Source organism: Gavia stellata, chromosome 14 (assembly GCF_030936135.1).
Source record: "Gavia stellata isolate bGavSte3 chromosome 14, bGavSte3.hap2, whole genome shotgun sequence".
In the NCBI taxonomy this organism is placed as follows: Eukaryota; Metazoa; Chordata; class Aves; order Gaviiformes; family Gaviidae; genus Gavia; species Gavia stellata.
The window spans coordinates 1,657,107-1,797,501 of record NC_082607.1 but is presented as its reverse complement, the minus strand read 5'-3'; the positions used below and the strand labels follow the sequence as shown (position 1 = coordinate 1,797,501).

The window sequence follows — 140,395 nt, the reverse complement described above, 5'->3', positions numbered from 1 at the left end:
AGGAGCAGGCGTCACCTCCCCAGCTCCATGGCCTTTCCCTGCAGCACCTTCCCTCTCCTGCTCCGGCAGCGAGCCCAAACGTTTGGCTCAGACCTCACCGCGGCTGCAGTTGGTGCCTCCTTGAAAAGCCCACACTGGAGAGGCCGTGGCCAGGGAGAGCGTGGCTGGGGACATCAGGAAGCAGTAGGAATGGGCTTGGTGGTGACGTGTCCTCAGGTTGGACTGATGTGAATCAGTAATTTAAACGACTGATTTTGATTGTGACTAAGATAAGGAAGCAGGAAACGTTGAGATAAAGCTTGCCAAATATTGTCTTCTTTTGCATTTTTATTTTTCGGTGGTTATCCCTAAAGGAAGCTCGCTTAGGAGCGGTCAAATCACGCTGCTGAGCACTGACCGTGCTTGGGCTTTATCAGCTGCCAGAAGCCATGTACCTGCGCTCTCCTCCAAGCAGTCCGGCACCACACAGCTGCTCAGGTTTTTTCCTTATGCATTTCTCACACCAGATTATTATTTTTTATTTATTGTCTTCTTCGTATCTTATTTGCTTGTTGACGTATGTCATGGTTATTGGCTTTGGCCACTGAACCCTGCAGCACCCCTGGTCTGGTCAGGCTCAAGGCTTCAGGCTCACTTGCACTCAGAGGTTAGAAGAGGAAAACAAATATTCTGGTGCCTCGTGTCCTCGGCAGCGTCGCGGCTTGGGGAGATGCAGCCACTGGGCTGGGACCAGCACAGCACCCCATGGGACCACCACTGGCACTAGTGCTTGGAGGCTCAGGGCTTCTTACCAGCTGTTTTCCCCTCCTGGTTCTGGGAAAACAAAGCAAGTTCTTCTCACTGTTAATGTTTGATCAGGACCTGCCTGTTACTCTGTGAACTCATCCCTGTAATAAAGCCAGGCAGCTGCCCACACCAGCCGCAGTGGAAAGGAGGCTGCAGGGTGTTTGATGTGAGCCTGAAGCTGTGGCACAGCCCACAACTCAAACAGAGAGCGTGGAGGTGCGTGAGGTGTGGAGGGGCTGGTCCCGTGGCCACCCGCCTGCCCATCTGCCTGCTGATTCATTTATGATCATCTCTGTAAACTCAGGGATGTCTCTCCAGGCGAGGCTGTGCAGGGAGAAGATGGATCGTAGCTCAGCTGACCCCATGGATACACCCTCTGAGATATTCCGGCCAACGGCATTTGCCACGAGAAGCCATCAGGCTGAGCATCTCCCTGGTGAAGGCAAGGGGCAAACAGGAGAGGGATGATGAGGGAGCCAAGGGATGAAGCAGCCTGAGAGGACGCAGCCTTCTGCCTCGTACCACCAACAGCAGCATCCCGCTAATGTGCATAACCCTGAGCCCCGAGTCCTCCTCCGTCCTGGTGCCCATCACCTCCTGGGTGAGCTCTGGACCAACAGAGACACACCAACGCTCCCTCCGTCAGATACGGCTTTCGGCTGCACCCTTGTCTCTGCTAGCAGCACCGCAGACGCCAACTCCTGCTCCCAGGTTACTCATCTGAGCATCCGTCCTCATCCGGCAGAAGCGGCTGCTCCAAAATCACTCCGCCAGCGATCATGGAGGGCACAGAGGGGCCGAGAGGGGGGAACCTTCACAGAGCCGGTCCTTTGTTGGGTACCACAGTGGCAGCAGAAGCTCCCTCTTCCCTCTGGAGCAGTGGGCTCTGAACTTCGGACGTCCTGAGAGGCGAACGCAACCCTTTGACAGCTCGCCCTTGCGCCACAGCCCCGGGGCCCGATTTGCCAGGAGGCTGCGGATCCCAGCCTTTGATCCTAACAATGTGCGAGGGAAATCGTCCTGCCTGCCTTGTGAACTTGCGCTGTCTTGGGCTGGGACTTGGCTCTGGCGCAGCTCCTCTCCGCAGGGCTTAGATCATCCCTCTCCTACGGAGAATACCCGGCAGCTGGAGGCCCCTCGCCGTCCAGGGACGCTGTCTCCCAAAGGCTCCTTTAACAGCCCCCCGAGGATTTCTCCGGGCCATAATATTCCCCCAGACAAGCCTTTCTTCTCCTCCCGCCTTTCTTCTGTCAAGGAGCCCTCTGGGACGAGCAGCATTGTCAGGATGGTGCCAATTAGGCTGAGCCGGCTTCCAAGAGGCTGCGCTGGCACCGGCCGGGGGCTGCTGTTGCTCATAAAGGTCTCATTGTTCGGCGCGCCGTGGGGCTGCTGGCCGGCGGGGCCGGCGCGGTCCTCTGTCTCAGGCACGCTTCCCGGCTCCACGCGGCGCTGGTGTCACTGCGCGCTGCTCAAAGGGATGATTAACGGGTGTCATTGCGGGGGCTGCGAAGGGGAGGATTTGTCAAGTCCCCCTCGGCTCCCCGCAAGGCCAGAACGCGCGAGCTGAGAAAAAACAGAGAACCATCAAAGTGGCCGGAGCTCCTGGAGGGGGGGAAAATCTGGCATCTTTGGCTCCCTTCCACGCTTTGTGCCTGACAATGGTCGGGATCAACGACTAATGTGCTTTTATTAACTGCTCCCCCAGATCTGGCTTGGAGAACATGGCCACTTCAGTGAGGACGTTCCCAGTTGCCCTGTGGACACCGACGCCAGCTCCCTGGCCAGGAGGAAACACCACCGTGGCGGCAGAGGCAAAGTGCGTCTTCAACGAGGAGTTCAAGTTCATCCTACTGCCCATCTCCTACGGCATCGTCTTCGTGGTGGGGCTGCCCCTCAACTCCTGGGCCCTGTGGATGTTCATTTCCAGGATGAGGCCCTGGAACGCCACCACCACCTACATGTTCAACCTGGCCGTCTCCGACACACTCTATGTCCTCTCCCTCCCCACCCTGGTCTACTATTATGCCGACCGCAACAACTGGCCCTTCGGGAAATGGCTCTGCAAGATTGTGCGGTTCCTCTTCTATGCTAACCTCTACAGCAGCATCCTCTTCCTGACGTGTATCAGCATCCACCGCTACATGGGCATCTGCCACCCCATCCGCTCCCTGAAGTGGGTGAAGACCAAGCATGCCCGCATCATTTGCGTGGGTGCCTGGCTTGTCGTCACCATCTGCCTCATCCCCAACCTCATCTTTGTCACCACCAGCACCAAGGGCAACAGCACCCTGTGCCACGACACCACCAAGCCCGAGGAGTTCGACCATTATGTGCACTACAGCTCCTCTGTCATGGCCCTCCTCTTTGGGGTCCCCTTCCTGGTGATCGTCCTATGCTACTGCCTGATGGCCAAGAGACTCAGCAAGTCCAGCTTCTCCAGCCCCAGCCCCCGAATGCCCTCCTACAAGAAGCGCTCCATCAAGATGATCATCGTCGTGCTCACCGTCTTTGCCATCTGCTTCGTGCCCTTCCACATCACCCGGACCATCTACTACACATCCCGCTACTTCCAAGCCAACTGCCGGACCCTCAACATCATCAACCTCACCTATAAGATCACTCGGCCCCTGGCCAGCATCAACAGCTGCCTCGACCCCATCTTGTACTTCATGGCTGGGGACAAGTACCGGGGGCAGCTGCGCCGGGGGCCAGCCCAGCGCCTCCGGCCCATGCCCACGTGCGACCTGGCCCTGGTATCCCCCTCCACGGACAACGTCTCAGGTGGCAGCCACACTGTTGGTGACACCCGAGGGACAGCACGGAGCGGAGGCGGGTGCTGAGGGGCCAAAGTGGGTTCCAGTAACCTCATCCCTCATCTCCACGAATTGCAGCCCCTCTGAGCTCGGTGTGGGCCCCCCGGCACCCCCGCGTTCCCCAAACCTGACCTGCCCCTGCCCAGCCTCTGCAGGGGCAGAGACCACAGGGCTGAGGGCTGATAGCCATGGGGCTTGCCCCAGCGCTGCACTGGGATGCTCTGGGAGGAGGGTGCCGGTGCCACTTGGGGCAAGACAGCCTCCGGGCACCCGTGGGAATGGGAAGGATGCTGAGAAAACCATTTTGGGGAGGCAGGCTGGCGTCCCATCCCGGGGTGCTCCTGGGGACACGTGGGGGCTGACAGGTCACTAAAGAGAAGGGACACTGGTCCCTCCTGGGGCATGCACAGCCCTTCCAGTCTGCTCGACGGCGACGTGCGGGGACCGGACTGAACCTGGGATGGAGCTGATGCTGGCCCCTCCGCATGCCTGGCGGAGGTTCTTAGAGATGTCCCTGTCACACTGCTGGCCCTGGGAGAGGCAAGGAGGGATGCGGCACAGGGCACCTGCTGCCCATCACCCCCCAATAAAGCCCCTTCCCCTTTCTCTACGCTCAATCCTGTTTCTTCCCGTAGCAGAAGGAAGAGGGACGAGATGCCCTCCCTCACCCCAGAAAGCATTCGAGAGCAGAGAAAAGCCACCCACCACCTTAACGCCGGCACTGGGGCAGGTTCAGAGTGAGGAGCCAGAGCAGTGACACCCATGGTGACGGGAGAGTCCTCAGGAATCTGCCTTTATGGGTGTTTGCTTTCCAAATGTTTACCTAGCCCTTTTGTTTGACCAAGTGCCTGCGCAGAGAGGAGCAGACCAGAGATGGCTATCAGCGCTGTTGACTCTCCCATGCCAGCCTGGGCAGGGATGGGATGGGGCTGTCCCCGCCACGGGGAGCCTCAGGAGGGTCTGCCCCCCATCACCCCCCACGAGTCCTGCCAACACATGCCTAGGGAATGGATGCCTATAGCATCATCGGGGTGTCACCCCCCAGCCATGGCACCGGCCACACACAGCCACATCCCACCAGGAGCTGCCCAGGTCACCTGGGGAGGGAGAGAGCCCCAGGGATGCCAAGTACCAACCCCGCATCCCCATCCCACCAGACAGCGGTACACAGAAAGCCCCTCACTCACCGCTGAGCCAAAAGCAGAGAGAGAAGGAGACCTCCATCCTAGGCCCAGTTAACCCAGTAAGAGCAGCTGCTGCCCCTCACCTCTCATTATATCTGACGTGGCCCAGGTGGACTCGGAGCCGCTCGGTTGCACCTGAGCAGTGCAAGGGTCCCCACCCAGCACAGCCCCAGCACCGGGGATGGGTCTGCCAGGGAGGGGACACGGGTGGGTGGCAGGTCCACCCACATGGAGAGTGCAGGGGTACGGCCGCGGTGCCGCTGGTCCTGCCCCCCCCAGCACGCACAGGCAGTGGTTGGGGGGTTGGAAATCTGTATTGGGTACAGAGGCGGTGGAAAAGGCTCATCTGGGGCCAGAGCAGCACTTGCCCCTTGCCCAGGGCCACACGGTCCCGTCTGAGGCCACTTCCATGGGTCCCCAAATCTGGAAGTGTCCCCCCTCCACCCCAGGGGGGGATGCATCCCCAGCCTGGTCCCACCCACCGTTAGGATGCCACCCCAAGGAGCCCATCTCATTCCCTCTTCCCATGACACCCCCTCCCTCAGCTCATGGTGTCCTGGTTATCTTGGGGGGACTGTGCCCATTGCTGGCCCCCAGCCTCACACCAGACCCCCCACATCAGCCCCACATCCTCAGGGGACAGCTGGGGGGGACAGCAGCTCCTCCAAACCCCTTTCAAGGGGGAGCCTTTCCCAATCTCCCCTTCCCCTCGCTTCTTCCTCTCCTCCCACCTCCCGCTTAGGTTTTTCATCCGGAGGAGTGGAGGGCCGGAGTGGGGACCGTCCCCCGTGTGTTCCCTGTGCCGGGCCGGCTGAAATCCCCACCCGCAAGAGCCAGCCGCCCTTGTGAGCCAGGATCTGGCCGCCGGCGCCGGCTGCGCTCAGAGGATGTGCAGCTCGTCCGTCTCCGACAGCCCGTACTTGGTCTTGTTCTCGTTGAAGAGCTTGAGCAGGGAGCGGACGTACATCTCATGGTACATGTCCACCGTCTCGCAGCTCGGGTCCTCGATCTTGGGCACCATCACCGGCTCCCCCACTGCCGGGGGGGGAGGAAGGTCAGGCTGGTGGCGTGGGGTCACGCTCAGCTCATTGGGGATAGGAGCCGAGTGTTGCCTTCCAACACCACCCATCGCGGGTGTCCTCCTCCTCTGCCCCTCCACCTTCTGGGGGTCCCCTCCGCCCCGGGGGGAGATGCTCACCCACGGTGGTGATGGGTCTGGCGTAGGGGAGGAAGCCCCGGGATCGGGCAGAGGTGAGGCCCCGGCCATAGAAGACGCAGGGAGCAAAGCCCATCATCTTCTGGAAGCGCTGCTGGATGCTCCTCATCCAGCTGCCCTCCTCAAAGACCACCTGGCGGAAGAGGTCGTTCTCCCCGAAGGAGAAGGAGGGGACGAGGTAGGCCCTGCGGAGGGGACATGGTGGGCAGTGATGGGGCACCGGGACCCCCGGACCCCCGTAGCGGCGGTGCCCGTGACCCACCCGTGCTGCAGGGCCATGCGGACGAAGCCCTTGCGGTTCTTCAGGATGAGCGTGGTGACGCCAGGACGGCAGGAGAGCGACTCGGCCGCGCCGCCGATGACGATGGCCACCGCGTTGCCGGTGCCGTTCTTGGACAGCAGGTACCCGATGGCGCGGCGTGTCACCGGGCACAGCCCTGCAGCGGAACGGACCACCGGTGCCGTGGGACTGCTTGCCCGCGCAGCGCCTGGGGGGACGGGGACCCCACGACGGACCCCGCCACGGACCCCGCCTGGTGGCACCATGCACGGGACAGTGCAAGGGCGCCCCCTGCTGCGGGAGAGGTCCCAGGGAGGGGTGGGGTTCCCGGGGCTGCCAGGTCTGCGGGCAGGGTGCGGGCAGGGTGCGGGCAGGGTGCAAGCAAGGTGAAGGTGGAGTTCAGGCAGGGTGCAAGCAGGGTGCAGGCAGAGCACCACCCCTGCCCTGCCTGCTCCTGGGGAGCGCAGAGGCCATCAGTCACCCCTTGCCCACGGACGGGAGTGGGGACCCCCCCTGCAGCCCCCCTGCCCGTGGGCATTGCCCCCTCCGGGCTCTGCCCCTGGCTGGCAGCAGGCAGAGGTGGGCAGGAGCGGGGCAGGCATGGGGTGCCACCCCGGGGCACCCGCTCAGCTCAAGCCAGCGCAACCGTGGAGGGCAGGGTGGCAGGAGGCTGCCCGCCCCGCTGCCCACGGACGCTCACCCCCGCTCATCAGGTACTCCCTGAAGACGGGCAGGCGGAAGTTGCCAGCCAGGGTGGTGAGGAAGGGCCGGATGCCCGGGAACATCTCCCCGAAGCCCGTCGAGCCCGTGATGAAGTTGCAGAAGGCGCCGACGCAGAGGATGCCGTGGGGGTGGGAGCCGATGATGTAATTGTGGCTGGGGGACAGGTCGTGCGTCTTCACCAGCTGCAGGAACAAAATGGCATCACGGGGACGTAACGGTGGCACGTCCTTTTGGGTGGTACCACCACCACCCACACGAACACCCCGTCCCGGCACCCCTGCTCCCCACACCGTACCTTCACGGGGAAATAATCCCGAAAGTGCCTCCACACGGGCCATCGCCGCAGGCACGGCAGCCTTCTGCCACCTGCAAACCGGGGAAGGACCGCAGGAGATGACACCCACCCCAGCGGGCAGCAGAACCCGCGGGAAACACTCCCCGCGGACCTGCCGCATCCCTCTTTCCAGCATGATGACATTTTTAGATGGAATTTTTAGGTGTACTCCCGTGCTCCCCATCCTGCTGCAAAGCTGGAAGAAGGGAGGCTCTGCCCATCCTCACCTTTCTCCGGCGTGTCCCAGTCAAAGATGATCCAGGCCAGGTAGAGCGCGGAGATGGGCCAGAAGCTGGTGAACACCAGGTAGATGAGGAGCAGCAGGCTGAGGGTTCCTGCAGGAGACGGGAGCGGGGTGAGCGGGCACACGCCTGCCCCGCCGGGACCCCCCGCAGCCCCCTACTCACCCAGCAGCAGGAAGCTGAGCACCCACTGCAGGACGGAGAGGAGCTGGAGCCAGGAGCGGATGTCCCGCTGCGAGGGCCAGGGTGCTGCGAGCAGGGTGCGCAGGGCGGTCTGGACACTGGCGCGACTGCCTGCAGGGAGGGACACAGCACCCAGCCCAAAACAGCATGGGTTGCACAAATACTGTCCCAGCTAGCCAGAGTTGGGGTCCCAGTCTGGTGGTACCTGTGGCTGTGGGGGCTGGGGTACAGGGGCAAGGCGGGAGGTGGGATGGGAAGGACGAAGCAGTTGGGAGAGGAGGGATGGGATGCAGTGGGGTGGGGGATGCTCAACCCCAGAGAGCTCTGGACCATGCCAGAAGGTGGCCCTGAGCAACCTGAGGCTGCTACGGGGCCAGCCCTGCTCCGAGCGGGGGGGCAGCTGGCAGGCCGGGCATCCCCAAGCCCAAACGTCTCCATGAACCTGGGTGCACCAGAGGAGCCGAGTGCAGCGGCACGTCCTGCACTGTGCTGAGCTCCCCCAAGGCCAGGACCTTTCCCGTGCCCTCCTTGGCACGTTCAGGCTCACAGAGAATTTGGGGCTTTCTCCGCCAGCGCGGCAGGGAGGCACAGGGCAGTGTCTGCCACCTGACAAGTGCCAAGGACAGCGGCCAGGGGCTGAGCCAGGGTGGCCGAGGCTGGCCGTCCCCGCGGCCACCCCTGCCAAGCCTTGCCTCCCGCGAGGGACAGTCCAGCAGCCCGTAGCTGCTCCACTCCCCCCGCCGCCCACATCCCTCTGGCCAACCTTGGTGAACCATTAACTGGTCCGGGCTGGGCGCCAGGATCCAAACTCCACGTGCCGCCCCATCCCTCCTCCCCGAAATGGGCCCGAGGCACCGATCCCACGAGCGCACTGCTCCCGGCCAAAGGTCCGCTGTGCCCAAGACCACCCAGCACAGCCACCGCTGCAAGTGCAGCAAGCTACCTCTTGTGTCACAAGAGCCTTGTTTTCTTGGGAAAACAACCCAAAATCAGCATGCTGGCCAGACAGGGAAAAGCTCAGGGTGAGACAGGAGCAGACCTGTCCCCAGGGCTCCCCGGGCCAGGGACACTCAGGTCCCCAGCAGAACCCTTGGGTGGGAGACGAACCACCAAACCCCAGTTCAGGTGGCTGGGGGAGGTTCAAGTCTTCCTGCCTCGACCCATGAAGGGCACAATTGAAATAAATGAAACACTGGAGCCATCACCAGCATCAAAGAATTGTTTTCCTTCTCCCCCAAGCAGCGTCCGGTTCTTTAAGCAATCCCTCCCGCCCGTCCCCACGCGCCCAGCTGCCCGCACAGCCCTGCTGTTGTCAACTTTCCAAAGCCCCTTTTTTTTCCAGGGAAGATGCAGAGCTCTGCTGGGCAAATTTGTGCCTACCAAACAGTTGCTTTTTTTAGTTCCTTTTTCTAGCTCCCCCCCAAGCACTCCATGAATGTCCAGACCGCAGACAGAAAATGGAGAAAGCCCAGGGGCTCTGCTGCCAGCCCCATCCGCGGTGACAGAACCCTCTGCAAACCCAGAAATTCAAACTCAGCGGCCCAGAGCAGCAAGGAAAGACGAAGGGGAATTTGCAGCACTCTGGAGTATCTTGCGGGAATAACGTTACCGAACGCATTGTCAGAAATTTCATTCCTGTTGAGCAACTGTATGTTTTCCTCTGGTGCTGCTAACCCCAAATTGCTCCAAACACCTCCCTTTCCCCTAAGCAGTCTAAAGCAAATAGACAATAGTGACAACAAACGCTAATTGCCTGACCAGCTCCTCGCATCGCCAGAGCATCAGAAACCATTCAAACACACTTTGGAAATATCTTACCACTAAGATTTTGGGAACAGGCTGCAATAATTGTCTTCATGGTGGCAAGGAGCTCTGTGCCAGACCCTGCTTCAGCAGGTTAAAAGGCAAGTTTGGAAATTCCGGAGGGCGATTGATTGTGTATCCAGCTGCTTTAACCAGCTGATCCAGGGCAAACTGTCTGCCGCGGAGGGGAGCAGACCCTCTCCGTCCCCAGCTTGCAGAGCAAGGAGAAGATCTGATGGTCCTCAGGAGGATGAGGAGTCACGGCGAGCAGCAAGGAGCTGCCTTTGCGAAGGGCAGCCACCGCTCCTCGGAAAGGCACCGCTGCCGGCACCGGCGCTAACTCGGCGGGGACTGCCTTCCCCCGGGAATGGTACCGTCCAGCTTTGGATATTTCACAAACCCCTGTCATGCTCTACCAGTATGACTCCTCCAGAGCCGCCCAAAAACGTCATCCCGAAGCTCCCGCTCCCCGGTACGTGAGCGCAGCCCGCCAGACGGGGCCCTGACCATCAGCCCCAGCGTCCAGCACCATCCCCTCCTCTTCCAGCCCTAAGAGGGGCACCGGGGTCAGCTGGCCCTGCCTGCTAGGCCAGGAAGACTGGAGTACTGCCTGGAGAGGATTGGGGGGAAAATTGAGAAGAAAAGGAAATAAGAGCATCACAAAAGCAGGACTGAGACAGGGCGCCAGGCCAACAGCCGAAGGAACCGTAAAAATCCACAGGAACTAATTCACTAGAGCTACTTCTCAGGATCTACCTCTCCAGAAGTACTCACTAGGAAGAGCTGGCTAACATCAAATGTAGGAAAGGGATAAACACACATATAGGATTGCATGTGTTGTTAAAGTGAAAAACATGTTTCACAGGAGAGGTCTGGAACCCAGGAACCCACAAAAACTCATAATCTGCTGTTGTAGACTGTAGAGACTCAGTATCTGGAAAAAAAGGTGCAACAGCACTCATGGATGTAATTAGTTCAGAGGAGCTGAGATTGCTACCCATAAAACATCTAAGCTCTTCTGCAGCCTAGCTGGCCCCTCAGGTGTGCCTGAATCATGCTAATAGGAAGGAAAAACCCCAAATTCTTCCAGAATCCCACTGTCCCCAGAGGTAAGGGAGCACTCTGCCGATGAACCCAACTGCGCCAAATCAGATGGTAAAAAGCGTGTGGCCTGCTCCAGGTAACACACTGCCACATAAGCAAGTAGCAGTGATGCTTTCTTTGGTTTTTCATCCCAACATCTGTAACAGGTTTAAAACAACCGCAGTCACAGCTGCCAGCCCATGCCAGGCGACTCCAGAGCTTCCAGCCGTGATTCCTCACTTTCTTGCCCAGTAATGCGCCTGCTGCGCGCCGGGTCAGTGCCAGGTACGGTGGACCAGTCATGCCCTCTCTCCTCACTCAGTCCAGGATTCGTGCCAGCAGCTGTTTAAACTAGCTCCAGAGGAATCCAGACAAGGTTTTCACCCCTTCAGGGTTACTCTGTAAGCAGATTTCAAAGCACACTGACAACCAGTGCGCTACTTTGCTTTTGAATACAGCACCATTTGTCCCAGGGTTGGCCCCTGTAGAGCTCCAGAGGGTCCCGAGCACACACATGTGCGTTACATTATGTATGCTATAGCCACACAGACCCCATACATTACACTCGGCAAAAGCACAAACATTTCTATTAAGGCATTTGTACTATGTGTAGTATCAGCCCTTCAAGATATTGCCCTCAAAATACCTGATCTACTTAACACAAAAAATGCCAAACACTTCACTCTGCCCGCTCAGGAAGAGCGGGACGAGCCTGTGGAAAGGCCACCCAACACCTGGCTGCAGACAGACCTCCCTGCCGAGGTGAACTCTGCACTGCAAACTGGTGTGTTCAGAAGCCTCAGCCGAAAAAACGTGGCCATCTGACATCGCCTATTTCCCACCCCCAACTCCCTTGGTGGCTGGAAACGAGCCTTACAGACTTGCTCTGGAAAAGCCTAGGTTGAAGAGCAAGGGATTTTCATAGCAAGAACTAGGCAGCACAAGAGATTTTATTTTGCTTAAAACGTAGAGAAAAAAAATAAATACATCCACCCACAATACAAAGAGCAGTTTCCAAATTCATGTACTTTTCTTTCAAGGACTTCCTCTGACTGGGAGAACAGAGGCAGCCTGACCCCTCGGAGAGAGCTCCGCCTGACAGGAGCTCTGCGGTATCACTGTACATGACCAGTGCACTCAGTCTGACATTTAACGTAAACCAAAGCAAACTGTCATGTTTACTCCTCTGACACCGGTGCCTCCCAAAGAAGCCACAGATACCTCTGCATATGTACAGTGTATTTACTCCTATATCTCCAGGACACAGTCAATTCTTAAAGGATTTCCAGGCCCTGCTCCCTCTGCAGCGAGAGCATCAGCCCACATTCTGCCGGTTGCCATAGCCTCTTGGGTGTGTATCTTTCCAGTCATCCCAGTTCCGAGCTTTTTGAAGAGCTTCCTCATCATCCTCCTCCTCTTTTTTCTCCTGCTGCTGCTTCTGCAACTCTTCATCAGTTAAACCTGCTGGAGGTCAAGAACAGGAGTGAGGGGCGTGAGACACTGGAAGATCCCTAGTCAAGTTCTCAAAACAGAAGCCCTGCCAGGAGCTGGTCTAGCCAGAAAGCAGGAATTGCCAAAGAGCAGTCTAGCAATCCAGTTATTCCCACAGCTTAATGAAGTCAGCTCTTACTCTTCTTCCGTCAGTGGGTATTTTACACCCTGAACACATCCCCATTCAACCTCCCCTTTAAGAGACTTCCCGAATTCTCTGTTCCAATCTTTGCTTTGCCACTCCATACCTGGTGTTCTCTGAGGCGCACTCTGACCAGACACGACTCCTTGCCTTCTGCGCTGCTCATACCAGTCATCCACAGTCATAGTAGGCAGGCCGGGATAGCCAGCACCAAACACTCTACAGAAACAGAGGGACAGTCAAAGGCGGCACTTTACATCACTACGAATCAGCAGAAACATAAACAGCCATGCACAGAACTACACTGTAATCCAATTTGTACTAACAATATAAGGCACGTTATCAAGGAAGGCTTGCGAACAAACGTTATTTCTACAGCCCGGGCCTTCAGCAACAGACTTGCCAGTAACCTAGCCAAAATGGTACTTAAAGAGTTCACCTACTAGTTTAGAGAGGTGAGGACTGTTCTAGTCCAAAGACCCTGAATCACTTCTCCAGCCCAAAGGAGAACACCCTGTCCTAGCACAGCTTGCCAAGGAGACCCCTAGGAACTGAATTAGGCACGGCCTGGCTGAACAGATATATGGAAGGCTCAGGGCAAATAACGTCAAAAGCATGACAAGAAATCTGTTTTCTATCCCATTTTGTGCTTTAGCTGCCTTAATCCTTGCAAGAATCTCACGGTGCCACAAAGCATTAAGATCTTGATACCCTAGGGAAAGCCTTACAGTTAAAAGCTGTATTATTGTGACTGATGAGTCTCTGGTAGGTATTGCATCTTCCCAGCCCCTAAGATCACTTATTTGAATTCACTGAAATCCTCCAGAGTTTACATTAGATTAAGAGACCACATAGTTTTTTCACTGCTGGGCTCTTAACAGCGAGGAACAATCCTGTTATATCACACAGAGGTTAGAGGGGTAGATAAGCCTTGCCCCTCCACAGCTTACCAAACAGCAAGCATGTGGCCTATAAACTAACACAGTAATATTTGCGTAACGCCATCTCCTCTTCTGCCATCCCAACAGGAGGAAACAGCACTAGCCAAGACACTGCAGCATGTTAACAGAATAAATCAGAGAAAGCTCAAGAAATGCATTAGACGTTCCCCCATCCCCTGCCCAGATGCACAACACATGCCAGCTTGATGCCACACACTGCCTGAAGGTGACGACTGGTTTTCTGCATTTGAAAGAGTATCTTAGGCTTCAATCAAGAACAGAGCACTGCCTCTTACCATATTTAAATAATCAGAAAACAACATACTTAGCCTGAGCAGCATCCCGGGTAAGAATGAAAGGTTTCAGTGGAGCCCTGACTTGTCGAGAAGTACTGTGTGATGATGCTGAAGACTGAAGATGGAAACAACAGTCACAAGGTAATCGTATAGACGAGAATCCCCTTTCTCTGCTTCCCACCCCAAACAAGTTATTAAAGGTCTTATAGAAGAGAAATGCCTCTGCTGTCAGAGCATCATCCCAAGATGGACAATTCAGGCCTTAATCCAGTTTAAATCACGAACTCCATCTGTGAGCTTCTACAAATCACTTCTCTTTGTGCCTTTGTTAGACCCGTTCTGATCAAAGCAGAAAGCTGACAGAGCTAAACCAGATCAGCTCAGATCAAAGCATGAAATATAGCTTATTTTTCCCAGTGATCAAACACAGTACATTCTGAAGCAAGTAGAGCTCATCATTCCCGATGATATCACCCAGGGCACTACAGAAGAGCAGAGTTCTGCAACGCCAATAATGAACCGCACAAACCAGCTGTGTCAACAAAGCTGGACTATGGTCTATGTCAGCACATTATGATTTTTTATTTCTAGACAGACAATTTAGGTGAGTACCATAAAGCCCAGAAACACTATTCTAGACAGGAACTGCAGGTCTACAAGAAGCTTTCAGCATTCAGAATGGGCATTTCTTTCTGCAACATCTGGAAACTTTGCAGACCAGAAGCGTAGGCTTGAAAGAAATCACAAGGGTCTCCTTTCAATTTACAAATGCACTTAGTTCTTTGGAGTTAAGGGTCTGGTAGAACCCAACAAAGCGGAGAAAAGCCTCTGCGCGCAGACCGGTTCAACTCTGATGTGAAATGCTAGAGCATTTCACAAGCCGTGACTGTCTAGAACATGTGGCAGCACCGGACAGTGGCTAATCCAAAAATCAGACCACTGCCCACTCAGAATTAAACCAAACCCCATCTGCTTGTGCTGTGACTGAGCTAAATTTCAGTCAAGAATTCACAGAATAAAACTTATGAAACTCTGCTATTAATTCCTCTGAGGGTCATCTACTTGCAACAGTGTCTGTCACCAGGTCTAACTATCCACAGCCCACGGGGCCTGCAGTGTGAGAGAGATCTCGTACCTGTTTCACTGTACCTCTGCTCCTCAAGATGACCATTTCTTGGTCAATACTCTCAATTTCCTCAAGGCTGGTGTTGATCCATTTCTGGATTTGTAGTATGGAAAATTCCCGTATCTGATCCTCATCTGCCTGCCCGCTCTCCACAAAGGTTCTCATAGAGGCCAGCCTGTTCTCCAGTTCCTTCTTCTGCTTATATCTGTCTCAAAGAGAACAAAATGAGAGCATTTAAGCAACCTTTCTCTAATGCAGCCCAGACACAGTGTTTTCTAAAATAAACAATTTCCTATTTCTTGAAATTCAATCAAATGTCATTAGAGAGCTACCTCCTGCCCCAATCCCCTTTTAACTGCTTTTCACAGAGGTACCAGTTGCTGACCAGTGCTCATTAGGGTATGCAAATCCCGGATATTCATAAAGCTCCTCATGTCTTTGACCAATCTCCTTGTGCAAGGAGGACCCACTCATTTAACAACCGAGTAAGAGTCCTGTAAAAGTAAAGCAGAGACTTACAGGAATGCATTGGTTACGAGGAGAACGAGCCCTGCCAGCACCAGGTCATACTGGTTGTCATTTACTGATGACCTCTAACGATATGTAAGCAAGAGGCAAAATGCCAAGCAGGGAGATGCACCTTCCCACCTCCTCTGACTGACAACAGGAGGCTTTGACAAACGAAAACTACAGAAATCAGAAGAATTCCAATTTGCTTAAAAATGGCTTTGAAAATGCACGGTTATATACATACATGCAGCACCAAAATCTTTTCCTCCCATCTTCCCCATCACTTCCATCCGTCAACTCAAATTTAGACATTACACAGGATCTTTACTACTCTTTGTAAGAGGTTTAACATGATTTCACGTATTTAAAAAGAAAATTGTATACAAAAAGAGATTGTGATGGTTTGCTGTTATAATTTAAGTATCTCCTGTCTGTTAAAAGCAGCTTTAAGAAGACAGTTTAAATTTAGAGGTTCTTCTCTCAATTATTTTTTTTCTTCTCCTAAAAGTTGAGCAATCCTTGAAAATTAAGCCTCCCATGTAAAATTAGGCAAGCCTGGCAACATTAATCTCCTGGAGAAAACAGGACTTTAACTCATTGGCTCCTTCACTGAGAAAACCAATGTAATAGCTATTTTGAGTTGCTGCTATGTGACACAAAGATATCAAGAAGCCACTTATAAGGCAGATTAAAACGCTTTTCTAATGTCTGCCACAGGTGTTTTTGTGTGGGCAGGTTGTTTTTTAATATGATTTTGGCTTTCTGGATTTTTTGACCTTTCCAGGAATTAGTTATTAAAGGGGGGAGCTACCTATATAATACATTTCCAGGCTAAATCCTTGTGCCCCACTTCCTTCACTTCAGTGCCACCTGAAGAATGAACAGTAAGAACCAAGGATTAGAAACCTACAGGAGCTGAAAGGACAAGGAGCGTACAAGAGTCGTTCTAAAAACCAAACCCATCCACAAGCACTCCCCAGAAAACCCTCCCAAAACCACATCTTAACCAGCTGAGCTCCTGACTGCCCAGCCCTGTCCTGCAGGGATGCAAAACAAACCACTCCATTCCCATTTGCCTTTACACTCTGCAGCAGGGTAAGTTCTCTTCAGCTGGCCGCTGCAATCCCCGCCTGCTCCCTGGGACGCCGCAGTGTGCGCTCATTCAGAGAGCAAGGCTGAAGGCAGCTAGGATGAGACAGGTCTGGAGCTGGTGTGGTGATACAGGCCTTCTTAGGAAAGCTTTGTTGATGCAGTCTACGCATTTTACTGAAAGCGAATATAATTGTAACGTCTCACCCTGATCAAGCACGAGCCTGCTTGCGACAGAACTCACAATGCAGGCACCTCCTGTTTGTCTTCAAGCGGAAGGAGTCACGGTGCAGGCATACACAAGCCTCAGTGAGAGGGGAGTTCACGCATAACCAAAGCCCTACCTGCAGCACCGACAAAACTCACTCACACTCAGGAGGCGATGCACAGCTCTGAGACTGCTGACAAGCAGCCCGTGCTGAAAAGGCTTTGCTGTGCTGACCCCAAAGGCCCCGATGTATTCTAGTATCCCAAACCCATCTCAGTCAGGTTGCTCTCTAGAATATAAATCGTATTTTTGTATTCAAGTAACTTAAACAGCTCTCCAGCCCAGCTTGGGCCCATCAGCGCTACCACAATAAGCAACAACTTGATTGTCAAAATCCCCAACTAAAGCATGGCAAAGAGGCACCATGGCTTTTAAAAAAGATCTAATAAGCGCATTGGTAGGTAACTTCCAACGCGGGTGGCTTTACGCTGTTACCAGTGATTAAAGAACTAATCATAAGAGCTTTTATGCAGTTCTTCTTCAGAGACTGGAAACTAAAGATATAAATGCATGTCTCCAGTCTGTGCACAATCCAACACCATTAAGTAATATGTGGTGAGCATCTTAAAATGAATGTTTCATGATCAAAGTATTCCAGCATCAAGGGAACCAGTTCTTTCCTGACAGCCCTTGTCTGTACAATCTCGCACTGCCTGAGGCTCTCCCCTTCTCCTAAACTGATTCCTGAAAGGCTTTCAAGACCACAAAGCAAGAGCCTACCTTTCGATTTTGGCTTGCCTACTCGACGCCATGGCCACCAGGCTGGGCTGGGCGGCAGCGGGGCCCCCCGGGGACGGGCTCCCGGCATCTTCCTCTCCCGGGGGGCTGGCGGGGGGCAGGTGGAAGCTGCCCAGCCCGTAGCTCCTGCAGAGCTTGAGGAAGCGCCAGAAGTGGGCCCGAGCGCTCTCCAGGTGCTCCAGCCTCCTGCTCAGGTCGACCTGCTTCAGCGTCAGGGCCCCCAGCAAGGCGGGCAGCAGCAGGTACTTCAGGTCGGCCGAGGCGATCTCCTCCAGCTCCTCGTTCTCGCTGCAAGGGCAGAGACGAGCCGTCCCGTTCCCGCTCCGCTCCGCCCGGGCCCGGCCAGGCCCAGCCCGCTCCGCGGCGGCCCGGGGGCCCGTGCGGAGGCGGCGGCAGGCACGGAGGACCCTCGCACGGCCTCGCTGGGTCCCCCCGCGCCCAGGCCCAGGCCCAGGCCCAGGCCCAGGCCCAGGCCCCGCCGCCGGCTCGGCCCGTCCCTCCCCTCCGCTCACCTGAACAGGTCCAGCTGCGCCACCATGGCGGCCGCCCGCTGCAGCGCGTCCAGCCCCTGCCGCACTTTCTCCTGCACGGCCGGGGCCCCCGAGGACGGCTCGGCGCCGCTCTCCACCTCCTCCCAGAGCCGCCGGCCCGCCGCCAGCAGCTCCGCCAGCCGCGGCCCCGCGCCGGCCCCCTCCGCCATGCTGGGCCGGGAAGGCGCCGCCGCCGAACCGCTTCCGGGGCGGCCGCGAGCGACCCCGCCCCTCCCGCCATCTTGGTGAGGGCAGAGGGCGCCGACCGACCGAGGGGCCGCCATTTTGGTAGGGGCGGGCCGGAGGCAGGGCCCGGCGAGGCCGCCGCGGGCCCCCTGGGCCCCGGGCTCGGCCCTCCGCGGCGAGAGACCCCCGCGGTGGGACCGGCCCGCCGCCCACGCGAGGCTCGGCGTGGCCCTGGGCCCTCACATGCCTCCAGCGCTCCCAAAGCTGGTTCCTGCCTGACGCACAGGCCTCCCCAGACCCTGCCAGGGGTCTCTGGGGAAGGGGTGCTGACGGTGTGGGCCAATAAACATGCAAAAATGAGGATAATTAGATAAATTGACAGGAAGCGTGCACTTTCCCCCCTCGAAAAGGGAGCGAGAGGGGTGAGGAGGGCGTAACGGCGCTGAGACGGCTCTGGAGCCGTAAGCTGTCAGTACGGTCAGCGCTGCCCTGGAAGCAGCCTTTCTCATCTCTTATTTATGTAGCTCCTGAGCCCCTTCTGACGATATCTCTGCAATTTAGGCATAAGGCAGGTAGGGGTTAAAGCTGGGCTTTTATGAATGGATGTTGGTCCCTTAGAAACACAGGTAATTGACCCAGATGTGAGAAATGTGTATGGTGAAATCATAACAGGGCCGGCTGGAAGCACTCAGCCTCCAAGAATGAGTCCGTTTATGATTTACTGTTTGTTCTCTTCATACCTATGTGAGATAGCTCGATAAAAAGTTACTCGTCAAAACCAGAAGAGCTGTGGGTTTAGGTTCCCGTTCGCTGCGTGCCCTGCGCGCCCCGCAGTGGTGTCACTCTCCTGTCACCCTCCCTCCCTGTGACCGCTTCGCTCAGGCTGCCAAGGCAGGCGCCGGGAGCACGAGGTGTGTCAAGAGCTGGCCGCGGCATTCTGTGGTGTTCCGGCACGCCAGGCAGGAGGTGGAGAACAACACAGTGTCTGGCGGTGGGAAAATTAATTAGTATAAGGGTTGGAAGTGGAAAGGGGCCAGGAATCTCCAGCAGTTTGTTCTTCACTAGCCGAAGATGCTTTGGCATCTCCAACAATTACAACTAGTTGCTTTCATCAAGGCGATACCACTCTCACTACAGCGTCTTACCCCTTCGTATGTATTCGTTAAAAACTGCAGTAAAGCTATCACTTCATCACCCCCTGTAACCGCTAAGATTCAGCACTTCAGCAGCACTTTTAAAGGTCAGAGCAAAAGATACTGCTAGAGTGAACTCCTCTGTTGCATTAACCTTTGTGTTACCCAGAGAGTCTCGGAGCAGTTCACAGACCACCTTTCCGCAGGATATCTCTGTTTAATCTTTAACAAACATCTCCTTGGGGCATTCTCCTTGGAGGCCTTCACCTCTCAGAGCAAGCCAGGCAGGTTCAGAGGCTTGCCCTCCAACTAATTGTGAATAGGCTGATGATGGAGCATGGGATCTCAGCCCACCTCTCCTCCCCTTAAACCCCGGGGGGTCTTGGTGGGTGGGAGAGGCAGTTTTGACCCAGATTGTCAGAGGCAGCACAGGACAGGCCTTGAGCAACACATTATCCTGGCTCGCCAGGCAAGCTAGACCAAGAGGATAGGAAATCCGTCTGAAGCCCGGTTTCCTTTGAGATGGAGAAGGCTTTGCCTCAAAGAGCCAAGTGGGTTAGCTGGTTGGAAGCTCCTGAATCTCCTTGCTAGAAGTTAATCAGCCCCCTGTTTTTATCTGCTGTCCCAACTGTTCAAGAATAGGTTTCAGTTACATCACAGAGGCATGAAATCAGTAAGGATTAGTGACCAGAATCACCCACAGTCTGCTCTTCAGCTCCAGCATAGCAAACTGCAAGTACCCGCCCATGCTGTTCTCCTCCTGCCTGAGGTCTGCCTGGCAGGACGTGGTTTTTCAAGCTGCCCCTAATAATTACAGAGCTAATGTTCTCAACACAAGGAAAAAATAAATGATTCTTTGGAAGGCATAATTACCCCGCAAGCCCCTATTCACACCACAATGAGCCTCAAGCTGGGGACTACAGGAATAGTAGCTGTGATTAGTCCCACTGCATGTGAAAAGGGGGAGTTCCCGGAGCTTTGGCAGGCTGCGGATTGACCTCTCCCGCTCCCCAGTTCTGCTAGGTGTCTCGGTGCGGTAGGTTTTCAGCATAAAGTCAATGTCTAGGGATCAGCCTCAGCTTCTGCAGGGTTCTTACATTTCTGCTTCCAGACATGAAACGTGCCCATGTGCTTTCTATTATACAGGTAGTGAAACCGACCACCACGGTGTATTGCGTTTAAAGCACATGTGCAGAACATCTGGCCGTGCACATCCAGAAGGCCTGTCCGGTGCTTCCCAGGAGCTCCAGCAAGTTACATGTACATCCAGTCTTCCTGGAAGGTGTTAGAGCTTCTGCATGTCATCCTACAGCACACGAGTGCTGTTCCAGCCAGACTGAAGCATGCCTGGAAATTCCTTACTCCACCACACAGCACATGCACCGTGGTCACGGCTGACACATACGCAACCTGAGAAAGTCCTCAAAATCTGTACGGCCCCGGTTCCGGGGGAAAAGCCCAGTTGGATGGCAGCCCCAGGGTGGCCTACAGGCCCACATCAGCTCCTGCTCTGGAGAGGAGGCTGTTCTGCAGCTCCCTCCCTGCTTTAACTCTCTTTCTGACAGACCTTGGAGGCAGTGTCCCCAGGGGTGTACAAAAGGAAGACGCTACTATTCAGTGATTCAGCAAGGTGGCCATGGCACCTTCTCTGCACTGGCAGAAAGGCGATTCAAAAAGTCCGCCGCGCGCAGCCTCCAGGATGCTGCCCGCACTGAACGTGGATGAGTTTAAGCAAGCGAGAGGGAGAAATGCAGGCTGGTGAAGGGAGACTAGGGTGCTCAGAAATGCCACCCTGCTCCTCCTGGCCCCCGCGGACGTGATGGGGATACCACAAACCTGCAGTATCTGGGACTTTTCTACTCCAATTCAGCAACTTGCTGAAATATGGGGTTCAGAGCTGGAAGGGATGCCAGCCTGCCCAGCCTGGGAGGAGGGACGGAGGTCTGCTTCCCCTCTGAATGGCACACAGCCGTTGCTGCAACTGCCCTTCAAGCTGTGCCCAAGGGCCCTCAGTCTGCAGCCTAGTTCCCCCTCTGGTCTTATGGCTGTTACTCACCTACGTTGATTTGTCCCTGTCCCTCAGCTGAAGATCCCCATAAGGACAATCCCTATTATTATTTGTCATCCTTAGGGCATCACAGTATTGCTGAACACCCCAGAAATAAAGGAGAACAGAGATGCGAGGGTTTTTCCTTAAATACAGCTGTTTACTCATGTTTGTGTCTTGCGGTGTGATAATGTAGGCACAAACCATCCCAAAGGTCAAAGCAACATCCCCCAAATATTTACAGCAGTACAGATGTTGATCAACAGCTGAGCCGCCAGATAGCGGCCCCATACTGTGCCTTCCCCTTGTTCTGGCTCAGCTTTCTTTGTGAAGAGCACAAGCAAAAAGCAGGTGGAGGTCCTAACCCATGGTCCTGCCCGAGCTGCAATCCAGGGCTGTAGGGAAGAAATATTCTAACATGTTCTTGAACACAGAGTCATTCTTCCTCCAAAATGCTTCCTTGATTACCAACAGTTTGTTGCCCTTTTTCAGATTATCCTCCTGGAATAAGTTATGCAGCATCCCTCAATGAATAAAGAAATAAAAGGAAAAAAAATTTAGTGCTTTAGCAGCAAAGTCAAAAAAGTCTATGAAAAATCACTCTCCTTTCTCCAGACTTCATTGTCTGCACAAGTCTAACCAGCAGGGAACGATCACATTCATACCAGCGTTACTCCTTTCAAACCCAAATTAAAAGTCAGGCAGTAATGGAGAGGAGGCTTTTCAGAGCAAACCCTTTGCCTGGTTCTCACCGCATTTCATGTAGAGGGGTGGTTTTATGGTTTTCTTCTGTGTGCAAGCCATTTTCAGAGCCATCTCTCCCATGGCAGTTCACAGCACCAGAAAGTGAAAGACTTCTGCCATGGCCATGGAGAATTCAGCTCCGGGGAGTCTCATTTCCAGAGAGACAGATAAACAAAAAGCCACAAGACATTGGGAAAAATGGCTAATGACAGGAAAGTCAAAGAGGTAGATCCGTCACATTAGCAGTGAGCCCGGCGAGGGTTCGTGAAGCAGAGGGTAATGACAGCAGCCTACCACAGTCTGGAGAGGACGATTGTGAAAGCGGGGCAAAAGAAACACGCGAGGAAGCATCTGAAGGGCTGCAAAGCCACAATTGTTATAGAGATGCTCTCGGTTTCAGGGACACTGCTCTGCTGTCCTTGCCCTGGTTTATTCAGGTGCTGAAGGGCTGGAGATGTTTGTGGTGGAAGCAAAGGTGTAGAGGGTTAGAGAAAAGCCCTCTTGCACAGATTTCTCTGCCAGAGAGTTGCACTGACTGGTGCTGGAAGTCCCTGGAGAGTGATGTCAGGGTCCAAGTTTTCCCATCTTTTACCTCAGAGGGTGCTTGTGCTAGCCCAGGTGGGGTGAAGGGGCTCCGTGTCCCCCTGGCACCTTCCTGCTGGCTTTTTTGCCCAAGCAGGGTTTGAGAGAGAAAATGCCTCCAGTCAGATGGATCCCCTCAACCCCTGGGGCCAAGCACAGGGTTTATTCCCTCCGGATCCATCGGCTGGTGGATCTGCCTTGCTCTGGCTCTCGGTCCATGGGAAACTCTTTCAGTCCAGCAGGTCTCACAAGCCTGGTAAGTCCAGGCGTGGGCCCAGATTACAACGCCTCCCACTCAGAGCATTGTCACTTAACTGTCACCTCCCCACCATCATCCTTCCTGCCAGCCTGACCCTTTGCACCCTTCGACTAATTACAGTGCTTTCCGATTTCCCGCAGGACACCAACGGAGCCCAAGGTCCTCGCTGCTGATTGACCCCTCCAGTCCTTTCCCAGCTCTTCCCTGTTGGGCTTGCAGTCAAGATGCAAGGAGCAAGAGGAGGAGGCGAGGACTCTGCATATTCAGCACTTGACCCTGCCTTTTCCCAGGCAGAAATTCAAATGGGACCTCTCTAGGAGGGGATCACGACATCTCCCCCGGGGCATTCCTAGCTATTGTGGCTCCTCTCCTCTACCCCAGGCTATGTGTGTTTGTAGTTACCAAATGCAAATCACATTTCCCACCCTCCTGGCTGAATCTCTCACTCCACAAGATCCTTCCCCTGTTTTTTTCTCACCAGCTCGTTTTGCAATGCTCTGCGGAGTTCACAGCCCCTCCCGGTGGTTTCACCTCCCTCTGATCTGGGGATGCACAGTGAGGTGGCTATAGGGAAGGTATTTAAGCAATCCTCCTAATTGAGTACCTGCATCACCTCTCGGCTCAGCCTGGCTCTGGACACAGAAACTGCAGCTGTTTTGCAGCCTGGCAGCTGAAGACTCCCTTTTCTGAGGAATGCCGGTGACTAACCCCTAATTGCATTTTAAAAGAAAAACTCAAGATAGCTTTTTGGCCTTCGGCAGCTGTGATGGAAGCCTCGCAGCTGTGGCTTTACTGTCACTCTGGGAAGGCTGGATGTCAGCAGCCCGATCAAGTCAATGGCACATTAACAACTGATAGTGATAGTTAACTCACTTGGTTAACTATGGGAGCATATGCTTCACCCCCGAGCATTTCAACTTCCAGCTCCCAGGCTTGTCTCAAAAGCCACCTTTGACTCTCGGCTCTCATACACTTTTAATACAGAAACCTGGAGCACATTAAGTGGAGGGGACGGTTTACAATAAAAGCTCATGAATTGATTCCGTGACCCAGCGGAGGCTATTAAAAATGATTGAATGAATATGGAAATGAGTAATCGTACAGCTGGACTCGGGGCTGAACGCGGCCAACTCCATTCAATGCAAACCACAAATAAACCAAGGCGCACGCAAAGCCGCCAGAGTCTCAAGGTCATGGTGTGAGCTGCAGGAAATTGCCCTAGGATTTCCATCACGTTTACCTGTCCTCCTTGTGCTGTGGGTACTCCTCAGCACCCGTGTATTTAGACTCGCCCCTTCTCTCCAAAGGCTGCGTGACCAGCAATCTCTTACCCCGTGCAAGCGCTTGGCCCGTGTCCGCGCTAGGGGAAATGGGGGGGGCATCAGAGCCCCCATCCCTGGCTCCTGGCTCCTTGCCGTTCACACACGCACGCTTGGCTAGTCCAGCCCACCTTCACAAGGATCAGAAAATAATCCCGGACTGCCTCCGTTTCCAGCCACCAGCGCTGAGTCCCAGGAAGCCAGACTCCTTGCTGGCTGGTCAGGGACCTGAGGAAGCGGGCGATAGGAACCTTCCAACAGGTTTTCCATTTGTGCATGGTAGCTGAGGCTGACAGATATCTGTAATTAAAGGCAAACCTGGGCCAATGAGCAGCAGCAAGAGTTAAAACATGTTGTAGAACTGAACCGTTCCCCCGCTTCGTGTAAGGGTACAGAAAGAGGGCTTTAGGCTGTCCTTACAGCCTCGCTTTCTCTGTGGCCAGCTGAGAAGGAGATGGAGGAAGGAGGTTGTCCTAGGAAACATGCCATAGAGAGGTATGATATAATACATTTATTTAAAAAACGTACACCAGAATCCCACTTACATTAAGTATAGAGACTAAAGGTTCATTCTTTTTTCCCTAGGGCCCTGAAGTCGTGTCCTCTCTCCAGGCCAGAGTGCCAGCACACTTGGTATTAAGGGGGTGGAAGGAGTGGGCTGAAAACCTTCCCAGTCTAAAAGAAGGGGCAGGAAGGACAAGCCATGAGTATGCCACGCGCTGAGTGGGCTTCCACTTCCAACACAAGCCCAGAGGGCAGAAGCCACAGTGCTGCCATGGCTGCCTTGTTAATACAAGGCTGCTAGGTGCAGTTGTGCCACGCTGCCCTACTTCGGCAGCCTCCGGGACCGCTCCTGTCCCTAGGTCTATGTGCCATCATCAGTCGAAGATGAAGGCTCATTACTGTGAGAGCAGCGGCAATCTCCCTGCAGGTTGTGGGGAGGATTGATGAGTTCTGTCTCCTGGAGCAGGAACTGGTTCTGCCTTTCTCCAAGCCTGGTCTTCATTTCAGATGCTGCAAAGGGCACTGGGCCGGTATTTGCCCCCGAGGAGGAACACTCAGTGGTGTTGGGTTAGCCCACAGCAGAAACCTGCCCCCAAAGGAGCCACCCATGACCCCCTCACCCAACACAGCTTTCTTCCCCTACAGCCTTCTCCCAACGGGCAACTCTCTAACCCCCCCTTCCCATCCATCACTCCCGGCTTTCAGGCCACTGTCAGAAACCTCCTGCAAAGAAACAATGGCAGCCCAGGGTCCCCATTCACCCCTGGAGAAAAGGGCCTGTGCATGCGGAGTGATAAATGGTTTGTCCCCAGCTGGAGACAGAGGGCTGGATGCTCCCGATCAGCTGCAGGAGGGCAGCCCTTTGTCTTGCTCTGGAGAGATGGAGCAGAGGTCAGTCCCCGGTCTTAGGCTTCCCGGCATCTCTCAGTTTGAGGTCTTCCGTGGTGATGCGAGAGCCCAGGCCTCCCGCATAGCCCCCTTCTTGCCGTAGCTCAGAGCATCCCTTTGCAGTCGGCGTTTGGTCTCCAGCTGTGCCCCGGAGGATACCAGCGCAAGAGTCTTCCCGCCTGCCCTGACGCTTCTGGCGTTATTTACAGACATATCTCTCCACCTTCCGCCGACACTTCTTGCACACCACGTAGCAGCACCAGTGATACTTGCAGTGACACCTCTCCACCACCTCCTCCGTGTAGGTGTTGTAGCCGCGGCCGCAGCACATCAGGTTGCAACTGTCGCTGCCCACGGAGGTTTTGTTGCACTGCCTGTCAAGAGGAGGATGCACAAGCGGGAGCTGAGGGACCGTACCTGCCCGCCCGCGGCGGTGGTGCCGGCCACAGCTATCTGCCCTGGCCTCCTCCCAGAGCTTACGTGCCCATAGCAGGAGGCAGCGAGGTGCAGGGGTCTGCTTGCGAACTGGGGTTGATGTAGGCTCGTGTTACTGCGACAGTGTTTGAGCAGCTGTGGCTGAGGTTGGGCGCACTCACTCTGTATCACGCTGGGCGCAGGAACTTCCCATGGAGAAGGAAGGGCGGATGGCTCGGACCAGGAACTTCCGCTACTGCTAAATCTAACAGGGACTGCAAGTCACAGCCCTGAGGCAGCCCTGGCTCAGCCTTCAGACAAGGCTTCCCCATCCCTCTGAAAACTTCCCCCCACCCTGCAGTCACTCCAGAAAGGAGACATCTGGGAAGCACCGCAGACTCCAAGGGCTGCTGGAACGTTCTGGTTAACGGCAGGCAGCACCCAAAGGCTTGCAGGGAGAGGTGGTATTTCCCTTTCTGACTCCTCACTGGATGGATCCTGTCCTGGAGAGTGGAGCTGATGCACTCTCAGTGAGGGCTCTCCCTTGCCTTTACACCTGCATAGCTCTGTAAGGACAACCTCTGCCTTCCCGCCCTCCTTGGGACTTAAAGATGCAAAGACTTCGCAGCATGCCCTGTGGTGTTCCCATCTAACGGGGGACTGCCCATCCACACCAGCTTCCCGGAGCACGCTCTCAAACCCAGTGGTACAGACACTCATGAAATTAGAGGCTGAGTTAGAGTGTATTTGCAGCAGTTTCTTACCTATCCTGTGTCCCCAGAGACCCCAGGTGGAGATTCGGCGTGCAGTAGTCGGGAGAGTTGATGAGATAAACCAGATCCGTCTCTTTCACTGGCCTGACGTCCATTTCTTTGGGCATCAGCTGCTTCCTGGGCCCTATGAGCCGGTGGGTCACCTTGATGGCTGCCAGGTACTTGGACTTGAGCTCAGAGGCAATTTCATCCAGGTTTGGCAGTGCCTTCCAACAGGTCTTCACCGAACAGGAGCCTGAAACACCGTGGCATTTACACTTGGTATCCAGGGAGTCACTCAGCACCTGCGGAGGACAGCAAAACAGATGAATTTGCTTCTGCTTTCTCCTGGTACCCACCCTACCCATTGATTTGCAGGAGCACCCATGGGAAGTTTCAGCAGATGAAGGAGCTTACTGCCACCTTTAAATGAATATAATGGGGCAATCAAGGACTCAGCCCTGCTTCATTCCCCTTGTGATAAGAACCTGACCCTTGGGGAACTCCCTGCTGGACCTTGCAGTGGGGCTGGTGGCTTCCCTACCCAACACGGGTGCAGGATGGCCACGTCCTCACCTGGGGAACACGGCGAGCACAAAACCCGGCAGTTCTGGGCAGGGCTGGGGAGCCCAGCTGGAGCGGGGCAGGACGGGCCTCTGCTCCCACGGGAGGGGCGGAAAGAAGTACTGGAAGTACTGGTGTGAAGTGGCAAGTATCTTGCCCTAGTTGTGGAAAGGGTGCAGGGGTGTTTGGGGAGGGTAGCAGTGGTGGATCTCTCTGCAAACACATGTAACTCCGTTTTAACCATTTAGTTGCCTCCTGGCTTTAAGGACAGCATCCCAACGGCCTGGCCAGAGTCTACCGCCTTACATTAGGCACCTCTGCCCCCCAGGCTGCTGTAAGGTGTGCTGGGCTGCGGCAGTCCCTGGTGGGCACCATACCCACCTGCCTGCCCACCCCATTGTTATGCAGATTCATGGCCCTGAGCGCTTGTGTCCCCGGCTTGCTGGATTTTAAGGGACTGTCAGCAAAAGCGGCGCCGAGCTGGAGGCCGTAGCGCAGGTTGTCCCCGCAGCCACCCCATCTGAAGTCGGGTCCGGGGACCTCCAAGGGGACGGAGCCACAGGAGCAGAGAGGGAGCTCCCCCGAGGTGCAGGCTTGGGCGATGGAGTGCGTGACGGCGGCAGCAGCCAGGGCGTAGACGAAGGCGGATTCCCGAGTTCCTGGGAAGAAGAAGAGGGGGAGATGTCCTTCCTCCCTGCCAGCCAAACCCTCCTCTCACAGGTCTCACAATGCAAATGAGGTGGGTTTTTTTTTCTTGCAACAGGATAAACCCAAGGCCCAGCGCTTTTCTTGCACTGTATTTTTAACCTGTGCCACCCATTATATTACGCTGTCAGCATACAGCCTGTGTCCCCACCTCTTCCCCCTTTTTTCTGGAGCCTCTAGCAGCTGGTTTTGTTTGAAATGGAAGTTACTGTCTGTCATCTCCTGCAGATCTAAGTTGCGTAGGATTAACACCAGTGTAACGGCAGCAAGTTTCTCCAAAATTGACACCCATCAGCTGAACAGCAGCGCTGCATGTTAAAGCGCTGCCTGCCAGGAAAGCTACGTGGGGCAGAAAGAGGAGCGCGAACACAGCGGACCAAGCATCCTTTACCTTTCAGCAGGTCAGGCCCAAAGCTGGGGGCACGTTGGACGGAGGAGCAGTTCCACCTCATGTCTGCGAAGGTCTTCTGGCAGACGCTCTTGGTCTGGCGAGCGGCCCGGACGACGCTGTGCATGACCTCCAGGTTCCTCCGGCACAACTGGAACTGGTCGGGCACCAGCCCGGCGAGCAGCCGGCAGTGGTGGCTCTCATTCCAGGCCACCCCGCTGCCGCTCTCCGTCAGCCCGCTGTGGGGAGAGGATGGGTGTCAGCGGGGTGGGGGGACCACAGGCGCCCCTCCCGGGGACCCAGCCGGAGAGGGGGAGCCCCGAGGGGGGGCACCGGGGAGGGGGTGCATCCTACTCACAGCCACTGGATAGCCGCAGAGAGCCCCAGCTGGCAGAGCAGCGCGGCGGCGGCGGTGGGGTGGCCCATGGCCGGGACCGGGGCTGGGGCCGCCCGGTGCCGCCGCCCCCTTTTATAGCGGCGGGCGGCGCGGTCCTCCCCCCCGGGGAGGGGAACAAAGGCGGTTTCGGTGCCATTGACAGCGGGTTAGGGCGGTGGGGGGGCGGGTGGAGGGGGGGTACGGCTGTTATTAGCCGCCACCATCCCCGAAACAGCACCTGGGAGGTGACCAAGAGACGACCCGCTGCGATGGGGAGCTGGGGGGCATTGGGTCTGCCGCGTCGCCCCACGGAGCGCTCAGCTGCCGCGTGCCCCTTCGTGGCCCCGCAAGGTGTAGAGGTGCTGCGTGCAACGGGCCCAACACCGGGCCCCGACGCCGCAGCCGTGGCATTATCCACCTTTGGCGTCTTCAGAAGAGCCGTCGGATCACGAAGCAAATACATGGCTCTGCTCGGCGGGTAGACACTCATCCCTCTAACTGGCTGGCAGGAATCAGAAAGGGAGGGCGTTAGTAATGGACAGAAGGGGTTGGTATTAATTCCTGACTTTTTTCTTATTTTCTTTGCAAGAAGCTTTAAAAGATAGATTTTGACCCAGAAAGAGGGGAAGTCTGAGCCGTCTGCCTCCGGAGCCATAACCAGGCTCTGCAATAACCAGGACTCCAGACATACATGTGTCAATCAAGGGTGTGGACACAGGTCTCACCAGCCTGGAAAGGACCCAGCGCTGGGACTGAAGCTGGCTGAATGTGAGGAAATCCTGCCCCTAGACACCAGCTTCACAGCTTCAGCCCCAGCCCCTTTTCCTACAGTCTTACCGACCCACCGTCTCAGTCAGGGCATCGGCAGCTGCTAATGGGTTTCGTAACTGCAGAGAAGGAGGGTGAGCAGAAGGGGACACATGGAAAAGCTCTCAGCACGCAGCCCACAAGCACATTTCAAAGTAATCGGGTTAAAGCAACCTCTCCCTGCTGCAGGAAGGTGCTGGGCTGCAGTGCAACTGCTCCCTCCTCCACACTACGGCCCTGCCCAGGCAAACTTGAGAAACAGCCCTAAAACTGAATGCACCCATTAGAAAACATGTGGTCAGAGCAGGATCTAACTCAGCATGGGGCTGTCTTTAGCTTGTCAGCGCTGCAAACCCCAATCCGTAGTTGGCACGGGGCTTTCCGTTGCCTTTGGCACCCCAAAGTGCACGGGGGCAGGAGGCACAGCTAAAGGACTTTGCCTTGACTCTGTCGCTGGGCTTTTCGGATCAGGGCTAATGCTTTGATGTGTACTGCTAATTCCAGGGTCCTGGAAACAGCATAACAAGGTTCCACAGCAATTTGCCTCTCCAGGCCAAGAAAATGAGCTTAAAGTCCACTGGCTGTCTCACAGACAGCCCAGAGGGGAGTTTGCCCGGTGCTGCAGGCAAACTGATGTGTGCACGTCCGTGAGCCAGCACTGGGCACGGGTATCAGCTGCAGAAGTGCCCGTTTCATTGCAGGGACCGGATTACAGCTGGCAGAAATGATGCAGCTGGAAAAATGGTGCCTGCTCGGACAGGGGCTGGTTTGGTGTGACATTTCCATGGCTCGCACATGCTTGTCACGGGGTGGTTTTTTTTTGAATCTTTCCCTTTCGTAAGCAGAAAAACAAAAGTGCAGCCTTGCTGCTGTGACAAACCTGCAGGAACCAGGTAGGCTGATATTTTCCCACAGTGGGAGGTGACATTTAAGAGACAAGTCCAGCTGACACCAGCTCCTTTTGGAAACAGTCACAGGTTGAAGACCTCTACTTTGGGCTTTCACTTTCTCCCTTGCTGTGCAACTTCCCTTCTCACTGGAAGGTGCTTTCCCTTTACAGGACATAACTGAGTGGTTGGTTTGTATCCCCCCATGACCTCCCTTTGACTTGCTATCATGTGCACCAAAACTAGGACACGCAGCTTGAATTGTTGACCTTCCCAAACTACTCCCTTGGGATGAAAAGGCCAAGGTGCATTGTGCCGGAGCAATGGCCCATGAGGAAGGGTCCTGCTAGGAAAGCGCCGAGGTCACTCCCAAATCCTAAGCAGAGTTACATGAGGCTTAATTAAAGGACAGAGAGAAAAGAAAGAGACGCTCTGTTCAGTGCCCCTGGAATCGGCTGGCTCTGATCCCATTAACCTTCCTCTCCCTGATGCCTGTAAACTGACACCAAAGGGCTCCAAAGTTACGGCAAGCTCTTGTCAGCTGAGGAATGATTTTTCAGCAGGAGTAGGAAAGATACAGGATAAAAGCAAATTTGCTGAGCTGCTCGTTGGGGCGCACAGCTTGGAAGTCTCTGCAGAGGGCACGTGGAGGCCAGCAAGCGCCATCCACGGATTTCTGCTTTGGAGTGGTCTGAGCAGGAAGCCTGCCCTGCTCCGGACATCCCGCTGGCTGCATTGCCACTGGCTGAACATTGGCACTGTTGGGCTGGGACTCCCTGGTTTAGGGAAAGAGGAGCCTTTTCTCACTGCAACTGAAACTTAGAAAGTCATCCTTGAGTATTTCAGGGTGGGAAATGCTTTCCCAGTTGCGGAAAGCAGAGTCTCTGTTGGAGAGGACAAGGGATAACGCAAGTCTATATTCCCTAACACCAAACCCCGTGTTTTGGTTTCTGTCTCTACAATGAGGACTAAGCTGATTAAAATAACAAAAGTCTGCCTATTTTTATATGGGATAAGGTAGCAATGAGCACGCCTTCTCCTGTAGCACATGCTGCTCCCAACCCCTGCAGACCAAGCATCAGGTACAACAGAGTCCTCCAGCACCTGTGGGATATCAGGGCAGGTCCTGCCCTTCTGCTGCCCTCTCCATCCCCGATTGTTGCCCTGCGGAGGAAGATGTAAGGGCAAGTCAGACACTAGCTAGAGCACCTTGTGATCCCCAGCTGCACGACGCGTAACTCACAGCCTGCAGGGAGGTTGAGCGGAGGCATCTGGGCAGCCTTCATCCATCCACAGGGCATCCATCCCGGGGAGCCCCTAGAGCATCTTTTACTCTCTAGGTTCCTTGTGGTCCCAGACACAATTCAAGCACCCTGACCGTTTCCACAATGCAATTCACTTTTTTTATGTCAGCGTTAGGTGATGCCCACAAAAAAGCTCGCTCTTGGAGAACTGCACTTGCCCTTGGAGTACCTGTGACAAAAATCTACAAATTGGTTTGAGACACAAGTGTGTGCAAAGGGTTGGAGCTGCATTGCACCATATGGAAAGAGCCAGGCAGAACGGATGGGGAAGGGTCTCACCACTACCCAGCTTACATATCCCGTATGATCTGCTGGAAAGACCCCCTGCCCACACCGCTCCTGAGCTTTGAGGCAGCCTCAGTGCACCCTCCAAGGGCCAGAACTCACCAGTGCTGTAGGACAGGAGACAGTTTTCTCCGTTTTCTACGAGGCCCCGGGTCTTCAGCCCAACTCAGCTGCTCCCTTATCAGCCCAATGTCTCCTCCAGCATCCCCAGTATTTAAGAAAGCTGTTGTTTGTTTCGCTCCGGTGGTACCTGGGGCCTGGCACTGCCGTCCTGTGGAAGATCAGACTCTCCCTGGCTCCAATCCCGGGTGGCAAGTGGCAGAGATGAACCTGATCTCTGAACCTGGTCCGCTTCTACCGAGGGCTCTGCAATGAGAGGTGGTCCCTGTTAAGTCCCCGGCGTGATGGATTTTTCTTATACACATTACAGGACCCCGAGGGTTGAGGTAGAAAAGCCCCATGAAGCAGCACCCGCTGTTGGGGCCAGCTGCTGGTGCTGTGTGGGACAGGGTGACAGCACCCTGGGGTGCCTGGGGCCCTGCCATACGACCAACAGCTTGGTGCTGAGAGACTCCTTAGGGCCTGGGGTAAAGCTGGGGTCTTTTGCCATGGAGTTATCCATTGTGCTCGGTGAGACCGAAGTCAGAACGGTCTCACCACAGCGACACAGTTCAGCTTTCACCTTTCTTGACTCAGTTCTGTCCCGCTGGTGCTCACTGCGCTCTGGAAGTCCCTGATATTTCTTTGACATCCCACCTTTCCAGGCATGGCTGTTGCAGATTCTTCTCTTACCTTGACCTGCAACCAGATACAGTGTCCACATTTCTCCCTCGTGCTAGCCCAAGCATCCTTTCACTCTAACCCTGAGGATTTTGATGTTATGAAACCATATTCTCTGTAAGTTCCCTTTTCAGCCCTGGGGAATGGGGAAATGCCTTGGGCCCTGAGGGGGACATTGTGGGGAAATCTGAACAGCTTCTAGAGGGATTAGGAATTTTCTGACCTGGAAAAGCTGCTGTTGTCAGTGTTGGGAGGTGCCTGGGTGCTTTTCTGGACATCATGTGCTCAGCAGGCAGAGGGAAGGCAGCGGTTCACCAAGCATGTACAAGGCAGGAATTGCCAAGCAAAGGCAATCCCGTGTGCTGGGCATGTCTAATCAGACACCTCCTGCTTCAGACTCTAGCCAGGAGGACTCAGGGCCTCCAGTGGCTTCCAGTCCCTCCCAGTTACGGTCACTCTGCCCTGGACTCCTTTGCGGCAGCGTCCTGCATCCAGCCTGCCGGGAAGAGCTGCTTTTCTGATTGTTGCCCCAAAGCGTCCCAGTGCCACATCTCTGCTGAGGGATGAGGTCTCAGTGGGAACGCAGGCTCTGCCGGAGGTGCTAATCCTTCTGGCATGATTTCTACCGTTATCTCATCAGCTGCTTGGAACAGCCCCACACAGCCCAAGAAAAAGCGACCATCAGCACAACCAGATGCTACAACAGAGGATTTCAGACAAGAGGGTCAGGAAGGTCAGCAGGCCCCTAATCTCTCCTGAGCGAGACAAAGGTGGGCAAAGTGCAAGCCCACCTCTGTGTAGGTCTGCGGTTGCTTTCTAGGCGAAGCCGCTTTCCAGCTGGGTGGCTCCAGCATATACTGGTGCCTGGGGCTGTCGTCCCCAGGGCAGGACTGGGCGCTCCCCCCTGTTGAACACCCTCCTCCCCGCTGGCCGTAGGCGCTGTGCCATTCACACCACCAGCACCCGCTATGGCCGGTGCAGGCTGGGGTGCTTCAGGAGATGGGCATCAGGGACGCCCAACCTCCTGGATGGGACACGGAGCATTGTCCTGCCGTTGCCCCAACTGCTCAGTCCCAAGGCGGGTCGGAGTGGGGTGAGAGCTTCCAAACCAAAATGGACCCATCCCAGGCACAAGGGGCTGACCCCTTCTCCGCTCTGCAGTGTCAGGCCCAGAAAGGAGAGGGGATATTGCCACCTTCTGGCCAGTGGTTTTGCTTTTAAGGGCCACCATCTCCCCTTCGGGTCCCTGGAGAACCTGCTTTCACCATGCTCCTGCCTGCTGTATTGGTGCTGGCAACTCACATTGCAGCCAGGCACGTTTTTCCCCTATTAACCATATTGCGTTCAGGCAAACTCCTCAAGGTGTGGATGGCACCTTAGTCTGGAAGCTGGAGGATCTCAGATGGGTTGCCATAGCCAGCACATACTGGGGTCGGATGGCAGCTGGGTAGGTGAGAGCACCTGGATCCCAGGGGGTTAGGAAAAGCCACGAGCAACAGCCAGGAAAAGCTGCTGGAGAGCAGGAATACGGAGAGGACACATACAAGGACAGTCTGGCAGGCAGAGGCACCTGGTAGCTTCGCAGGTGCTGGGAGCCATGACCAGTGCTGTGGTGGAGGGGCTTAGTACCACCCATCCCCTTCTTTTGGGATGCGAGGTCTCCGTGAGAGCTGGGCAAGGGCACGAGAAGCCAGTGCCAGCATAGGGAACAGTGCCAAGTGGTTTCTGACGCCAACCTCCTGCTCGAGCCCGCTGCCTCCTACAAAAGGTGATTTTTACCAATCCCTCTTCACAGAAAAGTTTTGCAATGACTGAGTAGTAGGAAAGAAAAAAAAAAAAAAAAGGCTTCCTTTTAAAGCAAAAGCAATCCTTCATTTGATGTCAATTCCTCTTTTTAGCTCAATCCTTGAAACAACCCTAGAGTAAGTGCTAAAAATACCCCTTCCCCTTCCGTGTCAGGCTCTCTCTTGGGGAAGGAGGAGGGCAGGAGGGGATTCCCAGCCCAGGGGAAAGGCTTCCCTTCCCCAGCCTGCCCACACCGGAGAGCCACCGCGGGGAGAAAGTGCAGCCGTGCTGCTGGGGATTTGTCTGCGGGCACTGAGCGGAGGGAAAGGCCAGCGGGGAGCAGGCGAGGAGCCGGGAGGGACATTAGAATACATCCCCCCCCAGCTGCCTGCCTGCCGGGTGTTGGCTGCCCTGGGGACACAGTGAGGAGGGGAAGCTCAAGGCGAAGCTCACCGGAGGCAAGGCGAAGACCTGCTGCAGGGTCAGGGCTTGCCGGCGCACAGAGCTTGCTCCTGAGGTTAAGCTAATTACTGGAGGAACATCAAATAGTTGTCCGGGATGGCCAACGTTTCGTGTGTCCCACTATCGGGACTCGGACAGGGGCCACAGCAAACGCCCATGGATGGTTTGTGCATCACAACCAGCACACGGGGACCCTTTCCCATGTACCATCCCAGCTTGCAATGGCTTGTGGCTTCCAGGCTCAGGAGAGGCAGCTTCGTGCTGCCTTCCAGGGGTTCCCCTGCTGTCAGCATGCCCCTGCCGTCAACATGCCCCGTGTCCCCTGAAGCCCCTGGTAACCTCGGCACTCCCCCACCCCACGCTCACCTACTGACCGACGGACCATGTGAGTAGCCACATCCTTTTGCCTGGGAGGCTGTGACAGCACCGGGTTGTGGTGACGCAGGCAGTGGTGGCACGCTGTCATGAGGCACTGACGTCTTGGCGAGGAGGCAGGTTGTGCTCTCCGGCCAGCTCCCGCCACGTCCCAGAGGTTGTGGATGGGATCCCTGCTGTGGGCAGGCACCTGGGAGCATCCCGTCCCCTCCGGAGGCTGGGGATGCTGGTGAGGGCCACCCTGGGTGCCAGGTGACTGTCCTGCTGCAGAGGGCTGCTTTCCTTTAGCGAAACCGTCCTCCTTCCTCTTTCTGATGTAGTGGTGGAGTCAGTGACCTCACCACAGGACGGATACTGAGAAGCAGGCTGGGGGTGACGGGGACCTGCAAGGACTTGCTCCTGCCAGCTGATCTCCTCCGGAGCCACTTACGCACGCCGCCGCCCTCCAGCTTCACCTGGCCCCGTGGCTTCCCCGCCTCGCCGCGAGGCTGCTCCCACGCGTCTGCCTGGAGAAGTCCCAAAGCTGGGACCAGGGACCGTGGGTCTGCACCTGCTTGCGGGTTCACGCTGTAAGGAGACAGAGCACCTGGTGACACTTCATGAGCTGCTGTGACCAGGGCTGCCTGCAGCCGTGGCAGCGTCCCATTGCGGGCAGCACACACCAAGGCAGGCCAGAGCAGGCTCTGCAGCACGCCCTGTCCCCAGGGCCCCGGGACAGCTGGGCTGGGGGATCCAGCTGCAGAACATGTGTCGGCATCTGCACTCCCCCAAAAGCAGCCCGGGACAGCCCGGGCAAGCGATGCTGCAGAAAGGCAGTACAGGACGCAGCGAGGCAGGGGAGATTTTGGGACCTGCGTTCCCCATCTGCTCCCTGCCAGAGTCTCCTCCGGCTGAAGGTCTGCGTGCTGGAGAGCCGGCGGCAGGTCCCAGCCTGGCCGGAGCCCCACCAGAGAGGAAGAAAGTGTCATGAATAACATGCCTGACCTCACTAACTAGGCTAGAAATAGCTGCCAGGGGAGTTTTGTTGAGTCACGCAGAAGAGGCTGTGGCAGTGAGTGATAATGGAAAGCAGCGGCGGCACAGCCCTACGAATGGGAGGAACACGCGGGCTGATGTCCCGGAGGTGACACATAGGGACGAGCTGCTGCCACCAGCCTCCTGTCCCATCCCAAAGCCGCAGAGCAAATGCAGCATTAGCTAGGAGCACGTAAAAGGCACCCTGTCACGGGGAGCCAGGCTATGGCAAGAGGACAGTGGTTTATGAGATCAGCCGCATTTGGGAACGCATATTGCAGCAATATCAGCAAAAAATAAAAGAAAAGATACCTTCGGCAGCTGTTCTGCTACTGTCTGTGCACTGAAGTGGACTTACCTCAGCTCTTCTGGCGGGTGAAACCCAGGGCACGAGCTGCTGGGAGGAAAAGAGCGGTCTCTGCTACGATGGTTTCACGCCTTGCAACAGCCTAAAGCACGCTGTCTTGTGTCATCTTGGAGCAGAGTTGGGGAGATTTAGGCTAACCCATGCTCCATCAAACGCAGAGGATGAGGAGCGCTCTCCCTGCTCTGCCGGGCAGGGGCAGCTCGAGGAGCGATATCTGCCGGCCAACGACCAGGAAATTCTTCAGCTCTTGAAGCAGATGAAGCTCTGGCTCTCATCTCCATGGAGAGAAAGGGAGAAAAAAAAAAAAAAAAAAAAGTGTGCTCTAATTCAAGTTAGTTGCAGACAAGGTAATTTCCACATGAGTTAGCAGAAGAGCTAGTTGGAAATTTTTGATAAAATCTATTTTTCTTTGAAAATGCAGATCCAGTGAAATGTGAAGGCTTTCCACTGGAAAGAATGAGTTTTGCTGGATTTCTCAACTAGTTCTCTAGAAAATTTGTAAATGGTCACAATATTTCAACCACCACTGCTCTTTTTCAGACCAAAATTTATACTCCCCGTGTCTTACAGCTTGACATGAAAAAGCAACATTTTTGGCATCATCACTTTGTTTGTTTGAACTTCAATATTCTACAGATCTTTTACCCTCATTTTGGATCAAGAAAAAGCTTGAGATGCCAAGACATCCCTGGGATAAGGAAACTATTTCCCCGAAGCTGTGGGAAGCTCGGGCTGAGGAGCAATGCAGAACATAGGACAAACCCCTCCCATTAACACCAGTCAGTACCACAGCCGGGTTTCTCTTCACCTCATGGGTAACTCATGCTGGGTTCTGCTGACACGAATGCAGTTCGCAGGGGCAGGGTCCGGCCAGCCTGCTCAGGGCTCGTTGTCCCCTGTGCCAGGACGAGCCCCGGGGACTCACCCCGCACCCTGCGCCTGGCCAAGCTGAAAGCACGTCGCTATTCCTGGCGCTGGGAGAAAGGGGCATTGCCCTCAGCACCGACATGGATTTAGTTCTTCTTGTGGTACTCGTGAGACCACAACCTGGAATCCTGTTTTTCTTCAAATTGGGAAAGCACACGGACATCGATAAAAATCATAACCCAACACACCATTTCCCTGGCTCAGTTTCTGTACCTTCTCAAGCCTTCTTTGGCCTCGGGGGTTCTCCAGGCTTTCTTGGCTCTTTTAAAGCTTGCTTACCTCCCCCTCCCCTGGGGTCTGGCAGCCTCCCTGTCCCTCAGCAAGGCCAGCATCTCTCTGCCACCCCTCTTACCCTAAGCTTTATGTGTCTTTGGGAGCCTTCCCTGCAGGGTAAAATGAGTACCAGGATCCTTTCTCCTATTTTTAGTAGATGCTTTAGCAGATGCTCTAATCCCCAAAGAAAACTTCGGGCGTCAGCAGCCCGCTGTCCCCAAGCGCCGCCGTCCCTGCACGGGTCAACCACCAGCTGCTGCTGCTGCTGGTCCACGGGGACATGAGACAGCCTGTGTCAGTAGCGATGGATAAACGCGGCTCGGGAGCACTCGGTAAGCCTGGGGCAGCGTCTGGCACCGACCGAGCGCCCGGCGGTACATGGCCTCTCTGCCGGTCACCCAGCTCTGCAAGGCTCCAGCCCTCCGCAAGCCTTAAGGGGAGGAGGACGCTGGTGGGAGCCGGTGAAGAAGCAGCCCAAAGGGCAGGACATCTTATGGCAACACGCACGGAAAGTACAGCCTGGGAGGGGGTTTAAATGAGGAACAGAGGCCACACAAAATGTACCAGAAACACCCACCGAAGGCAACAGCAGCATTTTGGGTGCCGGCCAGGCGGCCCCCAAGAGTGTCCCTGTAATGTCACCAAGAGCCCAGGATGGGGAAGGAGGCTGGCACGGCTTTAGGGACGGGCTGAAGCCAGGCTGAGCTCACCCACCTGCTATCACAGTGCTTCATGGGTATGCAGGAAAGCACGTCCCTGCCCCAGGGAGCTCGGGTGCCACCCGAGGACAGGGGACCCCGCTGAGGAGAAGTGCAGAAGTGACTAAGGGGGGCACGGCGGCTCCTGGCACGCTCTGCTTTGTGCCCAGAGCCCAGCTGGCTGTGTCTCCCTAGGAACATTAACCCGGGCCCGCGCTGGAGCAGGGGACGGAGCTGGGGAGCACTGGGCCAGGAGAGGATGAGGGCTTACAGTAGCGTCGGGAGGGTGGCACACACCGGGACTTTGGTGAATGAGAGGGACACGGGAGCAGGAGTGAAAAGGGGAAGGGTGCGTGTGGAAGCAGGAGACCCAGACCTCGAGCGGGAGGCTGGGTTTTCACCAGCGGCGTGAGCTGCCTGCCCATCCCAAAGGTCCCTGCAGGGAGGTGACACGCAGCGCCAGGCTCCCCCGCGATGCCCAGCACGGCCGGTCGCTCGCCGCGACGAGGCGCAGGGTGCCAGATCAAAGGGAAACTGAGGCGGGGATGGAAACACGGGGCCATCAAAGGCGCTGGGGGTCCCTCAGGAGCTGGATGCTTGTCAAAGGCCAGGAAGCTCCAGCCCCAGCGGCAGTGCGGGCAGCATGGGGAAGGCGAATGTTTTACAGCAAAAATGCCCTTTGCTTCACAGTAAAACCACAATAAGCTTGAAAGAAAAAAAACCAAACCCAAAGTTAAGTAATTAGGATTTTAAGTGACTTCCAAGCCCTTTTGCTCTCACAGCCTCTAACCCAACAGGTATGTGGACAAGTAGGTGGCCTGGGCCAGCTGGGGACTTTCAAGGTGGAACCAAAGAGATGTGAAACTTAAGAGGTTTCATTGCAGCCTTATTTTTGTCCTTCCCCAGAGCTGGCCCCAGCCCTTCAGGTGCTCCTCAGGCACCTGGCTGCTGTCCTGGGGGGTGTAGCACCACTCTGCCCTGGGAAGCTGGAGACGTCGCACCCGGGACAGACAGCTGGCCGTTGGATGCTTCCCGGGAGCATCGCACCCCTCACACCGCGACAACACCCATCCCACATCGCCGGCGCAGCTCACTGTCCCGCTTAGCACCTTCTCCTGCTGCCCCCCCACCTGGGGCCCCAGCCCCCCCGTATTCCACACTGGCTATGTGTGCACCAGATGCTCAGAGGTGCCAGACACAGCGAGGACCACAGCTCTGGCAGGCAGAGCCGAGCAGCGTCGCTCCCTCCTGCTGCCTGCCCCTGCGGTAGACAGCACTTACCCTCTGTGATGGAGACAGAGCTGCCGCTGCCACCGCTGACTCGGGAATCCAGGCACTGAGGGTGCAACGTCCTGCACCCACCTCAAAGAGTCCGTGACCCAGCATCAGCCAGGGACAGCAAGAGACTGGTTTTTTCCTCTCTCAGTCTCAACGGGTGAGGAGAGGGCAGATTTCCTTCCTGCACCCGCAGCGGTGCCTGGGGTCATTTTAAGCCCTGCCAACTTCACAGCATCCTTCGGATGACAGCTTGGCAGGAAAAGGCAGGAGAGATGTGCGTAGGATCCTGCAGAAACCCCCTCCCACCGCGGCGCTCCGTGCTGCGACCCACCACTGCCAGAGCTGCCACCACCAGACACTGTTCCCTGCCACTGCCCGCTCCTTGCAGGGCTGGGCTGGGGACTGCTTTTGGGAGCAGGAGCAGGTAATTAGCCGAGCTATTAAACCTACTGAAAAGGCAGACAGTGACTGCTGGGAAAGCTGTGAAACACTCAGGTGGCACCAATGGAGATAATTCCCTCCCCACAAGCAGAGCGTGATGGGTTCGGGGTGGGGGGGCAGATCAATCCAAGCAGCCCAGGCCTTGGTTTCTTGTCCCGGCTGCTGAGAAGGTATGACAGCAGGGCAGAAAACCCACCCACAGTTGCTTATAGACCGTTCAATTTCCCGCAGGGAACAGAGCAGATGGGAGCACCTTCCTTCTCGAGAAGGAGAGGTGGCCCAGAGACCACACCTGCCCAGCCCAGAGCTCAGCACCAACCGCGCTCCCTTTATTGGGTTTGCAAAACACACAGGCTGCCGGTGAGGGGAGGAGGTCTAAAATACAATAATGTTATTAATATTATTAATAATAATAATTAGAGTTCTGACCGATCACAACAGTTCCTGCTCCCCAGGACTGGGCTACACTTTGGTGATGCTGTCTGCTGGCTTCGCCTCGGCTGGCTCCTCTCTTTTGGGAGGGTGGGGGTCTTCCCCCACCCTGTTGCTGCGGAGTCCCATGCACCCCGGTGAGTTCTGCCCTTTCTTCAGAAGGCAGCAAGCCCCGGAGCTGAGAAAGAAAAGGCTCATCATGACTACGAGCAGAGCCAGAGAGCTGGTGCCCTTGGGAGGTGGACAAAGCCACCGAGGACTGCTGGTTATCTTGGCTGAGAAGTTCCTGCTCTCGTCCCAGTAGGCGCAGAGGGCTTCGTCCAGGTCCCGCACGCCCACACCGGCTGCCCGCAGCGTGTCCAGCCAGGCCAGCGAGCAACAGCTGAAGGGGTTTCCAGCGACGGACACGTCCTTCAGGCTGCGGGACCAGCTCACGAGCGCCGGCTTTTCCAACATCAGCAGGTTATTATTGCGAACGTCCAGGCTTTCCAGCGGGGAGCAGAAAAGACCTGTGGGCAAAAGGCTCAAATTATTGCCTGAGAGGTCCAAGACTTTGAGCGTGTCCAGGCAGGGGAGCTCTGCCTTGCTGTCGTCCATCTGGTTGCCCCTCAGAGAGAGTTTCTGCAGGGAGAACTCCAACCCCCCCAGGGCTTCCTTAGGCACGAACAAGTCCTTGTTCCCCGACAGGTCTAGGGAGAGCAGCGAGGTCTGGTTGAAGGCGTAGGGGTGCAGCCTGGTAATGTTGTTCTTGCAAAGACTGAGATGCTTCAAGCGAGGCACGTTGTAGAAGGGGGTGCAGGTGCCTCCCGGGGCTGGCACGCGAGAGCCCCCTCCCGAATTCCCTCCCCGATCGCTCCCCTGGCTCTCACAAGGCTGGAGGCTGTTGGAGCCCAGGTCGATCGTTTCCAGCTGAGGCAGAGAATCGAAAAACCAGCGTGGCAGCACACGGATGGCATTGCTGTGGAGGTCCAGCGAGCGCACAGAGAGGGTGGCACGCTCCGGCGGCGCGGGCGAGTGGTCACTGGGCTCCATGCTGCCAGCGAGTGACTCCCCGGCTACGTCCTGGAGACAGTTCATAGCCAGGCTGAGGCTGTGCAGAGAGCCCAGGCTGTGGAAGAAGGTAAATGGGAACAGCTGCAGCCGGTTATTGCTGAGATCCAAGTCAGTTACATGTGTCAGACCAGCCGCGGTATGCAAGGTCCTATTAAACCTCGCCATCTCCTCGTAGCGCAGTACAAACTCCCCCGGATGGTGTGAGCCTGGGAGCAGGGAAGCAATAAGGTTGTTGGAGAGGTTTAAGTGTGTGAGATAGTGGGCTTTGGGGAGCTCTGGAAAATAGAGGAGTCTGTTATGGCTCAAGTCGAGCACTTGAAGCAGGTAGGGCTCCGCTCCCTCCTCCGAGACGAAGAGCTCCAGGGCGTTGTGGCTGAGATTTAAAACTCGCAGCTGCATGAGGCTGAAGCCAGAGATACAGTGGAGGGAATTCAAAGCCAAGTTCACCACCTCCAGCTCTCCCAGAGCCTCAAAAGCTCCCTCCTCAATTTCTATGATGTAGTTGTTGCTGAGGTCGAGCTCCCGTAGTTGTGGCGTGCTCCGGAAGATTCCCGCCGGCAGCCTGGTCATCTTATTCCCGGAGAGATCGAGCGTCCTCAGCCTGGTGAGGTTGCTGATGTACCAGCCTGCCATATGGCTCTCCAGGTTATTTGCCGACAGGTCCAGGACCTCTATATTCCTAAGCAGACGAAAGGCTCTCCCGTTAGTGAGGTAATTGCGGTCCAGGTGGTTCGATCCCAGGAGGAGCGCACGCAGCTGGGGTAGCTGAGCCAGGGTTGTGGCTGACACGGCTTCCAGCTGGTTCAAGCACAGGTCCAGGTACTCAAGCTGCCCAAACCCTGGCATGTGGCTGCCCGACAGGTTTTGGATGAAGTTGTTGGAGAGCTCGAGGTACTTAACTCCTTGGCCAAGCTCCTTTGGAAACTTGCGCAGGCCAACTCCTTTGCAAGACACCTTTGTGGGGCTCTACAGAGAGGGAGGAGAAGCCGTCAGCCTGAGAGGGGCTACAGACCACAGCTCCAGCCAAGCCAGCTGCTGTCCAAGATGGGCATGAGCAACGTGGAAATGAGCACTGCTCCCCCTTCCCAAGCCCAGGATGGGAAGGGACCACATCATCTAACGCTTAGAGACAAGAAGCTTGTCCCCAAGGTTAAGGTGGGCTGAGACTCTGGCTGATAGTACTGAGCTGTTTCTGATGGCGCAAGAAGGCTTAGTCTCTGGCTGTCCTCCCATGCATCCCAGCAAGCAAGATGGGCAAAAAAGTAACGTAAGCACTGAAGATGCAGCAGTCCAGTGGGGCAAACCCAGCCCCTGGAGAGCACTGGGACAGCCCAGGGACTGGTCCAGAGCATCCCTGTCCTGTCTGGGCAGAGGAAGGGCACCGTCCTGGTGCGCTCCACCTTCCCTCTCCCTCCGAACTGGTTTCCTCCGCCAGTTTGGACTCAGGAGCCTGGACATGGAGCAGCTGGTTTCTGTCGTGTCCCCCCCCCACATTCATGCTCCACGTCCAGGCTCCCAACTGCCTTGCTAACATCCACGACCGCTGTCTGAATCCTCACAGGACCCTACACTCTATCCTGCCTCTGCGTGAACATACTGAGCTGACACCCCCATGTCAGGGACTACTGGAAGGTGCCACCAGCATGGCAGGGACATGGGAGCACCTGGGTGCTGGGGACCAGCTAGCGGGAGACCAGCTGGGAGACAGGAGAGCAGGGAAGAGATCAAAGCTGGGAAGGTTAAAGAGGTGGAGGCTGGAGGGAGGTGAGAGCTGTGGGGAGGAGATGCACCCTGCGCTGCGCAGAGGGATGCTTGCAGCCCCACTCGGACCCAGCACTGCTGCTGGGGCCATCCCAGCCCACGGGCTCCTCGGAAAGCAGCCTTACCTGCTGGCACGGCGTGGGCCTGGGCCTCGCCTCCCCGTTAGACTGGGCTCTGAGAACAGATGGGAGCAGCCAGAGCAGCAAGCATCCTCTTTCAGCCAGCCGGTGTTCAAACAAGAGCATGTTGGGCTGCGGGCACTGCCAGCCCCGTCCTGCTCCTCCAGTGCTCTCTGGCAAGCTGGGCAGGAGCCGGGCTCTGTATAAATAGGTTTCAGGATGGGACGGGGGAAGGAGATAAGGCATGTGGGTGTTCGTAGCTACGGAAGTGGGAAAAGAAAGACATAAGCTTGCAGGGGGGGAAAAACAGTGCACGAAGCTACAAGGAAGGGAAAGAGAAACAGCGGGATGGGCAGGAGGCAGGGCTGCACCGGCACTCAGGTGATCGGCTGGACCAACCACCGAAATTAAATGCCAGGAGGCAGAGGTGGTACTTGGGAAAGCAGAGAGGTTTGGAGGTAGTTCCCCTGCTTGGACTTGCTCTTCCTCCAGCTTCCTCTGCCCCGTGTCAGGCTGTGCCCTGTGCCAGCTCCTGCCGGGCAGCTGGTGCCGAGGATGGCAGGAGCAGCCGGCGAGGGCTCCCCGGCCATCCCGAGCAGGGGACCGAGCTCCTGGCTGCAGCCGCCGGGGATCACCGTGGGATGCCCAGTGCCTCCGGGGCCGCAGGTGAGCTTGCCACAGGAAGGCAGAGCAAACTCCCCTCCCCGTGCCACCGCAACCCCGCCGAGGGGACCCTCCCGTGTCACTGCCCCTCCTCGGGGAAACGAGGGCTCCCTGGGGTTTGCCACTCATTCCCAGCGGGATGCGCAGAGCTGGCACCTCCCTCCTCCTCCTCCTCCTCTTCCTCTCCAGGAGTCTGCTGTGCTGCAAGTGCTGGGCTCCCTGCTGCCATGTCCCTGTGTCCCCGTCAGGCCTCGGGGATGGCTGCTGGTTCACCTCCTCACACAGGGCAGGAACCAGACGGGGACTTTCCCCGCGGCAGCTCCAGGTGGTATCTGGGTGCCCAGAGCTGCACCCCACCCACAGGGACTTTTTTGCAGTGACATCTCCGTGTCCCGGTGCTGACAGGCTCCCCGGGGACATGCTCCCCGCATGCTTCACGGGGTGGTCTGCAAAACGCACGCTTTTCGGGTTTTTGGCTGGCTGTGGCCGATTTCCTTCCTATCTGAAGGAGCACCTCCAGGCTGCTGCACGGTTGCCCAAGGATGTGTTTTGCTGTAGTTTTGGCTGCAGAGCTCTTGCTCTAGTCCTAGATGGGTCTGGCAGGAAAAAACATTAGTTTTTTATACATATATAAATATATACACACACATATATACGCATGTGGAAGATGAAGCAGCCTGGCTTCTGCTGCTGTCGCCCCTCGCCCTCCTGCCAGCTGGCATGGCGGGGAGCCCTTTGTCACCTTCGGAACGTGGTTCAGCCTTGGGCCAGAGCAACGACACCAGCCAGGGCGCGCACGGCGGCGGTGACAGCCAGCCGGGCTCAGCCCGAAGGCCAGGGCCGGTGTTTTAGGCTGACCCCCTCTCCACTCACCACGGTGGACCTGGGCCCCGGCAGCAGCCAGGGCCAGAGGCAGCTGTGAGCGAACAGCCCGCCATTGTTTTCGGAGGCGTGGTGAGGATAGCACATCTGTGCAGATGTTTAAATCCTGCAGTCTCCGGCCAGGGAAACGCCGACCTCTGGATGAACCTTTGCCTCCAGCGTCCCTCGTCTCCCATCAGCAGCCGAGCGCAGAGCCCCGAAAGCGGAAGGCGGCGCAGGGGAGGAACCGTGCCATGCAAGTGCTCCAGCCCCCGGCACGCCCAGCCCCAGCGCCGCCTCGCCCGGGGAACCCCGGCCCTCTCCTCCCTGCATCCCAAATTGCTGGGCACAGGTCTGCACAGTGGGCACGGCTGATGAAATCAGCTGAAAAGTCCCTCATTTTGATGAGGGACTTCTGCGGAGAATCCCTGGGCATTTGCATCCCAAGGCTGTGAACTCCCTTCACAGGAGCGCCCGGCAGAGCGAGCCAGGTGCGGACCGAGAGCCGTCCAAGGCGCCCTGCAAATACCGAGAGGCTTTTCACGGACCGTGCCGAAGGCAGAGCGAACCGCACAGCACGACGGGGAAGAGATTTCCTCCTGCAAATCACAGGGCATCCCATGCTTCTTGCCACTCCTGGCCTCCGGGCTGGCTCCCAGCTCTCCAGAGTGGTCTGCTAAAGACGGGTGCCCCTCCTCCCCCGAGGCTTTCACGTGAGAGGTCTCCAAAGGATGGGAAGAACAAGCAGCAGGACGGAGGCTTGGTAGAAGAGGGGCTAAAGCCACTTGCCCAACGTCACAGCCGTACCGTGGGGTGACAGGCGTTCGCTCCCAGCCTGGGCGTAAAGGAGGCAGAAGGGTATCTGGTTTTCTAAGTACATCAAACCTCTATTTCCTTCCCAAGAAACATGGGGACAGAAATGCTGTTTTCTGCGCTTTCCCCTGGCTGCAGAGAGCAGCGGGGAGTCGGAAGGCAAATGCTGAGCAGCTCTGAGCCCAGCGAGGGGACCGGCGCCTCTCGCATCAGCGGCAGCAGCCGCAGCAGCTGCACATCAAATACTCCCCAAAGGACGGCGGAGCTTTGCCTTTCAGCTGTGTCCCATCACACAAGCGCAGCCAACGTATTTTGCTGTGGTGGTACAGGCTTTCTGAGAAACTCCTGGTTTGGCTGGGGAAGGATGTCCCACCGAGAAGACCGAGATCAGGAAAAAGCTTTATTTGCAAAGAAAATATTGACAATTTACATAAACTTACATCCTAATTTATATACATTATGTATATTTTATATACAGATAGTGTCTTGAATAAAGGTGTTGAAGCACAGAACAGCATCAGTGTATCACCGTGCAGCTCTAACAGGTAACGGGGGAGTCGTGTCTCTCTTCCCGCAACTCCTCTCCCGTTATGCTTTTGTTGGGGAGTCTGAGAGGCTTCCTCCCAGCCTGGGAGTGAGGAACACGGGCTGGGTGGGGGTCAGGCTTGTAGGTGGGTGCAGCCACGAAACACAGCTGCAGTTGCCCCTTCCCCTCAAAGCCTACGCCAGGACTGCCCGGGGCCAGGACGGGAGCCAGGGTAGGTGCCACCAACCACAGCGAGTGGGAAGGACTCTCCACACTCCACCTCTTAGCGGGAAGAGGGGAAGAAACATGAACAAGCTAATGCACTTTGCTCGTCTCCCTCCCTACACAGCTTGGGCGCCCTTTTCTAAGCACCTGACGGTGATCAGCCAGTGGAAGGACGGTGCCAAGTCCCCTGATGGGGACAGGGGGTGGCAGGGAGACCACAACGGCTTACCTGGGTGAGGAAGGCGCTGGAAAGCCAGGTAGTTTTGGGTAGGGAGCCATGACGTAAAGCCTTTACTGAAGGGAAGTCTTCAAAAGGGGCCCTGAACACAACAGCCAAGCTGGCTTCCCTAGAAGTTGTTTTCGTAGAGAGGAGCACGGGAGGGAGAAGGGTTTCAGACGATGCATTATATACCGATTAGCTGCTTGCTTTACCGTTTCTGCAGCTGGAGTCCAGCCAGAAGTTGGGCAGCAGAGCCAAGGCACGTAGGTAAGAGCAGAACCAGCAAGTACCAGCGGAGAAGGCGGCTGGCACACGGGAAGCCAGTGGTGACTGCTTTCATCCGTCTCTCGGATACGCAGACATTTGTCCATAAATGAAGCACTTCCTTCTCAAACAGACTAGGAACTGGGATACATCAAAATTCAAAGACATCAGAGGGAAAGACTGGAGCAAGGCCCTGTTCCTGCTGGAGTCTGTTGAAACCTCCCAGGCGCATCCTCCTCACCCTCCTCCGAGCTGCTTCCAGGCCTTTTCGGCTCCAGTTAAGGGGAAGAGGCACCAAAGATGGTGGGTCACCATCTGGAGAAGCATCATGCAGCAGAAGCTATACTACAGCCTAGGTAACCTGCACTGTAATACTTCATTAACGAGAACTTGTTGCTAGAGAGGCCAAAGGGTTTCAAGTATAAAGACTCCACGGCTGCTACAGGACTGGTGATCTGCCTGCTCACCCCAGGGACAAACGCGGCTCTCGGTACCAAGGCCACCTGCAGTCAGGTATTCTCTGCTCTCCAACTCCATGGCCAACTCCAACTCCACATCTCCAACTCGGCTGCACCGAGCTCATGCTTTGGTGTAACGTGAGCATCAGAAAAAGCCCGTTAACACCTTCCACAGCAGGAACCGCTCTCCTCTCCTCCCGCATCCCAGGCGCATGCCAGAGAGGGAACTCGACAGCGATGCATGGGGCTTTTACAGAGAGAAGGGATTCTCCCTCTGCCTCCTCCTGCCTGCAGCCACAGTCAGGAGCAAACCCCAGATCCTGCCAGTGGGGGACAAGGAATGCAAACTCCATCCATCGCGCTCTCCCAAGTCATTGCGTTATTTATGCTTGCCCCTAAGCCTTGCTGTTCGGGCTGTATTCTAAAGCAATTCTGTTAATGATTTGCTTAATGTTCTCACTATACAGAGTTGTCCTGATTCATTCTCGTCAGAGAAACATGTCCTTCTTAATCCATTTTAAAGGAAATAAACCACAAAGACTAGTTAAGTGCCCCTAAGGCTCTTGCTAGTCCAACATGTTAAGGCTAGAAAGGAGGAGAACATATTGAAAAAGAAATAGCAGGCAATTTTTCATGCAGTTATTTTACAAACTGCACGCCTCCTGTGAATAGCGAGGCTGTAGCCAAAGATGGGTGCCCCCAAGAAATATTTATCTCCCAATAACTGCAATACTTGGCAAGTGAGATCACTCGCTACGGATGGGGAAAAGCGACGGAGCCAAGAATGCTTCAGCCAGGGCGGACCCTTCTACAGTCAGATCAGTTGCTACAGCATGGTGCCGAGACGCGTCCGCTCCCACGTCCCTGCAGGTGACGGTGGCTGAGGCACCGCTGCTTGGAGGTGGAGGTCATCACCAAGACGTCAGTTCGGGACTTGCCCCATTTGCTACACTGGCTGAAACTTCACTACCCTCTTGAGTTTTTGTAGAAAAAACTTGCTCTGAAAAGAAATCCAGTTAAAAAACACCAACCCAACACAACCAAGCACAAACCAAGGCATGACACAAAAGAGCAACTAGCGCTTCAGCCTCTTCCTCAGCTCAAGCACATCTTATAGCTTTAGATCTCCCCAGTTGAGGGGAGGTAACGGGAGAGAGTTGCTCAAGAAGCCAAAAGAAACAATAGCGTCCCAGCTCTTCTATTAGTCACCAGAAATCGAGTTACGACTAGACTCAGCAGGGCTCAGAGAAAAGAAAAAGTGGTGACTTCATGCTGGACCAGACGTTTTAAATACAAATTTTTTTTGCTAGAGACTCCATCACCACTTATTAGAGCATTTTAGGTAGAAGGGTGCCAAAAGGAAAGGGGTGGGGGGAGAAAGGATAAAAACCACATCTAAAAGCAGGACAGTTGCTATTAAAACAGAAAAAAAAAAATTTCCTGTTTGAATAATTTTATTCTTAAACATGACAAACTTCTTCAGAGTGTTTTCACAATTACTTGTGTCTGCTCTACGCGGCTCGGTGAAGCCTGTAGAAATGTGTTCTGGTTTGCAAAATATTAATTAAAAAGACAAAAAAACCCCCAACAAAACACAAATTGCTGTAACAGCAGCAGTACTTTAAGGCAGCCCCCGTTAGGGCAAGGTATACCTCTGGGGTAATGGCAGGAGCTGAAAGTAGCAAAGGCTCTGGAACCGGTAATCGGCATTTTCTTTGGGACTTTGTGATTTCTGGAATGTGGAGGCAGTCTCCTATCTGCTAAGCCTGCTCTATTAAGTATTCACCTTCCCCTCGCACTTACTGCTTTTGCAGCCTGCTTCCCAGCTCTAGGGAGAGGCACTTCGCCTTCTTTGCTCGCGCTCCTGAGGATGAATGTAAACACCACTGACCCTGTCATATTCACCTCCCTTGGCACCCCGCGGCCGTTCCAGTTCGAACTGGGAAGGCAGAAACCCAGAAACCCCCTTTCTTGCTTTCGTTAGCGTGCAGAAGCAGGAGTGCCTGGATGGGACAATTCTGACATTAGTCTGTCTTCTCCCGCTACCGCCTGGGATGCTCTTGCTAGTGCAACATAAAAGCAGAGACCCACACCACTCTCAACAAGCCTCGTGTGAAGATCACAGAGCAGAGTATCAGTGCAGTAATACTTGAAATACTGAGACAAGGCAGACACAACAGCCTTTCTTCCTCACAACGCTTTTTCAACTAGCTTTTTGATCCAAGTCTCCATGCAAGTCACAGAAGACAATTGTGCTTCCTGCATTCACATATAGGAATAAATAGCTCTGGATCAGTTTTCTTTATGGCCGGATTACAGAACCCCCTGAAATACTGATACGCTTATGAACAGCAGCACTGTGCAGTTCTGTGAGTATCCTTGGATATGCCAAGTTCATCTAGGATGCTGGTGCATCTCCTAGGCGTATGGCCCCAAAGAAAGTTGTGTGCTTGCTCATGTTGATGGAGATGTCAGCATGGACCATTTTCACAGCAATCTTCTGCCTGGCTTTGAGGAGGCAGACCCCAGCTGTATAGCAGGTATTGAAGTTGGTCTTGCCGGTCTCAATACTCCGAGTGCATTGCAGAAAGGGCTTTTCATCCACCACCACCTCATAGCTGGCAAAATCTGTGAAGTTTATGTAGTATACCTGATGTGAAGCAGGAAGAAGAAAGGTGTTAGGGAGTGTATTTGTGCACATGGAACACGTCCACATTCCTTTCAGCGTGTACATATAGGTTCCCTCCGCTAACGATCCCTTCCTTGGCCCCGGGACACCTATACTCATGGGAGGTTGACTTGTTCGAGGCAGAAAGAACCCCAAGCCAACCAAGCATGAGGAAACGCTGCATTCCACTTCCTGCTAACACAAGCATGCAAGCATCCGTGAATCCACGTACCTAAGGCTGAGCTACGAATCCTCGCTTTAGACCCTGCTTATTACAGGAAAAATGACAAACCTGCACAGGCCCAGTTACAAAAATGAGCAGACAACCCTATCTGCTACAAACAGCTTTTCATCCGACAAACAAAGAGATATGTTTTAACTGAAGTCCTCTTTCACTTACCTGGCCAGTCCCGCTTTCTGGGTCCCATGAGCCTCCTTTAGTGTTGACATCAAAAATGCCCTAGGGTGTACTGGGAGTTGCCTTCTTTGTAATTGGACTTGAGGTGCTTTCAAAGGCATAAGCTATTACAGGGAAGACACTCTCCCAACCTCCACAGCTTGGAAGCAATGACCTTGTGGTGTTTGTACCGATTTAGCCCTTAGATCTAGCGCTAAGTCCCCGTGACTCCATTGCTCACTACTTAACCATCTCCGGCACACTGATTCGGAAGAACTGCGAGATGCATGAGAAAGACCTGTCCAAAGAGCAGTCGGTCCCAGGGCTGCTCCTTCCTGACAGAGGAAAACCCGCCGTTTTGGAGGCATCTGCTAATTCTTCTTAGCCTACACCCTGCCACCACAGGGACTACACAAGACCGCGTCCCCTTTTTCCTTGATGGACTACAAACAACAAAGGCTTCAGAGACACGACGTTGTGGCCAGCAATTAGCACTAAGCACTCGGGAAGCAATTACACTTTGGCCCATGTAGAGTTATTTTCCTGTCCCCATCCAAACCAGAGATGTAAGCAGTTCCATGGAAGAGCCCCTGTCTGACCTGATGTCCACAGCCCGCTTTATCCGACTTGGTAGCGTCCCCCTGGGGCTGCCGACCGAATAGAGGCAAATCATGAGCAGGAGGTAGTATTAGAAGCCTGGAGCAAGGTGGAAGTTGCTTAATTGTGGTTGTCACACAGAAACCCTCTTGTCTTGCTAAAATCTGTCCCAGAACCTGGACAGTTTTTCAGTCCAGGGGTGGGTGGAGACCCTGCATGCTCTGGAAGGGGAGAGCTTCGTAGCTCATACTCCATGCAGCTAAGCAATTCTGTTCAGAGATTTGCAAGACACTGGGAGCAGTGCGTTAAATGACAGTCCATCTCCTGCGTTTCATTTGAATGGGGAGAGGAAATGATGTCTTAATTAGCTGTATGCTAAATCATAACACAATGATTTATTACTTGGTTTAGCCCTTTTTACAGAAGCAGGTCCGTACATCCATCGTTGGTACCAACTAAAGCCGCAGCCGAGCCATCCCGCTGCACAACGCGGTTGCTGGCGGATCGTGTCGGTCTGAAGCTACACGGAGAAGGTGGAGGCAAAACGGAGTTACCTGGGCTGGAGTTTGGCCAAGCCACCCGGGGCCAAGAGTCCTACGCTTACAAAGAGTGACATGGCTTCGCAACGATCACGAGCTGTCAGGGGTTTGGTCTTACACCTCTTTTAAAGCACAGAGCCTAGCGTCCTGCTGGGACCCTTGTTCTGCAAGGGGGTTTAGATGGGCTGGTGAATGACTGCACAGACAACATGGAGGATTAAAAAAAGGCCTTGGTGGCACGTGGGATCTGGCTGGGTGTCTGCGCATGCGTTTCGGTAACTAAGCTCTTGCGGCTGGTGTCACGGCGAAACGTGGGACCTTGCACTTCGAAACGCTAACGTCTTCCTCCGACACACATCTGCTAGAGCGCGAAGCGGTTAAAAGTACATACAAGTTCTTGGCATTTGGTAGTTGTCTGGAGCCCTCTCGTGGTTCATGCAAGGCTTCCATTGGAACACAAGAATAGGAGTTAGGCCGAGGACCGTACTCACTTCTACCTGACTATAGATGAAGTATGTGCCGTCCACCAGTACCTCCAGCTCCCCACTGCGGGCATGCAGCTTAAACACCTTGGGGTTCATAGTGATGCGAGACCAGTCATTGAGGACTCCACCTGAAAGATCTCAGTATGAGAAAATGGCAGTCACTCAGTACCCGTCAGAATGAAAAGCGCAGGAGCACAGAAATACAGTGACATTGCAAGGTTTCATACACAACGGCTGGCACAGACTCAAGTTGAAAAGTCAAGTAACTTGGTAAGAAAATCCCAGAATTAAAGGCTACGGTGCATTAGGTTGGACTCCTCTCTATAGCTTTAATTACACCATCACTTGCTGGTGGGCACCCATTCCGTTTAGTGCACAGCACAACCGGTTTACATCTCTACTTGTCCTCAAGAGTAGTTCTTCCTCATCCCTGAAAACAGGCGTACGGCCTTTTGTACCACACTACGTTCATCCCCAGCACCGGAGACGGACTAGCTTGCCTCCTCCTGACACTAAGTGGAACTTATTATCATATTTGAGTGTTTTACAGGCCTGAAAACATGTTCCCAGTATCATCCCCGCTCCAGAGCAAAGACACTCCGGCACACGCAAATCAACACCTGTACTGCAAGGTATTTGCTAAGTTTTCTTAATTCACCTGAGAGGCCAGGGGCTATTTTTGTATGTTCAGCCACAAACTCCAAATGACTTATCGCAGCTGCAATTATAACAGAAATTCTTCAGGCGCCTCCTGAAGAGCATCTGTTCACGGCCCTTGTAAAAGCTTTGTTACTGGCGACTTCCCCGCTATCGTGGAAGAAACTCTGCAAGCAGAGGTAGGACCAGGATCCAATTCTCCAAGAAAGATCCTCAACTGACACCACCCAGCCTTGAGACCATTAAATCTCCTCCTCTACTTTCCATCTCATTTATTCCCCTCCCCACACCTCTCTACCCAGCTTCCACACTAAACAAAGCAGAGCTTCAGCAGACGCTGTGCTGAAGACCACATCCTTGAGGACCACAGCAAGGCTAGGATGAGAACGGTGATTCCTGTCCTTATGGGAATGGGACTACACATGACCAATCTGTCCGCCCTCCTCTCAGTGCTGCTGGGCTGGAAGATGTTCTCAGCAGAAGTGCCATGTTAGAGCCATCACCCTCCCTTTATGCCTTGGGATCATCCCTAGAAGAAAACTAGTCCTTGCAGCAAAAGAGACAACAGTATTATGGAAAAAAATCGTGTGCAACTATGGGACCACACCGTCTCTCAGGACACGTATACGCACGGAGGCCAACTTAGGGTTACACAATCGATTTTAATTCTGGTGTTCCTTGACTTCAACATTCTTGACTTTGTACCTAGCGTTAGTTTAACAAACGCTTTGTTATTACATTTCCTAGGTTTTTAAAAGCCAAAATAACAACAAAGTACGAAATTGCATCACGTCACAACACATTAACCCCTAACTGGGGTCCTCAGCGCTGTCAGGGGTTTATAGATCCACCGCCTAACCCTCTGGCATTGAAGCCAATGGAATAACTGACAACATGAGTAGACCTCTGTCCCCTGGACGGGCCAACGAGCAGGTCCAAAGGACATGCTACGAGCCGAGGACAGAGGCGTTCTCTGTAGGTGCCTTGTTTTATCAAATACGACTCTTTTCCTCCCAGTCTTCATCTGCTTCTCAGCTCCCTGCCCCCAGTCGCAAAGTGGCCAGGCTGGGTTTTGGGCTGGCTGGCAGCTGGGCAGCAGGAACGGCTCATGGCTGCAGACCGTTCCCGAGCAGCAGGGAAGGACACTTACGGGGCAATTCCCACTCTTGGGGAGTAGCGTACGCTCTGTAAACATACAGGCTTCCCATTAATAAAGGGATAATTACTTTTTGAACATAAGCAAAACAGCATCTTTGCCCTCGCATTGTTCTTAGGAACGGCCGGTTTCCTTTTTGTTTTGGGGGGCTTTCCCCCGCCCCGCTGTAAGCATACTTCCCTAACCATGAGAAATCTCAGCTGCCACAGCTCACGTCTGCTGAAAGAGAGAAATTGCCTTTCAACAGAAGTGTTGGCCAGCCCTCATCACCCCACGCACGGGGCAGAAGTTGGTGGCCAGGAGTCCCGCAGCCCTGTCCCTTGCTGCACCAGCCCTTGGGAGCTGCCGCCCTCCAGGTCCGGAACGGGGGTACGTGCACCAGGGCTGCTGCCCGTGCTCCCTGGGGAGCTGCGTGTGGTGACTCAGGCCAGGGGACAAGACAGCCAGCTCCTCTCCGGCACAACCAGACGTCCGGAGCAGGGAGGCAGCAGCTAATGAATGAGACCCAGCTGTTGGCAAGAAGAGCAGGAACTCGAGCAGAAATTGGATAGGGATCCGGGGAGGAAGGAGGGGAGCAAAGAGCTGCCTGTGGATGTGAAATGGCTCGGCAGGACTTGGGCTTAAAGGCTCCAGGGCTGTTGGTGGGGGAAGAGATGCACAAGGGACCGTGGAGGCTGCGTGTGTGCAGGCTTGCAGCGTAACGCGGGAGGAGCTAGTGGCTGCGCACCTCTGCGTCCTCACGCTACAGCTGTGCCTTCCCCTGCCATAAATTACTGGGAAAACTAGAGAAAACCACGGGCTAATGGGGCTGAGACAGGAAAAGGATATGCTGAGGGCTTAAAACAGAATAGAGCGGGAAAGAAGGGTGGCCACCGAGGAAAACTGATGATACAACAGCAGGTTGGAGGAGGCACATCGCATATCTGGAGGTCACGGAGAAGGGAGATTCAGCAGGACAGAATTACTGGGATGCACAGGATGGAGATAATCTGGGAGCTAAATAGGAGCGCAGGAGAAACGGGGATGGACACTGGACGGAAGACTCCTCTGAGGGGGTCTGGGCAGGGGAATCAGACTGTCACGGGGGAGGCCAACAGCAGGGATAATGAGGGACCATGTCCTAGGATGGACTTAGACCCCGCTACAAAGCTATGGGTGCAGGATGGGCTCTTTTCAGTAACTGCCAATATCATGAGATCCTTACCATTCTTCACTTGGATTGCTGAGCCTTGGCCTTGGAGGTGGACCACAGCTGGCTGCAAACGAGACCATAGGGATTTAAAATTAATGACCGCACCATTTTACCGTCACTCGACACACCTCCACAGCCCTGGTGACCAGTACAGAGGCACGGTAGTACCCTGAGATCACGAAAATGCTTTTCATAAATGAAAAAAGAAGATCAGAGCAGCTGACAACAACGTGTTTAAGTACTGGAGAAGAGGTGAGAAGCCCAAGCCAGATTAACACGGCTTTCTTTTGAGCAATAAAAAGGGTGAGCTCAGGCAGTCACTCTGTGTAGCTACGATTTAGCACATGCGGGAAGGAGTGGGGTTTTTCAGAGCTATACCAATGAACACAACATTAGCAAACATAGCCGGTAATGTTTACAAAGATCCAGCTAAAACTGGGTTTTTCCCCTTGAAGGAAGATCAACCAACCTGGGTGTCTCTGGAGCCGGCCTTGTCTGTGGCACCTGCAAAATGCAATTTCACATCGTTGAAGAGGAAGCTTGAAAGAGCTGCAGTAAACACGCCTATAAATAAAACTTCTCTTGCCCCATAATAACCATTAAAAAATCATTTTTAACAGGAGGAGGACAGTAACAGCGGTATGGGGTGCAGCTTAGCGTTAAAAAGTACGTAAGCAAGAAAAAGATTCATCTAACTTTTTCCTATTTTATTCCTACATCTCTGTCTAACATCGTCAAAATTCCCCAACGTTATTCAACCAGTTTCCACTAGAAGGACAAGTTGCACAACCCTTTTCCTGATCGGTAGTGGCAATAAAGCCTCTTGGCTGCAAAGATTACAAGTTTCACTCTGCAGCAACTCAGGTCATTCACTGCATTCAAGCTACATGCTGAAATCTCTTCTCTCCGAGAGCCAAATCTCTATTAAAGAGGAGATGCTTGTGGGCAGCACCCCGGAGTGCTAAGGACCTCATGCTGCTCCTGGCCTCTGCTTTGGCAGTTCCTGAGATATAAACTGAGAAGTCAACCAAGTTTTCCTTTGAGAGCCATGCGAGCTATAGGGTAATAGCCCCGATTTCCCTGAAGATACATTTTTTTAATACTAGACTGTTCATCTGTATATAACAAACAACACTGATGTGACCTTCCACTAATCTGCATTTTGAAGAATTATTAAATGCAGGGATTTTAACAAAATGATTGGCACGTGACTCCAGGGAGAAACAATATGGTGCGGATACAAAGAAACAAAGAAAAATGAAACCAAGAACGGCAGAAAAAAACGCATTTTCATCTGGCTGGTACGGGAGGCAAGCTGCCTCGGTTCGTGCGGTTCCTGGGCTGGCTGGGCGGCTGTGCTAAGCGTCCGCCTTCCCGGTCCCGCTGCAAAGCTAGGCTTCGCGTCAGCTTAAGAGGAACTAACGCAAAGACCGAGTCACCGCCGGGAAGAGCCACCTTGCAGCCAGTTTGCACACGCAGAAATCGCGCGCCGGCAGGCGTCAGTGGGACGCTTAAAAGCAACTGAGGCTCCGCAGGTCTCTGCTGCTCCTTCTCCGCATCCTCTTCCGACAGGCACCACCTCGCCCGTGGCATCGCGCCCTGAACCACTGCTGCTGGGCTCCCACCGCGCTGCTCCTCTCGTCCCCCCGTGGGTGCAAGGACGAGCCCGGGGAACACCCAAGTCCTACACAAGGGTGCTGCACCATCGCGTTCAGAGCCTACGCTGTCCTCAGACGGAAACTTGGAGCTTCTTTATTTATTTGCACAGCAGCGGGGCCACCGTGGCATCTCCCCCGGCACGCGAGGGCTCTGAGCAGAGAAGGGGACAAACCGGTTACCTGAGGGGCCCTGCAGTCCCGGTGGTCCCTGAGGGCCCGGCGGGCCAGGGGGGCCGGGCGGTCCCATGACGGTTGTGCCAGGAATCCCCGGGATGCCGGGAATGCCGGGGGGGCCCTGGGGCCCAGGAGGACCTGGTGGCCCTTGGGGACCGTTGGGCCCTGGAGGACCAGCCTTCTTACCTGAAAAATAGAAGGTCAAACGTTAGCTTCTCCGCACACGGAGTATGGGATGGTCTTTTACCTACAGGAAAGCCCTGGGAATGAGGAAAGCGGAAGATTGGGGATGGCTCGTTGCTGGCTGGAGGGCAGGGACAAGGAGGAGCACCCAACCAGCCAGGGTGGGGGTCCCACGGCTCGGCACCACGAGGACAACGCTACCGGCACGGCAGAAGCAGGACACCGCCTTGCAGGCTCCTTCCAGCCTACGTAAACACATTTAAATGAGGCACCCAGGCCCTCCGAAGCCTCCCAAGAGATGGAGGCTCAGGCGGTCTCTGCCCCAGCGCTCCGGCCGCTGCCCTGGCCTGGCCACCCTGCTCTCGGCACGGGGCTGGGAGGTCCCGCAGCCCTCGGAGGCAGCGTTCCCGCGAGCCGGTCGCACCCCTACGGCAAGGTTAGGATGCTCCCTTTGACCAGCTGCGCCCTGCCACGCAGCGCAGTGAAAGCTGGGGTATTAAAAGCCGAGACGAACCGCTCCGGGGTTTCTCAGTTTTCCGTTTTTTGACGGAAGGGAGTTGCAATCTTTTCCACCTGCTGTATACGGATGCGTTAGCGTATAATCCCCATGGATTGATATCCTGGCTGAGGGAGAGAGGTGCCTCCAGAGGGCAGTTCCGAGCTGAACTGCAGCTCCTTCCACCGCTGCCGAGCGCCTGGGGCGATGCAGGAGGCACCCCACAAAGCCCCACGTTCCTACCGCGCGACGAGGATGCGCTTAACCTCCACGAAGGGCTTAGATGCTACAATGCCTGAAAATAATTAAAGGTGCGTTTGGGGCTTTGGGTGGAGGGGTAAGGGAAGGACTAACCCAGCCAGGAGGATGAAAGCACTGCAGAATTGCCTCCAACACATCTCATCGCGCGGTCCCAGGAAGAGAAATAGCGCAACCGCGTCGGGCATACACACAGCGGACTGAAATAAGGCCTGCAGGGAAAGCCTGACCTGTGCTCTCCTGATTTTCCAGATCCCTGATAGAAATTATGTTCTTTTGATGGAGTTTTTAAAGTGCAACTTGGTAACAGCTTTTACGCCAGAGAGCTTTATTCACTTAGCAACACTGCTTCAATCGCTGAAACAAAGTCCGCCGCAGGACAGAATTAAACGCTTTTTTGGATGACAGCAGCGGTTAGGGTATGAAATAACGGCTATGGTCTCTGAGCACATTTACGTACTTGTTTCTCTACTAAATATCCATCTTTGTCACGGAACAAAACTATAAGGAAAAACCCATCTATTTTAGTTAGCACAGAAGTGGAAATCTCTGGATGGCCAATAGCCGTGAACAAGGGCACGTGGAGATCAGCGTAGGACAACTGCGGTTCACTTTCAACATGCAGAAAACAAAGTTCAAGCAGGCACGGGTAATTAAAGCAACCCTGGTATCCTACAGAAACGGGGCAAAGCTTAAGGGGGCAAATCATTCGCAGCAGCATTTCTGCCCTGATTAGCAGCCGTGCCTTCAAACCTGAGCTGGCAACAAGCCAGCCTTCCTCTAATCCGACAAGTCTCCTCCTCGGCATAACGACATGCTTTGGAAATTATTGTCTGGCATCCAACCCCTTACCCATTTCCCCTAAAGCACACTTAACTAAATTCTTCTCATTCACATCCCCTCTGATCTAGGCCATGCGAATGAAGGAGCATACGCAGTAAGTCAGGAATCCTGCTGCTGTCACTCCTTACTTTCCTTCCCAGGAGGGATACACATTACAGCTGGTTTAACTAATTTGTCTCAGAAATCTGGTCTGCTACTTAAATGAGCTGCTAGTTTAGCAGTAAAACAATTGCATATAATTCTGATGCCGCACAGAGACATTTATTTTCTGTGCATTCCTGCTCCTTCAAGTAATTTCAACTACTTTTCTGCATTAATGGAAGCTCGCTTATTAAAGTCACAAGGCAAAAAAATAGATATTCAGTAAGTATAAAGCTCTCGATTCATCTTCTAAGTGAGGGGACCCCAGCCCCGGCACGAGCAGCTCTCCAGGGAGGGTCTCCAGCATCCAAGTCCCAGCGTGCCAAGTCTCCGTCTTTACCCACATGCACTAGGCAGGCTCCAAAACTCAAAGCAGGCAGAACCAGTAAGTTTTCCCTAATCATCGTTCACCAAACAATAAGCTCTAACTCTAGAAAAAATTAAATGTGACAATACCATAAAATTAAACTATTTTATACAGCACTACAGCTGTATATAATACAGCTCTACAAGATCCCCCTGCTACTCCAGAATGGCTATGAATACCACAGTCATCATTTGTTATTAGTTCAGCTGATTTAACACGGGTTTAGGGTTTCAGAGTTTTGTCAGGACAAACTTCTCAAACATAAAATTTTATGCTGCTTTTGAGGGTAAATATAAACTAAGTTTCTAACTCTGTCCTGTCTCAACCACTCAGCTGTAGATATTGAGTTTGTATCCACGGATTAAAAGCGACCTGACGTGCTATTAAAGTAGCACAGACACGCAAAGCTCGGCCGCCCTTGCTGCCGCGGGTCGCGGTGGTGGGCTGGAGCCCAGGCAATGCACCGGCACGTGCGGGAAGCTCTCCCGAGGGGCACAGCAAAGCGCTGAGCACTAACTTTCCTCTTAATTAAACAGACATTAAGTGCAAGAGGTAGGAAGCAGAGAGCTGACATTGCACCTGCCAGCGCTTTGCTCGTGGCTTGGCCACGAGCAGGTGCTGCACGTCGATGCCTGCACGAGCCCCGCGATACGCTGAGCTCCCTGGGCTTCAGAGGCAGCACCACCCCGAGCTGCACACAGTTTCTGCCTTTCTCGTAACCTACAACCCGCTGTGAGCGTGCACCGCAGTTTTTAAAATCTGCACAGAGGTGGTTTGATGGTTACGAGGAGCAAAAATGGGTAATCTGACTGTGTTTCCCTGAAATCAGGGAACTCGGACCCTTTGGCTCGCTCAGGTTCCTGGTAGCAAGGAAGCATATGACTGTAAGCATTCCCCAGGAGTCCTACACAAACAGGGACGGCATCAGACACCCCATGGAAACACGGGGTTGCCTCCTGAATAACCCAAGTCACAGCAACTCATCAATGCGCAATTTAAAAAATACCCGATTACCCATTGCAAACAGCTTGAGGAACATAAGCAAGTCGGACAAAATACCTGTAGGCTGACCAACACTCGGAATGGACCCATAAAACAATACTTCTGAGGTTAATACGCAACCAGACGCAAGACGCGGAGCCTATCTACGTTGACTTTGGCGGGTCTGAAGGAGACCCCAACCTGTAGCAAGGTGCACGGCAGGACAGGGATGAAAGCTAAAGCTGTTTTGGCAGAGATAGCCTGGCAAACAGCACGCGGCTCCCAATAGCGGGTACGTGACTCTGCTCCACGCAACTATTTAATTACAGCATCTTCAGAATTACTTCTATACAACGTAATTAACTTCCTTGAGCTTTTAAGGAAGGCTGTAATGAGCACCTCTGCGCCCCCGCCGCCGCTGGGTCATGCAGTCCTGCCATGGCGACGCGGGAGCAGGAGAGCAAGCCACGGTCTGCGCTGGGGGACGCGCACCATGTTAATCCCTGTCATTCCCGGAGGGGGAACCTGCCGTTGGTTTCTCCTTCATGTTGCCCAAAGGGAATTCATAGCCGGGTAACACAGGCACAGAAAGGAAAATTAAATTAAAACTCAAACTTACCCTTCTTCTTGTTTTTAACTGAACTTGGACCTAAAAAGAAAAAAAAAATAGAAAACTTGTGAAATTCAGCAATCATTTCACCTTAGAAAATCCCCACTGCCACCAACACCCACCGACCCAGAGGGTGTCTCTCCAGAGCTGGAACAAAATTGGCAACGAAACTGGTAAGCCAAAGACGTAGAGTCTTCTGTTTTCTACAAACAACTGCTGTGAAGGTATAGCGATTTCACTGGGACCCGGATCTGCTTTACCCGTGGCTGGTATGATGCAAGCGAGTGAGTTTTGGTCCCCTTACTGCAAAGACGAGTTAAAGCTCAGGTGACAGACACTCTCATCCCCTGGGCCAGAGCTTTAATCTCAGATACCAGCTTAGTTCCAGCTCAGAGTTTTGCCGTACGTATCCCCTGAAGTCGCTGATGCAAGTACGGCACGTCAAACCTTCAGACAGCGGAAATCCTGAGACTCAACAGAAGCCATTTAAAAATACAATCCCTTCTCAGCAGATTATTTTTCAAGTGGACAACGGATGCCTTTGAGGTCTATGCAGCCATACGTGAATTTTCCCTGTCAGCTTGAAATGGCCAAACTTAACATTCGAAGCTGACACACATTTTACTTCCTGATGAGGACAGGTTAGAAGCAAGTTAGCACGACTCAGCTCTCAGCTGAGAGCAGTAAGCCAAATACTTGCAAGCCAAATTATTTAAAAATAATAAAATACTAAAAAAAACCACAAAGGCAAAGAATTAGTATAAACTGGCTTATTTGAACAATGGGGATACGAGCCTCCCTAGCAGGAAGTTAAAATCTTTATAGTGAAGCTGACAAACTACATGACTTTTTGAGCAGAAGCTGAAGTGTGAAACGTTCCATTGCTTCCTCAAAAATTAATCAGGGGTGGGAATGAACTGCAAAAATCCCCAAATATTCCCTCGCTGTTCATCAGTGAAATCCCTCTAAAATCTGGGTTTAAACACACATCGAAGATTGAAATCACCTTTAACTGAGATACGCTTATAATGAATGGAAGGTAACGAGGTCGCTTTGAGTCAGCACTGGTAGAGAAAGACAAATTACCAATTAGTACAGAAGTGCCACGTTCCCAGGGCTAGACGGAAGGATGAGAGAAGGACCAGAGAAATACCCAGCAACCTTACTGATGCCTTTCCAACAGGAATATTAATTTGCCTGTGTTATGCTGTTGGGTCATGGGAAAATTATGGTATTATCTAATCTATTATTTCTGCTAATTTACTATTTTTTAATTAATCCATACATTCAAAGTATTAAAACATGTAGCTAGGACAAGACATAGGTTTCCAACAGTGCCAGTCCCAGTATCTTGCTGGGCAGCAAGACTGAAGCCACCCAGCAGGTCCCCCACCAGCAGATGAGCTGCAAAACCATTTATGCTTGGCAAACACCGACAGGCTCCTCTTTCTGCATTTCCTGAGCTCCCGCGATGCAGAATGAGCTGTGATCACGCCGGCGATCTCCACCAGCCCTCATCTTAGGCACCAGCTAGTTAATAACATTAAAAAAAAAAAATTGTCTGGTGGACGTCATTTGGAAAAAAAAAAAAAAACCAAACCCCAATCCAACCCAGCAAGCAAACTGCGAGTGCTGTGTATGTGTCTCTTCAGACCTCGGAGTCACGAGAGTTTATTTCATGTTATATATATCACACCATTAGCGCTATAACCAGAGTGAAAGTACAAATAGCTGCGGCGAGCCAAACACATTTGAAATGGATGGAACCAATTAGCTTCAAAGATGAATGGGAGGAATGAGAACCACATGCGATGTCAATGTTCACAGTCTATATTACAACACACGCATCTGTTCCAGGCACGGCAGAGAGAGATGTTACGGCTGTGCAAGTGAATCTTTCGACAAACACAAAAATACTTCTGACATGAAAAAAAACACAATATTATTAGCCTTGGGAGCTTCTGAGTCTCTGGGGTTTGCATCTGTTCGTCTCCCAATAGGAGGGGGTGGATAATTTGATTGTAGCAGGGAGCCATAAGGTTCAGCCAATACACCAGAAGACAGCATTTTCCTCATTTTTGCTAAAATGGTGAACTCATCGGACCTTTCTCAAGTCAGTCTAAAGCGGTAACAAAGTCTCTTAGCAAGTTTGGGAAGCAGAGCTCCACCAAAATATCAGATCTGTACTTCCTTCAGTACAAAAGGTGCTGAGACACAAGGCTTGAAAACTTTACTTGATATACGTTGTCCCAACACGTATGTGCAGGGGAGAAAAAAAAAATAATCCTTTCTGACATGCTTTTCTGAGGCCACACCCCAATATTTAAGCATGAAGCTTGTTAAATGCTGCAGTGGTTGAATACATATGACCCGCTGGTTAGCTGTTAGTTGATAGAGCTGGTTAAATGCCTACAGGTTAGGCAAGCATTAGGTCTTTCCTAGAGTCTTCTCCTACACCACCTGGCCATCCCACGCCTCCTGCGGAGAGGCTCCTGATCTCAAAGCCTTTCACACTACCCACGTTTCTTTAGCGTAGTTTCACGGAGGCCATTAGATGACTTGATTCCAAGGAAGGCCTATGAGAAGATACATTTTTTCCGCTCCAAGATGCGGACTGTAGGCATATGCACCATGTTCCTCTACAGTATCAAAAGCCTTATAAAAACCCAAGTTACAGGATACCTGCTGCTGCTCCGGAGTCCACAAGACCTGCCATCTTCTTGCAGAAGGAAATTGGTTTGACTTGAAGAATTCTCCACCCATCAACGCTGTCTGCTACCGCTCTCCCCTCTGCCTTCAGGGGCTTCGCTACAGCGCATTTGAGGATTTATTCCAGTCCCGGTGGGTTCTGAGAGCAACCCGACCGGTCAGCTGTTCCCCAGCACCTCTTTTCCCTTCTTTATAAAAATAACCTCGAGTTTGCTTTTCTGCACTTTTCTGACATCACCTCTGATCCTCATGAATTCCTTAAAGTATCTGTTACGAGCCTACTAGAGTTCAAGCTTGTCGTCTTGACTGCTGGTATTCAACGCGACAGCTACCCAAGCATAGCTATTTTCCTCCATATGGGCTAGCGCTTGACTTTTGTACTTCTTCCTACTAATCCCACCTATCTCCCACCTCCTTTCCGCATGCTGTCTGCTCGTGTTTGAGGTCAAACCAGACCCCAGACCTAGGGAAGTCCATGCCCTTCTACATTTCCTGTCTTTCAACTGAAATTAAATTTATGCTTATGCTCTAATCCCCCCTTGAAGGAGCTGTCAGCTCTATTCAACCTCTCATTTTAGCTTTGCTTTGCAGAGGAAGGAAAGTCGACAAGAACTGTTAATACAGAAGAGGACCAGGATATCAGAGAGGACAGGCTGGATGGCTTTGAAGGATACAGTAATAAGCATGGAATGAGATTCAGCCACACAAAATGCATAGTCCTATAAATTATATATACAGAGGGAATAATAAACTGTTCTGCTGGATGGTGAAGCTCTTCAGTTGGAGCTGCGGAGGTCACAGCCTGCTGTCGCAGAGCCAGGAAAGGCAGAAACGCAATCCTAAAACGGATCAGTGGAAATACCTCCAGCAGACATGGGGCAATGCTGATGCCACTCAGTAGGTGGGGGTGAAAATCCCGGGAGGAATGCAGTCAATCCTGATCATCTACATACAGAAAGATGAATTTAAATGAGAACAATTTCACAGAAGGGCTCCTGGGGAGGTCAAGCAGATGTGACTTGGCGGCCAACCTTCAGAAGTGGCCGAGGAGAGCTCCCCTGGTTGGCCATCAACGCTGGGAAAGGGATGAGAGCACCACTGGGAAAGGCTACGGTGATGGGCATGGAGGGAGAAGACCTGTTGGTGCTTAAAAGACAATGCTGGCACGTCCTCACATGTGCGAATTGCTCCCCAAGACCATTAAGCTGGGAATGAGAAGGCTTCTTCTAACCTCCAGAAGGAGGAACACAGGTTTGGAAGGGGTCTTCTGGCTCAGAGCAAGCCCTCCGGCATCACGGGTCACCGCTTACAAGTCTCTCCAAAGTTCATCAGTTCCTTTGGAAAGTGGTGAGGTTATTTTTTGCCTAACTACTAAAGCCATAAGCTACTAAACTGTGAAGCAGGCTGCTAGCCTAACTTGAAACATTTAAGCTAGCTACCTGATCTACTTCTAAAACTTATAATCTCTTTCATTGGGTTTTCTGTAGGAAAAGCTCACCGACTCCCACTATAATGACTCAGGCCAGCTCTATCATCTGTCAGCTGAGTTCTTCATCACGGGATGAGATTTCCCCAGCAAACGTGCTGGAGTAGCAACGCTGGGCTTTTGAAGACCCTGGCCTTGAACAGCGCTCAAAGACCTGAACTTCTTCAAAAGCTTATTTTCCACATCTGTTGGGAAAATAAAAGGGAATGATAACAGAAAAGGAGGGAATAGAAAACCAGCAAGAGTGGTAAACTTTGAGGGAAAGGTACAAGCAGGAAAAGACAGCTCTATATGATAACAAAAACCCCCAACCCAAGCAGGAGAGCCACCCTGGAAGCCTCCTGGCCGCAGAGCCATCCAGCTGGGCATCTGCAAGGGGACGGCTCCAAGCAATGCCAAGTCACTTTTCCTAGCAGAAGCACTATGGCCACGGGTTTTAGCGATGAGTCAGTTCAGATGCAAGCTTCTCACTTAAGCTGAAGAAAATATTTGCAATAGATGAGTTTGTGTTGTGTAAAACCACAGCTGTGGCCCAGCAAGCAGCAGAAGACATCTAACTGTGCTTCAGGGAGCAGGTTCTAGCCCCCAGCTCCTGCAGCCCTAGCATCTGCTGGATCATTTCCAACGGCTTCAGAAAAAAACCAGATGGTGATGCAACTTGAGGATATTACATATGACATCTTTTCTCTTATAAAGATTAATAGAGTTTACTTTCCCCCCCGCCCCGATTTTTCTTTCTGCACGCTACACGCTGCTATGATTTACTATAAATACAAAAATATCAAAAACTTCTTTAGGACATATGCTGATATAAATAGTATATTAAAAAAACCCCTGCGTTCACTTATTTGTTTTGTGTGTGGATTAACAAGAAATAGTTTAAATTCCTGCAAAACAGTTCAAACTGGTTTTATTGATGAGAACAGATCTTTGTAATTACACTTATTTTATATAAAACCTGTAAAAGGTTGACCATTATAGAAATCAGTCAAACAAAGGACGAGTACCTAGGAAGGCTGCTGAACTTTCTCAAATTCTCAGTTGCCAAGAGCAGAACAAAGCCAACAAGCACCACTACCATATTCTAGCAGCATCCACATTCACTTCAGAACAAAGACATCTACTGATGTCTTCAAGGTGTTCAATCAGTTTTGGAAAGGTACACTGCAGCAACCACTGTGGCCTCTATAGGCTGTGCCAACCCGTTTTCAGCATTCACTGCTTGCCACTAGGATTATTAAGGCATCCCTTTTCTATTTTCCTAGCGCTAATTGGCCACGGTATATCATCAAGCTTCTTACCTAAGCACGACTCTGGTTGGGGAATATGTAAAACCAGATAATACAATCGAGCCATCTCCGTATTACCATCACCGCTCTGCCTCCGAGAGATGAGAAGATGGAGGTAGGAAGAACTTATCCTCATCCCGGGTTACAAACAGAATAAGAGACAAAATCTTGATGATTAAGGAGTTGTTAGCGTCTTCCAGAAATGCCACATCACTTCTCACTCATTCATAAAATAAGTGTAAGCTGACCTGAAATCATTAAGTCCACAGCTACTTTCAAGATGAACATCTAATTTTGAAGACAAAAACAGAAGCGGGGAGCGCTATGTGACTTATCTAATATGCACATTTTCAAAACAATATTGTCTTTGTGCACTAAAAAAAAAAAAAGCAGCTTTTTCTTTGAAGTATGAGCTTCTGGCTGTAGTTGGAAGAAGAATATTAGGTTTAATGATCACTGTTCTCAACAGCTATGGAAATTTGTGTAAAGTATTTTTCCAAACCCTGCTAACCATCTGGTTTAACAAAGAGACCACTTGCTAAATCTCAGACAAAGCTCTGAATACTGCCCAAATCCACCAGTAACTTCTGGAGAATAGAGAGCTAACAGAATTTGAAATGAGTTCCTGGACATTAGTTGGGATACCACTATTAATGGAGAAGAAAAAGAAGCCAAGCATGACAACCAGGCTCTGAAGTACAGCGGATGAGCATCCCAGGACTCAAGTCCTGCTAACGGTTCAACCCAACAATGCAGGGTCTTTCCATCTCTCATAGGAAGCTCTGACCACCAAATGCCCTCCAGCTGTGAGAGTTTCCACCTCTCCAGGAAGCAAGTGCTCTGCCCCTTGGGGCTTCCTAAAAATAGAGGGGCAAAGCAGCTATTAAAATGTTACCGTTCCTGAGCCATGCCCGGGAATTAACCTGTCAACTTTCACAGACATTAAGACCAGAAGGAACCACTATGATGATCAAGTATTAAAGAAATCCCACCCGTTAAGCCTCCCATCAATCCCTCTATTTCTATTCGACCAGTACTGAAGGTGGAGGGGGCGGAAAGACGAGCTCGAGTGTTACTTGAGATTTCAAGCGATGAAGAATCTACTACCTTCTGTGACACAAGTTGTCCCAATGAGTAAGAGCAAAAAAATCCACTTTAGTCAAGCCTCTGAAACTCAGTTGTTTCATTTACAGAACTGGTGTAATGATATTTACTTCATTCACGTGGGTATGAGATATGTAAGGCTTTTCAAATATTTTTAAGTGCGGTGTTATTAATAGACTATGGTGGAGTTGGGGAAAGAAGGATGTTAGCTCCCAAACACATGCTTAATCTAGAACACGTGGTTTGGGGGGAGGTTTGGAACCAATATGTTTTCAACATTTTCAGGAAATTTGGTCTATCCAGATGAAAGCTTCTTGGACCCTACTGAAATATCAGTCAGTGATACAAACAGTGAAACAAGATGATTTTTTTCCCTTCCCTGAAAAAGAAAGTGCTTCTTCACCAATTCCAGAGAAAAAGGCAGCAGATCTTGAAGAGCAGCTTTGGTATCATTACTCCAGAATATCTAGAAAATATGATAGAGTATAGATGTAGGAAAATATCCCAGAAGTAAAACACATCGTGCGCTACTCAAAACTTCTGGCGTGCCTTGCCAGAGTGTTTTTTGGGGGCTGGGATGAGGAAGGGAGGTCTTCTGCTAAGTGTGGAGGAAAGATGCTGCCCGCAATTACGGGCAGAGTGGCTGAAGCCAAGTTAGAGATGCGATGTCCCTGGTACAAGGCTAGTACTAATTTCAATAAACCAGAATATAGTGAATATATTACATAACAGAATGGGGAGCTCATTGTACACAGTGGGGGAAGGATGAAGTGGCGCTGCTTGATATATTAGTATGTAAGGCAGAGCCCAGGGCCATTCAGTTTTTCCTCAACCACCAATGTTGCTTCTCTCTCTGCTTTTGTTTCCATTTTGTTTCAAACTCTTCAATATTCACGTGTGAACACAGTCACCCCTAATTGTCTTTTTCTGGTTACATCTTAAATTGAGATGCTCCATGACGGCATCCCATAAAACAGCGTTCCCTCCTTGTCCTTCATCTAAGGGCATCTTCCTTCCACAGCAGTACCAAGAGTCACGCCTGGAGGACACCCCAGCTCTACCTTCACTGCATTTAAACTCTGTGTAGAAACGCAAGCCCTAAATTTCAGGAGTCTTTGCTTAGTGGTAGCCCTGTCATATTCCGGAGTTATAGGCTGCTAAGTCCCCATGACTGGCTTGGAGCCAATTTAGAGCTGAGCTGAGCTGACACTCCTTCTGATACCCCACCCCTGTGCCGAATTAAACTGCCTGACGCTCAAAGCTGGTCTCCTCCAGCCTGAGAGATCAAGAAGAGCTTGCAGCTCATCTTGTATTCTTTTGAGGCACTCCCTTGGCTACATCCACTTTCTGAGGCTATTCTTCTCATTCTTTAAGGACTTTCCACATGTCTCCATATGTCTCCAGGGGAAGTATCCCGCACAGAGGTCTCGCCCGACACTTCTGGGACACTCTGCTGCTTGGCCAGAGGGTCTGAGAAGAGCTTGTGCATCAACGCCAAAGGCTGAGAATCATTTCTCTTGTGGTGAGTTGGGTATGAGAGCGGCTTTCTGCTGCCTCACTGCTCTTCTCTGAGCAACCCGTCAAAGGACCAGCCTGCATCCATATGTCATCCAGATGATCAGATGCTGCTCCAGGAGCTCCATGGATCAGTAGCCTGCTCCCTCCCTATTCCTCTGATCCCATACACCAGACCCCAGTTCAAACCTATCGGTCTGAAAACAAACGGAGAGAAGTCACAGCTCATCCCTGCCCCATCTCTTGAGTCCCTGGAGTGACAGTAGATGCCAGAGAGCCACAATCTCTCTTCCTCAGACAGCTTCAGACGATGCAAGATCTCATCACGTAACAGGTTTTTTTTGTTGTTGCCATTGTTTTTTTTTCTCCTGCCGATACTCAAAGAGATTTTTGCCTGGTTTGACGATTCAAAAACAGGACTCTTCACATCAGGGAATAACTTGGTCAAGCTCATAAGGAACGGGAGGACAGTTATATGCAAATATACAGAGATACTGGCCAACAGCGACAGTAGGTTGTTATGTACTTTACACTGATCTTTAATCATATTAAAGGGAAAAAAATCTTTAGTTACTGCAATTCAAGATGATCAAAACTGAAGTGTGAGCAAGAGAGACAGACCTAAGAGACCATCAGTCAACAACCTGTTTCGCTGGTCCCAGTAAAGGTACCTTGTCAAGCAACCACCCTCTGCCCCAGCTGGAGAGGGGGAAGGCGTAGGGTGAATGTCATTGCTCTCATGCATTTACCAGGCTTTCCCACCTTAAAAAGGACAGTGTGACTCGTAGGTCATCCGCTGCTGTTTGAAGGGACCCACCAGCCCGTAGAGACCCAGCAGCCCTGCGTACCTCCTAAGGGCTTTTTGGGATGAGGAGCAACATGGGTGTGGGGTCATAGAAGAACCAGTCCGGAACAGCAGCCATCCTTGAGAAGTGTGTCACCTCTGCTGTTGTTGGTCCCACTCTGGGGGAGAGGGATGGATCCAGTCACCTCCTGGGGTCCCCTCCACCCTATGCTACCCCACGACCTCAGCTCTGCTTCTCCAATGGCCAGAGTTGTGCTGAAACTCCCTGCTGACTGCTTTCTCGAGTACAGCGGAGGTATCCTCACTCACTGCAACAGGAACTCCCATCACTTGATACGACAGAAAGACTGACCAGTTGATTTATTTCCTCAATCCCATCCAGATCCACTTTGGGATCGGTGGCAAGGTACCAGGACAGCCTACTGATACCATGAAGGCTTTTAAAAAAAATACCCAGTCTCCACTGAGTAGGTGCAAGCACAGCACAGCGCAAATGTGTTCATGAACAAAGACAAAATCCTGCTCCCAATTAACTACAGAGCCACTGTTGCTGGCAAAATAATATTGCACTGCCTTCTCAAAAACACAAAAAGCCAATCCAACATAAATCTCCACCCTTCTTAACTCCGCTCCCACATAATCAATCCCAGCCAAGTTCCTGGGGTTCACACCAGAACCTGTGGCCATCATATTTCATTTTCCGCACTCTCACTGGCTATGGAAGAAGAATATGATGTGTCTTTTGTCTTCCTTCAGGCATTTAGGTTGGATTCCAAATGCTGGATCTTTACAGCAGAGCTGACAAACAACATTACTATTTCTAATTCAAGTATCTCAAGGCTTTTTTTGGCTTGCTGGCCGGACTCACAAGGCTTATTTTCTATACACCACTGCACCCTATTGCTTACTTTATCAATACCACATATTTGAATTCAACAATTTAAAGCGTAGTATTACAGCTGTGTTTTTATTTTGTTTGTTTTATTCGGTTGTTGCTTAACACAAAACATTCTGACATTTTAAGTCATATCCCACTAAGATAAACAACTAACATATGTCATGAATTCCAGTAGAAATGATTCCCAAGTGGTGCTGCAGCAAGGTTTTAACCAAGCGTACGAAAGGCTCTCTTAAATTGTTTGCTGGATGTTTTAAATGCACGCTTCCCCACCACAGCTATCCATAAGGAATCGAGGGCAGGTGGGAGGAAATCTCTTCAACTATCTCATCCCTGCAGAACTTTACATGTTTTTCTTCCTCCCGTATGTAATTCTGCCTAATTGGATCGAAAACCTCTGCAGCGTTCAACAGCTGTCTGTAATCTGATGGTTTAATTACATGGAAGAGCATGGGATCTATACCCGAAGATTTATGTGTGTGCATATACGTGTACTTGTATTTCTATGAATCTGGAAAAGGGTCTGAAGGAAACCCAAGAGAGACCCCATCACTCTTTGGGAAGCCCAAGCCAAGTCCCTGCAGCAGTCACGACGCAGTGAAGTGTTGCCTGGCCCAGCCAACCCTTGAGTTTACCCATTCACAGCATTTCAAACAGATTAACGGACTTCACCAAATCCTGCTCGCGTTAACGAGATCAGTTACGAATCCAACAATGTTGCTATACATCATGGCCAACAAAGCCCTAATGAAAACATGCAACTGCCGTGCCTCATTCACAACTTTTTCCCCGAAGAGCTTCCCAGCGGTAGTGGTGTTCAGCTTTGTGCAACAGCAATTTTCTTACGGCTAATGTAGCTGGTCTACTATAACCGAGTGGATTTTTAATGAGCGCCCAGACAGGCCACAACTGAAGACAACTTCACAATTCCCATCACCAGTGCAGCTGCTCTCGGTTTGGCTATTCAGTCCCGCCCTGGCCTCCCTAGACAGAAAAATAAGCCGATTCAGCCCGAGATCTGCAGAAGGCAGATACCCCGTAGTCGCTGCAGCAGGACCCTGAGCCTGGACTGCCATACCTGGTCATTTGGAAAGGTGTACGTGCTCCAGCTCAGCACCAGCTCCTCGGCTTTTGTGCTAGAGCTGATCTGTGACCAGATGGGCTTGGAGCATGTGCTGAGCAAACTTGTGTCTGCCTGCAAAATACTCTGTGGATGTGGCCAGAGAGCCACAGAAATCAAAGCTCAGCTGCAAATACTTCAGCAAGACAGACAATAGAGCCTCTCATACTGTGGGAAAGAAATCACCAGCTACTAGTTGAGTTCAGCATTTACAATGTTTGGTGCATGGCATCCACAATTCAGATGCACACATAGTTCAGATGCAATCACATTCCCGCCCGGCTGGAACATCTGTTCTCCTCTCATTAGTGCTGGCCGTGTTTTGTAACAGAAGAAACTCTCCGAGATTCCTGAACGTCAGTATTTGACCCGAGGCGTTATGAAAAGCCCCGGTTTTCAGAAGTGGAATTCATACGGAATCACCAGTCACTTCTAATAACGTTGGTCCCTGCTTAACACGCAGCTGTAAAAAAAGCTTAGAAGTTTAGTTCAAGTTTCAGCAAAGCCTGCTGAAGCACACACCGTAGGCTACGCACTGAGGATCCATCAGGACAACTCTGAAATCCACCCAAAAGTGGAATCAGCACGAGTATCTGAAAACGCAACTAAGGCGAGATTCTGACCAGAGAATTCCTTCTCAAGCCCTCTGAATATCCTCGGCACCTCAGAATCTTCCAGCGGTCATCCCACCACCTTACCCGAACCAGACGGGAGGTACCAGGGAAGGACAAACACACACCAAAGCAGCTTTACAGATGGAACAATTCAACAGCACGTAATCACGGCTTTATGAATATTAAGAACAATGCAGCAGGGTTTCTTTTGGAACAATCCAGATCACAACTGGAAGGGCTGGTGAAGAAGACAGGAGGCAAACGGAGGTGGCGTACGGATCAGGACACGTCAACTGTTACGCTGTGAACCCCGTGACCCGGAACAATTACCCAACGCGGCCACCATGCGATTAGGCTTGTACCTCTCCCAGCAAGTTAATTTCTTTTAATATTTAACATCCGGTTGAGACAGCAACGTACCAGAGTTCAGTGAAGAATTCTGGACTCCATCAGTTTTCAGACCCTGGTTCCTTCTTGCTAGCTGACGCAGCACATCCTCGTGAAAATATCACCCGCAACGCATACTGCAGGAATGAACCTCGCCACTCAGGCTTTCAGCATCACCCGCTTTCCACAGAATCACAGAATCATTAAGGTTGGAAAAGACCTGTCAGATAATCAAGTCCAACCATCAACCCAACACCACCATGCCCACTAAACCATGTCCCGCAGTGCCACATCCACACATTCCTTGAACTCCACCACCTCCCTGGGCAGCCTGTTCCAATGCTTCACCACTCTCTCAGTAAAGAAATTTTTCCTAATATCCAGTCTAAACCTCCCCTGGCGCAACTTGAGGCCATTTCCTCTTGTCCTGTTGCTAGTCTCTTGGGAGAAGAGACCAACACCCACCTCCCCACAACGCCCTTTCAGGCAGTTGTAGAGAGCGATGAGGTCTCCCCTCAGACTCCTCTTCTCCAGACTGAACACCCCAGTTCCCTCAGCCGCTCATCATCAGACTTGTGCTCCAGACCCCTCACCAGTTTTGTCACCCTTCTCTGGACACGCTCCAGCACCTCAATGTCCTTCTTGGAGTGAGGGGCCCAAACCCGAACACAGTACAGAAAGTGACTCCAAAATCTTTAAGCTGAAATAGCGTATTGGCTCAAGCCTAGATGTTAACACCTCTGCTTTCCCAATGCACTCGGACTACATGAAGCCTCCCTCGAGTTATGTCTTGCTTGGGTATCTACCGCACCATGCTGCTGGATGACAAACAACTGCCTTTGGTTTCCCAAGACAGGCTTCAGCAAAGGTTGTTAATGGACACCGGCGAATTTGACCTCAAAGTAATGTCAGTATTAAAAAAATTAATTCAGAGTAGTCTGAACCAAGAATACACTGAAAATGTTTCAGCTGTCCAAAAAATGTATTCTCTTAAAAGTTATACCTAGAGCAAGAAGATCCCCTTTAATATCATCTTCACCTTTGCTTTCACTTGTTTCCAGAAATGAAACCAGGACCGAAACATCATCCTGGGTTTTCAGCCGGTTGTTAAGCTTCTCTGGATCTGTCTCAGCAGAAAAGCTGGTTAGAAATGAGCACAGACACAAGAAACAGTCAGTTACCTATATTTAACTTAGTTACCTATATTTTTATCACCGTATCTTCAAGGCAGAAAAGTGCCTGGGGTATAAGACCTTATACAAACAGCCTGCCTTATAATAACTGTAGGTATAGCATGTAGGTAAGGATCTGTAAATGAGCTGTAGTCTTAATTTTACTGGAGTAGTAACAAGTACTGACAGCGACGTCACAGGAAAGGGATGGAGATTGTCCACGGAGATTCAAACATCATCTTAATTCCCCCGTTCTCCCATTTTGGGGGAAATCACAGAGAAATTCTGGGGGAAATCAGTAAGTGCAAGCACTTTGTGGTGAGCCTGCCTTGCTTTTGGGACCGTCCCCTGCGCTCCAGTATCCAGGAAATGTTCTGTATTTACTGAGCGCTCATCACCATGGTTTCAGAGCACAATAAGGCTCTATCGCCCTTCATACATCTGTGTTTCTGGGAATGCCTGGACTTTGGGGAATTGCACGGGGCCGACACAAAAGCACCAATTGTTCTGGAGGCAGAGGGATGAACCTGCCCTTTCCAAAGGAGAGGAAGCCGGCAGGAAAAGTCGCTATTGTGATCTGGATATAAAAAAAAAAAAAGCCATATTGCATCATCAGCGCCGCCAGGTCGGGAGGAGGGGACGGGGATGGCCGAGACGCAGCACCTGCGGGACTCGGGGAGGTGGGGGGAGCCGGGCACCCCCAGCCAGGCTCTGGCATCAGCTCCTTGCTAAACCATCCTAAAACCATCCTAAAACCACCCATGAATACTACCACGGTGAAACACTGAACCCACGTAGCTGGCGCATCCCTTCCAAAGCTCCAGGTAGAAGCAGGGATCGAGATGAGCTTCTGCGCTCCCAGAATTTAATTTTCATTTCAACAAACACCATTTGCAGCGCTGAAACCCATGAGTTCTCATCAAGGACTTTCCTCGGCAGCGAGGACTGCCAAAGTAGTAGGAACCAAATTGTTGTCAGCTTAAGGACAGCCATCTGCTCAGCCTCTTCCCAGCTGCCATGCTCCAAATCAAAGAACGGATAACAATCACTTATGTTTCTCACCAAGCTCAATATGAAAAAATCTAGGAAGGAAAAAAAACCAACCCAAACCAAAAAGCAAAAACCAAACAAACCAGGAAAGCAGCACGGCAGGGATCTAACTGGGAACAGAGATGAAAGTAGGAGAAAAAGAAACTAGTTGTTTTTTTTTTAAAACAATGTTTTTTAAAGAGTCCTATTGACATCTGCTTTGTAAATGCTCTGTCATTATTTATAACCTCAAGAGCACGGAATTGTCTCTGTAGTTACAACCATGCTACTCCCATATTTTGGCTTTGTTAGCAAAGAGCCAGCAGCATTTTACTGGTGCTCTGGGAATAGAGATCTAACATTTCATACACAGTTTATTTAAAAGTGGACTAATTTAACATTCTTGATGGTTCCTTTTAGCACAACTGTTGCTAATTACCAGCTCCAGAATGATTTGTTAATCTGGGAGAAACAGCGGTTCCACAGCAGCATAAACACACCAAGACAAAAAGGAAGGAGGGGAAAAAGAAAAATAAAGAAAGAGACATTGGAGAGGGTCAAGTTTTAGTGAACTAAAGCAAATCAAGTGGCAGGTGGAGTCAGTAACACAGAGTAGAAACAACACTATAAGACGGAGATGGAAAGGGGAAAATCCTCGTCCTTGAGAAGCAGAAAAAAAATAGTGGCAGTTTTTCAAGCTGTGCAAATGTTGGTTTTGGTGGCATGGACAGGAAGGCGGCTTGAAAGATGATCTGTGCTCCTCAGGACTGGTACAGGCATCAGCCGCCCATTAACCCCGTCCGCCCGTGGCAGGGTGAGCCGCGCAGAGCAAGGCTGGACAGACAGCGAGCGGAGAGGGGAGCCAGGCAGGCACCTCGGCCCGGGAAGCCACCTCGGCTTGCTTAATTGGTTCCAGGGCACTGCACGTGGAGGGACACAAACGAAAATTAAGCAAACGCGATCATAAAACATGACAAGCGGGTCGGAGGGCTGAAGCCAGAGTCCTCAAAGGAGGAGCCCTCGAAACACTGGAGTCTTGTTTGGAAGCGACAGGATCCCACCGATAGCTTTGCGCTGTTGCACGCAGTTTTTCTTGGGTTTTTTCAGCAAGCAACAAAGAGGCGCCGAAGCAGCTTCCCTGCTCGTGGCCTCCCACGCCCCATCCCTGTGGCTCTGCGCCGTGGGCGCAGCCACGGCCACCACCCTCCCCTGGCCCCGCGGGACCCGCTCTGACCCGTCTCAAAACTACCTCTTTCACAGCGAAAGACCTGAAAGCAAATTTTCCTAAAAGAAAAAAGCTTTCAGGAAAGGAACCGTGTTATCTTCGACATTTACAAATCATGGAAGCCGTCCCCTTGTTGGTACCACGGTGAGCAGGGCTCAAACAGCCGTGGAAGGCGACTGAGCAGCCTCTCTCCAGCCACCGCTTCCACACTTGGATCACTTTGGTCTGTCACTGCATGTGTGAAAGGACTTGAAAGTTCATAAAATTAATTCCAGACAAGTAATAGCGAGGCCTCAAGTGGAAAGCACATCTCCTTCCTTCTGGGAATTTATAGTTCATCCACTTTTATCTTCTGGAGGCTCTTTGGAGATCAAAGATTTGATCAACTTTCCCTTTGCAAAACTCATGAAGAAAGCAGTGTTATCAATACCGCGACATGATTTTATTTCTTTTTTTTAATGATTCACCACCCTTCCCTAAGAAGTAAGATTCCTTCGTGTAGGTCTAAAACAAACAGCACAAGTTACACAAGAAAGCTGTGCTGTTTATTTATTGATTTGATGATTGGTACAAGGTCAATCCCTTCCCTGACAGCCTACACTTGTTTAACACTGCTCCACCTGATGAAACCGAGAGGGCCAAACACGAAGTAACTGCTCGCCGACATAACCCACCTTGCTAACATCCCTAGAAAAATGACCTGTCGCTCTGGCAGTTTTCCCCACCACCTTACGGGGTCAAACCCCCTCATTTACAAAACTCCCTATAATCAGTGGAAGTGTGCTACGTTTCTGGAGTGGCCCAACTCGGATGCATTCAGAGAACATAAAGAAAATCTGGGAAAGGACTGTGAGTTATAAAACCACAACATGTGTTCACCTGGGCACAAGGATGACGAGAAAAGCCCTCGTTAGTCCACCGACTTTCATCAACTGTTTCTCACCGTGCAGCGACTCTCTGCACATCTGGCAACAGAAAGGCAGCGCTCGGGCAGCCTAACGGACTGGGCTAATCCCCCCAACATCTGCCTGCAGCACTCCATTTACACCGCTCGCCTACAGTGGAAACTTGCTACTTACACAAGCGACTTGCAAAGACGCTGGAATAGATTTCAAGGAGTCGGTGCAAAAGGGCTTGGATCCCGCCTGAGCCATCTGAGCATCAGAGCGACACCGGCTCTAAAGATGATGGGCCACGTTTAGCTGGAATCACTCAAGGAGTCTGCACCAAATGCATTATACTTGTCAGCGTTGCGGGGAGGAGGAATCCGGGGAGTTTCACGAAGCCTTTTCTTGGAGCAGAGCCACAGGGAAATGCTTTTCCACTGTGAAATTGCGAAGGCTTCAGGGGAGATGGGAAACTCGTGGAGCTGGAGAGGAAAACCAACGATAGCCGAGAGGTTTATAACGCAGCCAGGACTTGGGCTTCGCAGGTATCAAGCCACGCACAGACCACTACTTCATTATTTCTTTCCCTACTTTCCCTGGCATCCCGTCCCCTTCTCCTCTCCGTATAAAAAAGCTTTTCTGCAGCAGGAAAGCGCGGGAGCTCTTGCAGGAGCTCGACAGGGGAGGCAGTCCCCATGTCTCAGTGTAGCTGGGCAATCACGAAAAGACAGCATTGGAAATAAAATTCCTCATACTGAAATCAGGGAGGATTCAGGCTGGAGGAAGGTGAAATCACTTAATTATTTTGTTATTTATTACTGAAGTTCTCAACAAGCGCTGAGAGTGGTTTTGGTGCAATAAAGACGTCGCAGTACTTACCCTAAGTTATGCTCTAAGGATTTTGGTGCTGTTCTTAGAACAAAAAAGGTGACATTACGTGACCTCAAGCACGGAATATAATTTTGGCAGGGTTCATTTTCCATTTTAAAGCACCCTTCAGAGGTCCAGGGGCTTTAGAGGACACCTGTCGCGTGAAGAGCCAGCCGTTCGGCACACAGAGCGCAGCTCCTGGAGAGCCCCCGGGAATCACCACCGCGTCCGAGGGGTCGCACGCCGTCAGCCGCTCAAGGGACGTGCTCCTTGTCGCCTGCCTCCCGGTCCCTTCCGCACAACCCGAGCCTCCCGCTGCTGTACCTCGTGCAGCGAGGAGGGCTGTGAGGCTGTCCTTTCCCAGTCGTTCAGGCAGAAGGCTTCCTCTAATTCCGGCTGTATCTCCCAGACCTCACCCACAAGCGGCCGCTACTGTCCCTCGCCCTTCAAAGCCATAACTGACCCTCGCAGCTCAGCTCCCACTCCCTCCGTGCCAGCCATCGGGAACGGCCTCCATCTCCCAGATTGAAGATGAAAACACTTTAAGGAAAACCCCTATCAGATGGTAGCCCGCCGTAATATCCAGCACTCACACAAAGCGCATATACAACGGCATCACGGTACGGCCCATCCCACCAAGGGCACTGTCTGCGCAGGGCAGGCGCGTTGTCAGACACCAAATCCAAAACCAACCAGAAGGTCTGGAGCAAAGAGACCAGACCCAAGAGAAGGGCTCTGGCATCTGAGCGTAGCGGAGCAGGACAATGCTCTCGCCAAGGGACGGTGACAGCAAAGGAGGACAGACAACACCGTCACACCAGGGAGGTCTTGGGCAATCACCCAGCGCCAGGGTCACCGAGGAAGCCTGACATCCTGGGGCTTGTATCACACGTACTCGTTTTATATTTATCAGGTCACAGATATATAACTGTGATTTCTTTTTTCTAACTCTCCGCTCTCTTAATACAAGCTCTGTACAACTCCGACTTCCCTTCACCCGGGCTTTGAACCCACCTGAGACTCCGCTGCTCTGCGAAACCCCGCTAGAACCCAGTTACTGTTTTGTGACACAGATGTTCAAGCTGTTTGTTAGGCTACGAATAGCTACTTGATAATTTTAAGCAGAGACGGGTGTACAGAACAACAAATATAGGTATATAAGTACAAATTATACCCTTAAATGAGCACAGAGCCTCACTATTAAAGAAGAGTCAAGGACGAAATTACTAAGCAGCATTATTTTGCACAATATCACTAAACATGCAGTTGCAGAAATCAGAACTACTGGAAATCCGCATCTGGAAGGCAATCAAAATCAGATAAAAACTATTAAAAGCCACAGATGCCAATTAATACCCCCCCATACAGAATTCTGTACCATGGTCATAACCATGATCTGAAAAACCCTGTCAGTATTCTGCTTGTCTGTGCAAAGCCGAGAAGCGCAGCAGCAAGGAACAAAGCGGGACTCACCGTCTGGCCCTTCGCTGCCTTTACTCCTTTTATTTCGACGGACGCGTCTACCTTCTTCTCCAACGTGCAGCTTTTCTTCAGGGTGAAAGAAGTTCATCAAGGCCAGCTGGAAGAAGAAGGACAAGTTTAAGCATCTTTGCCAAGGATGGCTTAGCCGAGCAGAGAGATCGGAGCCTGAACGCCAAACCCTTTCCATCAGGGATAGCTCTGCCGAGCCGAGAGGGAGACGCGAGATGGCTGCTCGTGGACGCCCAGCTCATCCCAAGGGGAACCCCAAGGAGCCGTGTCCCCTCAGAAGCAGTCTAAGACTCGGGAAAACTCAATCTGAAGGGTTTTGGCAGGGAGGAGCCCCTCCCCGGGGCACAGGGGGCTGCAGGGACAGGGACGCAGGCGGTGTCAGGGGAGATCTATAGCTGGAAAGAATCAAACGCCCCAAATGCCGACGCTATCATTTCTAATTATTCGCTGCAAAACTTGCTCAATCCTGGAGCTCTTTCACCAGTATTACTCACTGCCAGTAAGTTTTTCCTCTCTCAAGCTCTCTTCTGCAAGCCTCATTAGCTACTGAGATTCAAAGGTCTTCAGGGACCTTTAAATCCAATTCAGTATACCACATAAATTAACACGTTAAACCTAGAGCAAGTACATCTTTATAACATGATTTTTTGCCTAGAGGCAAAAATTTTATGTAACGATCTCTTATTCATGACAAAATAGTTGCTGCATTAAAAACTCTTTGACAGTTATTAAATCAACATCCCTACCCAGAAACTGGAATTCGGTTTAGAAACTTCACCCATCCTCCCAGCTACCCCAGGGCGCGGCAGCTCATCACCAGCAGCATTTTCCCCACCTATTTCCACTTCCTAAACCAAGGAATTTCACGAAAGATTAACGAGGGGCCAAACACCTTGTTCTGCATGTTACCGCACCCGCCAACAACCAGGGCTGCTCTATCCAGGATGGGGTTTTCTGCATGCTGAAGAAACCCCATCACAGTTATTTAAGCCATAAATACACACACACAAGCCAAATACAGCCTAAGGTAAGAATGAAGAGGCTTCAAAAAAGCAGCACCAAAGGTTATCAAGCGCATTACTGTTCCGAGAACAAAACCTGTGCATCAAAAGCACCTTTGAGATGAAGAAGAATAAACTCGTTCCATGAACTGCTAGATAAGAGAGCGTCTCGTTAAGCTACAGGCCATAGAAGTCCCTATCAAAAGTAAGGATCGTTAAAGGTCTCCAGGCATCTCGCCTCCCCTCTCCCACCCGTTGGGGTGCAGGGGGGTGCCCCCCTCCGCTCCGCACACAAACACCTACTCCCGAGTTATTCCTCTCCCCCCACGCACACGCCTTGCGGTGTAAGAGCATCCCATTACCTGCTCCCTAATGAGCAGCCGCTGGATTTTACATTTGCACCCTGTTTTACTCCAACAAGCCCCAATGCAGTCTCGTGAACGGCATTCGGGAAACCAAAGGGTCTCCTCCCAAAATACCCCAAAGGGTTTCCCAGATTCCCAAGCTGTTGCTATTTATTTCCGCCTGTGCGCAGGCAGGTCTGCGCTTACCGCAATTCCTGACATTTTGTCATTGCAATGATGTCTTGTCCGGAAGGACCCCGGAACGCTGCGGGGTGGCCTGGCACCAGCTCCCCGCAGACTCACCACACGCCCGGTTATACTCGTAAAAGTACCTAAAAAGCAATGACAAGCAGAGGCTGGCACTGATTTACCCGGGGAAGGACCAGCCGCAGCGGCAGATGGAGAACTGAAGGCTCCCGTTCCCAACACGCCTCAGTAAGCGGAGGGAACGAGGGGCACAGCTCCCCTCCACCCGCCTTCCCTCCCCTCCTGCATCCCACCACGCCGACCCAGCCATGGAGCAGGGGCGCAGGATGCTCCCGCGGGCACCTTCCCCTACACGACAAATCAGGGCAAGGGATGAGCAAAAAGCAAAGAGGTTTTTTTAAACCACTTGGTTTAAATCAAGTCAAAACATTGAAAGAACCAACTGCATTATAATTCAGGTTAAAGCTTCAATGAAATCATCAGCCGCTGCTTTTGAATGCCGTTATTACTTGGCTCTCTTATTTGAGCTTTACAAAAGGTGACTGAAGAAAAGCACTGGAAATGAAGCGGTGGGGAACCGGCCCATTAAGATGCGCCGCTTCCCACCCCAGATAACCCCACTGCCTTCGGCCAAGCGAGACGCGCGCTGCTCCCAGCGCGAAGGCTAAACCCGACATTTTTCATCTTGAGAAGATTTTGTAGCGGCGCAACCCTAACTGCGTCAAAACAAACAGGTTTCCATTCCCTGCCATTGCAAACGGTTTTAACACAACATCCACAATTTTGAAAAGCTGCAGCATAATATAAAGCTTCCCCCGTGCCGCCGCCTCCTCCACATCTGGGCGCTGACACAGGTTAGTGATAAATACCCAGGGGTGATTTTTTTTTTCCTGCCAGGGGTAAGCTGGATCCTCGCGTGCCACCCTCCCACCCATGCTGTAAAGAAACAGAACTATTAGCGAGCTTGGAATAATTCAGAGAAGAGTTTCACCTGGAAAACCATAAGGATTGGGAAAGGATGAATACCCTGGTTTCTCATTTTGATTGACGGGTTTTGTTGTTTTCAGTCAAACAATCAAAATTTCTTAAGAGACTTGAAAGCTTTTCGCAATCCGAACAAAACCATTTAAGTTTAGTCTCGAAGGGGAAATACGAGAGACTGACACAGTATGTTTATTTTCCCAGCAGTTCATCAAAATAACCCTTCTATTCACAAAACCTGAGTAATGGGGCTCTACGCGTGCTTTGGTCAGCATTAACAGTAACGTGAAACCTTAGATTAAAAAAAAAAAGGCAAATAAAACACAAACTCAAATTACGAATACCAAAGCGCATCACCCAGCCGGACCTTCCTCCTCCTCCTCCCACCATGGATGTGACAAGAGCCGTTGGCACGGTCCCGGCCCTCCGCTGCTGCTTCCACAAAACCGATGCTGGAACGTGTCAAAATCGGGACCAACCCCCAGCCCTGTCCCCTTCACTGGGCTCCTCCTGAGCCCCCCAAGCAGCAGCTCGGCTCCTCCGCATCCCTGCAGAGCCACGGGGGCCTCTCCAGAATCCACCTCCGCGGCGCGGCACTGCGTGCTGGCACTGGAATTGTCACAGGCACTGGTGGCTTGTGCCACCCATGTCACCTGCAGCATCTTCCGCACTCCCTCTTGTCCTTGGAAGAGGCTCTTCAGATCATGAAGGTGGTGCACAAAGCTATTTTTTTTCGTCTGGGAGAGAACACACCTTCGCAGGCTCACAGAATGATCTGGGTTGGAAGGGACCTTTAAAATCCATACAAATCCATCCCCCCGCCGCGGCAGGGACATCTTCCACCAGACTGGGTTGCTCAAAGCCCCGTCCAAGCTGACCTTGAATGCCTCCAGCGATGGGGCATCCACAGCTTCTCCAGGCAACCTGGTCCAGCATCTCACCACTCTCGTCGTAAAACCTTTCTTCCTTATGTCCAGCCTAAACGTACCCACTTTCAGTTTAAAACCCTTGCCCTTGTCCTGTCACCACAGGCCTTGGTAAAAAGTCTCTCTCCACCTTTCCTATAAGCCCCCCTCATATCTAAAGGCCACAAGAAGGTGTCCCTGGAGCCTTCTCTTCTCCAGGCTGAACCACTCCAACTCCTACCTCACCCACCACCCAGGTTTCATTCTTATATCACGCTTGTCACTGATCAGTCAGAAAAATATTAAATAGTGGATAAAAGTAATCTACCCATTAAACTTTGTCTTTCCAATAAGACCAAGTCAGAAAGAGAAATGACCGTGAGGGCAAACGACCGAAACATACCTTTTACTTAGAAAAAAAACCAGTAAAAACAGCTTGTGGCAGTCATCGTGACCACACCAGCTCTGGGCACACAGTGCTTTGAGAGCGACTCTAACGAAACCAAGCTTTCCCGAAGAAGGAATGCACCAGTCCTCCACGCTTAGCCTGGCCACAGACACAGCTGGAGACAGCGAGGGGTTTGTCCTAGGGACTACTTCCACAGTGCTTCGAATTATGCATTTAACCTCTGGTGACCAGCGTACAGGGCTTCAGAGACGTCCAGCTGGGGATGGAGGGAGCTGCTCAGCGTCACTCTCCGGAGCTCAGCGGCAGGGCAAAGGATGGCCAAGCTGCTTGCTGGGTGCAGTGCATGGCCGAGCCCCGCTCGGCTGCGGGCTCCCACGCCGATGAAGGCGAGGTTTCTCTCTGATGGCTCAAGGGGTCCGTTGTTCCAGCGGCCGCAGCTGCGGGAGGTCGGGGGATGCTCGGCTGCCGGGTCAGGCCATGAAGGACTGCGCTGTCCGGCCGGGACCAGCGGCTGGCACAGCTGCGCTGGCCGGAAAAGCGAGCGATGCTTTTTCCATTCATCACCCCCAGAGATATGAATATATTCACTCGTGGCTTTTGGACTCTGCAGCTTTTGGTCTGGACGTAAGGGTGCGTGGTGTTGTGTCTCAAATTAAACTCATCTACTCCCTGTTACTTGGCGTGGCCGCAACAAGGGAGAGGATTTGCAGAGCAGAACGAGCAGATGTTTGCCACCCATCTAGCAAAACATGATGCAGCCACACAGACAGATGCAAAAGGAGAAATAACCTTCAGCAAAATGCTGCTGGCTGGACCCTAGCGCAGCGTTACGACACGGCGGTCGCCGAAAGCGACACTTCACATGTCTGAAGAACACGCGGAGCGGCAAGGACAACTTCTGTGGGCTCCCTCCCCACGTGGGGAGTGGAGCAGCGGGCGGGACAGATGCCTTGGTCAACCATTCCCACAGCTGGACGCTTCCCAGCATTTTAAAAAACACCCAGAAACATTTTGCACAAGTATCAGTCGCACCCTTTTAGGAAAACGTGGCGCGAAGACACTTGCAGGGCTTGAACGGGCGTTTGCCCACTAAGCTGGGGTGCCCCACGCTCGCCCCCCTAATCCTGGCCTGGGGCTTGGAGGTGCAAGACCTGGATCTTTGCTGGGTTTGGGAGATGAGACGCTGGAGCTGGGGGAGCAGGACCACGAGCGTGGGTGGCCGCAGCCGGGGGGGTGATTAGGTGGGGTGCGGTGCCGACACGACCGCACTGGCCGAGCCCCCCGCACCAGCAAGGCGGCCGGAGCAGGGCAGGGCTTCGCTAGAGCACCCCGGCCGTGGCACCCATCCCTGCTGGGGAGCTCTAAAAGAAGTTATTGCCCTATTCCATCGCTTGACTGAAACTCCCCATCCTCTAATCACGGAGAATTGATTCTCCCAGCCTCCGCGCTTGTAGAGCGAGAGTGTATTTGAGGACCATCAAGCACACACCTGCTTCCAAAAAAGAAGTTTATTTTCTCTGCAGTTACGCAACAGCTACAGAAAAGTTTGGAACAATCACCATTTCCCTCCTCCCCGCAACCTAAAGCCTTCTAATTACCTTAATTTTAGAAACACCATGTAAACCCATTACGACTCCATACTTTTAATCAAGAAAATCACTATAGGATGCGAAAAGGTCAAAAAGCCAAGAGAGGAAAAATCCCAGGGGAAACCGTACCTCAAAATAACCTGTGAAACAATAGTAAAGGCATGCCTCACCAGAATGAATCCGTTCTACCTTGGTTTCTCTCAGCAAAATAAAGAAAAACAAAGGCGTGCAGCCACACGCAGAATCCGCTCTGGAAACGCGGAACAAAGCTACTCTGGGATGTCAAGGGAGCACAGCAGGCACCCCCAAAGTAACGTAGCCCACAGGCGCTCAGAAACTCCTCTAGTTTGTAAGGATGGATGTTCCACACTCTACAGAAGTACGAATAAAGAGACATAGTTGTTGTTTGGTTTTTTTTGAGGTACCGTAGAACAGGAAGCTTTCTTCAAGCCATGAAACCCAAATGTACCATGGAGTTATGGCTGGATATACAAACCACGTGCAGTAAGAAAAACAATGCTGGGATGCTGAAATGCCTGTGAAGGTTTGCATCTTTAACTGCACCCCTCTGCAAACACCTTAAATCCCTCAGAAACGCTTTATAGGAACAAAGATCCATTGGACACCATGGGAATGTATTTCCAATGGTCAAACAGCTTGAAAATGAGAGGAGTGGAAAAATACAACCCGACCTATGCAATTATGCACAAAAGGCATATTTTTCTCCTTAGGCAAAGCCAAGCTGGTAGGAAGAACTAGCGTCTTCTTCCCGATGTCCTGCAGAACTGGGACAAGCACGCAAGCGCTCAGGTGCAAAAGCCCTTTTCAGTGAGAAGCGCAGTCTTGCAAAGTCTCTCAGAGCATATTTATGACCAACAAAACCCCCCCAAAATTCTCTGCATGCTGTATTACAAAGGTGGCTTCCAATTAATCATGAGAAAGCTAGATCTAACCAATAAAACCCACGCTGTCCTCCAGCACAATATCTTAAAGCACCAGAGAAAAAAGGCATGAAATCATCCTCTTGCATTATTGTTTAATGGTATTGTTGAAGTCAAATTCCCTCATCATGTGCAATTTTGGAGATCGTTAGTGTGAGAAGGCTAATAACAAGCCTAAGCTCTGTAGGACATTCTTTGCAAGCGATACTGTTGTTTTTCTGGCGCTCTGAAGTTCAGCCGTCAGAGGTTGCGGTTCAGAGTAGCAACTACTTGAATATCAGCCCCATTGTCCTCCATCAGAAATTCGCCTCTGGTAACACGTGGTGCAAAAAAAATTAAGTAGATTATTTATTTTCAAACAGACTAGAAAGAAGCTTGGGGAGTAGCTTTGCCTTATTGAAAAAAAAAAACCAAACACCCCATTCAACATATTTTAAGCCTTGTTTTTGTCATTATTACTTTTTCCTCATAAAAATGCAAGAAGCAAAAGAGTAAACAATTCCCATTTCAACATGACAAGAATTTATACACGAAGTCTTGTCTGTGAGACAAGCCACAGCCCTGACTGCAAAACTTGCAACGTGATATATGCCATCAGCCAGAACACGGTCAGAGGCGGCGGTGGAGATAGCAGAGGTTATACTGTCTCTACGCCATAATTCTCCTAACCCACCTCCCTCCCCCAAACCTGGCGTTCTCAGCCCAGCTCGGCCGCGTGCATACGTCCCCACGGTCTGGAGCAGGTTCCACGCCATCCTCTGCAAACCCCTCCACCGGCTTTTTTGCCGCGTGAAAGCTCAAGGATGGTCCTCTCCTTCAAGACTGCCCGTAAAATCTTCTCGTCCCTATTGCTTCATCACTCTCATCGCTCCACCACCCCTCCACTCGCCAGCTATTCACCCTGGAGCCGACGTCCCAGGAGCACAAACCATTGGCTTTGGGTTGATACGAAACCCCACCACAATTCCCCCTCGTTCTGATCTGCACGCAACGATCCTCGCTGAGGCTTTAGGCCCAACGGTGACCTTTAAAAGCTCTTCCTACCCAAAGCTATGAGGCAAAGCAATTCTATAATCTAGAGAATACAAGAACCAGTGATGCGAAGGAGCTTATCCAAAGCCAGGCGGGAAGTCTGGGTGGAAGGAGGGACCGAGCGATGCCTCCAGGCGGGAGCTGTAACAGCAGAGCCACCTCCGTCCCAGTGCTCACAAGGAGCTTCACAATGAGCAACTACCAAGGAGCCGAGCAAGTATTTGACCATTACAAAACAGAAATGGCCTCGGTCTCATAGATGGAGGTGGACCAGGTAATGCCATGGCACTGCACCAGCTGCTGCCAGCGGGCAGGAACGCCCGTCTCGGTAAATCTACGGCCCTTACCATGCCACCACCGCTTTTAAGAAGCGGATTTGAGACGCTTTCAATCTGCCGAGCATTTCTGTCCTTGGGTTGAAAAGCCTTTCCAAAGAGGACTGCGCAATCCCAGTTTTCAGAAGGCCAGTGAGTCACGCTCCCGGGTCTTCTAGGCACTGCGGTAACAGAAAATCATTAGAGAACAATAAAAGAGGAGGGAGCATATTTTCCTAAGTTTTTATTGGTATTTTAACTTCATAACCCAGGAAAGCCACTGTATTTTTCAGCACGGAATGTTAAATCCAATTGACAGTTATCAGGTCAACCCTCATTACAAACCAACGAACACGGTGACTTAATTGCCATTGGAGGGTATAAGGCAACTCTTCAACTTCCCTTCAAATCCGAACGCTTCCCAGAAACTTTTCTCTCCGTTCCTCCTTTTCATGCGTTACAGAGCTTTAAGTAGCAGTCCTAGATAGCGGACAGTGGTCATCTTCCTGCATACTGCAAACTCCCACAGTTACAGATACCAAGTTACCAGTTACCACTGCCAAAATTGATAACCCGTCCCAACGAAGGGAAACCAGAACATAGACTAAGTCTTTTAAAAATCTCATTAGAACTTCAGTAGTAAAATGGCTAGATCAAACTAACCCCACAAACACCACACCATTTTCCAGAAACAACCCTATCTTTAAAACAAAGCATTTTTCCCCTACCAAAACAGCAACGGGACTCGGTCTTTCTGCTGGCTTGGGAAACAAGTCCAAGTCTTCTCCTGCGACCACTCTGCCTTGGCCTGGGGGTGTGCAAGGTTTATTATCCAGGCTATGGCTGCTCCTCCATATTTTCAGCTGCTGGTACGTGACCTTAGCCTAGAGGGAGAGTTTCACCCATGCAAAAACCTCAGCCACCGTAATCAAAGCACGCGCTCCACAGACACTGCCGAGGAGACCAAACCCGAGGCTCACATCAGAGCTGCAGGCTAAACGCAAGGTGAAAGCAGTTCTGGGCCAATGCTGATATCAAGCCCCACTGGAGAATAACTCCTCGTGGTATTGTTGTCACGATTTCCCTCAGCAGCCACATCTGGGCTGTGGGTCAAGGGAACGCAAGGTGCCGATGTCCACGTACGACATCCCCTACCTCCACCTGGAAGCAGGGAGTGCTGACCACAGGCGCGGGTCTTCACCGCACACATGGATGACTACCCAAGGATTTCACCCTGGCACACCTGAAACAGAAGTCAACCATGGGAGCACAGACTTCAAAGAACAGTGGTGTCTTCTGCACTTTTAAAAAAAAAGAATAGGACATAAAAGTGTAAGTGAAGGGAAAACCTGATCCAACTGAACATACCACTTGCTTCTTACTTTCTGTCAAGTCAGGGAACTTGAAGCAAATGCACTTAAGCCCTGACAAGTAAGACCATGGCAGAAGCACCAGACAGATGAATTTGCTCTTCATGGGAGAAGGGGAGAGTGTAACTTTGGAGAAGAAAGGTTCTGGCATTCCTTCAGGACAGGCAGAATAACCCATACAACGCTGAGAAACACAGCTTCTGTCATAAATCACCATATAAAATTTGTTTCCAGAATAAAAATGGGACCATACACACAGTCCAAAGCCCTGGGTTACACGTACGTCACAACTTAACTGATTTCGTAGGAGCACCTAAATAGCTAAGTGTGATACCAACCCAGCATCATCTCAAGCCTAGAAGACTGTGATTTGGTTTACAAGGTTGTTTGCCCAAATGCTTGTCTCAAGACGCCCTTCTGCAGAGCCACCTCGGTCTGGAGGTGAGCTGGTGCCTCCCGTGAGGAGGTCGGATGGAGGCGTGATGCCGCTGGCGCTGCAGGCAGACATGACCTCAGCAGCCTGTATGCTACGTACAGCACAGAGCAAGGGCTGAGGTTTCCAATTTATTACACCTGTTGGCACTGAAAGCGAAAGCTAAAAACACAACCCAGATGTGAGGTAGAACAAGGTCAAAGCTGAGTTTAACATCATATATGAAGACACCTGTAGTAAATTTTTTAATGGTAGCAAGAGTAAGAGGTTCCTGCTGCAGGCTTCCCCGTCCGGGCACAGCAGACCTCCAGGAACCGAGCACTTTGCTGGGAACACACAGGTTAAAACGCTGAGAAGTATCAATGTCAGTGCAAGGTAAGGAACTTAAATCAGTTCCTTTCGTCTCCCAAGGAAATCAAATTTAGCTGTGAACCCGCGCCAGACAGAGATCTGCTGTCTATTAGCATGAATTCTCAGTTTTTCACATTTTAATTAGCCTTCATAGTCTTTTTCAGTCCCATTTTCAACCAGCTGGGCTGTGTCCCCCTCCATATGGAGGTCATGGTTTCTTCTCCTGCATACCAACAGCAATTCTTTTCTTATTTTTAGCATTTATATTATCAAAGCGTTTGCGCACTTCTAAAAAGCACTATGCACGCTTGCTTTGGGGGGAAACCCTCTAAGCTTAAGTGACTCGATATTAGCCATCTTTTCTCCTTTTGCTTGTTTCTCTATCTGTGCCTTTGCTCATGCTTTCTCATCACCTGGACCTTCTCCAGTACATCCGGGACAGCATGAGGTCAATGGCACGATCCTCCTCGAAGCCACAATACCTCTTAAAAATCCTCCCGAAATTGGGCGCTGCTCCAGCAAAGAGCTTCAGGGCTCTGCTGCTCTACTTGCAGCACTCCCATTGCCCTGTGAAATAAAGAACTGGGTTCTCTCCAGCCTGCAAAGGCTTGCCTTCAACCACCCTTGGGTCTCCTCCTTAGGAGGAAGTTTCTTTTCACCGCGTTTGAAAACATTTTTAAGAATACCTGGCGTGTTCTGTTAGCCGTGACAGAAACGCTGATCTCATCTGGCTTCCACAATCAATATAACATGAACCATAACAAGATGGAGAGACCGTTCCCAGGAGATGCCATTGGGCTACTCTCCACTTAACGTGCTTCTCTTCTACCCAATGCCTTCGACTTGCGCCACTTTCAGACGTCTCTTATGAGACAAGAGCATGAAGTCCCAACAGCTGAGAACAGCTTCTGGAATGAACAGTCATCTCCTTTTTGAACCCCATCTCCAAAGCAGACCTACACTCAAGGTGGTAAAGCCACCTCTTCTTGAACGAGGCGACCAACCAGCAGAAGAGGTGCAACCAGATCCTGCTCCGGAGCTTTCCGTTGAGAATATGGCTGCAGTACCTGAACTGATGACATTTTTCAGTTCTCTGGTATTTGCCCTTTTATCTTTCGGAGTTCTACATAAACCCACTGCTTGAGATGGGACTAGCTGCAGCAAAGAATGGGTTTGGATTCACTCACTGAGATGATCCCTGCGGTAGAAAGTTACAGGAGAACGTTTGTCAGACATTGGAACTGATGAACTTCATTCTGCCCTTGCTATCAGACATCCACTCCTACCCTTTTTTTGGAGAGCTTTAAAAATGTTCATAATTTTTAAATCTTTTTGCTCTAAACTGTTCAGATAGATAAAGTTTTAAAAACATTTTTCCTTGCTCCATAACAAAACAAAGACTTCCTGTTAGTGTGCATTTTTCCTTTCAGCACGAGGGTTTTAAAATCCTATTTTCTAAATCTGGATGTTAAAATTGGCCTTCAGCTATGATTAATTTTTATGACATGTTATTGGAAGGAGAAAAACGGAAGGGAAGGAAACAGGAGGAGGGAATCAAGTAGTCCAAATCAAATAGTATTACCATTAAAAGAAAAACAAGTCCACCGTAAATGTAACCTCCGTGAAATAACGCATCCGCTATAAGGATAAAGAGTCCACTACAGCAACTGGGAAATAATCTCAATCAAATTATTACCCATGCATTTAAAATAGTTTCTGTACTCGAGCCCTTAATAAAAAAGCCAGAAAACCAAGAACAAACTAATTGCCCGCTTTTCAGTTGCCGACTCCCACCACGCAAGCGGAGCACCCCTAATCGCAGGGGTTAGGCAGCGGCACCGCCGTGTGCCCGGACCTGCCGAGCCGGCACACGGCCGGCACATCAGACAGTTCACAACCTGGGACTTGAGCTGCTTTTATAAAGACGTCTACTTAGACGGCAAAGGCTTTAATGCCAATTCCCGTACCTGCAGGAATGCATGATATTGTGGTGGGAGACAGCGGCTGCCAGTTTAACTCTGTAAAATTAATCTGTTCAAATAAATTATGCTTTGTGGCCTAATTAATCAGATCCACTGCAATTAGTGTCAAAAGAGACTATGATCTCATCCAAACAGGATTAAAAGCTCTGAAAGCGCTCGTTTTGTTTCAGGGCACGGCGATGCAAACAAGTCACCGCAAGGCAGAGCCGGGGCGCGGTGCCGCGGCGTGCCAGGGATGCTCCTTCCGTGAGGGAATTGCAAAACACCGTATCCCGCAAGGAAAGCGCCCGCAAACCGGGACTCCTTAGAAGCAAACGGGATACAGCACGGGAATGGGGAAGGAGGGAATACCCCTTCTAGCCCCGGCTCCAGCAAGCAGGGAGCACCAAGGTACTGCTCAGCACATGGCACCCGAGAAGCAAGTTGCCTCCAGATAAACATAATTCTTGCCAAAAATTGAAATTACGCTGCTGTTTAGTCCCCTCCTGGCTTGGCTTCCCCTGGCTGCGTCAGCTCCGCTGGCAGTAGTCATCTCCTCTGGAAGCAGAGACACGTGGAGCACGCTCCCACGGCCCCGGCACCCGCCGAAACCACCGGCATGAGGAGAAAAAACCCCCCAAAACACCCGCAGCACTTCACGTATGGCTCCTTCAAGAAGGAAAGCCACGGCAGCCTGACCTCGACTGCCGGCTGTGCCATCTCACCGCCCCTCCGAGCTTGCTCTGTGTTACTGGGGCAGCTGAGGGAGCAAGAGGTGGCATGTAGGAACTCTGATGGCTCTGGAAAGGTGGAGGCTGCGCCTGCCGGATTGCCGCGCTGGCAGCCGGGGCTGCCCGGTAAGGTGCCGCAGAGACCGACCGAGTGAACATTGCTGGGTCTACCCAGGGACTTCATAAACCACCACTTCAGCGGAACAGCAGAGAACTGAGTGCGAAGGAGCTAATGGTGCCTGGCTGAGCTGAAGGAGAAACACCAGGACGTGCTGTAGAAATGGAAACTACGGGGAAAGAGCTGGGAGGCATTCAGGAATTTGAGTTTTCCATAAGACGCTATCTCATACAGTTGGTCCTGAATACCAGCAACGCGCACATCCCCAGCCATATTCTAGGCTGAGCTTCGGGGCTGCCCAAAAACCCGGCTCCACTTGCTGGGGTAAGGACCAGACAGATTCATAATCAGAAAAACATTCTCCGTTTACTCTCTGCATGGAAGCAAAACGACTGCTGGTAACCGAAATAAAGCTGCCCCAAAGCGCCCCATCGTCTGAGCAGCCGTCCACCGAGTAGGAGGTACAGCTGGCACGGCACTAGCAAGTGCATTTCGAAGCTCAGCAAAGGAATTACATTCTCTTTTCGTCAAACAAACCTCTATCAGGCCACTCGCTCTCCGGCTGCAGGCAAGAGAGACAGCAGCACCAGACAAGAAAGGAGAGGTGTTAGTTTTGCACGAGCCAAGCCTTTCTGCTTCAGACTTTGATGTGATGCACTAGAGAGCGTGTCTTTCAAACAGGCGAGAGCAGCGACAGCAAGATGCTGCACACAGCAGCAGTCAGCACAACGTCTCACGCTGCGAGGGTCCGTACGTTGTCAGACCATCCAGATGTTTCCACCCAGCGAGCCAGGCCAGCTGCTGCACAGCTGCCTCAGCTCCGGCTTTGTTAGCTCTTGTGCGAGAGCAGCGCTGGGGAAGCACTCGCTCGTGGGTTCTTCCTTTCTGACGCAGAAAAATATGCTTTTGTACAGTCCTACTAGTTTGTCAAGACGAGTTAAAGTATTTAAGTATTATTCTAAGCTGGTGAATACTGCTTCTGCCACTGCGGCAGCTGCTTTCTCCATCGTATGGACACTGCAAACTGAGCCACTGAAAGATTGAGTGACTTTCCGAAAGTTCAAAAAAAAAGTCAGGAAAAAAATTCCATAAACAGTTCTGTCCATGCCCAATTCCTAAAATGAGGACTAACCTGGCTTGTAAGATTTGCAAGCTGGCTCTTAGGTCTTTCTGAAACACCACTTACCCCCAGCTTACTCCCAATCATTTGCAGTTCAAAATTCAATCGTAAATGTACATACATTGCTCGCAGCCTGCTCCTCTGAAGCAGATCCCACCGACTCTGCCCCAGGAAGAGATAATCTTGCCACTCTCCTGTTTTACAATTGTTCATTTTATCATTATCCTCTTCTTTTTACCCAGAAAGCTGCTAGGTACCCAATATGGAAAAGGCAAGTCTTTCTGCATCAACCCATGTCCTGCTGGCAGCGAGGCTTTGGAGGGGGGTATGTATATATATACACAGACATATATACACACACATACCTCAGGCACACATATTATGTGTGTGTATACACACACATATACACACACACATATATATACACACACACATCTCAGGCACACGTATACGTGTGTGTATACACACATGAATACACACACACACATATATATACACACATATGTATCTCAGGCACCCCCAGCGCTGAACCCCGGGCACCCAAGCTGCGCTCCAAACGTGCCAAGCCCGTAGAAGGGGGCGAGCATGCCGAGGAATGAATCCAAGCGGGGGGCCACTGGAGAGCATCTCCGAGGCTCCCGTGGCCGGACCCCTCCTGCCTCCTCACCGCTGCCGCTGGCTCTGCTCCCCGGCCCCGTCGGAGCATGCACAGCGAACAACCTGCTCCAGCACATCTGGGGACCCACCACGGCTGATGCCAACGCGCCGTATCGCATCCGTAGAGGTGCAGGTTTATCATTCCCTGCAAACCATGGCGGGCACGTTGATACCAGCAGAACTCCTGGACTTCCGGAGCTGGCCGGCAGCTTTTTGCCTGACTTTTGGCACTGGGAAACACACAACAAGCTCAGCAGCAGAGGATGGGGAATTTGCCACCACAGCCCACAGATCTCCAACACACACCTTGGCGTGGCACGTGTACTGGAGGTCTCATCCGGGCACTCTGCACGCTCGCTGTTAATGGGAAACGGTGCCGTAGCAGAGGAAAATTAGGAAAACAACACACTCCCGCAGCCAGGGAGTATTTTCCTACTTTTCTGGGAGAGATGAACAGCCACATGGCTTGGGGCTCAGTATAAGGAAAAAAAAAAATACTGTTTACAGTCAGAATTTTGCAACTTCTCCAAATGTCACCCCAGGTCATATTTAGCCCGCGATGCGGACACAAAACCTGAGCAAAACTGCGACGTCTGTGGAGTCCCGCGCGCGCACGGACTGTGCGGCCCCGCGGCGCTGCCGGCACGCGAGCGCGGACAAGGACAGGCAGCAACATGTGCTGAAGAAGGACCCATAAACCTTCTGAAGGCTTGAAACCGAAGAAGGATGGAAACTGTTTAATTTTTGCCAGGAAAAAGTATCAAATGTATCCTCACTAGATTTTTCAGACAGTTTGCTTTGGTTTTGTTTGTTGTATTTTATTTTTTTTTTCTAAAGCTGAAACTGGCTTTCTAAATCATCCTAGACAGACGAACAAATAGGGACATCACACTGATTCAATGCCCAAACAAAAATTATTCCACTGGCCAAGTTTTGCTACAAATTAAGTGTACCGAAACCTTTATTTTCCCCATAGCACACACTGACTCTGCTAAGAACCGGGCATCGACACAGCCAGCCACGCCGCCTGCGAAGCCCGAGACAGGTCAAGGGCAGAATCTGGCTCAAATCCCATTCCTGAGGAGCAACGGCATCAGGGAGCAGCTGGAACCACCACTGCCTGGGTCACGCTGGAGCTCTGGGGATGATCTTGGTGTCATGATGTTTTATGCCCCTGACCCCCAGGATCAGCCAAACTGGGACAGGCTCCCACACGCCCTCAAAGGAACGGGTTATTTTACCATAACCTTAAATAAAAAGCAGAGGAGACAAGATGCTGCCGGGAACTACAAAGGGCAATTGTAAACAGAAAGGCGGATAATGCAGATGGATGTTTCAAACAACGATTTGCAATGGAGCACAACACACGGGACATGTCCCCATGCCTGCAGGGAATGAATTTACTGCAGCCAGAAACCACGTTCCGCAGTCAAATTTCAATTTCTAAGCATTAATTTAAAAAATTAAACCTGCTGTATTATTGAGGAGGCTTGGGGCACTGGGCCCTCGCTCCCAGCTCCTCCCCAGGATCAGTGAAATCCATCTGCCAAACACGCAGAAGCATCACCGTGGCAGCAGGCAAGGTAAATATTTAACTAGACTGGGGTTAACCTTTTTAAAGCATAATCCTGCTTCTTACCGTGAACTTCAGCTGACTGCACTTTGTTGACACTCTGTACGTCAACAGCCGATTGCCCAGCTCAGCCCACGTTTGGTTTGAATCCCACCTCCCAGGAGGGACCTCACAGAATCACTACGGTTGGAAAAGACCTGTAAGGTCATCAAGTCCAACCACCAACCCAACCCCACCATGCCCATTAAACCATGTCCCACAGTGCCACATCCACATGTTCCTTGAACACCTCCAGGGATGGTGACTCCACCACCTCCCTGGGCAGCCTCTGCCAGTGCTTCACCACTCTCTCAGGAAAGACATTTTTCCTAATATCCAGCCTGAACCTCCCCTGGTGCAACTTGAGGCTGTTTCCTGTTGTCCTGTCACTTGGGAGAAGAGACCAACACCCACCTCACCACAACCCCCTTTCAGGTAGTCGTAGAGAGCGATGAGGTCTCCCCTCAACCCCCTCTTCTCCAGACTGAACAACCCCAGTTCCCTCAGCCGCTCCTCATCAGACTTGTGCTCCAGACCCCTCACCAGCTCCATTGCCCTTTTCTGGACGCGCTCCAGCACCTCAATGTCCTTCTTGTAGCGAGGGGCCCAAAACCAAACACAGTATAGGACCTCCAAGTGTCCTATAGCAGAACAAACCCACTGAGTCGTTAAGACAGGGGCTTTGACATGCAAGGCAACGTCTTGATGCTCAGGTGTTGGAGCAATCCAAGAAGGAGAAGGCAGGACATAAAAACCTGGTTGGCCTACGTGCTGTGCCAAACCCAGGCTGATCTCGCCTCCGGTCTCCAGGCCGGCCATTCCTGCTGGGGAGGCCACGGCAGCCCCCAGGTCAAGAGAAGAGCGGGACGCTGAGACGCTGCTGCCTCTGCCCCAAGGTGTAAGGAAGGGTGGATGGGCACCTCGTGGGCTTCCCAGACACAGGCTTTGGGCAGGTTTGCTCAGCCAAGCTCTGACCGCAGGAGAGCGGAGCGGGAAAGCCGGCATCCTCGGGACAGCCGAGGAGGAGGAGAAGAAGAAAAGCTCCCTTCTGCATTAACTGCTGCCAAAGAGCGGGTGAGCTCAAGTTTTTAGGATGTGAGCACAGGAAGACCCTATGGGGTCTCCAGCTTTGGGGTGCAGCTCCCCAGTGAGGCCAGAGCTGCCATATACACCTGCAACAGGTATGATGGGGGCTCAAGCCTTCATCTGCCACCTCCTTCCCCCAGCAACCCCTTGAGCTCAGCAAAAAGGGAACACTGAAGCCATCCTAATGCTAATACTAACATCACGACCAACACTGATGACATATTGCAGCCTACCAAAACACCCAAGACATGCCCGGGATGGCAGGAGGAGACCGTATTGCTTCAGATCAGAGCTGAACTCAAGTCATGGATGCATACATCGGACTAATTCAGATACACTTAGCAATACCAGAATCTGCCAGACCCCCAAAAGGGCACGTTGGCCACCTCGCTTTGCTTTGCTCAGAGGGGAGGCTCTGCCTGCAGCCCAGCATGCCACGGGTCTGCACCCAGGGCTGGGTCCGAAGTGGGAAGAATACACCCAAAGTATATGCATGATCTTAGTTACAGAAATTCAGAAAAAACTAATGATCAGCTCCGCCTCATTACCAGATGCTCACATATATCACTCGTCAGGGAGAGCAGAAAGTCAGACAACTTTATGCAGCAAGGTCAACATTCCAAAGAAGAAACCCAAGCCCTCTTTCAACTTCTAGAGTCGGGGAAAAAAAGGGAAAAGGAGAAAGAGCATCTGAAAGGGATTAAATACACACAGCACCCCAGAAGCACAAACATAAACCCCAAAATAACGTCAGCTAACTCTGCTGAGAAACCGATTTTGCTTTGACTGAACATGCAAACCACCCCGCACCTCCTGAACCTGCCTTCTTCTGGGATGCTGTCAGCTTCCCATTAACAGAAGAGAGGACAGGTTTATAAAACAGCTGTTTCTGTGCAGACACGATATCCAGCAGCGTGTCCCAACACCTACCCCTTCGGCCCTGCTTTATCCTCTCACCCACACCCCTAAGTGGCTCTTTGTCAGGCACGGGGTGTTGACATAGCCTGTTCTGCGGAATTATGCAAAATGGAAAGCAAGAAAAGGCTGGGCTGCGCCTGTTTCTGTGGATTAGCTGCTATCATCCTTCTAGCCAGGAGCAGTACTTGTACTGTGTATTTATCAAGATAATTCCCTTATACCTGCATTAAGCAGAATACCAAGTAAAAGCCAGCAACAGTTTAAAGCACCGTAACAAACAGTCACTGCTCTCGCACTACCCCGTGAGCTGGGAGGTGCACAGCTTTTCATTAAGACCTTCTCATAAGTTCTTACCTTCAAGTGAAAAAGCAAGCCATCGCCACTTACTGCGCGCAGAGCAGTACATAAACAAAGGCAGGGGAATGTGAGAGCAGGCGACAGCAGAAGCTGCTCTTCCACTTTGTTTCTAGCTCAGCATCTCCAAGTCAGCTTCCAGGTGTCTCCCAGGGCCCCCGCTCCGCTGCAGTTAAAGGTTCGTCCACGTTCCAGCACCCCTTCTTGACACCAGCGTCCGATAGCATCTTTGAAGATCAGTTATTTACTGACAAGAGGATTTCAAGACACATCTTTACCCGGCTCCGCAGCCGAAACCTCCGTCTCGGTGGCCTGAGCCAAAAACCCCACAAAACCCACCCCAAGCCCCCCAAACTCTAACAGCGCTGTTCCTAATTTGTCGTTTCTAAATAACAGTGCTGCTACAGAAAGCCGGAGTGCGTGACGGTAAATACAGAGAGAATCTGCTCTTAAAAAAACTAGCAAAAAAAAAATCTCTAATTAAAGTCCTGTGCCTCTGATGCACACCGCCAGCTTGTCACGTTACCAAACCCCTCTAATTCTAAGTTTAAAAAAAACCACCAAAACAAAACTAACAAAACACAATTATCAAATTCTAGGCATTAAATCCTGTCTCTTCACTAATTTCGCAACTCGCCTTTTCTTAACAACTGATTAAGAGACTTAAACTCCAAACCCTGAGTGTCCCATTATGTTAAAAAGCACGAGAGGGGGGAAAAAAGCTTTATTCGTGCTCTGCCATCAGCAGTTTGGCCATGACGAATCCCTCTTAAAACAGCAAAGTGCTCTGTTAGCCGACGCTCTCTTAGCTAGCAAGGTGCTCCTTCTTTCCAGATTCTCCCAAGTCAAACAACTTGAGCAAAATTGATTCTCATTTTCTGCAGAGCAAGCGCTCAGAAGCTCCATTACCCAGTGGCTGAAGGGCTGGCTTTCTCCTCGCACATCAACCACAGGAAAAGAAAAGGACTTAAACAAGACACAAAACATGAGCTTTTATAAAGCTCGAGGTCATCTTTGCCTTTCTCCTGCTAGAGGGATAATGCTCATCTCAAGTGTACTGGGTGGCTGGGTGAGCAGAGATAACATGGAGAGGCAAGGAGATATTTAATTATCATGAACATTAAAAATAAAAATTCAAAAAATTAGTATTAGGAAGAAAAAAACCCGAGCTCATGCAAATGTAAGCAGAGGGCAGTTCTGCCGAGGAAACGGCATCCTCGGTTAGGGCACAGGAGCCTTGTCCTCCGCCGCGCTGCCTTGCTATCAGAGCCTCTATTTGCAGGACCCGCTACGGCAATTTTTGGGGCGAGAAGGAATTGCGTATTGCATTTAAACAACTTGAACCAACACCCTCCCATCGGCAGATTTGCAGGCCTGCTGCTCATTTTTCGGCAGAGACGAGGGAGCGATGCAATTTCAAGAATCGCTTCAAACAGTTGTAACGAACATACGCACATGGGTTCGAAATGCATTTCGCCAGCTTGAAGTCATATGTTGCCTAAGAGACTTTACAACATAATCTGGAGAAAGAACAGCACATAAACAGTGCCTACATAAGCAAAGAGCCTTGGGGGAAAAAAAAAAAAAGAAGAAAGGTTACCGAATACTCTGGCAGGGTTTGAAAGAGATTCCGTATCAGCTGACAATCTGTCCAGATTAACACAGATAACGCACCGATACTTGAACTTTTAAAGATTTATTTTGCAAATAGTGAGAAGCAACCCTTGGATGGAGGAGCAGTATGAGCTTGATCTAAAAATAAAAATACTTTAAAAAGAGATAACAAACCAACATGGAAAACTACCTGCTGCAGAGTGACAGAAACTTTAAAAATAAAAACAAATATCCAGTTCCTGCACGACCCGCCCATGAAAACACGGTTTCCACCGCGGTGCACGCTAGCCAGGGCCCACGGTGGGGGCCTCCCCTGCGCGGCAGCCCCTGCCCGGCTCCCCACGGGCAGGCAGGGGTGCAGCAGCGAGCACCCCAATAACGGGAAGCACCGTGCCGGCAGCCGCTCTCCGAGCGCCCCGTCCCACCGCTGCGCACGAAGGGGCGACCCAGAAGAGAGCCCCGCCGCCCCCTAAAAAAGGCAAACCGCAGCCCCCGACCCGCGTCGGGAGCCTTGGTTTGGGGGAGAGGAGCGAAGTCCCTCCAAACGCCGGGGCAGGGCCGAGCGGGAAGGTGACGGGGCGGCGAAGCGATGCATCGCCAGCCGCACCGCTGGAACACGTCCGCGGTTATGGCAGGCGGGCGTTAAGGTAGCGGCGCCGCGGCTGAGCGGAGGGGACGGAGCAGCACCGCGCCCAGGTCTGGCAGATCAGCCTCTCGTACCAATCGCAAATCGGTGACAGGTATTTGAGAGCGCACTTGCATCCATTCTGCCTCGGTCACGGCACTCCCTGCGGCTCAGACCCACGCAGCGCGTACAGCTGCGTTAGCCACATCCACTTCTTGATGAGGATTCTGCCAATTCTTTGCATTTTGACCACATAAACTCACTCTTAACTCTACAGCGAGCGGACAAACAAAAAGCAACCTGGGCCCGCTCCTTTTCCCCCGACGCTGGCGTTCGCCTTGTTGCTGCCATCTCATGCCTTCACGGATGGAGGAGATTTGTGCCAAAGAAAAACACGTCCCTCCGAAGCCCGCTGCGGGTCAGCTGCCCCCCCCGCGCCCGCCGGCAAAGGCGCCGTCCTCCCCTCACAGCGCTGGGGGAGAGACCGCGGGGGACGTCGCAGCACATTCCATCACCGGGTTTTTGTAAGGGTTGAAAGAAGCACTGAACCGAAAGGCAAAAAAGAAAAGGGCGGGTATTAAAAAAAAGGCAGAAACAAACAGTGTTCAATGAATCAAAGCGTCACTGGAGCGGCTGAGGCCGCAGCTGCCCCCTCGCCTCGGAGGCCACCAGCTCATCGGAAAGGATCCGACGCGCTTCTGTCATCCTCGACTTGCTTTTGGCTCAGTTCCTCTCGGTTTTTCATGTCCCCTATACACACAGGTCCTTGCCGGTGGTTTTCACCGTGATACGGGAGGGATTTCAGGAGGAAATGCCATTTTAAGGCCACCCAACCACCCAGGAGCAGGCAGAGACCTGAAACTTCCAATCTACTTCATCGGTACCCGAATTTTCATCCCACAGACCTTTGGGACAGACCTCATTGTGAACTACTTGTAGCTTCTCAAACCCAAAGCTGTTGCTGAACATGCTCTACAGCAACGCCCCACTCAATAGGTTTTGAACAAATACCATCAGGTTTGCTGAACGTTGCCCTGCGGCTGCAAATTATCCCCCAAACCCAAACCCTCCTGGGAACCCAGCAGCACAGGAGACCCGAGGAGAGACAGCGACACACTACACCCTACCTTTTTTATTTTTGACTACCACAACTTTCTGCCAGACAGACCAGAGCAGTCCCCAAGAGGTCTATAAGCCATAAATCACAGCAGCCCTGACCCTGGGGAATACGTACTCACCAATTAATCTCTGTGGCAGCTCAGTACCAACACATGGACAACTCAGAGCCTTGGTCCCAGACGGTACAAATTAGTTCTAACGATGCAAATCATAGCCATAAAACAAAAAAATTCAAAACAATAGAAGAGAATCCAAACCTTACCAAGAGACCATTTTCTCGCAATATAATTTTTTGTCAAAGCTTGCTCCATAAATCAGAGCAGAAACAGCCTGGGCTTGATGACTTCATCTGAGGATGACACGTCTAAGCCTCTTCTAGCGCAAAAAAGACTTTTCCAGAACCACCTTCCATGCTCTGCAGCAGGAGGAGGTTTACTGGTCGCAGGCACGTGTGCGCAGTAAATAAACCACAACCCCAAACCAACCCCAACCCTTTTCCATTTAACCCAATGTGACTGCTGACCTGAGGCACGGGAGCAAAATACTCCTGCCTTCAGCTAAGACAAGACACGACCCCAGCCGACGTGCCGCTCTCAGCCAACGTGCCGCTCGGGTGCGGCAGTGACGCGTCCACCTGCGCAGAAGCGCCGCGGCGTGCGGTGCTCCACGCCAGCTCTGTTCCACCCGCCCACCTCGATGCCGCCTCCGCGGGACCCCGAGGCTCAGAGGAGAGGCATGACCTGGGGCTGGCATCCAGCGACCGCGCCGGGCAAGATCCCGCTCTGAAACGCGATGCGGCACTTGCCACCGCATGCAGATCTTAAGAGGGAGTAAGTGTCTCGGTCCCGCTCCATACAAACCCCCCCATACCTCCAAAACTGTTACTAGAGCACGGGAAAACGGAACCCACCGCTCTGGAAAGCCAAGCTGCCCCCCTGCCTGCACGCATCCTGCCGGCAGCAGCTGATGCGGGTTTTCGGGGCGTGCACATCTCGCACCCGAAACGGTTAAGTTTCACTTCAATGGCCTTCTGCAAGTGAAAGCTGGGCTCTTCCTCAAGCTGCTCTGGCAGTTTGGGATGCCTTTTTTTCATTAAATCACTCGTTCCAAGTTGAGAGCTTTCCGTAAATTTAATTTGAGCTAATCACTTTCTTGCCAAAGGAGAAAAACAAATCAAAGGTTTGTTTTAATGCTATTGAATTCAATGCCTGTAAATTTAATTTCTATGTGTACTTTTGTTTAAACATTTTACAGTGTTAATTACAACAAGCCATGCAAATTAGTCTTCCAGTGTAATAAAAGGCCTGTTATAACAGATAATAAAGAGCTTTGAACCATAAGCTCATTAAGATGCTGTTGAAGTGCGTGCTCTGACTCACAGGTTAAGATCAAAATCTTCATCCTAAATCCAGGATGAGAATCTTTGCGGCAACTACAAGCTGCAAGCGCTGACGCAGAATGTCGCATTCTTTCCAAAGGAAGATCCTGGAGCAAGCGGACGGTCTGAAACCAAAGACACGGAAACCGAAAGCCTCAACGTCTGGACTTTAGGACCCCAACTAAACTATTTTAGACAGGTACCATGAAACGCTACTTGCTATTTCTTCTTATCCGTCACCATTTAAACGCCAAGCTTGGTGCAATAAGGTCTCACCTTAACCTGCTCGCAACCCACAGGAGAGAAATAGGGACCGAGGAGAGGCACACGGCTGTGGGTGACAGCTCTGAACTCCAGCTCCCGGCCGGCGACTGCCGGGAGGGAAGGGCTTTGCCGAAACCCCACCAAGTGCCCGGTGCCAGCCGGGCGTTCCCTGGCTGAGGCACTCAGGCACAGGGCAGGAGCAGAGATCTGAAACAGTTCTGTCTTTACGAGACCTGGGAGAGGTTCAGCAGAGCCGGACACGGAGCCGAGCAGCGAAGTTCTCCTTGCTGGGCTCCAGGCTGACGGTAGGATAGCTACAGGATACGCAGGATTTTGAGGACATCTGGTTGATCCTCCCCTCGTGATCCAAAAGCCTGAGAAAGACGAAGGTTGCCTGCCAACACGCTTACATGCCTGATATACTGCTGACATGAAGCCAGAACAGACTTACCACTTCCAACAAGGAGCAGGTGATGGCTGCTATGATTTGCTGATGTGAAATACAGCAGCGCTGCTGCCAGCCAAGGCTTGCACGGGATGCTGGCCTATCCGAGGGAAAACCGGCCGGCAGCCCCGCGCTGTGACACGCAGACACCCGCACATCCCGCAGGGATGCACGAATGTCCTCCCACCCATGGCCACCACATCCCAAGAGGCAGACCTGAGCCCTCAACCGGCAGAGGAGCTGCTGCAGCTCTGCACCGGGGTGACGGCGGGGGGAGAGCCGAAAAGGCACACGCTTAAACACAGTCAGTGAGCACGAGGAAAACCTCTTTCTCGCAGGTAAGAAACGAGCCAGAGGTACTAACGCAAGCACCTTGCTGGTCAGCAGGACGCTAGCCCCATTCTCTGGACCTCACCATCCTCAACCTGCACCCATCTCCAAACCAGCCGGGGCTGACCAAGCACCAGCGCCGAGATCCTGCCGGTGCTCCTTCTCTCCTGCCTTTCGGAATGACGATAGTCCCAACGGCAGATGCAATCAGCCCCCTGGTCCTCACGGCACCTCTCATGGGTCCAGGGGTGACACAGCCTCAGCCCGAGGAACGTCCCTGTCCTCCGCGCAGTGCTCGGGGTGGTTCTTCCAGAAGAGGAGGACGTGGATCTTCTTACTGATAGCTCCCAACAGGCTGGGCAGCAAGATGGCCATCTCCCTTTCTGCTGGATGGGGGTATGAAGGCTGCGTGTTTGGAGCACCAGCTCGGCACGGACAAACAGCTTTGATGCTTATAGTTTGGTCTGAAGGGGAATTATAACCTCCCATTTAGCGAGGCGGGTAAGTAGTTAAAAATAATCGCCAATCAAGAAAGTCTATCCTTAACACCATCGCTGTTCTGTGGATTCAAGCCATGTCCTACCTAAGGAAAAAAGATGTTCAGAGAACCATCCTATAATCAATATTAAAGATGTACCTTTTGCTGAAATGCCAATGCTTCGCCAGCAAACGCTGCTGCTTGGTCTCCGTTTTCCAGCCTGCTGCGGCTCAAGCGTTGGCTGAAAGGAAGATTTACCGCAGAGAGGAGACCACCGCCCGCAGTCTTTTCAGTCACCATCTCCCTACCCACTTATCTCATCCAAGACGAGAAATCCTGGGCAAACCACCACCAACCCCTCTGCTCCTGTGCGGCCACGAAGAAGGGAGATTTTACAACCACACATCTGGCACATCAATGGCTTTCCTTGATTCCTTCTGCATGGTGCAAATGACATCAACTCATTGATCTCGTAAGTTAATACGGATTTCAAAACAAAACACGCAGGCAGGTGTTCTTCTCTGCAGTTGGCCTTTTGTCTTTGTTTTAGATGCAAGAACAGCTAACAAGAGCTTTAGGAAAGTCACACAGAGCTTTAGGAACGTCACATAGGTCTGGCTGGAGGTGGTGGCATGGCGTCTCAGCACGCCAGGCCGCGTTTCAGGAGATCTGGTTTGAAAACATTGGCTCAGCCACAAGCCTCTGGTGCAACCTTTGGCCAACAAGGCTCCTCCGTACCGACGTGAAACTGTCCCCAACCCAACCGCTCTCCTCTTGCTCTGCAGAGCTCTTGCAAAGACACAAACACCCCCCCCATCGCAAACACAACTCGAAACCAAAAGCAAAGCCTCTATTTGCAGCTAAAAAGGAAGAGCTTTGACCAGATTCTCTAGGTAGATAAAACAATCACAATGTGCAAGAAAGAGGAAGGAGCTGAGGCTTGGACAGACCAAGAAAATGAGGCCAAAACCAAAGAAAAAGCAACGTTTAAAAGCGAGGTGCACAGCAAAGGGCAGCACTGTGCCCTTTTGGGGTCATACAAAAGGTCTGAAGAAGGTTGGGCCAGTTCAACCCAAGGGTGCCTGGAGAGCCGAGGTGCCTCTAACTCTCAGTTCTGGAAACATAAGCCTCATTTCTTCTTCCTGGAAAAGTATGGGCAGCTAGAGAGAGATCTGGTAGGTTTACGCTATAAAAGAGAATGGCACAACACAGATGTGAAGGAATTTTCCATTCAGAATTAATTTGTTTTCATTAACACCCAATCCCATTGCTCACTATTAGAAGAAAAGCTCTTTTGTTAAAATTTGTAGGGGCTGAAAAGGCCAATGATGGGATGAAAATGCTCCTCCCCATAACAATAGATTCGCTACACGAGACTGCCCACAGAAATAAGTAATATCAGGCTTCATATTCCTGATATTTCGGAGGTTAGGAAGTGTAGGGAAGCCACTGAAAAGCAGAGCTTGGTCTCCTCCTGCCATGAGTTATTCTGTCTTCAATACAGGAATCCCACAAAGCCCAGGGAAAGCAGCAGCTAGACAGGGATACTAGCATCTTCATTAATAAGCTCCTTCCATACTTCAGTTACTGGCATATAAAAAGAGAAAAGCATAACCCAGCAAAGGTGTTGGAACAAGGAAGGAAATCCAGTAGAATCAGATTAATATTGAAATAAGCAGAAAGGTGACTCTGCCCTTCTTCCCTAAAGACTAACATTCCAAAAAGTGAAGTGAAACAAAGGCTGAGACAGCCCTGTAGGTAAAAAGAGGAATAAAAGTCACTTAACAGGTTGCAAAAGAAGGGGTTTTTTTTTTGGAAACTAGTGTATGTTTTACAGATGAGAAATTCAGTATCGTAATCTCTTTCTACAGAGTTGATGCAAAACCCTGAGAAATCCAGAGCCAGTTGCAAATATTCACTCCCGATAAAGACATTTAAACAAGCGAAAGGAGATTTCAGAGGAGGAAAATTTGTTGGAGCTGGAGGATGCGGCTTAATAAAGCTCTAGAAAGCTGCACACAAAATACTAAGAGCCTGCCTATTTCTAGGCATCGTGGACTACTTCCCTTTGGCTTCCTACGCTCGTTTAAAGCCCTTTCACGGTGGATACGAGACCTTTGCAGGTAATTTCCAGCTGAGTTGGTACAAACTTTGACGCAGCTGCCGTGCAAGCCCCGGTCCGGTAGTGCCACCGTGCCATCCCGGCTCCGGCACCCACAAGTTGAGAAAGGCACCGAGGGCTTGCACCCCCTTCCCCAGCCATCGCTAGCGGCAGGCTGAAGCCGGGCTGGAGCAGCCCTGGGTTTTCCAGTGGATGGGTGTGCAGCTGCAAAGCTCAAGCAAGAGGCCAAGAAGAGCAGAGCTCTCGGAAACCTGCCCCAAAGACTGGGATGGCCCCGCCACTGCCCAGGGCAGAAACGGGATCCTGACAGCAGCGACCTGCTAGCTGCCCGTGTTTCAACATCTAGGTGTCTTTTTACTTACAAAGAAGTGAACGGCCCCAAAACTTGGGTCCTGGTAGTTTCACAGACGGATGGAAGCGGACAAGGGATGGAGATCCCGGCAGCAGAGACACGTCGAGACAGGTGGAGAAGGGACCGGGAGGGACTGCTGCCACCTAAACGCTGTGCCTTGCGCCACAGTTATGGGAAAGAAAAACCACGTATGCAATACAGACCATTTTGTTATCACCCGCAACACAGCCATGGGTGTCCCACCCCAGGCACAGGGCATTCCATCCTGGGAAGGGCTCCCACCACCTCTCATGGTGCAGGGGATGGAAAGCTCTGTTTCCAGCTCAGGCTGCAGCAGCCGAGCCTGGGCACGTGCCTGCCCATCGTCCCCACGCTGCTGCCCACTCCTCGCCCCTGCCCTGCCTCGCTGCCTGCAGCTTGGCCCTTCCCAAAGCTCCGCTGCCAGCAGCAGGCTTGGAGAGGAGTGAACGATGAACTTTCATGGCAGCACAGGTGACAGAAGATGAAACAGAGAGGAGTAAGGGGACGCTAACGTCATTTCCCAGGTTGAGCAATGGCCCGCCCAAGTTCGCAGCTACCACAAGACTCGTGAACACGAGACGCAGCAATGCAGAGAGACTGAGGGCACGCGGCTGCCTGCAAAGAGCCCGCAAGTAACGCCAGGCTGGAAGATGCAAAGCCTCGACGAGGCAGCCCTTGACCCTGCGGTGCACCCTGCCACCCCTCCTCGGAGATGCCCGGGGGCTGGAGATGCCCCTGCGAGGCGGGGGGAGCCTCGGCCGCCCCGGGAAGGCGGCTGAGAAAGGACAGGGACATATATGAAACGTTTCCTGGAGCGGCCATGGAGACAGCCGGCTTTGCTGGAGACCATGTTTCCACATCGCCCCACAGCTACGAGCTCGCTCGCGCAGCCCAGTCACGTCTGGCAGCCCGGCGCGAGCTGGCAGTGGTGGCCCCCTCCGAACCCCGGCTTGGGGGGGCACCCGCCGCCCCCCGACCCGCCGGGCAGCCCCGGAAAGCCAACAGGCACCAAGCTCCCTCCTCCGCTCCCTCCAGCTTGGCAGGTCCCATGTATACGTGCACTTAGCTGCTGCCCTGCTATACAGCCCAAATTCTGCTTTGTTAGGGTTTTTGGGTTGTGTTGTTTTTTTTTTTTAATACTATGTTTAAAGTTGTATATTGTTCCAAAGTTTCCTTGTTTCATGTCATTGTTTGTTACTGTGTTTGAAAGTTGGCACATATTTGTTCAATTAAAGATTTATTTGCACTATTTGTTGAATAAAGATTATTCTTGCTAAAAGCTAAATAAAGTTTCATAAAAACTCACACATCCCATAAACAAAATACAATGTCCTTTCCAAAAAATCGTTGCACAAAGCATTTCAAAATCACTCAATTCATTATACAATAAATCCACACACAAAATAACAAGACCTTGCCAGAATACATAATAAAATCTCATTACAACACTTTCAGACCCAGGCTTCAAAGCAGGAACACAAAGCCTCCATGAACCCCTCGGCCTTGAAAATCGCCAGCGGCGCGGCCGGAGAGACTCCCCGGTACCTCCGGAGAGCCTCCGCACCTCCGTCAGCACCCATGGGTGCCAGCTCTCTGCCTCTCGGCCGCTACCAGCGGCTCTAAACCGGCGGTGGCTCCCGGCCAGCGGGTCCCCCCCCAGCCCCGGTCCCCCCCACCCCTGCCCCGGGCTGCCGGGCGCAGCCCATCGCCATTGTGCGGCTCCTCATGGCTGGAGCGGAGATGCTCTCTCATGGCCCGAGCATCACATGAAAGCGCTCGCAAACCACGGAAACAGAAGGCGAGCAGGGCTTTCAGCAGCATAAGGAGGAGTCAGCACAATTGCCACACGAGCCCCGAAAGCAGAGCCCCACTCTTCATTAAAGCAACAGGCGGAGTTTTTAAAAACCACGGATCCTTCCAGAGCCCAGCACATTAATAATCAGGTTGATGACGGTTACGGGTTGGCTTTCCAAAGCCCAGCTAGCCGAGAAAGACAAAAAAAAAAAAAAATAATGTCCTTTAAGTTTGCAATGAGGTTTGGGGCAGAAAGCCGTGTTGCAATACGCTTAGGGAATCCCAGCCGTGCAAAAGCTTGCCCTCTGCTCCCGGACTCGGCGACGGCCCTCGGCACCAACTGCAAAGCCAAATGGCAGTCCCGGCTGGTTTGCTCGCACCCCGCCAAACGCTAACATTGCACATGGCAAACGCACAGGCAGCGACCAGCACCCCGAGGGCATCTCGACCTGCCGCAGACCACGACGGCGGCATTTGCCATCCAGATACTCCACTGCCGTTGCCGCCTGCCCCGGTTGCACCGAAACTAGTTTCAGCTAAACCTTCTCCGACCCCCAAACCAAGAAGCCCTGCTGCGAAAGCTGTGCCGCCGCACACGATGCCGCCACGCTGCTGGCGGGATGCTGCCGCATCCCGGGTCAGCTGGCGGCATGTGCCAAGGGTCCCTGTCCCCGAGCAATCATCGCCATCCCAGCGCCCAGCAATACCCATCTGTGCCGGCTGTGAAAAACGGCCTGGCTCATTTCCAACTCCGGAACCCCCCGGCTGTCCCCACCAACCAGAATTTGGAAGTTGGAGAGGGGTTGGGGTTTTTTCCCCTCGTTTTAAGTGCCATGAGAAAAGCTCCCCAGCGCAGAGGGCTCCACAGAAGGGTGATCACCATTCGCCAGCCGCACCGGCCGCCCCGCGCTCCCTCCGGCAGAAAACCGGAGCTCAGTGGATGCGCTTACCTACTCCCCTCTGAGCAACAGCTGTCCATGTGGATACAGTTATTTCGGAGCAGCTACTCCGAAACGGCGCTCGCGAGAAAGCCCCTATGCAGAGAAGCCCTCAGCAAATATCAAAGAGCGAAGAAAGATACGACAGATCACAAATGCAATGCCCAAGACTGGCCTAGCCGGGTACGACAGGGCTCTCGGGCTCAGCTGAGCAAGGAAAACTCTGGAATAAGGCTAGGAAGACCCCGCTGAGAGGGATGAGGCTATGGAATAGCTTTCCAAGAAAAATGAGTCGGCTTCGCTGCCCAAACAGTGAAGGGGAAATCAAGAAAAGCAGCGGAACGCCGACCACGGCGGCGATCCCCTTCTCCTGACGGACACATTTTCCATCGCTCAGACAAGCTCCTTTCCTTTCCTAAAATAAGCTGCGGGAGCTCGTGCCGCGGGCGGGGGGACAGGGGACAAACCCCGCCGAAGGACACAGACCCTTGAACCGGCGCTCGGCGAGCAGAGCGGCGTGGGGCTGCGCGAGGGCCACCCCCGCCCCAAAGCAGGGGTTAAAATCTGAGTTTTCTCCTGCTGTTTCCAGCGCCTAATCGCTTGCATTAGTTGCTAGAGACGCCTCCCTCCCAATTCTTCGCTGAATATATTGTCTCACCAGGCAGAGGAGTATGAACTCATCGTGGTTTCCCAATCCTGACCAGGGGCTCCGCGAGCTACTGGCAATACATATAATAAGTTATTATGCAAATAAAAACTGGACTCAGCCAAGTGAATATGCTGGCTCTTAAAGCCCCATCTGCATCACAGCAAGGATCTCAATGAACTTTAAAATACTTATTGTCACCACAATGGGCAATATTATATTCTAGTCTGGATCTGTTCCTTCAGAGCACTAGCTCTCATTTGTGGATATTTTTAGATTTTCCTATCCCACTCCTCATTATGAAACACTGAGCTGCAGATTGATTTATTTCTTAAAAGCAAGTTGCTGTTTTCCCAATAACAGATTTAACAAATTTGTTCCACCTGTTCAGTTATGCTTCCAATGTCTTTTTTGTGGTTTCATTGAAGTTTTTTTTAATCCAAACCTCAAAGACTCTAAACTCAGCATTAAAAGACAAGCTCAGCATCATCACTACCACTCACAATTCAAATGCTGCTCCAAATTACTGCAAGCTTTCATTTGTAAGTCGATACAGACAGCAAGATTATTAAGCTTAATGGCTGCGGGCGCAAACACACGCTCGTCGGAGGGCATTCTCCTACTGTAAATCCTACCTCTGCAGCGCACGGGGGCTCGCTGCATCGTCCTCAGCATCTTCCTCCCGTCACCTCGGCTAACCTTAGCCACCGGTTACAAAGAGAGAGCTATTAAAAAACCTTAAATAATCCTACACATATTCAGAGTCCCTCGAGCCCAGCGTTTTTCATCGCTTTGTCGCACCGGCGCGGGTCAGACACCGGGATGGGGAACCCTGGGAAAGGCCACGGCATATGGGAGACCTCTCGGTCTGGGGTGACGGATCCGGAGCCGCAAACACCCCCCGCTTTTATTCCAAGGTGCACGGCTGCGATCCGGGGACTTGAAAGAAAAGCTCGGGGCTGTGACATGTCGTTGACGTAACGCCAAGCAGCCGTCTGGCGCACCCAGCTCACTGAGGAACTTTATGGGTTAATAACAGCAGATGTACGGTCACCTTGCCAGCCCTTATGGCAGCTCCTCGTAATCAGAAGGACAATTCGTGTTCTCAAACCTCTATGGCCAGTCCAGGTAATTGCCAATTCTGAAAGAGCTTGAAATAAAAGCAGGGAATGACAGGAAAATCCATTGCGTTCAGCCTTCGTGTAAGACCAAAAACCCATCCTGATAATTAATCTTATGGTTAATGGTTATTTTGGGATTTTATTTGTTTTAAAAGTTGAATCTAGGGAATTCTTTGCTATCAGGTATCACTACACTCAAAAGCCTCAAATAATTACAGGAAATACTCAGCCGTTTGGATAACAAGAACGCACGAAGTAACAAAAGACGGCACAAAATTAGAAAGTGATAGAAACACTCATTCTTCAACATCCAAGAGTCATCCCAGCTGTGAATGGGAAGACGCAGTTTACCCAAAGCCGAAGTATTTCTTAGCTGGCCAATTCTCTTTGCAGCTCTCTACAGACTTGCCAGTCCCAGCTCCATCGCACCGGCCCCACATCTCCAGCGTGTCGCCCCACCACTAGCCTGAGCCACACGCTTCTTCACCGAGCACTCGGAACCTGGCAGCGGTTCTCCCCCTTCGCCTTATTATATTTTCCCCTCCAGGCCCGTTGGTTAACACCTCGCCTGCAGGTCTGCTCGTGGGTCCTCAGGCAGGTCACCATGCCAGCAATGATGTGCTGAGAGAAGACCTGCTGGCAGGTCTTCTCCTGTGCCAGCCGTGCTGTCGGGGAACAGGTCACCTGAAAGCGAGCACCCGGGATGACACCCGTATCGAGCACCCGGGATGACACCCGAACCGAGCATGCACCACCCTGGCCGGGGTCAGAAGCAGCACGATGCCTTACAGCGATGCCGGTGGGAAGCGTCTTTGGGGGAGTCTTCAAGAGAAGATGGTCAAGAACATCAGGGTGGTTTTAACCACCGTCAACGAATGAAGAGTCCCTCCTGATGGCTGAGGCTCCAGAAGGAGGGAGTCCACCCTGGCAGCAGCAGAAGGGAGATGGGGTGCCCAGGACACCAGGGCACTGACAAATTTACCCATGAATTGAAGAAACAGGACTTGGCTGCTGCTCCAAAAGACCCAACGGACTACTTTTAAGAACAGTTCATTTGCTCGATAGCCTATTTTCATGTAGCCTGAATTCACGAATGACCATATAAGTCGTCCAAGTCTTAGAAGAATAATTTTTAGATTTCCAAAATCATTCCTCAGCAAACATTTTAGAAGCAACATTTAACTGCAGCGATTTATTGGCAGAACACGTGAGCGCACAGGTGTGCACAAGAGTCGGCCAAAGAATTCTGCTTAATTTATGTGCAAACAGTTATGTTATGGAGATATCACAGGAAAAAAAAGAAAACTAGAATGCTGTAAGAAATAACCCAAGTCCTTTCGATCCGAAAATGTCGGCATTGTGCAATGATAGCAGAAACCTGAGAATAATCTTCTTCATTCTTAGCGTGAGACTGGGAAAAAGCAAAATATTTTTATTCACCAAAGGGATCCTCAAAGTGGAAAACATACACAGTGACATGTTTCCAACTGGGTAGCATGCAAATCTAAAACTTAATCTGATTTTAACCTAAAGCAATTTTTTAAGAATATCTGAGGCTTGGTATTATCAAAGTAATACTTGAGAGGTGTGAGATCGAACCAAGGCTTGCCTCTGCGCTCCTCAAAGACCCACGACCCAACCGCCCCCTAAATAAACTGCAAAGAAAAAGTTTCATTCCCCTTGCAGCTATTTACAAAAGCAGACAAGTGTTCCAAAAGCTAAAGTGAGGGCCCTGCAAAACTCAGCTGCCTGCTTTCCTTCGGCGGCACCGGGACACGGTCAGACCCCGTGCGGCATCTCCCGAGGCTGTACCTCATCTCGGGTACGGGTCTGGTGGGCCTCACCAAAATTGCTCGGGATTTTCTGCCAAAAAAAGAAGAATTTCTACAAAGCCCTGCTGCACTAACAGAAAAAGTCTGATTTTCCGGGGGGAGGGTGGATGTAGCCTGAGGGCGAACCAAAAGCTGACTGCGGTAAATACCGACTCCCGCTGAAAGTCATTTCATCGGGGTCTTGGAGAAAGCAGTCAACAGGAGAAGAATAGCGAAAGGGAAATCCTGCCACAGACATACAATTTGCACATGCACTCACTTGCTTTTATCCAACAATTAAAGCAGGAGACGTTTCTCCCCAGCCGCCGCTCGGCGTAGCCATTACCGATTGAGTGACAGCTTTACAGGCCTGAAAGCTATTTTGTGTAGGGAATCAACAGCGCGACACAGCCCGCGCAGTCCAGACACGAGCCCTGAACGCCGAATGGTACACAGAGCTGTCAACATACTTCACTGATATAATAAACTGAAAATGTATAGAGCTGCCTGGAAAAAATATCCACCCCGCCAGATTACATGCTCCGCTGCCTCCAACTGAACAAAACCAGTTTTGAAGCATGCCAAAGTTCGAGAACTTTCAAAATACTAGTTACTTGCTGCAAAACAGATCCAGGCTGGCCAGAAGAGCAGCAGGTAGTACCATGCTGTTGGTAAAGCGAGAAGCGTACCCACAAAAGTAGTCAAGGCTTGAAAAAATGGGCAACGTCCAAAAGATTTAACAGCCCCACCAGGAAGCCAACTTGTCTTCCTTTCCTTTTTTAAGTGCTTGTTTTGCTCAGAGGTTCGCTCAAAGACATAAGAGCCACCAGCCCAGGGGTCTCCAAACCATAGTTTGCATCAAGGCTCAGCAGGGGCTACTGTAGCCCCCCTCAGAATTACCCCTCAGGCCACCACAGAGGGTGACCCCCCCGATGACACTGCTGGTCCTCTCTCCAGCCTTGGAGGTGGAGCCAACGACCCAACCTGCAACACTGCCATCATTCCCACCCAGCTTCTTGACTTTCTTCAGCAAGACGCTGGAAAATGCAGTAAAGTCCAACAAGTCACTGAAGCCTCCTTACCAACAAAGCCCAACTCTGCTGATCTTCTGCAGGTGCAGCAATCGGCACTTCCTAAACAGACTGACACCTCTCTCTTCCCTGTGGACAACAACCCTGGCCGATCACATTGGACAAACCCTTTCATAGATGAAGAGCCCAAACTTAGCCCAAACCAAGCCCAAACCAACCAGCAATTCATTATCTCTGAAAGAAGTGGCGCAATTCATTGGACATAAAGCTAAAATTGAGCAGTATGCAAGACTGTTCATCCTTCCTGCAACTCCAGCTGTCAAACCCACCTTCACTAGCTTTTTGGCAACCTACATGAATACAGCTTCCTACACCAGCTCTTCCTAAATCACTGACCGTAAGGTGTGAAAGCCATTAGTACACCAAGCCCAGCTATGTCAACCAACCTAAGAGCTACTGCGAGGGCAGCTGCGTGGGACGCGGGACCAACAGGGCATTGCTCACAGCAGGGACAATCTCTTCAATCTCTACACCGCTGGTAACCACCGTAAAATTTCCCCACGAAAGTCCAAGATATTAAAACCCTGAGTATCTGTCTTAAAAAAACTCAAAGCCAGAAAAAAACCCCCAAGAAATTGCCCTGGGTTTTGTCACGACTGTTACATTGCACCCATCAGCCTGACGCGGAGCGACATGAGAGCCCACGGGCGAGCCGACAGAACAAACCATGGGGCTGTCCAGCTCACCCCGTGTATTCTCTTGCTCTTTGTCAGAGCTTTTCCCAAAGCACAATTAATCTGTGTTTCTCCTTCACTACCAAGCTCTTTACTCGCATGAACATTTAATTTGGGTCCATTTTGAGGCAAGGCGGAAAATAAAGACCAGGGAAGAAGAATTTCTGGGACAGCAATAACTCCAACTCAGTTCTGGAGACGTAAGGCATATTTCACGTTAAGATGTCATTTACTAACATTTAATGCTAACAGTGTCATTTGCCCTTCAGCTAGAAGAAAGGCATGTAGGCAACCCTAACCAAGCTGAAATTTCCCTACTGCGAAGCATTTCTGCCAGGAATCACAAGTTGAGTGTCATGTTTCTTGCGCCCTTCTTTGTACAATAACCCTCTAAGTCCACGCTTAGAGACAATGTGTTAATACTCAGTATTATACACGCCAGCGTCACCAGAGCATCCTAGACGTCGCCTGGACCAACTTCAGTGTCAGTGCCTTCCTGTATCATACAAAATAATAGTGGAATAAAGGGGAAGCGCTGGATCAGAGCTGATGTTACCGCTTTACAACCCGAACGATTATTACCTATTTTTCGCGGCAGAGTGCCCCTACTTCTTCCAAACGCAGCTTCGCTTCATTCTCCAAACACGCGAAAGGACCAGGACAGAGGGGGGGCAGACGAACGCCTGGCGCGGCAGCCCACCTCCTCCCGGCGACATTTACGGCCAAGTCCAGTCCCAGCCCGAGGCGACGCCACGAAGCCCAGGCGGGGCGGGTGGAAAGCTGGCTTTTTGGGCGATGTTTCCACAGCACCCTCAGCACATGTCCCGCAGGACGGGCCGCGCAAGCTGTTCCCCTCCGCCCTCCCGCCCTCTCCAAACTCAATCTTTTACTGTCCAAAAGAAATGTTTACTTTTGGTTGTTTCTAAACCCCTGCTTTGCCTGCCTCTAACAGCCTCATGGACTGAAGTTGCAAGGCATAATTCAAAACCTTTCAATTCCAGTGTTTTTAAACCTCTGGTTATGACCTATCTAACTATACTTGGCCTCGCTCTAATTAACCACCAAATGCCAAGCAGTCAAAGAGCAAAAAAATCATTCGTTATCTTGAAGCTGCATCTGCTCACAAAACCTGCAGTGGTTTTTTGTTGCTATTGTTCTCCAGGTTTGGGCTTTTTAACGCGCACTTAGCGATAACAGGATTGCGAGGGAACGTGTCAGTGAGACCCTCCCTGTCAGCCGTAGCCTTGGGGTGTGATTTCTGTTCACGACATAAAAATTTTTGCTATTTGCTGGATTTCAGAGAGCAAAGCTGGATCCCCTGGAAGATACCTGGCGTTGCTTTTGTACACCAGCCGCAGGAGTATTTAACTGCTTGAGTACCAGATGCAGACAAGTAGCTTGAAGCCACACAGGACCTTCACTGGGACCTAACCCAATGTTTAGCTTCCCTAACCGCCCCCATCGACTACTGTTAGTGGAATTACCATTTCTAAAATTGCTTTAACAGCATCTTAAGGCATGGGAAGAAGAAACGGTTTTGAGCCAGGAGGAACCAAAAGCAGAGAAGCTCATGGTCCACGAGGTGGGGGGACACCAGCCCGGGGGTCTCTGGAGGTTTTCTTCTGAGCCCAACTGCAGCCACCTGCATGCAACTGGGCTCAGAAGCCCAAACGCCTTCATCGAACGGGAACGAGCTATATATATTTCATATAATTCAATACTTTGGTCCAATATTTAGGTACCAGAGGAGCAGAACTCAAGTTTTTCTCTGCTTGACGTCACCCTCAGCCCTCACCTCGGCAACGGGTTTGCAGTGGGACCCAACGGCCCTCGCACGGGCTGTCGCCGGCTGGGGGGGGCTGCGAGGACGGAGGGGAGCGGACGGGGCTTTGCTGAGTGAGGGGACGCATCACTAGGCACCGAGAGACCCTAACTTCTGCATCACTTCCAAATAGCCCGGTTACTCTGAAAAACAAGAGAAAAGCAGGCTGGCAGACTAGGGAGGAAAGAGTTGACAGCTATTTGCTGTATCCAGCGTAATTTTCTTTGGCAAATCCAGCCTGTTGTTAGAAATGTGCGCCAGACGCCTGCATCGGCAGAGCCGAGCCCGCAGGAGCAAGGCTTTGTATTTAACACTTGAAGACCTCAACTTCCGAGAGCTCATCCTACCATTTCATACCAGCCAGCGCACGAAGAGAGCACATATGGAACCGAGTAAGGCGCTTGATGCGGCGCCTATAAATTGTCCAAGCCTTGCAGCCGCGCATAAGAGTGCTAACAACGACTGTGCAGTACACATTTGTTTGAAGTCGGATCCTGCTTTTATTAGGGGCATGCTGCTTTCCTCTTCAGAGCGGTGCACCGGCTGCTGCTCCCCGCTACGTGACTTTGCCGCCGGCTGGGACATTTGCAGTGAGGGGTGATGCCGAGGTAGCGGGGTGCAGCCATGGAGCCCAGCCCGGCTCCCGGCGCGGAGCACCAGCGGCACGGCGCGGTGGTACAGGGCTCCCCACTGCCTACGGCCGGTGCCGAGCCCGAAATGAGAAACAGCCCCCGCGCCGGCACGCACAGGCGATGCGCGGGGCAGAGCCCAGAGCTTTGCCATGCTTGATTCCATATGGGGACTGTAGGGATTAGAAACGCCAGCATCCGTACAAGGATCGAGCAGAGAGGCTCTCTCCATCTCCTATGGAAAATCCACCCTACGAGCAAAAGGCTTGGCATCTCTCATCGATCCGGTGTCTCGCCAGACACAGAGGCCAAGTGCAGCTGAGCAAGATTCGTGCTGAGCCTTCGCAGGCTCAGCTAACGGCTTCAGCCAAAGGACTTTTCCTGCGCACATCCCCTTCTACTTTGAACGAGACCTCCACATCGCTACTGCTGAAGGGCGAGCTTGAATCCTCTCACCGCACCAGTAAAAGCAAAGACCTGCTGCAAAGCCCAGCCGTGGCTCACGGAATCTTTTGCTTAAGGAAAATGAGAGAAAACTCACTCACGAAAACGTATGCCGCCTAGAAGAGAAGCATGCAGAAGGAGAGAGGTGTTTGGGTGTTTTCTTTCAAGATGGGAAGGTCTCCATCCTCCCGTGAGCTCCGCTACCCCGACGCCGCGCTCGCTAGCAGCACTCCTGGGATTTCCCACGCTTCCAGGAAAGCTGAGATAAGCAGAAACAAACCAAAAAACCTCCAAACCCTCCAAAAGCCCAGGCAATCCCAGGGCAGTGCTCAGGTGATACAGGTTTTCCCCAGAAGAATACTTCAACGCCAAGAGAAGCGGCACCAGAACAAAGTGATTTGGGATTGCTCGGCCTCACGCAGCAGGCCAGCTGGGTTTCTCTTCTTCAAAAAGAGGAAAAACCAAAAAACCCACCCCCAAAGCAGCAGCTAGCAGATACACAGCTTCTGACCACACTGTGCTGGTGACTACCAACAGGGAGGAGCTCTCTCACATCGTTAATTTAAGCCTCCAAACCCGCTTCTGACCGCGTCTCACAACGCACGGCCAGGTCCCCGTGCCCGCGGCTGCTCAGCAGCGAGCTCCAGGACAGCCAGCGCCCCGCTGCTCTGCTCCCCTCGGGCAGGCGGTTCACCAACAGCCCCTGCCCAGCAATGCCCCGGGATGCCTGTCCCTCACTTTAAAAAAGCTTGGGGATCTCAATTTTTCCCTAGCAGTTATCGCGGCAGCAGGATTTAACCTCAGTGGGGCCATTCTGCACATCCCGCCCATTCCAGTGCAGCAGCATCCTGCACCTTAAAGCCCACCACTGCCGCATCAGAAACGTTTTCCTGCAGAAGCGCCTCAGAAGCCCTGGCACATGAGCCTTGGCACGGAAAACCCCTTTTCCCCCCATTTACCTGCTCTTTGCTATCACCAGCGCCTGGAAAACTGCAGCGATGCTGCAAAAATCACCGATCCCTAGACTTGAGCTCGAACCTTTCGCGGGCGGTTTACTCGTATGTTTGGGCTTTCAAAAATGAAGCTCCACGACCTGCAAAACAAAATGGGCTTTGGGAAGGGACGCAGATGGGTCAGCAGCCACCGAAGAGGACCAGCAGCGCACCGATCCCGCTGCGCTGCCAGAGGAGCTGGAATTAAAGCACAGCATCACCAGTAAAACGGCTTTCCTCATCCGCTATTGCTGCCAAGTTCTGCGCAGCCCAGGAATCTGTGCACGAGCCGTATTCTGGGTCAGAACAACTCCTTTCAACAGCACATGAAACAGAAGAAAACTCCAAGTCGGCGATAAAGATGTTGCTAAGAAGAAGATATAATAATCCTTCAAAAACGATGATTAACATCTTTAAACTTTACGTTGCCCAGCATGCGGAAAAAGTCGCCTTCCGATCTTCAGAAGCGAACCCCCCTCCTTGGTTCACCCCAACGGCACACAGAGGATGCCCTCGCCCCGGCGGAGCGGGTCCCTCGGACGGCATCACCCGGCGTCCCAGCACGGGTTAACGCCCGAACTCGGCAAGCACCAACAAGCCCAGCCACGGCTCAAAGGCAGCCCACGGGCTGATGTAGTTCATTACCACTAAAAAGATAGAAACAGCTGCAGTCAAAACCCAACCGTTTTCTTTCCACGTTTTCATCCTGCTCTCTAGATGCGCCTCATCAGCGGCACCTCCAGCGAGTCCTATTTTGATCTGATTTTTCCGCCGTAGGGTATGTTTTATGGGACAGCATGAGAACGAAAGCTTTCCAGGCGGGAACGCCGCCCCTCCCAACTCCTGCGGCCCCAGCGCCTGATGAGACACCGGGTGAAACGCACTGACAGGCAGAACGGCAGCACCCTGCAACCGCGGTAAAAAAGGAAAAGAAAAATCTCATTTTTGAGTCGGAACTGCTCAGCCCTCTCAGTGGCAGAGCAGGTTAGCAACAGCTCCAGCTATCAGCCTCAAATGATTTATCCTAGTTCCCTATCCCACGGGAAAATTAAAAAAAAAGTGCTGGTTAAGGTTAGCAGTAGCTCAGCAACTTACTTGCAAGGTTGAAGGAAATAATTGCTCCAAAATTGCTTCCTGGATTAATTTCACTGAGCCCAGCACGTGGAGAAGACTGGCAGGATCACGCGAAGTCTGTTTAGGCCATTAGCCCCACGCGGCGTCCGCAGCCCCACGCTTCCCTGGGAAACCCGGGAAAAGCCACTGCCGCTTCATGGATGAGAAAATAAAAGGAAAAAGGAAGAATTCAAAGATTTTTTTTTTTTTTTTCTGCTGGATAAGGGACACTGAACTTACATCTTCTCGCCCTAAAGCTAATCGGGTTATTTGCTGCATATCTGGGTGCGTGATGTTATTTTATCCTCCCTGAGCACCCCCTTCCGCACAGGAGTGGGTGCAGATGAGCATCTGCAGCCAGCACAGCCTAAATACTCATTTGATTGCCAGACCTGCCATCGGGAGCATTGGTCTCATCTCTTCTCCTGTTGCAAGTGCTTAGTACTTTTTTTTTTTTTTTTTTTTACACAAATAAACCCCACAGGTGCAGACCTGTAGAGAAGCGCTGACTGTAATGGAGATGGAGAACATTGACTACAACAACTGAAAAAACCAAAAGCCAAGGGGTGGCATTTCTTTGAGACATGCAAGTCTCATTTTGGGGGAACAGAGGGTCTCTCGCTAAGGGGGCACCCGGCCACCCCTTGCTCCCCAGCTGGGGCCGGCGCGGCAGCAAGGGGCTGCACGGGAGCGGAGGGTGGAGGAAACGCTCTCCGAGAAGGAACGCCAACTTGCACTCTAAGATCAGAAACGGGAAACGGAGAAGGGACAAGGCGACAGAAAAGTTGATTACAAAGAGTGATGAGGTTTATATCCAGGGAGCGGCGGCACCCAGCTTAGCTATGGTGGGGAAAGCAGGACAGCCACAAGACATCCCGGAGCAGGGCCAGGAGCATCAGTGCTGGTCCAGCACGGAGCCGGAGCCACCATGGACGGCCGTGGCTCAGCCTTGGCCACGGTGGGACCACAACCCCGACGCAGCCACTCCTCCACTCTTCCACCCATATAATCTACGATTATAGACCTGTTCCACACTCTGAGGTGGATTTTACTTCCAGCACTGGCTTAAGAAACTTTCTCGCTATCTTCCCTCTTCCGCCTGGTCAGGTGCCTCAAGAGAGATTGAACACACAGAGGTTCGATGAATTGCAAAGAGGGATTAAGGGCGGCCAGCCAAAGGCTGCCCAGACCCCGTGGCCGTGGCCGCAGGGGACCGGGTTTTAACCCCGCTTTGTTACTTGGGCTGCTGCGGGGACATGGTGTCTGTTGGGAAGGAGGTCAAAACAGCAGCAACGAGGAGGGCCTGATCTTGCAAAGCCACACTGGCCATCACTTCTGTGGCTGTCTGCAGCTCTGTGCTGGCCCAAATTTAGCCCGCGGCTGGGTCACGGAACAGGCAGCTCTGCCAGGACGGGTGGGGAGGGCCCCCTCCTGCCGCCCCGCGCCGGGGACCAGCCACCAGCTTTGCCAGCCCCTGCATCAAAATCCTGCTGCAATGCCATGCGAGCCCTGCTGCTGCACAGTCGTGCAAGGCAACAACATCCAATGCCCACAGCCCCATGCAACAGACCACCTTGCCACACACCGCAATGCCTGCTGTGACACCACGTCGAGCAATGCCCACCAGCACAATGCCATGCAATGCAATGCCATGCCGCTGCAAAGCTGCACAACGCCATGCGGCACCCACCTCTGCAAAGCCATGCAACACCATGCTGCTTAACACTCACTGCTGCAAAGCCATGCAACACAACGCCACACAACACCTGCTGCTGCAAAGCCACGCAACACAACCCCATGCCACGCAACACCCGCTGTTGCAAAGCCACACAATGCAACAACATGCAGTGACCACAATCCCACGCAACCCAACACCTTGCCACGCCTGCTGCAACACCACAGCAAAGCCATGTAATGCCACACCGCTGTAAAGCCACATAACTCCACGCAGGACCCACCACTGCAAAGCCACGCAACGCCACGCTGCTGAAGACTCACTGCTGCAAAGCCATGCAACACAACACCACATCACTCAACGCCCGCTGCTGCAAAGCCATGCAACGCAACAACACACAGTGACCAGAACCCCGTGTAACACAACGCCTGCTGCAACAGCACACTGAACAACGACCACCATGGCAAAGCCATGTAATGCCATGCCGCTGCAAAGCCATGTAACGCCATGCGGCACGCACCGCTACAAAGCCACCGACACCACGCTGCTTAAGACACACTGCTGCAAAGCCATGCAACACAATGCCACACCACTCAACGCCTGCTGCTGCAAAGCCATGCCACGCAATGCCGCACAACACCCGCCGCAGTGTCACGCCACGGAACGCCCACGGCTGCAAAGCCATGCAACGCACCGCCTGCCGCTGGCGTGCCTCTTGAACAGCTCCCACGCTTCTCTCAACACATTCAGGTCTCCCGAAGGAATCCGGCCAAGGAGAAAGCACTGGAGGCCGGGGTTCAACTTTACACGGCGTTATTCCTCCTTACCACACGCAGCCAGGCGGCACGGCACGCAGGGCAAAGCGGCTTGCAGGTTTACATATCATTTCAAGTCGCTGCTGTGTTTCTCCTGCTGCGAGAGCCATTTCTGAGGAAGTCAGATGGAGCGGAGAAGGGGAAGCGGCAGCCGAGGTGCAGCTTTGCAGGAGGGTGCTGGCACTTGCCATTTGGAATGCGTTACCGCACTGGCATGTCATCAATACCATCTTGCATATTTAGTACTTTGCACTTACAACAGAATTTTATTTGGGCTTATGGAAAGAGCTCCATTTAATATCCACCCATCTGTGAGCAATTATTTCTGTTACAGCAGCATTCAGGCCCAAGTGGCATCACCACCATCAGCGTAAAAAGCAGCGCGTTTCCCCAAGAGTTTAACAAGAGAGCACTTGCAACTGCACCATGTAAAAGGCTAGGCAAGAGTTTTATTCTCCCCTCCTATAAAGACCGTTAACTATTTTAAACTTGCATCCAAATCTCACTGTCGTTATGTACTTGCGCGCAATGAATTCTGACAGCTCGCGCATCTTCAGAGGCAGCCTTACCGCTTATCGCACGGAGTTTACTTAGTGCCTTACATTCGCAAAACCCCCCAGCCTCTCACATAGGGGTTACCTTCGCAGCCAGACGCCTCTAAAATAACATCCTCTTCAAGCGTTGAAAGATATTAAAATATAAAGCCATTAACATATAATAAGGCTGGAATGAGAGCTTCGCATGCTCTGGAGCTCCCAGGGTTTGGCTTCCAGTCAAGAAAAATATATTGGATTAGTATGAGAGCAAAATTAGGATAGTACGCGGTTTAATTAGCATTACAAGATATTACATGTGTATGGAAGAGCAGAGATGATTTATAGTATTATGTGGTAAGAAAAATAATGTTAAAAGGTTAGAATAATACCAGCTTGATAAAGCACTCTGTACTATGAGGTTAAGTGAAAGGTAACTTCGGAATGCCACTGGATGTTCTTAAAAAACAGGGGTTTGAGTGTTTGCCAGTTAACCCATCTAAAAATTGTGGAAAAACCCTGCAACCTTGGTCACGTGTCGGTCAAACACTTACTTCGGCAACAACAACCTTCCCCCATCAAGGAATTCAGTAAATGCTGAGAAAAAGTCCCGATTCCTTGCACAAAGCCGCAGTATTTACCCTTCACGGAACGAGCAGAAAAGAAAAATAAAGAAAATGCACCAGCAAGCTCAGCTCCGGAAGGGGAAGACGGGGCAGAGCCCGCAGCAGCCCACTGTAAGACGGAAGCAGCATGCTCCATGCGCGCGCCGTCCCGCGACAGCGGCTGAGACAACAGGCACGCCGTCGCTCGCTTCGTTAGTTCTAGAGCACGCGCACTCTGCGCGCGCCACTACGCTCCTCCGCCTTCACCCGCTCCTCCCGGCGCGGGCAGGATGACGGGGCCGAGCCTGCCCTGATACATTATTCCTGCATTAGTCCTCTGTTATTCGCATTTTTCCGTTTCCGACGAGATATCAGCATCCCCACGTTCCCCCGTAAGCCGAAGCCTGTCCTCCTCTCCTTCCCGTGCATCGCCGAATTAATTACATACCCATCCCCTCTCTGCTCTTGGCTGGAAAAATTACTCTTTCCTTTTGCACTCCCACAGTTGTTTTCCAAAATGGGTCGCGTCCCCTCCCCAGCTTCCTTCAGGAGCACCTGAGCCCACAGGTCAGCACCCACCGGCCACGGAGCAGGGCTGCCTGCGCTCTCCCCGGGTGCTGCCACCGGCTGATAACCCGCCAGACGCTGACATAAGCTTTGAGACAGCGGTTGCAAAATACATTTCTTATTTTCCAACTGCCACTTCTCTCCTAGATGTGAGATTTTTCTTTTTTGACCTGTTCGCTATTCTCGCCGGCATCCCCAGCGCTCCGAGGGTTTCCCCAGCGAGACGCGCCCGCAGCCGACCTGTGAGACCCCAGAGCCGCACCTCTTGGGTTTTCTTGCTGGCTGTCTCCCCCTTTCCAAAGGGGAACTCCTAAGCTCCAGCCCTCGCAGCTGAACACCTCGGGAGCGGCGACATCCCACTGCATACGACACGGTGTCCGTCTCACCCGCTCGGTGTAACGAGGCAGAACAAAACGCACCCAAGCGGCACCACGAACCTCTGTAAGCAAGCAGAAGGTGCCTAAAGCGGCGCGGTCTCAGCAGCGATGCGCCAGCCGGGCAGCTCCCCTGCGGCCAAAGGAGACGGCTCCTCCGCACGCTGGGAGCTAAACCTACGGCACACGCACGGACGCACCTCAAAGCCGCCGGGCAAAGCTCACGCCGTACTTAATTTTCCAATTACTGCAGCACACCCGGCAGTCACTGCCGTGCTCCTGTACAGTTTTCTTTTTAAAAGGCGGCGTTATGGACCCGTGCCAGATTTTGCACAGAATATTCACAGGCATAGTAGCAGAAATATGTTTTCTATTTGATTTCAGGCAATCCCGCTGCAGCCCCCTCTCCCCGGCACAGACCCCAAACCTCATGCAGCCTCAGGAATGTTATCCTCTCTGTCGAGGGACGTGGATGAAGGTTACCAGAGCCCCGATGTGTTATTAGCCGGATAACGCACTGCGGTCTCCCTTTATTGCCCTGTAAGAGCTTCCTTCAGCTACAACCAAGACCGCCAAGTGTAATTCGAGGGAAAACCCACCATGAAACACATCCCAGAACACCATCTTCCTTCTGCTCCCCAGCCCGCCTGCACAGAGCCGGGATCTCCGCAACCCAAGATCAGAAGCCACGAGATCCCCAAGCACGAGCCCCGAACAGGTATTTGAAGGCTTGCGCCCCGCGGGGAGGCCAGTGCTGGAGAAGTGGTTCCAACCAGACGCTCTGCTCAGAGCTTTCAGCGCGCTGTCAGGTCTCAGCTCTTCCCTGATCCATCACGCGCCAGTGCAGCCTCCCGGCTCGGGACTCGGGAACCAGACGAACACCCCGGGGACGAAGGTGCACGGATGAGCTGGAGGCATGCTCGGGGAGGGAGAAGTCTCCGGAGCAGCTTTAATGCCTTGTAGACCCTTCGACAGCACGTTGTGCACATCGCACCCGTGCGCTGCCTTTTACTCCGGAGCTGGAATTGAGAAGAAAGGGCAAAATAATTGCAATTTCACATTAGCGAGGCAAAAGGCACCACGGTGCCCTCGGGGCTGAGCATTCACATCCTTCTGCTTTTACACTATATAGCTCCTGCCTGGACGTTCCGACCAACCTTCAAAGCTCCGCTCCAGTACAAGGCTACTCGCATGAGACCGACAACATTATTTTGAGAAACACCGTGCAATTATTTTGAGAACAGACAGCAGCAATGGCCACAATTCCCTATTTTTGGTGACGCCCCTTCGGTGGCAGAGAGCGGACAACAGGCTAAGTGCGAAAGACAGCGCGACGTCCGTCTGTCCTCTACAACCAACGGCCCTTTCCCATGGTCAGTGCCGGAGGCCGACACGCCACAACCCTTCTCCAGGTGAGACCGCCCCAGTTGTTCGCCAAGAACTACTCTGCCGCAGCATCCTAACCAGAAACAGAGAAAAGCGATGTATTACTCCCCAAATCTTTTCCTACCTCCCCCTCAAGTAAAGCCAGTTACTCATTTTTACTAAACGTACCACAGAGCAGCGCGCGCAGACCAAGTTGTGCACTCTCGCTAGATTTCTTTATCCACGACTACAAGCAAAACGCTACTTCGCCTCTAAAGCTTTATTCCTATAATTTCCTTACCAAACGAGCAAGCAGGCTTTTAGAAGACAGATATATAAATTAAGGGGGTGGTGCATTGCCTACGGACTGCTGGAACAGGAGGACCCCGACCGCTGCCTCAGGAGATGGAGGGATACAGGCGGGAAGGGGGAGAACAACAAGCAAGCGAACGACCAGGTGTTTAGAGACGTCGCTTTGGTGGAATTACAAATGCCGGCAGGGAAGCAATGACACTGTCCGGAATGCCGACGGAAGCGCCTCTGGAGAGCCTCGTTAGAAAGGCGAGAGGTGGAGACCCGGAGAAGGACACCTTTGGCGTTGACAGAGGCACGTGCTGGTAACCCCGTTCCAGCTCAGCACATTTTTTGGGATGACTCGGCAGCCGCCCCCGGCCGCGACAAGCAGACGGCCCCCCCCGGCCTGCCGCAAGCACCCCCACGATTAGTTAGATCTGACGTATGGGATGGAGGTTTAATCTCATTCCAAGAGGGAGAGTTTGGCAACTTTTAAGCCCGTCTCAGGGCGCTCACGAGGGCACGCGCTGCGCCCGGCCGTTGTGAAAAACAAGTTTTTGCAGAAACGTGGCACGACACGGACTTGCTTGGGGAAAAAGCACAGCAGCGATGCTCCACGAGGCTCAAACATTACAGGGATGATTTTTTTGACAACAAAACACAATCTACTTTAGGCGTAAAATATTTTAATGAGCGGTACGGAGCACCCTGCTGCCCGTTCTCCCTGAGCGGATCCATTAGCGAAGCGCCTGCCAAAGGCTAACGAACTCACCGACAAAATCACTTTTGTATTCCACAGCACATCCATCTGAAGGGACTATTTAGATTTTATAACAGCGGTCAAGGCTGAACGTCCCAGCGCTCCCCAAACCCGCTCTCGCATCTCGGAGGGACAGCGATCGAAGAGTCGATGGATTAAAGCGGCATTCACCAACTTTTCATCTCGACGCCAACGCGGTGATGCAACACCCCGCAGCTTCTGGGACAAAGATGTGGACTACAATGCCTCAACCTTTGCCATGAAAAATTGCCCTTGTATCTTAAATGAGTTACATATTTGAATACCCTGTAAGATAGGGAAGCGGGGCGTTATCGAGCTGCCAAATCGCACTCCTGTCATGAGGTCATTTCTGGCACGCGGCCAGGCGAGATTTCTGCCAAAATCTCGGTGCTGACCATCGCTCCCCGGCCTTCCCCCCCGCTCCTCTCCCTCCTGCCTCAGGTCAGGAAGGGGAAAAAACCAACAACAACAAAAAAGGGTCAGGGAGGGGAATATTTTTTGGTTTTAAATCAGCTTGTACAACCGCAATACATGCGGTAATCACTCGGCCTCTTTACTGAAAATACTTCCCTTGGCTAAACCCAGCGGCAGGCCCGTTTGAGGGCTGGCAGCACCCTGTGTATTGGGATGCCGGGTCCCCCCGAGGCACCCCGACTCCGACCGCTCCCTCGCAGGTCCCTGGGAGAGAGATGCCATTGATCAGATCTCTTGAAACAATTATTTGGTAATTTCTGCTTGATTTACGTAAGCATCTGTCTCCCGACACACGTGCGTGGGACCCCGCTGTGGATTTACCAGGGGGTCGGAAAGCTGCTAGGAACCCCATTGCTGATATTTTAAATAAGGCTCTTTGCAAATAGCTCGTTTCATCGCTTTGATCCCAGAAGGGATATATTCACAGCCCCCTACGACGCAGAAGGTGGCTGTTTTAGCCGCCCCCGGGCTCAAGCAAACGGTCAGGCAGAGAAGGCAGTGAGAAACAGGAGAGCACCGCTACTACAAGTAATAGTAATTACCGGTTGTCACAGCACCGGTTTCCAAACAGAGCGCTGCCGGTGCCAGCAGCTCGGCTGCAAGCTGTATGCTGCCCGTCAAGCTCAGCGTTTCGCGTGCCCTTACTACAAGGAAACTTTCTCTCCCGACCAACTGCTTCAATATGTCCGAAAGAATTTTTCATCTTAAGCCCGACAGGCCAGATGTAAAATAAAGAAATAAATAATTAGCATTACCTTATCTGGAGTATGTCAGCTGTAGCGAGCGACGCTTGGATCTTCGTACACATCCAGAGACAAATTATCTAACGCTGTAATTTATGAACGCCTCAACTATTTATCCTGGTATTTCATTATGCATTCGCTGGAAAGAAGAGCTCTCAAGACTAAACAGATCCAGCACGATAACACGAAAGGAACTTCAGCCGCATGCTATTACAAGACAACCTAAGAATTCCAACACGACATCAAGCCGCTCCGACTCACTTTATGTTGACACCGCTTAAGTACCGCAGGGGAAAAAACCCCAACAAGCGACGGCCAGATGGCACGGGTTCTCTCCGGTTCACCGCTTACTTAGATTTTGTTATCGGAAGCCGCAGAATCCAAACACCCGCTGGAAGGCGCGAGCCCGGCTTTCCCGGGAGCAGCCGAGGCCGGCGCAGCGGAACGGCCGCCCGCTGCCAAGTAGGAGGAAGAATTTCCAAACTCGCAGCTTTATCAAAGCTATTTTTGTCCGGCTCCCCCCCAAGCACCGATAAGCAGCAAGGCAAGGACTGCCGGGGCGCTGCGGCAGGGCTTTGCCTCTCCGCTCCCCCCGGGACCCCCCGGCACCTTCGGGGAGCCGGCCATCCGCTCGCGAGGCTCGAAGGGGAGGAAACTCCTTCCTCCAGCTTATCCTGCTCGCAACGAGGTTCCGTGCCTGGAAAAAATGAGCTAAGTTTGCGAGCGGAGGCCCCAGCTCCGCTCCCGCTCTCCCAGAGGCTCTCGGGACGGGCGAGCCCCGCCGGGCACCGCCGCTCCCAGGGGCTGCGAGCACCGGCCGGGCAGAGCGGAGGCCCAGACCAGCCCGTGCCGCACGGTTCAGACTTAGGAGCTGCCGGGGGGGGCACGCCAAGCCGCCACCGCGAAGCCCGATGCGTCCTGGTTGCGGGGCTGGGGCGGGGGGGGGGGAGGATTCAAGGGCTCCAGACCGCCCCGGGAGGAGCGCGGGGGACGGGGACGGGGCGCCCCCCTGCAGCGCGGCGGGCCGGAGGCGCGGAGTCGGCGCCGAGCTGCGCGGAGCCCCGCGGGGACCCCCGCCGCCGGCTGCCGGGCTCCCGGGGCCGCCCCGGGGGGCTTCAGCCGCCGCCCCCCGCGGCCACAAGCACGGCACGGGCCGGGCCGCCGGGCGCGGAGCCGGCAGCGCGGGGCTGCCGCGACAGGGAAGCGGCGGGCAGCAGGTGGAGCGCAGGCGGCCCCCGGCAGCCCCGCGCAGAGCCCCGCCGCGGCCAAGGGAAGCGGGCTGCGGCCCGGGGCCACCCCCCCGCTCGGCGCACGGCCGCAGGCGCGGGGTCTTCCCGCAGGCGCCGAGGGGAGCGGCGCGGCCCGAGACCGCCTCGGCGGGCGGAGGGACGGAGCCAAGGCCGCCGGGGTCCCCCGGGCGGGGGGCCGGGCCGGGGCGGGGGGGGGGGGGGCCGCGGGGCGCCGCGACAAGTGCGGTCCCGCCCGGCCGCGACCCCCCCGCCCGCCCCCCGCCCGGCACCCACCTGCTGGCGCCGCTCCGCGCCCTCGGCGGGCCGCTGCGGGCGGCCGGTGGCCGGGGAGCCCGGCGCTGCCGCCGTGCCGTCCCGACGCGGCGGGGCGGCGGGCTGCGGGCCGCGGTCGCGGCGGAGCTCGGAGCGCAGCTCCAGGTAGCAGCCCAGCGTCAGGACGTGCAGCGCCAGCGACAGCGCGAAGAAGCCGAGGAAGAGCCGCCAGCTGCCGCCGCCGCAGGCGCAGCCGCCGCGGGGCGCCGCCGCCTCCCCCCTGCGCTCCGCACCCATGGCCGGCGGTACGGAGCGGCGAGGCGCCGAGCCGCTACTGCTCCATGCTCGGCCGGGGCGCGCCGTGCCGCCGCGGGGCTGCGCGGCCGGGGCCGCCCCAGCGCCCCGCCAGCGGGCGGGGCTCCGCGCGGGGCGGGGCCGGGGGCGGGGCCGAGCGCGCCGCAGCCCCGCCCCGCCCCGCCGCGGGCAGCCCCGGTGCGGGCGGGCCCGGCCCCGGCCCCGGCCCCGGCCCCGCGGCGGGAGCTCGGCCGGGCCGCGGCGGAGGAGGGGCCCGCTCCGGGCGGGCCGTGCGTGGCCGTCGCGCCACGCGGTGCCGGGCGGAGGCGCGGGGTCCGGGCGCCGGGGCTGCGGCGCGCGCGCGGGAGCGGGGCCCGTCGAGGGGCGCGAAGCCCCCGGCTCCGGCAGAGCCCGCGCTGCACCCCGGGCACCCCGTCTCCCGCCGCAGCACCCCCCCGCCTGCCCGCGGCGAGCGCTGGGTCAGCCGTCGGGGCCCCGGTCCGGCCCAGCGCACCTGGGTCTGCCAGCCCCGTCTTTGTTCTTGGCGTGAAGCAAATAGGGCGAAGAGTTCCGGACAGGGGCCGACAATAAGGGGCCGAGCGGTCGCTGGCAGAGGGGGTGCGTGGCCGGCGCGGGCAGCAAGGCAGCCGAGGGTGGGAACCGAGAGCTCGCCCCGTGCGCGGGGCGGTTTGCTGCACCCCCTTGGGACCGCGGGCACCTGGGAGCGGGGCCACCGCAGGCAAATAGCCTCTCAAAACGAGTTTCGGTGCCAGGCGGCTGCAGGTGCGGAGGATTCTCTGCGGCGAGAAGTCAGAGGAGGGTTTTTGAGAGCAGGCGGCGAAGGCCAGGGCCCGGCAGGCAGACCGGGATTCCGCAGGCACCGCTCGGACGGTGAGCGCGGCCGGGCGCCCAGCAGGGTTTTGGAATGTTTCGGGGCGTCAGTTGCCTTCTCCAGCTTTTCCAAGGTTTGATTCTGACCGCTAGAAACAAATTGAAGGTGGAAAGCCACTTGGGCAAAAGTTGGCGAGGAGGGAGGGTGGGTTTTGGGAGGGAAGACTGTGAACTTCAAGAAAGCAGGCTTGAATAAACCGTGAGTTCGGGTATATATCCCGCAGAAAACAAGGGGTGGGGGAAGACGTCCAGGGAATTGCCGGTTCCTCAGCGGAATTAGAGTAATGGCACATCTGCAGACCATCCCAATGCAGAAGCGAGGTAGAAAGAATAGCATGAGATCAGCCTGGTCATCTCGAACACAATAAGGAACACGCACAGAAAGTATAAATCAGACCAGTCCCTAATACCGAGCGTAAAAGAATAGCGTGAGCATGTGGGGACAGAGCTGGAAGGAGCAAGGCTCCGAGCGCGGGGGAGCGCGAGGACAGAGCGCGAGTGGCGTGGGAGATGAGGAAACGTCAACAAGCGTGTCAGTAAACAAGGAGAGAAAAACCAGGTGGTTCTTCTCCGCAAGGAGGAACACGTAGAGCTGAAATGGGAGCGAACAGAAGGGCTGGGACTGTTCGAGTGAGAAATCCTATTTAAAAAGAAGACATGCAGTCAGGCAACTGCTAACAGCAGCGGCAGGTGGGACTGGGGAAGGGAAGGGAAGGTGGGGTAGGGGTAGAAAGAGCGGGATTTTTGCAAAGAGCTGGACCCAACGAAGACGGTGTTTTAGCCAAATCATCAGGGGTTATCACTGGGGATTCGTGGGGCCACGAGAGCCTAAAATACTGGGAGAGGGTGAAAAAATGTTGGGAAATTATTATAGAGGCCCCACAGCTTGACTAAATATCCCCAAAACGTTGTGACTACTCCAGGTGTTTGTTGGCACCCGGAGGGGTGAGTGGAAAGGAGGACAGCTAACGGGGCTCTGTTGAGGGTGGCCTCGTCAGGCCCATCTGACCGCCCTGGTGACCAGCAAAGCTGGCAACCGCTTTATCTTGATGTCCACGATGCTTCGGCATTCCTGCTGCGGAGCGGTCCCCTCGTCCGTGTCACTGCAAGGCCACCGGCCCCTGGGGCTCGCCCGAGCAGACGCGGGAGGAAGGCAGCACCCCGCGGCTGAGCAGGGGAGGCTCCTTAAATGAGCCTTCGCACCACAGGGAGCAGTTTATGGGTGGTTTACGGTCAAGGAAGCAAGATGTCAAACGGAGCTTTGCCAAAGTCTTTGCTGGTTCTATTACCGATCAGCGTTTTCACTCAGTAGTGAAATAGCGAGATTAGTAAGGTTCTGCACGATGCCTACGTGCCACAGGCTGCAAGGAAGTTCGAATGCAGCGTTAGAGATTATCTTAACAAATTGGAGAGGTGGCCTGAAAAAATGAGGATGCAATCTGAAAGTAGAAAAGAAAAAAAAGAAAAGAAAAAGGGAAATAAAAAAGAGAAAAAAAAAGAAAAAGGAAAAAAGAGTGCAAAGGTCTTAATGCAAGGCAGGAGGGGCCGAGGCGGCAGGAGTGGCTAGGTGGCACTGCTGAGGAGCACTTCCACCATCAGATTGGTGCACCCGATAGTGCGGAGCAGATCGTCAGCACTGGGGAAGCCAGCACTGAGGGGGAACGCCGAAATTACCGTCAGAGCTGTAGGAAGGGTCGCCGCACCGAGGACTGGCACCTAGCAAATCCCCGTGGCTCAGGAGTTCCGGGTGTCCGACGCCGGCGAAGCTCCCCTGGGACGTTAGGGCTGCAGCTCTTGGCCCTGTGCTAGACGTGCCGCCGGAAGGTCTTGGGTGCCCCGTGGTGCCCAGGGGCGTGATGCCCAGGGATGTGCCCTCTGAGCCCACCCGGAGGCACCTTCTGCTGCAGGGCTCTCGGGGAGTCGGGTGGTCCCCTGCAGGTCTGTGTCCCCGTGCTCCGTCGTCCCGCGGGCCGGGTGAGTCTTACACGAGGCTGGCCTCTTCAGGAGAAAGCCTTCCAAGTCCTGGAACAGATTGCCTGGGAATTTGTGGGGTCTTCATCACCCAGTATTTCATAGATCACAGCTATAAAGAATACTATAGTTGCTGTTTATCCTGCCTTTGGGGAGGAGGATGGACTAGATGACCTCTTTGTAGTCCTTCCTAGCCTTATTTTTCTGCAATAGGGTTTTCTTCTTTAGGTTCTGTGTAATACTCATGAAATTATGTGAGAGTCTCTGTTTTCATTTAAGAAAGAAATGTTTCCCTAATATTTGTGAAGCAAAAATTGGAAGCATTAACCACTGCCAAACCTAACAACTCCAGAGCAAAAACCAAATAAAAGCAAATGAACTCTCTGTACAGAATTCTGTCATTATTTTAGGACAATTTATAATTATTTGAATGCTTAGGGTTGTTACTGTTTTTCAAGATTGAGATGCAAATGATTTAAAAACAATCGTACACTGACCTACTCGGACTTGCAATAGCCGCCATCCATTTTCAGGAGTAATTTATGTTGCTTTTAAGATGAATTTTAGAGGGCGAGCAGCCCCCCGAAATACTTTGTACCGTGTGTGTTCTTAGGGTCTTAAAGACAGGTCCGCATTGCCAATGTCTGAAGTCTAAGCTCCAGATCTGGGTCCATCAGCTATTCATATTAGCTGTTCTTAAGGAGGGAGTTCACCGTTTCTGCTCAGATCTCATTAGGGGCGTTTGTCAAATCCTCAAATTGAGGTACTTCTGCCTCCTAGAGCGTCCCACCACTTACAAAGCAACCCCATCTGGTGATACAATTAGTATAGAATTAAAACGTGTCATCCCGGACCTGAGAGAGGTCCTCACGCATTGACCGTGTGGCACCGGTCAAGCCCCACAAACGGAAGCCTTGCACGGTTTCTCCAGTGTTTTGCCTGAATTTCTCTTGCACTAAGGATGCCGCCAGCTTCAGGCTTCGGTGAGAGCGCGTGGTGGGGAGCCCTCCCCTGCTTCGGATGTTTCCTTTCGGAACCACGAGTCCTCTTTCTCTGCTGAATGCAGCCAGTGCCCTTTCTTTTCCACGTTTCGCCCCCTTTTGCTCCGCCGTCCCTGATAAACTTCGTTACGTGGATGAAGAACCTCAAAGGCTGAGCCCAGCCCCATCGCTCCAGGGAGTCCCGGTCCAGGAGAGGCAGGAGCCAGCGGACAGAAAAGCCTCACATGCGTAAGGGCTGCAGAAACGACAGAGATTCGTAATGCTTTGGATGGGCTGATCAAAGGCAGGGCCCACAATCGGAAAATAAAGAACAGTTCTTTTTAACTAGAAAATAACACTACTTCTTTGACAGGGAAGAGGTCCCCCCACCCAAATTTTGCCTCTTTCTATCTGCTAGGGTTTATTGGGTCCAGCTGCCCCTGCTTTTTTTTTTTTTCCCCCCATGAACAAGGGAGAAAAATCTAGGAAAAAAGGAAACATTCCAAAAATAAAGGCATTGTTCCCTCCAGCCCACGTAGAGCGACAGAGTCCTCTGAGGGGTGGGCAGAGGCTGAAGAGGAGGAGAACGCACAGAGGCAGCGTCTCTGATGCCAGGGGACTTCGGATTCCTAAACTTGCTGGTTTTTTCCAGCCTCACAGTGCAAGGGAGCCTTCCCATCCAGGCAGGATTTAGCCACAGGTGGGAGGAGGACCTGGGATTAGCAGCCTTGTCAGTTTAGAAGATCTCCCTTTCTTTTGGCATGGGTAAAACTCTCTCAGCATAACACAGGGCACTTTATGGCAGGTCCAAGTGCCATCGCCATGCATATTTAACAGATCAGGGGATCTCTTAGAAGGATGTTGCAAAGAAGATTTTAGCCCATTTCCCATTTACATTTTGGCAACAGCTGTAATATTTGCAGCAGCAATAGAGTAGATTTTAACATGTGTGACCTAAAAGCTTTGGAATTCATGACTTTCCTTTGAGAAAAGCTCAGCTAAATTGCAGGAAAGCCATCTCTTACTCTCTCAGTGATGTTAGCAACAACAGTTAATACAATAAAGTCTCCTGAAACCTGAAGTCATAGCATACCGACAGTGCATCCTCAGATATGTTTATAAGCCCTCAGGACAAAGGCTCCTGACTTTTATAAAGCCTCCATACATGACTGCAATTACAATTATTTTTCCTCAGCAAGAGCCGGGATGTTTCATGCAATCTGGTTTACTTAAGATTGTCTTTTCAATAACTGTGAGCTCTGCCTGTGCAGAGGTAGTTACCTGTGTCCGACTGCTTCCATAGGGGCTTGGACTGAACGCAAGAGCACATGCACGAAGCAACTGCATTCACGGGATGCCTCTTTCCTGGCATTTTCCCCCTCTCAGGCCATCACTATCTATCTCCGATCATTCGTCTGTCCCTCCTGTCTTACTCTGAATTCTTAGAACTGTCATTTAGAATGACACCTACCCAGCTGCTCATCCCGCTCCTCAAACTCTCTGGCACCAGGATCATCCCATTCCCTCACCTGACTGGCAGTCACTGCGACAGGCTTTGAGGAGATGTGCAAGACAGGATGATTAGAAAACGCTCGATATCCCGGTGTCAGCTAACCAGCCACTGCATGTTAAGCCTGATTTTTTTTTTTTCTTCATAAGCACTAGGCAGTGTTTACAGAGCGCACAGCATCACTCGAGGGTCCATTTTACATCATTAAACATGAAAAAAGGAAAAGCAAAACCTACCACTGTGTATTGACAGACTTTTTTTTCGTTGATGTGCACTAATAATTACCAACAAGCAATAATAATAACAGGGAGTTATGTATGCTTGTGTCCTTTTTACAGAGAGGAAAAAAAAACGTGTCTATTGACTCTCACTGTGCTTATTTTCACATGTTCTTCCTCCTGTACTACTGACTTCTAAGAATTAGCAGCACGTTGACATCTAGCTTTCCTGTGTAGACGAGCCTTTGCTTTCTGTTTTAAAGGAAGATGGAGGCCTAATTGCTCAGCCGGCTTTGCTATTTCGCTTCATTACAGAGTATACAAGAAGGAGGCTTGGCCAAAGAAGGCTAAGTTAAGCCTAAACACAGCTTCTTCCAGGGAGGGTAACTAGGATGTTGCTCTTGGTTCTGTTGTATGTTTATTTATATGTTATTTGGTGATAATGAAAAACAAATGTTAGGAATCTATTCAGTTCTTAAACTTTTATAGACTTATTGTCTTTATTTTCAACTGTGCAACCGTCTCTCAGCCTCCCCCTCCCTCGGCCACATGGAAGTGCAGTCGGTGACCAGCGTCAGCTGTGCTCTTACTCATCCTGGCTGGAACAATGATATTCCACACCACGTTATACAACCTCCCCGGTACTCGCTGCCTCATCGCCCCCGACCCTTTGGCTCCCCACACCCCAGGTCGCTCAGGCGAGCGGGCGGGCAGCGGAGGACTCTTCCAAGTTATTGTCCCGGAGCACCGGTTTTGGGATTCGCTGTTGCCAGGGAACGAGGATATGGTCTTTGCCTCAAGGAACAGATGTCTTATGTGAAAGACACCCTTTTGGAAAGCCCAGAGCCTGGTTTGCCCCTTGCTTGTATCAGTAACGCTCAGTCGCCAACAGTCCACCTAGAAATGGTGGAGAAGGGAGCTGCACCCTTAGCTGACGCGTAGCTTGACTAGAGGACCAAGAGGAGGGTGCTCCTCTCCTCTGCCGTTGCCGGAGGATGGCAGGGCTTTCCCCAGGCCCCAGCATTTCTGGCACAGGCATTTGCCTGTCTGTCTGCCGGGGAGCACGGCTCTGCCGGGGAGAAAGCAGCCATCCCGCGGAGCCGCGCTCCCTCTGTCCGGGTGGGAGAGCCCCAAGGCATGCCCCTTCCCACCTAAACCAAACACAGCAGCCGCCCTCAAAGCGGAAGGGTCCCCGCAGCACACTTTGCCCATAACTGGGGCTCAAACTGTGGCCCCGCTCCACCCGCAAATGATTTCGGTCGCTTTATATTTGTCTGTTAATGCACGGCACAAATCACCTCTTCGGAGAAGCAATCCTGATTAAATTATTATCCACAGAATTTAAACCTCTAAAGCAAGAGAAGGAGAAGCCAGAGAGGCTGAGATGGGCACACACGCCGCAGACCCAGGGCAGGGGTTTTCCAGGGCATCTCCCCTCAGATTTCCCTCTGGCTGGAGGAGACGTCACGGTCATGAAACCAGGGTTACAACCCGCTCTGCAGGGATAAGTCCATGCACAAAATACAGTATTGTGTCAGCGGACTTAATTCTGGGTTATACAAGCTGAATTTCTGTGAAGCACGTGAGCTCAGGTACTGCCCCGCGCTCCCATCTCTCTCCGCTGAGACAACCCAGCCTGAGCAAGGCTCTGCCCCGCCTGCCCTGCCCTGGCAGCCCTGTCCCGTAGCTCAACGTACCCGAAGGTTTGGCACTCACCGGACTAAACCCGCCTGCTTTCTGCACCTCGAAGGAAAGCCACAGACTTTTCTTGCACCGCTGCAGTTCCTCAGGGTATTCCCAGACGTCCGTCAGCAGTGGCTCTGGGGCGCCCGGTGGGACTGAGCAATGGCCCGTGTCCCCCGCGCTCATCCCTTCTCACAGGGCAGGGACTCACACCGATGGCCGTGGGCTCGCCTGCAGTCAGCACGTGAAGCACCGTCACTTGTTACGAGGGACGCGTGTGGGCTGGGGTCTGTCTCCTTTGTCACCCAGGGATTGTCACACGAGCCCGTTTGCCCTCCAGAACCGCCAGCCCCAGGTCCCTGCACGGGGAGTTCATCCCGCCCTTCCTCAGGCTTATCCAGCCCGCAGCTCCGGCAGCTCGGAGGCAGTAGGTGGACAGACTGATGGTGCTTAATTATTGGCATTAAAAAGCCCAGGGTCTCGAGGAGGCCTCGGCACTGCCCTCCTTCCTAAGGCAGCTTTACTTCTGGTGCAGTAACGCGCCACGTCTCTCTGGTCACAGCTGCGCAGATGATTTAGGCTGCCATGAGCAGCTCTTCTGGGCTAAGCAGAAAAAAAAAAAAAGAATAAAAATGTTATTTAAAAAATGAAAAAAAAATGAAAAATTAGCCAGATCGCAGTGGGTTTTGGTAGCGTGGTGACCTCGTGCCTGATGCACGCAGGGCGTCCACATGAATTTGCTAACTTTCAGCGGCATTTCCTCAACAGCCGGTGCAAAGCGCCAGATGTGGGGGGTCCCAGCTCAGCCCTCAGCCACCACGTAGCCTCAGTCTGCCCTCCCAGCTCACCCAGCAGATAACGCTGCGGGGCTGGAGGGAGACGGAGAGAAGCCCCCTCGCCCACCCCGCTCCAAAGTTTGGAAGATCCCGTGTTTCCCTCTGCCCCCCGAAGCTGTGCCTGGAAAGGTGCCAGCAGGGAGGAGAGGTCAGTAGTTATTGGGAGCCAGGGACCAGAGTCTTCCCACGTAGTTTTGGGCTAAACTTGAATTTTTAAGCATCTCAGGTAAAGTAGGGCGAGTCCCGGGTGAAGAACTGAAGCCCTGGCTTTGAAAAGGGTAAATCCAAGGAATTTATATCAAAGCACAGGCGGTCAGAAGGAGGACATATGGAACAATCTTTTTCTGCTCACTTCTTAAGTTATTGGACACTGCACACCCAAGGCCCTGATCCGGCTACGGGACCTCCCCATAAGGGGCTTAGTTGCCAGGTGACCTGGGATTTCAGTGATTTGCAAGCTCGAGACTCTTAATATTACGTGACAGCAATAACCAGGGGAAGGAAAACCCGAGTGTTTGTTCTTAGATGCATCCCAGCAGTTGCAGATTTAAGCGAGGAAAAAGATCACAAGGCTCAGACGTAATATCCTATAGTAACACAGCCTTAAACCAGCAATTTCCTCTGTGGAGCCCACGTCGGATCAAGGCTCGATAAAGCAGACCATCTGAGCATCGGTTAGAGGATTTGGAAAGGGGCAGTAGTCATTTGTTACGGTACGGAATAGTAAAAATTAAATTGCTTATTACAAAGGCATATTTCAAGCAGCGAACAGATACAGCTCTAATGAGTGCCATTTGCCTTCATCTCTTTTATTACAGGTCCGGCAGTCGTGGCTCCACGAGCTCTGGATTGCTAGCTTTGGGGGAACGCTGCGTTTCTAGCCTAAACCAGCCAATACAAACATGTGTGTTTCATCTCAGAATAAAAAAAAAAAATGATTGAAAAATAGCAAACCATGTAATTTTTGAAAGGAGTAATCCATTTGTGATTTTAAATAACATACTTTTGGATGGATGTGAAGGCCAGTTTCTCTGGATCAATTGAAGACATCTGCTTTATTTCAAAAAGATCTGAAGAGGTAAGACTTGACAGTTCTTTGTTGAAATCTTTGCTATCTCCTTTGTATATCTAAATTACATTTATTGATATACAATGTTGACGTTTTTGTAATACTTCTAAATCTCATAACCTTCTGTTTCAAATTCACAGTCCTCCACCACTTAAGCTATTATTATTTTTACCAGTCCCAAGGGTGTGCTAGAGTCTCTTTGGTACAAATTAGAAAGGCTTTTATGAAAAACTTACAGTTTGTATAAAAGAGGTTCTCTCTTTGGCTTCCTAACTCCACCATCCCCAATGCCAACGTAGTGACAGTTTCTAGCATAGACTCACCCAGAACGGGTCTCCATGGCATCTGGCGTTTTAGCACCGATGCTAGACTTGTTCACAGCTAGGCTCGGAGGATCTGAAATGGTGTCAGAAACAGTAGCAATTTTCCCCAAGAGGAAAAAAAGAAAGCCAAATGCTGACAAGCTTGTGAATACAAACATGTCAGGGGATCTTCTGGCAGCAAGACTCTCCTCCGAGCGGGTTGCAGGCTTACCTGTGGCTTTACCATAGGCTGGGTGCTAACCTGGGCTTAGCGCCGAGCGATGGGAGAAAGGGGTTTTTTGGGAAAGGCAGAGTACTACCTGACGTTGCAAGGAACAAATGTGGGGTAGCAATGACTGGATGATCCCTGCGTAGAGAAGGTGGGGGGCAACCCCGATTAGTTTTGGAGCGAAGAACAAGTCACGGGCAAGAAGGCTGAGTGATAGAGAGGGGGACGGTGGGGAGAGACTGAGAAAGACTGGAGGAAGAGGAGTGCAAGAACTTGCTAGAGCAAGCCTTGGCAAAAGGTGGCAGATCAAATATGAAGGGTAGCTAGGAAGCCTGGGAGAGATGGAGGCTGTAATCCTAATTGCCACATGCATGGGACTCATTTTGTACTAAAAGCGTGAAGGGGACTGGTAGGGAAAAGGAAAGCAAGGTGTAAATGAGGTGATGTGGCACAGATAACACAAAGATAACCTCTCCCTAATGCGGCATTGCATACAGCCATTCCTGTTATTTGGTTCAGGGCACTTGTCTTGGTGTTTCCACATTAAGACCAGGAAGTCTGATGTAATTTGACATCCCGTGGATTTATCAGCTCTGTGATCTTTGCTTGTACTTAACACTTCCCTCTTGAAAGGACAACCAGATCCTGCACACGTTTCCTTACAGGAAGCTGCCCAAAGGGCAGTGCAAGGCATGGACCCATGTTGG

General features: G+C 52.4%; 6 protein-coding genes across 6 annotated transcripts; 1 reads left to right on the top strand and 5 right to left on the bottom strand.

Annotated features, from left to right (window-relative positions):
• The first annotated feature begins 2,507 nt into the window (after positions 1 to 2,507).
• On the top strand, positions 2,508 to 3,626 carry P2RY4 (pyrimidinergic receptor P2Y4). Its single transcript, XM_059824373.1, has one exon. It carries the CDS (start codon positions 2,508 to 2,510, stop codon positions 3,624 to 3,626), a length of 1,119 nt encoding a protein of 372 aa, XP_059680356.1.
• Positions 3,627 to 5,663: 2,037 nt separating this feature from the next.
• LOC132318142 (diacylglycerol O-acyltransferase 2-like) lies at positions 5,664 to 9,619 on the bottom strand. The gene is made up of 8 exons (XM_059824374.1): positions 9,580 to 9,619; positions 7,744 to 7,872; positions 7,564 to 7,671; positions 7,298 to 7,368; positions 6,980 to 7,184; positions 6,262 to 6,436; positions 5,982 to 6,184; positions 5,664 to 5,818 (listed from the first exon to the last, which is right to left on the bottom strand). Exons 1-8 carry the CDS (start codon positions 9,617 to 9,619, stop codon positions 5,664 to 5,666), a joined length of 1,086 nt encoding a protein of 361 aa, XP_059680357.1.
• Positions 9,620 to 11,579: 1,960 nt separating this feature from the next.
• Positions 11,580 to 17,948, bottom strand: IGBP1 (immunoglobulin binding protein 1). The gene is made up of 6 exons (XM_059824490.1): positions 17,761 to 17,948; positions 17,231 to 17,536; positions 14,653 to 14,848; positions 13,547 to 13,632; positions 12,408 to 12,499; positions 11,580 to 12,108 (listed from the first exon to the last, which is right to left on the bottom strand). Exons 1-6 carry the CDS (start codon positions 17,946 to 17,948, stop codon positions 11,963 to 11,965), a joined length of 1,014 nt encoding a protein of 337 aa, XP_059680473.1. The 3' UTR covers positions 11,580 to 11,962.
• A 7,691-nt stretch (positions 17,949 to 25,639) lies between these two features.
• Positions 25,640 to 28,689, bottom strand: LOC104254956 (protein Wnt-11b-like). The gene is made up of 5 exons (XM_059824488.1): positions 28,622 to 28,689; positions 28,267 to 28,502; positions 27,552 to 27,829; positions 26,619 to 26,911; positions 25,640 to 25,814 (listed from the first exon to the last, which is right to left on the bottom strand). The coding sequence occupies exons 1-5, from the start codon at positions 28,687 to 28,689 to the stop codon at positions 25,640 to 25,642; spliced, it is 1,050 nt and encodes a 349-aa protein (XP_059680471.1).
• A 12,095-nt stretch (positions 28,690 to 40,784) lies between these two features.
• Positions 40,785 to 47,796, bottom strand: LOC104254304 (transforming growth factor beta activator LRRC32). The gene is given in 7 exon segments (XM_059824560.1): positions 40,785 to 42,773; positions 43,694 to 43,855; positions 43,857 to 43,994; positions 43,996 to 44,061; positions 44,063 to 44,089; positions 44,091 to 44,185; positions 47,754 to 47,796. Coding segments are annotated over 7 exon segments (2,520 nt in total).
• A 1,039-nt stretch (positions 47,797 to 48,835) lies between these two features.
• Positions 48,836 to 130,005, bottom strand: EDA (ectodysplasin A). The gene is made up of 8 exons (XM_059824366.1): positions 129,727 to 130,005; positions 79,703 to 79,808; positions 61,129 to 61,158; positions 57,247 to 57,426; positions 55,878 to 55,912; positions 55,421 to 55,472; positions 52,410 to 52,540; positions 48,836 to 50,367 (listed from the first exon to the last, which is right to left on the bottom strand). Exons 1-8 carry the CDS (start codon positions 130,000 to 130,002, stop codon positions 50,116 to 50,118), a joined length of 1,062 nt encoding a protein of 353 aa, XP_059680349.1. The 5' UTR covers positions 130,003 to 130,005; the 3' UTR covers positions 48,836 to 50,115.
• Positions 130,006 to 140,395: the final 10,390 nt, after the last annotated feature.

Bases quoted from the DNA above. Each gene is read 5' to 3' on its own strand.
- LOC104254956 (XM_059824488.1), bottom strand. From the start codon at position 28,689: ATGGGCCACCCCACCGCCGCCGCCGCGCTGCTCTGCCAGCTGGGGCTC. The intron at 28,503-28,621 runs GTGAGTAGGATG...CTCTCCCCACAG, and splicing joins TCTGCGGCTATCCAGTGGCT to CGGGCTGACGGAGAGCGGCA. The intron at 25,815-26,618 runs GTAAGAAACTGC...TCCTCTTGACAG, and splicing joins TCTCTGGGGACACAGGATAG to GCAGTGCAACAAAACCTCCG.
- P2RY4 (XM_059824373.1), top strand. From the start codon at position 2,508: ATGGCCACTTCAGTGAGGACGTTCCCAGTTGCCCTGTGGACACCGACG.
- IGBP1 (XM_059824490.1), bottom strand. From the start codon at position 17,948: ATGGCGGAGGGGGCCGGCGCGGGGCCGCGGCTGGCGGAGCTGCTGGCG. The intron at 17,537-17,760 runs GTGAGCGGAGGG...CTGCCCTTGCAG, and splicing joins GCGCAGCTGGACCTGTTCAG to CGAGAACGAGGAGCTGGAGG. The intron at 12,500-13,546 runs GTATGTTGTTTT...CTGTTTCTGTAG, and splicing joins CGGGATGCTGCTCAGGCTAA to AGTGTTTGGTGCTGGCTATC.
- LOC132318142 (XM_059824374.1), bottom strand. From the start codon at position 9,619: ATGAAGACAATTATTGCAGCCTGTTCCCAAAATCTTAGTG. The intron at 7,873-9,579 runs GTAAGATATTTC...CCCTCCCTGCAG, and splicing joins CTGTTCCCAAAATCTTAGTG to GCAGTCGCGCCAGTGTCCAG. The intron at 6,185-6,261 runs GTGGGTCACGGG...TCCCCTCCGCAG, and splicing joins CGCATGGCCCTGCAGCACGG to GGCCTACCTCGTCCCCTCCT.
- EDA (XM_059824366.1), bottom strand. From the start codon at position 130,002: ATGGGTGCGGAGCGCAGGGGGGAGGCGGCGGCGCCCCGCGGCGGCTGC. The intron at 79,809-129,726 runs GTGGGTGCCGGG...TTCTTCTTCCAG, and splicing joins GCGCGGAGCGGCGCCAGCAG to CTGGCCTTGATGAACTTCTT. The intron at 55,473-55,877 runs GTTGGTTGATCT...TCTCGTTTGCAG, and splicing joins CCGGCTCCAGAGACACCCAG to CCAGCTGTGGTCCACCTCCA.